Source organism: Aulonocara stuartgranti (genome assembly GCF_965226115.1).
Source record: "Aulonocara stuartgranti genome assembly, chromosome: 13".
Taxonomy (NCBI): domain Eukaryota; kingdom Metazoa; phylum Chordata; class Actinopteri; order Cichliformes; family Cichlidae; genus Aulonocara; species Aulonocara stuartgranti.
The window spans coordinates 14,131,645-14,275,823 of record NC_138949.1 but is presented as its reverse complement, the minus strand read 5'-3'; the positions used below and the strand labels follow the sequence as shown (position 1 = coordinate 14,275,823).

The 144,179-nt window shown below is 40.9% G+C and overlaps 6 protein-coding genes across 10 annotated transcripts in view; 4 read left to right on the top strand and 2 right to left on the bottom strand.

Annotated features, from left to right (window-relative positions):
- Positions 1 to 8,473, bottom strand: part of kcnk12 (potassium channel, subfamily K, member 12) — a 21,638-nt gene extending 13,165 nt beyond the window's left edge. The window contains exon 1 of the mRNA XM_082557842.1: positions 7,423 to 8,473. Within this exon, the coding sequence (XP_082413968.1) occupies positions 7,423 to 7,762 (340 nt within the window). The 5' untranslated portion in view covers positions 7,763 to 8,473. The remainder of the gene's footprint in view (positions 1 to 7,422) is intronic.
- A 23,830-nt stretch (positions 8,474 to 32,303) lies between these two features.
- On the top strand, positions 32,304 to 54,165 carry golga4 (golgin A4). The gene is made up of 24 exons (XM_082557174.1): positions 32,304 to 32,530; positions 33,721 to 33,795; positions 38,166 to 38,234; positions 38,349 to 38,675; positions 38,766 to 38,813; positions 38,942 to 38,998; positions 39,096 to 39,194; positions 39,818 to 39,968; positions 40,077 to 40,267; positions 41,623 to 41,706; positions 42,048 to 42,195; positions 42,284 to 42,462; positions 42,761 to 42,859; positions 42,968 to 43,123; positions 43,817 to 47,592; positions 47,696 to 47,817; positions 48,185 to 48,315; positions 48,591 to 48,677; positions 50,122 to 50,148; positions 50,276 to 50,344; positions 50,696 to 50,771; positions 52,469 to 52,566; positions 53,374 to 53,460; positions 53,550 to 54,165. The coding sequence occupies exons 1-24, from the start codon at positions 32,453 to 32,455 to the stop codon at positions 53,562 to 53,564; spliced, it is 6,249 nt and encodes a 2,082-aa protein (XP_082413300.1). The 5' UTR covers positions 32,304 to 32,452; the 3' UTR covers positions 53,565 to 54,165.
- A 1,145-nt stretch (positions 54,166 to 55,310) lies between these two features.
- On the top strand, positions 55,311 to 110,312 carry itga9 (integrin, alpha 9). The gene is made up of 28 exons (XM_082556885.1): positions 55,311 to 55,955; positions 56,237 to 56,364; positions 58,464 to 58,570; positions 60,713 to 60,836; positions 62,691 to 62,758; positions 71,683 to 71,812; positions 71,899 to 71,984; positions 72,068 to 72,130; positions 72,464 to 72,601; positions 72,954 to 73,059; positions 74,352 to 74,446; positions 74,818 to 74,908; positions 75,212 to 75,257; positions 75,392 to 75,546; positions 78,086 to 78,246; positions 94,410 to 94,562; positions 95,615 to 95,691; positions 96,099 to 96,246; positions 99,793 to 99,879; positions 100,063 to 100,142; positions 100,238 to 100,321; positions 100,755 to 100,863; positions 100,957 to 101,064; positions 102,277 to 102,402; positions 102,565 to 102,684; positions 102,768 to 102,863; positions 105,782 to 105,901; positions 107,795 to 110,312. Exons 1-28 carry the CDS (start codon positions 55,768 to 55,770, stop codon positions 107,891 to 107,893), a joined length of 3,093 nt encoding a protein of 1,030 aa, XP_082413011.1. The 5' UTR covers positions 55,311 to 55,767; the 3' UTR covers positions 107,894 to 110,312.
- A 1,043-nt stretch (positions 110,313 to 111,355) lies between these two features.
- On the top strand, positions 111,356 to 119,632 carry LOC309720734 (uncharacterized protein; the record flags this gene model as incomplete). The annotated part of the gene is made up of 7 exons (XM_082557870.1): positions 111,356 to 111,549; positions 114,294 to 114,477; positions 115,229 to 118,510; positions 118,595 to 118,774; positions 118,859 to 119,031; positions 119,136 to 119,253; positions 119,377 to 119,632. The coding sequence occupies 7 exons, from the start codon at positions 111,356 to 111,358 to the stop codon at positions 119,560 to 119,562; spliced, it is 4,317 nt and encodes a 1,438-aa protein (XP_082413996.1). The 3' UTR covers positions 119,563 to 119,632.
- A 93-nt stretch (positions 119,633 to 119,725) lies between these two features.
- On the bottom strand, positions 119,726 to 129,068 carry zc3h6 (zinc finger CCCH-type containing 6). Its single transcript, XM_082556747.1, has 12 exons — positions 128,962 to 129,068; positions 126,916 to 127,135; positions 126,654 to 126,776; positions 126,341 to 126,569; positions 126,086 to 126,228; positions 125,871 to 125,999; positions 125,631 to 125,745; positions 125,426 to 125,535; positions 125,122 to 125,345; positions 124,618 to 125,033; positions 124,318 to 124,506; positions 119,726 to 122,586 (listed from the first exon to the last, which is right to left on the bottom strand). Exons 1-12 carry the CDS (start codon positions 129,045 to 129,047, stop codon positions 121,091 to 121,093), a joined length of 3,480 nt encoding a protein of 1,159 aa, XP_082412873.1. The 5' UTR covers positions 129,048 to 129,068; the 3' UTR covers positions 119,726 to 121,090.
- Positions 129,069 to 129,328: 260 nt separating this feature from the next.
- Positions 129,329 to 141,816, top strand: fbln7 (fibulin 7). Of its 5 annotated transcripts, none has more exons than XM_082556751.1 (9): positions 129,577 to 129,944; positions 131,530 to 131,558; positions 131,683 to 131,845; positions 134,724 to 134,900; positions 136,659 to 136,784; positions 136,899 to 137,036; positions 137,504 to 137,641; positions 138,037 to 138,175; positions 140,683 to 141,816. In XM_082556751.1, the coding sequence occupies exons 3-9, from the start codon at positions 131,689 to 131,691 to the stop codon at positions 141,053 to 141,055; spliced, it is 1,248 nt and encodes a 415-aa protein (XP_082412877.1). In that variant the 5' UTR covers positions 129,577 to 129,944; positions 131,530 to 131,558; positions 131,683 to 131,688; the 3' UTR covers positions 141,056 to 141,816. The 5 variants fall into 5 exon arrangements, with proteins under 5 accessions (XP_082412874.1, XP_082412877.1, XP_082412875.1 ...); XM_082556750.1 differs by lacking the exon at positions 129,577 to 129,944 and adding an exon at positions 130,527 to 131,389; XM_082556748.1 differs by lacking the exons at positions 129,577 to 129,944; positions 131,530 to 131,558 and adding an exon at positions 129,329 to 129,512.
- The last annotated feature ends 2,363 nt before the right edge of the window (positions 141,817 to 144,179 follow it).

Below are 144,179 nucleotides of genomic sequence, written 5' to 3'. Positions count from 1 at the left end.
AGTGAGAACAGTAATACAACATGTCCGTGTCAGCAGGATGACTCTTTGTTTTACTTTGCAACTCGGTATGAGTTGGCAAGTTATTATCTTGTAAGCCAGAGAACAAACATTATAATATCAAAGATCCCTGGACTTGGGGAGTTGTATGTGAAAAAATAATCACTTTGGCAATCACTTGCTGATAGTAATGATAGGGTAGTACAACTAACTTTTATTTAGCTTCTTATTATGATATTGTGCATGCTGCTTCACTGTCACCCTGCAAAGATTAAACAGAACAGAGCTATTGATAATGTTATTAGCAGCACCTATAAGGAGTCAAAGTGACTCCTGTCAGTCAAGTCCCATACATGATTGGGACTGAAAACTGTAAGTTTGAAAATGAAAATAATTTGGAGCTGTGGAGTTAGAGGTTACAGTCGTCTGGACCCCGTCTCTGCTTGAAGCCAGAAACGACATTTAGCTTCAATTTAGTGACCAAACTAATCTTCCAAACTCATGTAATAATTTCCTGCTTTTCATCATAAGTCCACCCTCCCGCCTCCCAGTGCTTTACAAAAAATATTGCATAAGGAAGCTTTAGGGCAAAAATGAGACATATTGCATTCCCATATTTTAGACAAAATCCCATGCAAGTCTTATGCAGAAGTGGTACACAACAGGTTTACTTAATCCCTAGTGAGACATTTTTCTGCCCCGAGTGTTTGGACTAATCTAAAAAGACCCCCAGTGCCTTTCATGTGACTGGGGACTTCCCTTTTTCCACTTTTAACAGTGACATTTCCTCAGCGTCACTGAGCAGCCACTGAGATCTGAAGAAAGGAAAGGGGAAAACCAGAAACAAAAAAAGTCATAACATACAGCTTCAAATGAACTGATCTTTGAAATTTTTATCGAGTGTGCAGTTCAGCAGTCTATTGTGTAACACAGTGGCAGTGATACTCCCAAAAACTTACAATATAATTTAAAAGTGACTTAATTAATACAAACCCAATTCCACAAAAAATGGTATGCTATGTAAAATGTATAGAAATGCAAAGAAATAGATGATGATTTGCATTTCTCAAACCCATATTCTAGTCATAACAGAACACAGAAAACCTTTCAGATGTTCAAACTGAGAAAGTATACCATTTTAAGAAATTGTAAGGTTATGTTTAATTTAATGACAGCAAGACATATCAAAAAAGTTGGGACAGGACCATGTTTCCTACTGTGTAGCAGCCCCTCTTCTTTCAACATCAGACTGTAAACATTTGGAAAATGATGAGATCAGTTGTTGGACTTCTTAGAGAGGAATATTGTCTCAGGAATTGTCCCGTTCTTGTCTTATATAGGCTTCTAGCTGCTCAACAGTCCCTCTTTGTCATATTTAATTCATTTCAACGCGCTTCGAATGCTTTCATTTAATGAAAATTCTGGACTGCAAAAAGGTCAGTTCAACTCTTCTCCTACAAATGCTGTAGCATTTGTAGCTGCTTCAGTATGCAGCTTTGCATTTACTTCCTGAGATATGCAAGACATGTGGATTTGAGCTGTGCCAGGTGAACTGTGTTTTCCAAAAAGAATTCGTCTGACGGTTTTCCACTTTGCCTCCCTACAAAGAGCTTTGACTTTTCCTGTTGCCATATGGCTTCTTCTTGCTATCTCTGTATTTACTTCTGAGAAACTCTGCCTCTCGTAGACGCCCTTTTTGCATCTGATCATGTTGCTGACATGTTAACAGTTAATCCAGTGAGTTTTTTTTAATGTTTTCTATGATCTTGTGAATAAATCATTGCATTTTGTTTTTATTTACTTTTTTTTTTTTAAATTAGATCTCAGTTTGATTCTCATCCGGTTTTTTTATGTTGTGGTGTCTTTTTTTAGCCTTTTTTGGGGGGTCAATTTTATTGTGTTTTTATATTTTGCTGTTGTACTTAAATTGGACTAAAATCGATATATGGTTCGTTTTTGTTGTTTTCAAACTCTCTTGTAAAGTACATCTCCTTTTAAAAAAATTGACATTGACTAATATACAGCAACCTAAGTTTTTCAGAATTGGGGTTGTAAGTAGAAAGAAATGAGACAACGGTGTTAAAAGAAGGACTATGTCCAGCGCAGTGAGATCTGAGACTGACGTTAGATGGGAATCGGCATTGTTTGAGACACTCTAGCAACAGTGCTGAAGCGAGAGACGGACAACAAGAACAACTTGAAAAATTTTTGTGCAGTGATTTTGCCTTCGCAGATTGCAAACCTTTCCCACCTACCTCCCAAAGGCGCATTCATAACATGCACCAACAGTAACAACAACACAGATGGTTTTGTCCCAGCGAGGCAGCACGAAGTGGTTAATCTAAATGAGAACACGACATCAAAGCAAAAACACAGCCTGCCTTCAGGAATCCACGCACTCCATCATGTGACATTTCACACTGCTTAAATGCCAACGCACGCTTCACCAGACTGAGGTGACATTGTCTTATAACCTCAGAGGCACACGAATTAAAAGACAGCACAGTACAGAACAAATTTGGTTTGCGCATACATCGGGCCTTGGTCAGAGAGGCATGGTCACACAAACCTCACAAGTGTGACTCAGTGAGACTCAATGAGACTGCCAAATTAGCACTTTTTAAATTGGCACCAGAAGATGAGGAGAATAATACCCTCTAAGCCATTAGGCCTAATTGTCTACTAACACTCCAGAAACGCTGAAGATTATAATGTTTCTAAATCTTTTCTTACATTTATCATTACATAACACGCTTGTAGCTTTCTTGAGTTAACAATTTTTTTTCTAATCGTCACCTAGTTATAATACAAATGCAATATAATGCCAGAATGGCTTTGATTGCTTTTTGATTGCTGGTTTATGAGATTACAAAGTGATCATGTTTGAAATAATGACTGTTAAAAAACAAACCTGTCCTTCTGCAGCGGAGGCATTAAGTCAGATCTGCTGCTCATTAACAGGAATCGGTTATCGCTCTGCTGGACTGAATACATCGTGATTTCGCAGATACTTTTGGTGTTGACTTTTAGAAAAGTTGGCAGAGTAATGCATATTCACACACTGCTTCAAAAAATAATTTTCCTGTTATGGGATTCATGAAATAGAGTCATAATCTGACTATAAACACAAATTCAGAAACTCTGCTGAACCAACTTTGCAGCCCCCAGTTCAGTTGAGGGACTGACATATTTTGTCCATGTATCTCGTTTCATGAAATATTAGACGACTGTCCTGGCAGATGTGCTGTATTAGCATAGCAGGGTATATTTTAAACTCATTTGGGCAAACAAAGACACCTTCAGCCAGGTTTTGAGCACTGTCACCTGGTTTGGGCCTTTCTGTGCCTGCGTGGATTTCCTCTGGATACTGTGCAAGACATGCAAGCTAGTTTAACTGGCAAATCTAAATTGACCAAGCATGTAAGATAAAGTGTTAGAATCCCCTAGAATAAAGCACTCTATAAAAAATGGTGGTCAATAAGAGAGTACATGCTGTAAACATCATACTAGTAATCCAACAAGCATCGTTTACTCTTATGTTTTAATATCTCAATCAGACCAGTCCAGTAGTGACTTTCCTTTTTAGCTCTTTCAACCACTCAGGGCACCACCTGGTCCTTAAGCTGTTGTGTGCTTTAATATGTTCACCAACTAATCTCTATCTTTGTCTGTCCACTGTTTAGAGCTGGACATTTAGTGTACTCCACAAGGGGGTTCTTTGCTAATTAACAGCTCACAGGAAACAATTAAATGAGCCTCTCAGTGAGACTAAAAGACTAAAAGATCTAAGAGCTAAACGCAGCTAAAACACATGAAGAGTTGACTGGAAACCAGAGATTTATGCAGTATCCCTCTCTGTGTAACGTATAACACATAAAAGGGATTGCTAGTGTCGAAATGTTGTTTAATGCAACTTTAAGTTACACTTTTGAGAGGTGTTCTCAATGTGATCTGACACATAAATACAAAACGGGGTTTTTATGGCACTTATTATGTTATAATATCATCATAACACTACAGTAAGCTCAAAGCCGTCTGGCTAATGTGGACAGTTTGTTCGTAATGATCACATTTCATCTCAGTAGCTACTCTGTACAGCCAGGATCAAGCAGGATTATGTCTTGTCCATTTCTGACATTCCTCTTAATTTTGAAAGTTTTCTGCAGGTTCAGTGAGGATTTATTTAAAGCAAAAGAAACTGCATGTGGCTCTTTTGTGTGCTGTGTGTTAAACTACTATTTGCATTGTCTGCCTTTGTGGATATAGTTGTGATAGAGCAGGATGCTGCAGTGGCTGCCAGGGGCAGGACAGAGTTTATCCTCAGGAATAAACAGTGCAGAACACAATCCAAATTTGCAACTGAATGTTACAAACTGCTGAACAACTAACAGCCTTAACCTGCTTAATAACTCCCAACAAGCTAAAAGTTCTCAATCTAATTGATTCTCTTCCCTCGCTGCTTAATTCTCAGGCAAGTATTTTCATTGCCAGCACTGTAAAAGTGACTAAGGGTTTCTCCTAAATGCCATTATAGGTACTCAAAATGAGACATACAGGCTCTCAAAAGACTACAGAGAGCTGTCCTAATTGGCAGCTAGCATCTATCAATCAGCCCTGAAGGCTATAAATATCCATTTTATTGATGCAACTCTTGTGCCCTCCTTAATGTGAGTTCAAACACAGTAACCAGAAATATGGGGCAATACAATACAACCAATACAAGAAGGCTGAAAAGAGTCTAACAGTCTATATTTTCATGCTAGACACACATTAGATACTTGTGTGGGATTTTTTTGAGTGTGTAGGTGGCTTTGAGTTAAATATGCAGGAGCTTATAACTTTGCTTCCACATTAATGCACTTGGCCCTGGCTGTACATGTCCCATCCATTCCCACTCATCACACAGAAACTCCGCTCACAGGAAACATAGATAAACAGCTGTTCAAGAATTCATGATAGAAAAGTTAATGTTTGTAGTTGGAGCTCACCTGTCAGAAATTTTACAGATGTTTCTCTGACAGGGCTTCTCAACAGGGAAATGCTTTTTGTGCCTCAAGCTTGTTTTTTTCTTATTGTAGCCTCCCCTTGAGTGATTACTGGGACTAATCAGAAGTGACACTGAATGGCAGCACTGTGTGAAGTGGTCATTATACTGCTGTGTATATGACAGGTAGTGCTAACGTTGCTCACCAAATCAAGCATATCGAGCAGCCATGCTCAGCTGTTATCCCGGCAGCTGTTTTCAGTTCCAACCTACGTTAAGTGACAGCTCAGCCGATACCTTTCTATGCATCCAACTGTCAAATCTCATATGGGTCATACTATTTAAGCCCATTTAACTGGCCTGTTCAGTGCAAGTCACTTTGCAGCCACCTCCACCTCAGCTCATGCTATCTCAGATTTAATCGGTGTCTTATCTGATGCCTGCCCCGTTTATTCTGCTCTCCCCGCCTATATCCTCATACAGGCAGAAGGCAGATGTGCTCCTCACAGCTACTCTCATGCATAAATGCTGGACAAACTTTTGTTTCTTCTTTTTTGAACAATTTCACTCAAAACCAGAAATGTGCAGCTACAGAAAATAAAAAAAAAGTCAGAGTTTAACCAATCTGAGGGAACACCAGAGATTTCAATCTGGGCCAAAGTGCTAGTTTTGTTGCATTTGTTCAACATACGCTTTGGAAAAAGCTGCAGTGGATTTGATACTTACTGCAGATTTTTGGAAATTCTAAAACAACACAATGTGTGCAGCACCGATGGCCAGTGAACCCAGCCAAATCCCGGGGTAAAGTATGCATCATGTGGCCACGGCTTTATTTCATTCTTCAAAGTGATGCTATGGAGGCACATCAAGGGGAGCAAAGAGTCACTGCTGATTTGAAGCCTCGGCCACAGCAGAGTCAGAGGTGGGAAGTGTTTGGGAGGAAAGTCTAGAGTGCACAGGGGGATGCCGCTCTGATAAAGAGTTGTGTGGGGAGGCCCCACAATCCCTTTTATATCACCATCTCACAAGCATGCAGAAAAAAGTAGCACACAAGCCAGAGGGTTGGGGTGGGGGGGAGCGGGTTGAGATCAAAGGAGGATGAAATGCTAGACAGAAATCCATGCAAACACATGAAAAGGAGGAAATATTGTAGAAAGCATCATAACATCATTCTTTTCTCCTTCCCTTTCCCCCCGCAAGCTGCTGAGTCAGTTTTTATCATCAGCCTGTTGGGTAAAGAAAGCGATGCAGTTTGACAACCGGAGTACAAAGGATTTCAACCTGCCACAGACATGTACACAAACACAGCTGCTGTGGTTCCCTCCCATGACACGGTGAGCTGAGTGCACGGGCTCCCCGAGTGCTCTGTGTCTGTGCCTTTGTGTGTCTGCGAGCAGGAGGTAGAAGGACTAATAAAGCTCTCCTGACAGGTCTACAGTAAATAAAGTTGTGACAGGTTCCCTGCTCACGTGGATCAGCTTTCTTTTATCACTCCCTATGCCACAGTATTCAATTAAAAATAGTTGCCGAAGGTGTCACACTGTATACACAGATTGTGTTTGTGTGTTTAGGCCAAGGTCAGAGACAGCTGCTGGAGTGTGTTCATTTGCTTGTTCGCATTCACTCACTCATTTACTCACTGTAAGCTGTGGCTCGGCTTTATCTGTCCGGGGTGTGGTGTGATGCTGGTGGTGGTGTGAGGGGCGGGTGTGCATGATTGGAGGGGGGTGTTGGAGCCCATCAGGCATGCAGTGCACCACAGTATTGGCCCTCGGGGTGCCCTGGGAGGGACACTTGCTCTTTTCTGACCTATTGCACAAGTAAATGTTAAATGGGGAGGGGGCGGGGTGAGAGCAGAAGGGGCTTCTCATTGACATTCCTTTTGGTTTGAACAGAAACGTGGCCAAAAAAAAAAAAGAGTTGCACCCGTGGGTGCTGTCCTATAGCCAGGGAACTCATCCCTGTTCCAAATGGCAGACAAGTCAGATGCCGTCCCCGGTGCCAAAGTCCCTCACAGCCAAAATGTAACACATGATTGGAAAGAAAAACACAATAATTTGGATCATTTATTCTGCATGTAAGCCAGTGGAAAGAAAGCCCCCCTCATGGAAGCAGCTCCAGTTTATGTGACATCCACACAAAAAGTAAGGATATCAGTATTTATCATGAATACAATTTAAAATAAAACACCTCTAATCCAATCCAGTAACAAAGACCCATTCAAGTGTTTCCTGTCTTCACGACATGGGCTGACAAGCATCCCTGGAATTTCTTCTTCTTTTATTAACACAAAGCTTTATGTGGGCTTGGCATGTGTGTGGTTTTATGTAGAATAGCCCTAATGCATATTTTCCAACATGTATGCTGTCGAGAGAACAACATGATGCAACCGAATGGACCAAGAGGTCAGGGATTTAGTGAATGCTGCAGAGATCACCCACCTATAGTCGACACCACAGTTCCAACAAAATAAAAAGCCCCTGTAAAATCCCATCTTGGCCTCAGAGCGTCAGCCCGGATTCCGGCGGCGATGGCAGCCTCGTACTCCCGCAGGAAGGAGTTCAGCTCCTGCAGGCTTATGTTGAAGGTCTCACTGAAGTTGAGGAGCGTCCCGTTCCAGCGCCCGTGAGCCCGCAGCTCGGAGGGCCTCTCTATAGCCGAGAAGACCGCAGCGCCGCACAGCAGGTACACTAAAATGAGGATGGCGAGCAAAACGAAGCGGCCGTTGTCCTCGTTGAGGTGCAGGGAGCGGCAGTCTTGCAGTCGCTGGCCAGGCATCATCCAAATTTCAGCACCACTCGCGCGTCGGACAGCGACAAGCTCCACATCAGAGACGGCATTCACTCGTCTGTAGGTATCCTCTGGAAGTCACTGTCCTGCTCTGTGGCTCCACTTCTCCGGGCAACAATTCCTCTCCCGACACGTTGTCTCATTGTAGTTGTGAAGTGATATTATGTATAGCTTAAAAGCACAAAGAACGACCCCACTTGTGGATTTAAGTCCGCACATCCATCAAAGAGTTAATGCGAAAAGCCACAGGCGCCTAGTTTCATGATACATTCCCCCCCTCTCCTTGTGGCAATGCAGTTGGCGTAAAGTGGACTGCAGCTTAAATCCAACCGGGCGCGCTTCTTTTGAGCAAAAGCAAGCAGTAGTATCCACCGGGTACCCCTCCTCCGTTGCACCAAAATGATCCCCCACACAAAAGATCACAATGACGCTCGAGATTCTCTAAGTTACAAATGAGTGCGCCTAAAAAAATCACCACGTCCCTCCTTACAAGTAAAGTCTTCTGTTTCCACACAGGCTTGTTCTGCAGGAGTGCGGAGCTGTCGTCTAAACGTGGGCACTGGTGGTAGCACAGTGCATCCCATCAGCAGCGGGTGTTGTGAAATCTCTCATCGAATCCAGGGGGTGTGCGTTTGGCTGAAGATAAGCAGCATCCCCGTATGCGTCCTTAGATGGGGTAGTCTTCAGATCTCAAGATTTACATTTTCACTCCGGTGCAGACGCTATCTTTTGCCATGCGCACTGTGGCTACTCTCTAGAAACTCACTTTCAGCACAGCGGGCGCAAAAGCAGAACCAAAATTAAGCTATACCTCCTTAAACTAAACTATTCCTAACAGCTTCAGTGGAGAGTCAGAGGCACAAAAATTTAACTGTCAGAAGAAGAAAAAAACCGGTGGAAAAAGCCATACTTTCTCAATTAATCAAATATTAATTACATGCTAATTATCTCCTTAATGTTAGAAATTATGGCTTGGCGATGATGCCGATTGCAATTTCACAGATTCAAAACCGCCATATTCAGCGCACAGTGACTCAAAACACGGCAAAGAAGAAATCATCACACAGGAGGCGCCAATAGCAAAACAATACTAAGCTGAAAAATATCTCCACGATTAACTGATTATCAAAATATAGAGATTTATAGATTTTTAATTAAATAAATGAAATAAACCTCGACAACGAGGAAGTAAGCAACAATACTAAATAATACTATTTATGACTTTACTTATAACTTTACTTTTTTTAAAATTCCACCGCTGGAAATAATGCAAAACAAAAAAAATGTTATATCCAGTGTACCTATAACATAAAGTAAGAAAAAAAAAACCCTAAAGATAGTCGGACATGATCTCACCCCGCTGTCATCCTTTCACTTGATCCGATTGAATAACGACCCAGAAAAAAAAGACCTGATGGTAGATGGAGATTTAAAACATTTTTCGTTTAAGAAAAGATGGGGTGGAGTTGGGGTTGGCGGTGGCCACATGTGCTAAAATCATCTGCCAAGAGCAGGTCAAAACTTTCTTCAGATCACGGCTGAGTAAACTTCTACAGACCCCACCAGGTTCAAATTACTCGGTTTCCTCTGGGTTCAGTTGGTCAAAATCAATGTCGACCTGGAGAGCTGCTGATCCATTTAAATACCCGTGAAAATATCGACTGAGGCTTTAAAAAGACCTTATCCAACTGAAGAGGAAGGAGCCACAAACAAGCTGTCACTTCAGATGTCATAGGCTAAGCTATGTTTGATAATAAATGAAACGTGTGAATGAGAGTGAGGCTAATGAGAAAGAAAAAACATATCCTGTGAGAATCAAGTCGAAAAAGTGGGCGTTGAATCGGCATTGTTGTGACAGGCAGTAGTTAATTTTCTAATGAGTTGACAGTAACGGGGTTGCATAAGGTGGCTGTATTGATCATGCTTTCTAATCTAGTTAATTGGCTTACAAATATGAAGGCAGACTGCAGAACAGGGGCACACTGCGCACAGTTATCTCTGCTCCTCTGAGTCTGTCCTTGTCAAATCCAATCTGGAGCTCAAAATGTAGGAAAGCCCAGGACGGAGATATGAAAGAAGACATCAGTGAAATATTGTGTCTTTGGCACTGGCAGGAGTCACATCCAATCATAACTCTTTGTGATATAAAAATATGTTGTCAGAAATACCAAGGTAAAAAAAAAAAAACGAAAACACTGTGTAGTGGTGTAGCAACATCAGGAAAATACAGGAATATGGTGAGGAAAAAAACAAGAAGCAGCATGCTTACTTTTTGATGTTATTCCTATTCTCCACCCACCAGTTTCTTTTCAGGGTCACAGGAGGGGCTGTAGACTATCCCTGCACTGACTGCTTAGAAGGCAAGGAAATCAATACAGGCATTCAGACATACAGAACAGAAGCTCATTCATACCTGCGGGTCATTTCGAGTCTCTGTTCCCCCCTGACTGTGGGTGGAAACAAGCACCTATGAAAAAGGAACTAATCCTGGGTCAGTTTGTAGGCAACAATAATATTAACTTTTGAGATACAATATGAATCATTTAGCTGATGATACTTTGTTTGAGCCGTGGCATTTAGAAGCAGTAAGCACAGGCTAAAAATATATTCACAAAAGGAGCATTCATATAGTTCATCTCCATTTCAGATGGTGCAGTATTAAAAGTTAAAGACTAACTGATGGTTAGCAAACACACACACACACACACACATACACACACACACACACACACACACACACACACACTTATATATACAGTGGGGCAAAAAAGTATTTAGTCAGCCACCGATTGTGCAAGTTCCCCCACTTAAAATGATGACAGAGGTCAGTAATTTGCACCAGAGGTACACTTCAACTGTGAGAGACAGAATGTGAAAAAAAAATCCATGAATTCACATGGTAGGATTTGCAAAGAATTTATTCGTAAATCAGGGTGGAAAATAAGTATTTGGTCACCTCAAACAAGGAAAATCTCTGGCTCTCACAGACCTGTAACGTCTTCTGTAAGAAGCTTTTCTGTCCCCCACTCGTTACCTGTATGAATGGCACCTGTTTGAACTCATCATCTGTATAAAAGACACCTGTCCACAGCCTCAAACAGTCAGACTCCAAACTCCGCCATGGCCAAGACCAAAGAGCTTTCGAAGGACACCAGGAAAAGTATTGTAGACCTGCACCAGACTGGGAAGAGTGAATCTACAATAGGCAAGCAGCTTGGTGTGAAAAAATCAACTGTGGGAGCAATCATCAGAAAATGGAAGACATACAAGACCACTGATAATCTCCCTCGATCTGGGGCTCCACGCAAGATCTCATCCCGTGGGGTCAAAATGATCATGAGAACGGTGAGCAAAGATCCCAGAACCACACGGGGGGACCTGGTGAATGACCTGCAGAGAGCTGGGACCAAAGTAACAAAGGTCACCATCAGTAACACACTACAACGGCAGGGAATCAAATCCCGCAGTGCCAGACGTGTCCCGCTGCTGAAGCCAGTGCATGTCCAGGCCCGTCTGAAGTTTGCCAGAGAGCACATGGATGATACAGCAGAGGATTGGGAGAATGTCATGTGGTCAGATGAAACCAAAGTAGAACTTTTTGGTATAAACTCAACTCGTCGTGTTTGGAGGAAGAAGAATACTGAGTTGCATCCCAAGAACACCATACCTACTGTGAAGCATGGGGATGGAAACATCATGCTATGGGGCTGTTTTTCTGCCAAGGGGACAGGACGACTGATCCGTGTTAAGGACAGAATGAATGGGGCCATGTATCGTGAGATTTTGAGCCAAAACCTCCTTCCATCAGTGAGAACTTTGAAGATGAAACGAGGCTGGGTCTTCCAACATGACAATGATCCAAAACACACCGCCCGGGCAACAAAGGAGTGGCTCCGTAAGAAGCATTTGAAAGTCCTGGAGTGGCCTAGCCAGTCTCCAGACCTCAACCCCATAGAAAATCTGTGGCGGGAGTTGAAAGTCCGTGTTGCTCGGCGACAGCCCCAAAACATCACTGCTCTCGAGAAGATCTGCATGGAGGAATGGGCCAAAATACCAGCTACTGTGTGTGCAAACCTGGTAAAGACCTATAGTAAACGTTTGACCTCTGTTATTGCCAACAAAGGTTATGTTACAAAGTATTGAGTTGTATTTTTGTTATTGACCAAATACTTATTTTCCATCCTGATTTACGAATAAATTCTTTACAAATCCTACCATGTGAATTCATGGATTTTTTTTTTCACATTCTGTCTCTCACAGTTGAAGTGTACCTCTGGTGCAAATTACTGACCTCTGTCATCATTTTAGGTGGGGGAACTTGCACAATCGGTGGCTGACTAAATACTTTTTTGCCCCACTGTATATATATATATATATATATATATATATATATATATATATATATATATATATCTATATAAGGATATATAGGATGGTGATGGTGATGGCTAACCAACCGGACATAGTAGTGGACAAGCAGAAGAAGATGGTCGTAGTGATAGGTGTAGCAATACCGAATGACAGCAACATCAGGAAGAAGGAACAGCAGTGGCTTGACAAGTACCAAGGGCTCAGACTACAGCTCGAGAAGATGTGGAGGGTGAAGATAACAGTGGTCCCAGTCGTAATCGGAGCACTTGGTGTAGTGACACCCAAGCTAGGCGAGTGGCTCCAGCAGATTCCAGGAACAACATCCAAGATCTCTGTCCAGAAGAACACAGTCCTAGGAATAGCTGGGATACTGCACAACTTGTGTAGATCATTCACAAGTGGCGTTTCCACACACCATGACCTCACTCTTCTCGTACATGTCCCGTACCACCCTCACATATTTCCTGGCCACTCCTGACTCCCTCATGCAGTACCACAATTCCTCTCTTGGCACCCTATTTTATGCTTCCTCTAGATCCACAAAGACACAGTGCAACTCCTGCTTTCTCTGTACTTCTCCATCAACACTCTCAAAGCAAATGTCATGTGTGTAATGTTGCTTCAGCATGAAGCCATTCTGCTGCTCACTGAGCATCACCTCTTTTTTCAGACTTCTTTCAACAACTCTTTCCCATATCTTCATGACATGGCTCATCAGCTTTATCCCCTGTAGTCACTACAGCTTATCACCCTTGTTCTTGAAAATCTGTAACAGTACATTTCTTCTCCATTTCTCAGGCATATCTTCCGTCCTTATTTGTGAGACTACAACTTCAACGCTGCAGCTATTTTACAAGGAAACCACACTGCAAAAAAGAATCCATCCATCCATCCATCCATCCATCCATCCATCCATCCATCCATCCATCCATCCATCCATCCATCCATCCATCCAGCCAGCCAGCCAGCCAGCCAGCCAGCCAGCCAGCCAGCCAGTCAGCTGTTATTGATAAGCAATAACATGTGTAAATCATGTCTGACACTAATTCTTTATTGTAACTCTGGGAAGTTACTGGGGAGAAGAGCTGTATAGCAATGCTAAATAAGTGTTACCTACTTTCTTTTAGTGGTTTTTAGCTGTTAAATTTAACTACTCATTACCCAAAGCACAAGGCAAAATATATATCTGAAAACCGAAACTCATTTACATCAATTAACTGAGTCGATTCTTTAGGCCAGTTTTTTCACTGTGCGTGTGAAAAGGTAAATGTCCTCCAGCTCAGGCTCACATACCTTAAGTGGCCTATTAGAGGAATTACAGAGGGCATGTGGGGAAGACAGAAGAGAGACAATCCTTCAGAGTGCAGCAACGAGGGGCCCCGCAGTGAATAAAGATGAGGAGACAGGGAGGACACACATCCCTTTACAGTGACAAATGAAATAGGGAGCGCAGTGACTGAGGGATTTCCTCTTACCCTGCCATGCAAGGTTTCCTCCTGATAACGGAAAAAGTACAAAGAATTTGTCATTTAAAAAATATTTCAAGTATTTTATTCTGTTTTTTTAAACCCCTTCTTTAAAGTTTATACAGAATGGATGTGTGTATGTATTTGTCAGCTCCCAGTTACCATGCGACTATCTGTTCTGTTTGTTTTTGCTATTTGCTTTGTTGTTTTCTGGTCATTATTTTATGCCATTAAAGTGTGTTCGCTCTTTTGAACTTTAAAATAATACAGCACCACACAGAGGTCCCTTTAATGGGTAAATGTGGTTTGATGCATGCCACAGGTTCCAGCAAGTAATTTGACTGGAGAGAGGTAAAAATGTGTGCATGATAATAGTGCTTAAAGCAGAGTGGGTATATTGATTTAGATCTAGCTTGACAAATTCAATTTTCCCATGCACACCCCACTGAGATTTGAGACAAACCCTTCAGAAACCTCATTTATCACAGGGGCTTTAGAGAGATTTAATGTGATGACATGCTCCTTCAGTAGCACGTACAGTTACATTTTTGTCCATGGTCACTTTCTTTCACAGGAATAATCCAAAATAAGAGCAAACCCATTAAAAAAGCTGAGAAGATGAAAATCTAATTATTAGCCTGTACATATAGCGCTGATCTCATGCACGTATGAGTCCAATCTGCATGCAAAATGTAGGATACATATGGGCTTGATCATTCACATCATGAATCAGGGCTTGTTTTTTGACTACTATTGTCGTCTCTGACGAGTCAACCAGTCGGTTCCACAGCTTTAATCCACTTCTTTTTGTGCTTGTGTGTGTTTTTTGTGTCTGTACACGTTTGCGTGCATTCATTTTACATGAAAACCATTTCCCCACTTATCCCACTCAGGAGAATTTGCCATCAAGAATCCAATTAGACTCGCAGTCTAGCAACAATAGTTCTTCGGGAAAATCCTGAAAAGGTAAATTATTTGGAGGGAAGGTACGGCAGATTTGTGGTGGCTCACTGGGTTGCGGATCCTGAATTTCATTTTCATAAGGAAACTTACCCGCTTGGCTTCTGGGGTTCTGAACGGCTGATTGCAGTGCATCCTGTCCGACAATGCATAATTTTCCACTCTGCAGGTTTCCTGCTGCCCACACACCTCTTTTTCTTTTTAAATGTAAAGCTGTTTTGGTGTTGATACCGCTGAGAATGACTCTACAGAATTAAGGCAACAAAGAAAGTTCTGTTTGTACAAAGTTTGTACTTTGATGGAAAACAGTGAAGATGTTAACTGATAGCCTCACCTTTTGCCACATCCATAATCTGGCATGTTTATCCATTTGTGTCCTTCTTCACTTTAGTGCTTTTATGCAACATATTCGTTGTAATCACTTGGCAGAACATGACAGCCTCTTTGCATGTCCTCTTATATACCTCCAAGAGGAGCTTTTCTAGCGTATTTCTCTTGGTGAGACACTCGTGACAACAGTCCAGTCAGAACCTGGAGGCGGTCTGTTGTAAGTGCTCTGTGCTGTTGTACTTTGCCGCTGTTCTGCATTGTTATACCTCTCAAATCCACTCACCTTCAGAAGAGCGCAGAGAGCTCAAGGGCAGCCAAAGGAGTGAAATTACAAAAAAACATATTGTAACTTTTCAGCAAGATAAATGGTACAGGAGGAAGAAAGTAGACTTTGGGGATTTTTAGCCAAACACGTTGCTTTTGTTTTTTTACAGAAAGTACTTACTAATAGAGAAAGAGACTATGCATCTCTCAGATGACGGAGCTTATCTCTTTAAAACATCTTCTTGTTTGCAGTCAGTCAGCTGCAGTCTCCACTTTTTATATTCAACATATGCGTGTTTAATTTTCCATTATTTGTTTATAAATCAAGCAAAATTAATTATATCCTTTGAATGCCTGACGGAGAACCACGAGCCATTACAGAGTTTTTCTTCTCAAATTGACTTTATTCCTTAAAGACCACAAACAAATCAACAGCAGGAAGAGATGCTGCAGTGGTTTGTTAATTGCTGGGAAAAAGCTGATTTGACAGCTTTACATCCCGCGAGTTGCATCCCCATTAGCTGCAAATCCCTTGAAGCAGCAAATGTTACGGGCAAGTAGTTTTTCCCGTAAACCCAGGGCTCTGGAGTAAAATCCAGTATCTCAGAAAATAGCCACAATCCAGATTTTTACTGTATTCTCAATATCTTCAGTAAAAACGAAGAAGTCGGAAAGTAGGAATACACAATGCTGCTTTTATGATGAAGGATAAGCTACAGAAAAAAAAATCTTCGGATGATATCAATTCCTGGTAAAGGTACACCTTTTCTCTAGACTTGACTCATTTAAGGCCCATTGAGAGTTTGAACAGGACAGTGAACGAAATCTCTCCCCTCAACTCATTAATCACACAGACAGCTTCCTATAGGCTCTGAGTCTCACCGTATGCTCTCTTTTCTGTCCAATTACTCCATTTGAAGTAACGCTCTTCCTTTTGGTCTTAATCTGTTGAGGGTTTTTGTGGGGTTTTTGTGTTTGTTTGTTTTTATTGAGTAGTTTGTGAAATGTCTCATGGGGAATGGCCTCACAGCTCAAATGTATTCTCATCACAAACTGAATGCAACTACCAGTTAGGCACAGAAAAAGGAGCCAAAAACACAACTCAGGAGACCAGCTAACAATTTACAAACTTGTTCTTCACTGAAGAGTAGAAAGGTTTGGTACACAGGTGATTGGTCCATTCAGGCTAACAAAACCAGAAGGAACAGGCAGAAGACAAAACAACCCACTAAGCAAGGCCAAACACATGGGAAGCCTGAAACGAAGGAAACGCTACTGGAATGCTTGAGAGACAACTAGATTACCTGGATTAAGGTGTAGGGGAGGGAAGAGTTTATATAGAAGGGAAAGAAAATTCGATACAGGTGCAGAACACTAGGATAGAGGAAGGTAAGAGCAAATAATGCAAAAGGAAAAAAACAGCTTATGGATACGGACGAGCTTTTACACCACATCAGCAGAAGTGCTGAGGGAACTTTATGTCCTGGCGGGTCGGAGGACTAGGAAGAAAAGTGCTGCTGCGGTAGTCTATTCTGAACCCGATTTGATAAGGTGTATCAGCAGATTATTAAAAGTCAGTGCACCCTCGTGGTGCTGTTTATATCATCACGTCATGATCCTATAGGTCGTCGCCCAGCGATGTGTGACATCTCACGCCCACATGTATCAAAATAAATGTTGCTCCCACAGGTATATCCCTTTGAGACAGGAAATAAATACCTGCATTATGTTGCCACAATACACTTCGTAACAGCATGAACCATCATTGTCAAACACACAAATAATTATGCTTTAGTTCTCACGCAGTACTGAGGTAAAATGTGCTATAAAACAAAAACGCCTGAAGAGTTATCAGAAAGTAAACAGAAATAATGGCAATATGAAAACTTTACTGTTATTTTCATCCTATTGTTCTCTCTGGTGATGTTAAAGTTCACATGGTAGTTGATATATACTACAAAGTAGTCAGGTCTTATGGGAAAATGCAAATAAAATGACAAAAAAATGATCAGATTCTTCAAAAGTGCATGTACTGTAAAACGTCTAAACCAGAAGAGCTACAGAAACCTAAATCAACACACCTGAAATCTATTTAAAGCCTTTAACACCCCGCTGTTGTAATTTTTTTTATCTAATTTGACTGAATTTACTGGTTTATTAAAAATTGATCCGTAAATAGTGTGCAGTTCTTCTACACTCAGCCAGATGTGCAATGGGGCATTGCAGCAAAACTGGCAACAATTTTAAACAGACTACACACGCTCTAAATTATTATCAATAACTGTAGGATCATCTTGGATCTCCTCATGCCCACATTTTAAAGGCCTGCAGTCAGAGAGCTAAACCATGTGTTCTTCTGCAGTCAGGTGAGTATCTTGTGTCTGCATCATGAAGATGACTAAAAACCGCATAGATGTCATCTGGTGAACACAGAAAGAATGGGAAATTTATGTTCGCTCCGAGGCAGAAGCTTTAGATTATGGCACAGTTGACTGATGCAGCATTTGCCCCTATTGGACATGATCAGATTACTTTTTCTCTCTTCGGATCCCCTCCTCCGAAGAGGGAGAGGGCGGCGTGTGGGGTGAAACCATCGGAGTTAGCAGCAGGGTTGCCTTTATGCTCCGCCACAAAGCAACATTTTATTACCACTGGCATCAGCAATGATACAGATAACTAATCTTTCATACAGGGAACAATTTTTTCCTGCTGCTGCTGCAAAGTGAGACAAAACTGCAACTTGGCTTTTGTCAAACCACGGTCAAGGTTTTGTGTCGACAGTGAGAACACGCTGGAGACTGTTTAATGGGCAAAACTGATGTCTAATCACAGAATCAGCCAATCAGCCATTGTCTGTGCTGACAGATGCCTTGTTGTACTCAAAAAACATAAAAGTGTATCTGATTTGACACACATGCAAATCAGTGGAAACACTAATTAGATCTGAGCTGATGGGATACATGGGCATAAGTGACAATTCTCAGCTCAGCTTTATGATACCGCCATGACATTATGCTGTGACACTTCCTCCAGTCTGATCTCCATACACAGCAGTTTCCCATTATGTCTGCATAATAAAGTTGTAAAACATTTCAGGCTGGAGTCTGATTTTAGAAACAATGAGGTCGTGTCTCTAGAAGCTTTTATTACCCCACAATCACCATCACCACCTCCAGATAATCTTTAATATATTTTGATTGTTTAATTTTTTTAAATAAATTGACACGTGAATGCCATTTTATGTAATTTATGATTACTGAAGGTGCAGTCTTTGAGACCTCAGTTCACAAAAAACTTTGAGAACTGAGTAAGAAACTTTGGTAAACACTTGTTGAGCAGCTGCGTAAAAAAATGTCTGAAATGTGAAATGTTAATGTTTTCAGATAAATCAAATTAATTCAATATTGTTTTAGTAAAGAAATCAGACTTTATCACTGTCGCTCCTCCTTCTCATTCAGCTTCACCTTTGCAAGAATTCCAATTATCCAATATCCTCATGGATGGACTGGTTCTTATACAGCAGCTTTCTACTCTAATACAGCAAGCCTTAGTCATCCATTCACAAACATTCATGCAAGCACATCAAAGCAAGTGCCTTGTTAACATTCAAACTTTGGTGAGCGTATGTAAGAGTACCTTTTAGTTCTTGTAGCATTTTTACTTAAAGAACTAAAAGTATTTGTAGTAGCATCCCCAAGAATACTTTGGTATGCAGACTGTAGCAGCCAAGACAAACCGTCCAATTAGATGATGACCTGCTCCACCTCCTGAGCTACAGCCACATAAATGCATGGTTTGCAACATTTAGTTTATTGTAACATCTTTAATACAGCGTTATTAGAAACAGGTAGATGGAGCAGATGTATTAGATTACCTGAGACTGAACTTCACTTAATAAACTGGACACTACATAGGTGTACATATTATAGCAACTGCTGAAGTATAAAAACTGATTCTGAGTGATGAAAACATTCAGAATATAAACTAAGAGATAGAAATTCTCATAATGAGAAAATATCCAGTCTATTAATTTCTTTGATCTAACATTATTCAGTGTATTTTTTTGTTTTACACCAAAAACAAAGAAACCAAGTGCTGAAAAGCCACAAAGTGATCCACTTCATTTTAGATACTAAGTGTAGAGTCCACGCCGGTTTTCAGCACCTCCAAGTTGCTAAAAAACTAAGCATGTGGTCTGAGTTAAATTAGAGCAGGATATAAAAATACAGCATGCGTGCTACAGGACATGATGTAGGCTGTACATTTCAGGATTTTTACACCTTCATGAACAACTACCTGGAAGTAAATACTAATGAACTTTACAGATGAGAGAAGGACACGATAAATATACTGCTTTATCCACCGGTGTATTCATACCGTCTGGAATAGCCAGTGGTTCTGATATGATGTATGAAATATAACCGCTTGAGAGTTTACAGTACTGGGACCAGTGTTTCCATCTGGAAATATTGCCCTTGTTCCATAAACATGTTCATCCAGGTGGACTCTTCTCCCCTCAGGATTTCTGTAATGAATGTAAATACAACCAACCCCTGAGGTTGAAATAATTACCAGAACACATTTAAACAACCCCAGACATCCACCTGCCCCCCCCCCCCCCATTTTCACTGCAACCCACTGTTTAATGACGTCCAATGTTCACTTTTCTTGTTTATTATTTCTGTGTTTCATCGAGGGAGTCAATGCACCCAAAGAGCAAGTTTCATTTTCCCGTTCTTCCCACAGAAATTACAGACAAAGCAGTGATGTACTAACTGATGAAACAAAAAATAATTATGTCCTCCGGGGAATGTGTAGCTTTGTGTGACTCCCTGACTGTGGGGAACATCTTCTAATGGCTTGTGTTTTGCAGGGACTGGTGTTCATCACAATGAAGGACTCTGGTGTGGACTCTTGTTGATATTACTAACGAAAACAAAAACTTACTGGAATGGGGTCAAAAAAGCAAAAAACTTACCAACACAGTGAAACTTGCAGCAGATTCTGATTGTCACATGTTGCATTAAATAAACTGAACTGGTTAGTTGAAAGTAGTAATTATAAATGAAAAAAGTTACTATTATATTTTTTTGTCATTCTTATATTTAAACAACCAGTTATTTGACAGAGAGTTGTTTTTTGAAAAGACTGTATGTAAAAGATGGACATGGCCACCATGACATTACACTCGCCTGGATTTAGATTGGCTGACATTCACACCATAAACAAACAGCACTGCGGCTCATTAGAAACCAGACCGAGACCACCTCTTCCAAATCTCCTCCAACCACCTTGGTACAGTTGTTTTGCTCTGCACCAGAGTATGATTATTGTGTTCACACTTGCACAAGTGAACAGCACTGAGCGAGAAAATGAGTTTGATTTAAAACGGTCTAAACATTGCATGTGTGAAAACAACAGTTCAAGAACCAAAGGTCTTGCACCCTCCTGTCCATTTGAAGACCAAGGAGCTGGTGGTGGACTTCAGAAGGGATCAACACAGAGACTACAAGCCCATTATCATCAATGGAGCTCCAGTGGAGAGGGTGCAGTCCTTCAAGTATCTTGGTGTCCACATCTCCTCAGACCTGACATGGGCTGCCCACATTCAGGTCCAGACCAAAAAGGCTAGGCAGCGCCTGTATCACCTACGACAACTGAGGAAGTTCAGGGTCTCTCCAAAGAGCCTCAGGATTTTCTATACAGGCGCTGTGGAGAGCATCCTCACACAGAACATGACATCGTGGTTTGGGAACAGCTGTGTGAAGGACCAAAAAGCTCTCCAGAGAGTGATCCGTACAGCAGAACGCTGCTGCAGGATTGCTCTCCCCCCGCTTCAGGACACCTACACCAGGAGATGCCGGACTAGAGCAGCGCAGATACTGAACTGTTCCAACTTCTGCAATCTCGTAGAAGGTTCCGCATCATCCGGGCAAGAACAGAGAGACTCAAGAGGAGCTTCTATCCCCAAGCCATCCGGGCCCTAAACACACACACCCGCCTGCTCACATCATTTCACATCAGCTATAATTGACTGAGACAGGACTCTCTTCCAGACACTAAACCAAGGAACAATGTACATTTCAAATTCCTTTAATTTTAAATATGTTTATATTGTCTATCCTGTAAAATAGTCAGATGTCTATTCATATTAATGTACAGAATTCACCTGCTGGCTGCTACTACTGCACATTCACCCAATGTATATGACACACAGTGAAATTTCACACACACACACACACACATATATATATATATATAGAAGAGCTCGAGAGGATGTGGAGGGTGAAGGTAATGGTGGTCCCCGTGGTAATCGGAGCACTAGGTGCGGTGACTCCCAAGCTAGGCGAGTGGCTCCAGCAGATCCCGGGAACAACAGCGGAGATCTCTGTCCAGAAGAGCGCAGTCCTGGGAACAGCTAAGATACTGCGCAGGACCCTCAAGCTCCCAGGCCTCTGGTAGAGGACTAATTTGAAGGATAAACCGCCCGCAGGGGCGTGCTGGGTGTTTTTTTTCCATCCATCTTCATCCGCTTTGTCCGGGGCCGGGTCGCGGGGGCAGCAGCCTAAGCAAAGAGGCCCAGACCTCCCTCTCCCCAGCCACCTCCTCCAGCTTATCCGGGGGAATACCAAGGCGTTCCCAGGCCAGCCGAGAGATATAATCTCTCCAGCGTATCCTGGGTCTGCCCCGGGGCCTCCTCCCGGTGGGACTTGCCTGGAACACCTCACCCAGGAGGCGCCCAGGGGGCATCCTTGTCAGATGCCCGAACCACCTCAGCTGGCTCCTTTCGATGTGGAGCAGCAGCTGCTCTACTCTGAGCCCCTCCCGGATGGCCGAACTTCTCACCCTATCTCTAAGGGAGAGGCCAGCCACCCTTCGGAGGAAGCTCATTTCTGCCGCTTGTATCCGCGATCTCGTTCTTTCGGTCACTACCCACAGCTCGTGGCCATAGGTGAGGGTAGGGACGTTGATCGACCGGTAAATTGAGAGCTTCGCTTTTACACTCAGCTCCCTCTTCACCACGACGGACCGGTGCAGCGTCCGCATTACTGCAGCTGCAGCCCCAATCCGTCTGTCGATCTCCGGCTCCCTTCTCCCATCACTCGCGAACAAGACCCCGAGATACTTGAACTCCTCCACCCTTTTCCGGCTGAGAACCATGGCCTCAGATTTGGAGGTGCTGATCCTCATTCCCACTGCTTCACACTCGGCTGCGAACCGTTCCAGTGCGAGCTGGAGGCCCTCACTCGATGAAGCCAACAGAACCACATCATCTGCAAAAATCAGAGATGAGATTCTGAGGCCACCAAAGCGAAAGCCCTCCGCCACTTGGCTGCGCCTAGAAATCCTGTCCATAAAAATTATGAACAGAACCGGAGACAAAGGGCAGCCCTGGTGGAGCCCATCACCCACCAGGAACGAGTCCGACTTATTGCCGGCAATGCGAACCAAGCGGTTGTATAGGGATCGAATGGCCCGTAGCAATGGGCCAGACACCCCATATTCCCGCAACACCTCCCACAGGACACCCCGAGGGACACGGTCGAATGCCTTCTCCAAGTCCACAAAACACATGTAGACTGGTTGGGCAAACTCCCATGCACCCTCAAGTATCCTGGAGAGGATAAAGAGCTGGTCCAGTGTTCCGCGACCAGGACGAAAACTGCATTGTTCCTCCTGTATATATATATATATATATATATATATATATATATATATATATATATATATATATATATATATTTATATATATATATATATATATATATATATATATATATATATATGTGTGATATGTGTGTGTGTGTGTGTGTGTGTGTGTGTGTGTGTGTGTGTGTGTGTGTGTGTGTGTGAAATTTCACTGTGTGTCATACTTGTATAACTATGCATGTGACAAATAAAGAACCTTGAACCTTGAACCTTGAAAGAATATAACCTTGAGTACTTAATTTTTCACACTTGGGAGTTCATTCACACCTGATTATGCGGTAGTTGCAAATGCCAGTTTATACAATTTACAGTGTAGGGTGTTACTGAGCGTGGCATCACCTCATTATTTGGTAGCACTATGGTGCACTTGGACAGCTTTTCTAGAAGTTATTTGTCTTTTTTAAATCTGTTGGGATTGCATATGACAACACTCACCAGATCAAAAGATTTGTGACACTTCGTCCTGAGTGGACAGACATGCACATGGACATCTGCCCACAACACAGAGGAGTCATTATTCTTATATTATTCTACAGGTTGAAGTGAGTCCACCTGGAGAACAAGACTGGTGCCCATTAGTAAAGGCAATGTAACATCTGCTTGGACAGATCCACACAGCCTCAACAAACTGGAGGGAATAAGAATTTCCACAGCCTTGTGCTTACCCTCAGTTGAACCTAAGTAGATGCTAGCATACTCACAAATAGGTATTTGTAAAACCTGGATATGACTTACAAATGAAGGATGATACATTTGTAGTCAGTTAACAACTGTCAGATAACACTTACCAGACCCTTCACAGTCAGGATGGACTATTGACAGCAGAAGTCAGTGGATTCTATGTGGATAACACTTCCAAGGGAAATTATACAAGCAATTGATAAAATGCAGCTTTGAAAGACCGTACATACATCACTGGAAGTGTTTCAATGACACGTTCCTAAGCATTTTGTAGTATGTGGACACGATACTCTGATGGTCTGCAGACAAGTTTGTGTATATAAAAAAAGCATATATATAATATTATATCATTTGTATGTATCATGATTTAAGCAGGTGGAACAAAGCACTGCTTTTAATTGAATTTACCAGATCACAAGTGTGGCTGGGTTTTAGCAAAATGCTAAAACAAAAAAGAAAAAAAAAAGAAAAAAGCACATTTTCAAAAACTACAGATTTTAACTTGGAAAGTTCTCTCAGACATGATTTTTGGACCTAGTGTACCAAATATACAAAAATCCATAGCAATATACTGTAAACCTAACCCTACCCATAACCATAAATGGGTTAGGTGATCTGGTAAGTGTTAGCTTTCCATTTAAAAACTCCAGGTTTCATAAAAATGTAATTATTACATAAATCACTGAATGCCCTGTGAATGCTCAAATATTACAAAATCATCTTTAACACACAAATGGCCCAACAGGCTGTTTGGTGGTCTCTGAGGGTCAACAAACTACCTTACATTTCTTGCAACCCCCTCTACATTAACAAACTATTAGCAGTCATTTTTGTAATCTAACATTTAAAATTTTTAACTTGTGGTTTATTCAATTTATTCAGGTTTAGATGTAGCCTGCTCAGCTTCTGTGCCACAGCCAGTTAATGACACAACAGCTCAAATCCCCTGTGCTGTAAATCTCATATCCTTCAGTGGTTAACTTAAAAATGCACCATGACAGGTACTGATATTTTATTTATAGCTATGTTGTCGGTCTTTTGACAATGGCGTGACTCCCTGATCTTTCGGTGAACCCTTGAAACTCGTGTGGACATTTTGATCTCATATCACATTGCCGTGTTTGGTACTTTCTGATGTTTGGTGGCATTTTAAGATTTTTAAGATGACTGTTTGACTGTTTGAACTGATGTATTACAAATAAAACTGGGCTGGATTGAATTCCACTGATAACTTTACCCCAAATCTCACCATGGGGGTACCGCAGGCTCCAGCTCCCCATCGACTAATAATCAAACTGCTCAGTAATCGTTGGTGATCAAAGCCATGAACTCATATGTGAGCCTCCACACAGTTACGATGTTTTTAAATCAGAAAATGATGTTTGGTATCTGTGCAAGTGCTGAAATCACACAGGGTCAGTGGGAAGAACAGGACTTTTGTGAAGCAGTCAAAAATAGCAGCCACAACAGTTCTGATACCTTGAAGATGATGTGGATGAGGAGATCAGCAAAACTGAAAGCATATTTAAAAAAGGAAAGTTTCTTTTTTTATTTTTATGGGCAAGCCAAAGGTCTCCAGATGTTTGAATTATGTAATAAGCATGCTCAAACTGAGATGGTCATCTGGAAGTTTTAGGGGTGTAATAAACAAAAGGGGCGGTCAGAAGCAAATTCATCCATATCTATTTTACTGGATCAATAGAAACTCATATACTAATAAATCACTGAGAATTGTTTTCCCAGCACACTCTTTAAGTATGCAGTCTTGACTCTCTTGAATGTTACATTTGATGGAAAATGGTTATTCATTTGTATTTGTAGGTGATTTCTGAAACTGGAGCCCTAAATTTTTACGCCAACCACTTACAAATATTGTGAATACCCTGGGGTTTAAAAGCTTGAGACTAGAAGCTAAACTTCCATCCCTGACCGCCTTTATATATAGCTGAACAGACCTACTGTTCTCATCTGAAGGGGGTTTCCAATGCCAGACACATTGCAGCCATTGTCTTGCCTATTCTGTGTTATGCAAGCTTTGATTAAAGGAAGGAGAACTGATGGTGGTGGCATGTATTGTACCTTTTGAATCAATGTTTTCACACTTAAATTTAATCAAAGATTCAACTGATTTCCGGTCTAGGTGAAAATACACGTACTCATGTAAAAGACACAGAAGACCAAAACCAACAGCACAGAGAAGGCAGAGAGACCAAAATTCAAAACCCTTTTATCCAGGTAGAGCTCATGCATGAGGGAGCTGTCAATGAGAGCAAATAGTCAAAAAGGCAAAGTTCAAACTACAGCAAAAGGTCATACATGAGGAACAAACAACTGGAGAAAAGGGGAAAAAATTCAAATGAAAGATTCGAAGCTGATGAAGAACAAGTCTGCAGCCACACATACTTGCCTATTTCTTAAAATGGGGATTTACCACTTTTCTCTTCACGGGCGTTCTGTTTTGAAAAATATTTGCCACCACATGAATATACAAACTAAATATCTATGGTCCCGTAAAGAGCACGCCAAGGCAACAGGTGTTGTTATAGCCTAACTGAATGGACATGTGAGCCAACCAAGCCTGAGAATAACAATAACATACAATGACATTGAAAAAAAGAGAAAGATGCATACCTTTGACAGTGCTACAGACAACCTTTGTTTTATTTGTTTACACATAAACACAAAAATGGAGTTTTTGAAACTCTTCAGCCTCAAAGTTTTTCAAAAGCTCAAATTTTTAGTGCCTCAGAATATCTTTCATGTGGGCATAAAAGGCCAAAGCACTGATTTTTCTGTGTTTTCTATTACCTTTCTAAGAAAAAACCCACCAAAACAAACACACACATGTGTAGCACAATATATTTGACATTAATTATTAGCCATAAAGCATTTCTGTGGTCTTTGGGGGGGATTACCTTAATTATTAAGCACCTTGCAAAAAACCGAAAGCATTCATTTTGAAAACAATCTGAATTATTGAACACGTACAACCCATCAAACTGTTGAGAAGCATTGGCCTTTTTTAGCAGCAATTTTGAAGTGAAGAGTGTGTCAGCAGTATTGGTCAGACTGCGTGTGTCCTATATAAAAGAGTCAAGTCACATTGATTTTGATGGCACAACAAACGCTGACTGAAGTGCTTCACAACAATCAATAAAACAATTAGGAAAAATGAAATTACAAAACAGTGAGATAACAAAATGAGAAAAACATAAAGCATAATTAAAAGCAAAATGAAAACATAGTTATAAAAACAACCAATGCTGTTCAAAGAATAACACTAAACTGAAAAGGCTAAAGAGGAAATATGTTTTATGACAGATTTGAGATTTGATAACTGTTATTAAAGCAGAAAACCAGATCTGCTATTCGATGCTATTCAAAGGGTTCAAAGGACCAACTGGCAGTAGAGGACAGTCTGGTGCTTGGCACTATTAACAGCTGCTGATAAGCTGACCCAGCTATTTGACATGAAGTATGATGCTATAACATCTCTAACAGATACTTAGGGGCAAGCCCACGTAAATCTTAAACCGCACAGACGGGCAAACTTGTTCCTCGTGAAACAGTAAAGACAGTTTCCTGCTGTTTAGCCACAGCAAGGCTCCAGTTTTAATGACACATATAACAAATTATTCAGCTCAATTTAATTTTATTTATCTAGTGTCATTTTATTCATACAGTCGCCTCAAGGTGCTTTATTGTAAGGAAATAACACAAAAATACAGAGAAAATCCTACTCAGATGACTCCCTATAAGCAAGTAGTTGGCGACAGTGGGAAGGAAAAACTCCCTTTTTACAGGAAGAAACCTACAAAACACACACTGTGGGAAACCAGAGAAAGGTGCGTGAATTACAGTTATTCCAACACAGTAGAGGAAAGCACATCTATCACCTGGGCTTTTTCTTTTTCACAATGTCTGCTGTGAAAACTGTTCAACTTATAGCACTGACATCACTCGTCAGCTAGGTGGAACAGAGCTACATGGTATGATAAGTCACATTCAGCTTTTAGTGACTGCAAGGTGACATTAATTTATAAACAAATGTGAACATCTGCTGTTTTAAGAGATGATGCAAATTAAAAATATCTGATTAACATAAATACCCACTCCCAGCACAAATTTGCCAGCATTTACTTTACTAAAAGGGAACAGAAATGCACATCCTTAATTAGCTAATAATATGTTGTTAAGTGATCTGACTGCATTCCACTGAAATATATGAAATTTGGTTAAATAAATTGAATACCAGCCTCTTTCACTGAGCACTCACTCAGACAGATGGGTGACAGCAGCTGGTAAGTCAGTAAGCAAGCAAGAGTACAATAAATACTCTGTTTTAGGCTTTTTTAATTGATGTGGTATAGTGTGACTTTTCTAAAAGTGAGGCTCTGTGTCATTTTAGCGCACTCTGTTATTGTTCGCTCCCAGGACAGTTAATAAGCCGTCTTTTCAGACTCCAGTTAATCATCATGGGCTGTCCAATAAGACTGACAGAGCTGCAGTGTCTCTCACTATTCTTCCCACACAAAACCTTATCCTGCGCTAAGAAAGGTGGGTGTGTTGCCATGCAGGGGTAGCTCCATCTTGTGGATCCGACCTTCGCTAAAGCAAAACTAATACAATGAAGAAAACTGAGGGATCCCTTTTCAGAATTCCCATTCACATACTCACAATCAAATCTATGCATGTGTATAAATGGGATCATTATTATAACGTGAATAAATATATGCACTGTATGTCCGTGTAGAATGTTTAAATGCATATAATCGTAGAACATTCGCAAAATAAGAGCTTTTTAATATTTTTAGGTTGTTAGTGCTGATTTTGGTGCCTGCCTTTAACACACCTTCATTGGGTCAACATCTCATGAAAAGGTTTGCAGATTTTCATGCATCGATGGTGAACTGGGCACGAAAACTGATGACTGTGTAATGCTTATCTTCATGCCAGTGACATGCACATGCCCAGAAACTGCTTTTGGAAAAGTCTCTCAATGCTGGGACACCTCCCTGCAACGTGAATCATGGATACTAAACAGTCAGGTGATGACACCACGGGAGATGGAATTGGTTGGTTAGAGCTGCTTAGTGTAGCAACCCTCAATCATCAGTCAGTGCATAGAAAACAGTTTTAACTCAACCTTTAATGAAAGGACTGATTATTTTAAGGCTAGAATTATAATATAAATAAACCATCTTCGCACTCAGTTACATATACACAAGTGATTCTATCATTGTTTGACTAAAACAGTCATCATTATCTACTTCTTCTTGTAAATTTGTTTCTTTCTGTAAACTGAAATGGTCAAACAACAGTTTTTACACACAAACTCTGAGAAACAAATCATGTAGCACTGGCGGGTTGAATAACAATGATAATCATTTAGATTCTGGTGGGGATTTGATGTATTTGAACACACCCGTAGCCTGATTTTTACCCCTTGCAGAGCAAAGCAGTGGTTTACTAAATTTTCTACTTGGTGGATTATTTTTTTTGTTGTTGTTAAAAAAGAGAAGTGATGAGGAAAATATCAGAGTGGCATCAGAATCAGAGACGACATCAGCGTGTCAAAAAAAACTTGTACTGCTGGGATTTGGTGTGAATTGTGAAGATTTATATTTGGGTGGGAGGTAGGAGGTGTTACAAGCATCAGAGGTGAACTGTATTAATTCTTAATCAGTGTGGATCCCTCCAGAGAAATAAGTATGTTTATGTGTAAGTCTGAGGAAAGTTTGGGCCCATGTACATTTACATTTGAGCACAACTTTTTTACAATCGCCTGCATTGTTAAAGCCTGCCAGCTTCTAAAAGTTTTAAACTTATGCCATGACAAAATATATTCTCATGCTATAACCTTGTACCTCTACCATCTCTTGGAAGTTTACATTAGAGTTATAAAGCTCATAATGCTACTCTTACAGATTTTCAAGCACTAAGTCTGCTCAGCATTTCTGTAAAGTCACGGTGATTCTCATTGTTCACCAGCGCTGCCAGAAGCTTACGTTTTTTATTGGATGCCGTAACTCCACAGGGGATTTTTAGTATTCCTCTTCTCATAAATCTTTTTTCTAAGGCCACCGTGTCATCTGCAGTGAATCTAAGGCGTGCCCTCTTCCCCTACAGGCCTTGCGTGGCTTTAGTTCCAGCTAAAAGGTGATATTCCTATAAAATGTGTCTATAACCATTTCCATTTTATCACCTCCTCTTATTTTCAGATATAAATGGTTTTTATTGTTTTGGAAGATTTATATGATAAGAGCATGTTAAATGTCAGATCATCTCTGGAGCCCATCAAAAAGAAATTTTTCCCTTAAACATGACTTTATTTAAACAGCTTTTTAAAGTCAAAGGGGATAAAATTGTACATTAAATCAGCAGAGATCATCTTTTTCCCCTATAGCTTTCAGGTAAATGTTACACTGTTGCCCTACACTTATCAACAGTCATAGCACCGAGGAGCTGACATTTAACCAAAGGGTAAAATTTGTAGTTTTTTGTCACAGCCTTGTAGAAGAGTTTTCTTTTTGCCTTAAGCTATTCTAGAAATGCAAACATGTGGTCCAAATCAAAATTGCTAGCAGATCTGCAACAGCCAGTCTTCTTGTTTTGAGTTCATGTGCTCTCTGCCGCACGCCTCGGGGTAAAGCATTAACCACCACATGGAACAGAGGGGCTGCATCTCTGTCTTAACCACCCACCGTTCTACTCACCCGTCGTAGATCAAAAGCCCCGCGTAAGCATTAGAGTAAGAATGCAGAAAAAATGCAAATCACAGCCACATTTTCATTTTAAAGTCTTTTGGATCTTAAACGAATTCCATTTTTTCTCCAGCAGACAGCAAAGTCTGACTCAGAAATGCTTTTTTTTCTTCAGGTATTTGCACAAGGCCGGTTCCCTACAGACGGAAAACGCCACACATTTAAACCATGACTCACGCCTATGGTGAGACTTTTTTCTAGCAGGTTCAGTGTCTGTTACAGTTTACATTACCCAAGACATTATGACTCAGATTAAGAGCAAACATACAGTGTCTTTTTTAGATATGCATAGTTTTAAGATTAATACCAACCCCAGAAGAAGAGTGACCTAATCAGAGAACCATATAAATAATAAATTTGAGCTGTTGTTCATCTGTTTGTGTTGCTCACTGTATGCCTCTCGTGTGCCTTGTTCCAACTGGGAAGACAGATGCTAACCTGCAGGCTATTAGTTGTAAATCATGGTGATCTTAGAATGGGTTTATATAAAATAAATACTTTAAATTTTATAAATTTAAAACACTGGTAGCATTTTGAGGGTGTCATGTTTGTCTGTGTTATTGAAGGCATTAAATTTTGAAAAGACTGCTACAGAAAACTCATTTCAGCTCAGTGCCGCTGCCACACCGACAAAAGAACCGCTGTGTTAGAGGTCATCCTCTGGCAATTGTACGGACCTCTGTGCTCGGTTCAGCAGCACTGCACTGGTAAAACTGGCTCTGCTTCAGCTGCTGCAGCACAAAGACATTAATTACAACACAAGAAGCAGCTATGTTGGCAACAATGTGTAACGCTCCAGCTTTCCCCCGCTGTGACATTCACTTTTAGGTATGCTGCCAAAGATTAAAGGGAAAGTAATTAAACTTCTCCTAGCAGAGACAAAATACTACCAGCCGGAAAACCTGATAGAACATACAGGACGAAATCTTATGTAAGTCTTGTTAGTTGTGTTTTCAATTGGCCTGAAGGAAAATCACAGTAAAACATGCTTAAAGAGTGCCCTCTTGAGTCCAAACTGTGATTTTGTATTTATCTGCACCTTTTGACAGGTTACAGCTTTTAATAGCCAGCGTGTCTCTGCCCTGAACCCAAACTGGGAGCTCCTTTCGCAGAAGAGGAGCCTGATAGCAGAAGACTCTGTCTCCCATTGGAAATTTCAGGACCCACAACTAAACCTGCAAACTTGGAGTGAAGAGTAAGACATGCAATGAGGTCTATGAGATCTTTAAACCAAGGACCATGCATGTGAGGAGAAGGATTTTAAATTTAAGTCTAGATTTAACATGGAGCTCAAGAAGAGACTTAGGAAAATAGATTTCACTTTCTACATTTTGTTAATATTTCGTCCATCCATCCTTTCTTTTGCGCTTGGTTGTGGGGTGGCTGTTGCCTATCCCTGCTGTCATAGAGTGAGAGGCAGGGTACACCCTGGACAAATCACCAGTCTATCATTAAAAAAAGAAATTCAGATAAAGATGTTTCCCATCTGTTTTCCTCATACAAAGATCTTTAAATTCATTCATGTATATTTTTCATTCAGTGTTTTAAGGAAGTGATGCAAAATACCACATCCACAAATGCAAATTTGGTGTTTCTGAATTTTATTTTCTGTTTTTAAGAATGAGTTAGTAAATATATGAGTACTATAAAATACTTATTAGACTTAAAGTTATTGTTCCTTTTTGACATTGCATTTGACATTGCAGGACTGAGTTTATTGCATCTATCTTGGAATGTAATTTTTAAAATACGGCCTTATTTGTTTGTTTGTTTTTATCCCTCTTTGTGAGGATTCCTTGTGTTGTGTTTTTGTTGTTGTTGTTTTGTATGTGCTTCTGTATACCACATGTGTTAAACTGTCTTCTCATTTCAACTGTCTTAGGCTGTAATATATCCCAAGCACGCTGCTATCTAAGGGGGCGCTGTAGCTAACTGAGCCCAGACTGGCCCTTTAAGTCTGACGTTTCAGATTTCCTCCACGTTGGCCGCACATGCGCAGATAGGCCTACCTGCAGAAAATTAGAAGCGAACAAGGAAGTCTGCCCCTGAGTACTGGATGATAGGCTGAATAAAAACAAAAAAACTCTCCGCCGGAAAGTCGACACTTGGTCACCAGTTTATATCGGCGTGACAAGATGTTTAAAAAACTCAAGCAGAAGCTAAACGAGGAGCAGTCTCCGCAGAGGAATGCGCAGTCACCTCAGCAGGCCCAGGTTAGTTGTTGTGGTGCTCGGAGCTAACTAGCTAAGTTAACGTCTGTTGCAAAGACTTCACGGTTTGGAAGTGGTTGTCTAGTTATTTCTCATTAAGATAACTCAAGCTGACAGCTTAATAAGCTAACTTGAATTGTCAGTTCGTCCCTTTACTGTCTTGCAAACATTAGCACCGTGCTAAGTCCTTAAGTTAGCAGCTTAACTTAGCTGTCAGCGGTTGGAACAGCTGGAACTGGTAAATCCCGTTGTCCGAGTAGAAGAAAAGTCTCACTTCATACAGCTAATCATCAATTTGTTTGTAGCCAAAATGCCAGCCCGCATTTTTATACTCGCCAGTGACAACATGGGCGTGTCTGAGTTAATGCTTCTTGCATTAGCTGCCAGTGGATGTCAGCTGGAAGCTATATTTGACCCTTGCAAATCCTACTACTCCCAGGCGCCTCTATTAAAAACAATACAGAAGTAGCACACAGATTTCGAGTTGGAAGTTTGTCATTGTCAAGCGCTAGAAACCTCATCAGATCCCTTGCTTTCCTCTTCTGTTAAAAAATGCGAAATGTTCTTTGAAATATGAAACTGCAAGTTTCTTTAAGCTCTCCTAAATATATGTGAAGGACTGAAGGTATGTGTCATAGTTTGGAGGTCCATCATAGTTCAGTTCCAAGTTAATGTAGATATTTTCGCTGCATTTCTCTGTTTGCCTTACATGCAAAAGATCCCCAGTTCAGTTCTGGGAGGAGATCCAAACCCAGACTCCGGGGCTCACAAGCTAGGGCTTGTTCCCTATCCAGATAAATGAGAGGGCTGCATCTGGCATACAATATGCAGATCCAGCAACCCTTTGGAAGATGGATAGATAAATTACCTTGTTCGAATTGGCTTGGTTCTTATGCAGATTGGCTGTTTTTGAGGAACAAATTTACATTTGTTATTCAGAGCTTGTGTGCAGTTTATGATTCCCACTGACTTTCTGTAAAACCACAATCTTAGACTGAGTTTGGCTCAAAGGTGAAGGCATACAAAAGGTGAAATCCAGTAACAAGAGAACTTACACCCAGCAAGCATCTGTATTAAAGTTTGATTTACTGCCAGGCAACAAAATCAATATTATTGTTATGACTATGTTTTTTTCAATTAATTTATTACTATTATTATTACTTCTTTTTCCTTATTACTTATTTATTTTACAGATCAGCAGTGGAGACCGACGTAACAGCCAAACTCCCCCATTTAGTGATGGCACACCTTCTCCCAGCGACAGAGAGGTGAGCATGGTGTCAGCCTGTGATTCATATCTTTATTTATGTATGTATACTTGTGTTCAGACCACAGCCTGCAGAGGTTTCCAAGTCCCTCCCCAGCTTACATTCTAATGATTGTTTCTCTTAGGCTTTAAAAATGTGCTTTGTATGCTTTGTTTATGCATAATGTCTGCTTTATAACATACAAGTGAACACTTAGTGCTGTTGGTTTTCAGAATCTTCTGGTTGTCACTAGCAAACTTCTTTGATCCAATTATTTAAAGTAATCCAACAATCTAGACATATTGAACCCTGGACTCATAAACATATTGCAGTGCATACAATAGCCAACACCAGATGGGAACATATGAGCCAGGCTTACACTGTGGTCATTAATGTTGCAGAGCAGTCAGCACTTGGATTCCATTCGTATGGTATTTTAAGTGTCTGAAGTCACTTATTATTATTGTTATTATCATTATTATTGTTACATTTTTAAAAGACCCTGTTCCACCAAATGAGCAGCTCCTTCTTTAGAGACAATGGAAAGGGCGTTTTAATGGTGTAGAGCAGACAGTGTTTCAGCATGTCTATGAATAATTGATGTATCCTCCTCAGTGTTTTTTTGTGTCTCCTGTGACTAGTTGCCATATTTTGCCTCAATAGATACTGACAAGTCAATTCAATGCAGGACTATGCTCTATTAGAAAGAGGTAGATAAGCATAGGTTTAATGGCAGTGACTCTACAACTGATGATGCAACATGTTGTTATTACATCTGTTGAGATTAGATATGGATGTTTACAGTCTTCGTTGTTTTTCAGATAAAAATATATCTTAATCACTTTTTCCTTCATTTCAACACTGCAGAACGCTCACTGGAGTAGTGGCACCGTCCCTTTTGGTCAGGTTTCTATGCACTGCTCTCCCCACTTGTGCCTTTGGAAGCACACATGTGTTGCTGTTAAGTGGCTCGGCAGCCTCAGCGTAGAAGCTTCATGTAGCATCACAGCATCTTTTCTTCACCTCACGAATCATTAACACTTTGACATCTCTGAAAGCATTGTTTCATGACTGAAGGCAGATTTAGCCCTGGTTAAAATTGTGAAGATTACATGAGGAGATGTGAAACTGTTACTCATAACATTACTGTTGATTGAGTGCTTTTCAGTTTTTCAGATTTTTTTTTTTCCCAGCTTATGTAGTATCTCTCCCTCTGTTTCACTGTCTGCTTTCTCTTTTTTATTCATCTCAGTCTTTCTCTCTCTCTCCGCCAGCCTCCTCTCATCAGGCTGGTCAGCCACTTCCTTCAGGGCCTTTTCACACTCATGCTGTTGTTTTTCTCATTGCTCTCTGTGTTCCTCTCCTTTCCCCACCTTTCGTCCCGTTACTGCACTGATGGGGGTCAGGTGCTGGCCGGGATGATAGCAGAGCCCGCTTTTCTCTCTGAGTATACTATCTTTGCTCTGGACCATTCAAAACGACCCCAAACGGCCCAGGTAGCCAGTGTGGTGAGTTTGTCCTCACTTCCTGCCTCTTTCATCTTTCTTCTTTTCCTCCTCCTCTTGCCCCGTTCCTTCCTCCCGTCTTCCATGCCTTTGGGGAATCGGTAGAGGACTGTTGCCCAAGTAGGGACAGCTTGTTCCCTGCTCTCCGTCTCCTGTTTGCTTTGGATTTAGTAGCAAGAAGGCATCTCATATGTAGGTTAATTTTGCATCTACTAGGTTGTGGTTTACACTGTAGGATAGAAGCTTCTGTGCGTTCTGCCCCATGTTTGTTTGTTGTCCCTTCTTTCAGTTTGTGATGTGTCAAAGAAATGAACAGTGCCCATTTGTCTTTAGGTGATCTTTGCTGCTTGCCCTAGAGACCCTTGTAGACCCTTAAATCCTGTTATGTTGCCTGATCGCCTTTGTCCCGTCTCCGCTAAAGTCTGTGTATTTGGAGAGTTGAGATTTTTCTTTATGGGACAAGTTTTTAACAAATTAAAATTGAAGATTTTGTCTAACTCTCTAAGTAAACAAACACATCCAAATAGCTGTTTCTTTATTTAAGATATATTTGATGTGACAAATGAAAGTTGGTATTGCTTGTAACTGCTTATTAATTACTGTTATTAAAGTTAAGGTCTATTTTTTTTTGACATTGTCAGTAGATACTAAGCACCAATTGTAAGAACGTATGGGTCGTCCGTATTCAGATACATACATTTGTACACACAGCTCTTCAAAATAATTTCTAGACTGCATAAGTCTGCTTTGTAACTAGGTTTGTAGCAGGTAAATGGAGCTCAGTATGAGGGTCATGTGTCAGTAAAATTGAGAGACATTGTTTAATTGTCTCTTAACTCTGCTTGCTCATTTTAAATGCCAACATAGCCCAGTACGCGCCCCAGCTGCTGTCATTAACCAGGATTTGTGTGGATATTGTGAGATAATGTAGTGATTATAAAACAAGGACTTTATTACTTCAGCACAGCTGCTTCAGAATGACTGCCAGTCAACTTGTAGTGTTATTGTGCCAGTTATCGGAGAACAAAACGAAAAATATGCAAATGAAAGCAACTGTTTGATGAATTCAACTGCAATAAAATACGAACCTCAAGAGACTGAACTGAGATGGTATCTGTCAGCAGTTTGGCTGTGTTTAAGTGGACCCATGAATATTTAGAATTTATTAACAATGTCTTGACCGTCTCATAATGATTTCTTTGGTTGATCTGTCTGATTCACCTCTTGCTAGATGCTGCTTATGATCTGTAGTTTGGAAAGAGGGGAAGCCTTAAATTCTGTTGCCTCTTCATTATGTGTATGGTTAATGACACTGATTAAGATGCAGTTACTCTTTGACCTTTTCATCGTTCTTTTATGTAACCTTTGCTTTGATATTTGCATGAAGGGATCATTAGATTCCTGGTATAGAGTTGTAGGAGTGTTGATGTGCTAAAGCCACAGATACAAATGTCCATCACAGTCATTTTCACATGTTAGCGATGTGACATAGTCTTGATTTTGGGATCTCATTATATTTAAATTTACTCATGAAATCATTTCATAGATTTATTTATTTTTTTATATTTGTTTTTTGTTTTTGTTTTTGTTTTTTTACTTGTTCTGCTAGCAATGTTTGTCTGTTGACTGGAGGCTTCTGTCATAATTTTTCTTTATATTTTAAATGGTACTTTGTGGAGTTGGTGATAGTAACTCTTCTCAGTCACGTTTTGTGGTCTATGATCTGTTTTAAATTTGGTTTCTGATTTGTCCCTGTGAGAATTTTGTTTGATCTTGTGGTCCTGAAATAGAGGCACTCAAGTGCCCTGGTTTGGTAGGTTTACATTTGGTGTACCGTTCTGCAGTAATTATCCATGAGTCATTGTCCATTTTTTTTTTTTTTTTTTATATGACTGAAAATAGGCAGGCATGAAGGGCATAATAGTGAAAGGTAATGCTATAAATACTCTATTTTAACCTCCAGCAAAACCAGTCTTGGCGAGGAGCGGCCATCTGGGGATGATGGGAAATAACAGAGAAATAAGAGCACAGGGACACAGGACGAAATATAAAGGCGCTAATGGAGTTGTCTTACAAACAAACAAGTTCCTTTTTATTGCTAATCACTCAGACACCTTGCATGTCATTGAAGTCTTGACAGTAAAACTTTAGCGAAGGTCACATTTCTTAAAAGATTGAGGCCTGCTGTGTTTGTTCACATGCTGACATTTTTTTTTCCACTATTTTTGCTGACTCTTTGCTTTATACCCAAATTCTTCTTGTTCTTCACACACATGTACAATAACTAAATAGATCCACTTAAAAAAAACGTCTAGTGGTAGTGGTCACGAAGCTCTTGACAGGCTTGGTTGAAAGCAAGCGTTCACATGACTAGCTGTGAAAATGAAGCGGAAACAAGTAATCCACAGGAAGGAGTAGCTTGGAGCTGGACAAGGGAGGAGAAGAGTTGCTCACTTTGATGCTGCTTCTAACAAATCAACTAAACCAACTAAGCTGCTAAATGTTCCCTCACATCAGTTGTGACGTTGTCCTCCTGTAATGCAGCTGCAGACAGCACTGCCAAGCATCTTTAATTCAAACGCAGCTCTCCTACTTGACTTTTAACTATTTGTTCTGACCTCATGGCTGTTTGTAGTTTTGTCTTAACCCCTTTTTGTTTATTCTACAGTAGAGATGCCTTCTTTTGTGTATTTAACCCCTCTGTTTTTTCCAAGTTGCATGAGGGTACCCATTGCCCCTGCATTGCTCCCAGCAATACTAATATTGCTCCCTCCAGAGTAATCAGGGAGAGCCACGCTGGGTGTGGATGACTAACTGGCCCAGGACAAGTTCGCTGATACAGCTGCCCTTTTCCTCATAATCTCATCTTTATTTTTTGGTCTTTAGAGTGCCTCTAAAGGTGCATTGAGGTCTCCCAGAGGCAGCATCAATGGGGATGGAAGTACTTCTCCTCATGTAAGAGTATTACCAACCCTCCTCTTTAATCTTTTCAATGTGATTATTTCAGTGTTTTTGCACATTCATTAATGAGTTTGAGATCTTTATGTTTTTTGTTTTGGTTTGTAACAGAAAGAGGAGCCACAGTCATTTACCCAGAAACTACAGCTGAAAGTGCCCTCAATGGAGTCATTGATTCGTAGCGGAGCCAGTCGGGCGGAAAATCTGTTTCGCTCTCCATCTAAAGACAACCTGGTCCGAACTTCATCACGCGAATCCCTGACTCCTTTGGGAGAAAACGAGTCCCCCAGTGCCCCGGCATATGATCCACCCTCGGACATTGAGAGCGAGGCCGAGGAGCCACCAGGAAGTGTAGAGTCTCTGTCCAAAGAGCAGTTGTTACACCGAATGCTTAGAGTAGAGACGAGCCTGGGGAAGTACAGGGGGAAGTATTCGGAGGTGAGAAAACAGACAGGATGCTTGAAGAGTAAAGTGTAAAGTCTGTACATGAATATAACTCCTGCTCATCTTTACATCTTTGTCATGCAGCTGGTTACTGCGTACCGTACCGTACAGCGAGAAAAAGAGAAAACGCAGGTACATTTTACATCCTTTTTTTTTTTTTTTTTTTTTTTTTTTTTTGTCAGTATTTTTCTCATCGGATGTTTTTTGGAAAAAGAGAATAACATCTGAACTGATCCAACGTACATTTTTGTTCTCCCCAGGCCATCCTCAGTCAGAGTCAAGATAAAGCACTGCGCAGGATAGGGGAACTACGAGAGGTACGGCTATATGCTATGGATGTTTTTGTGTCTTTAGATTAAAATCATTTTTTTATTAATATAAACTGCACAAATGAATGAATAATCTACTGTATAGGAGCTTCAGATGGACCAACAGGCCAAGAAACACCTGCAAGATGAGTTTGATGCTGCGCTGGAGGAGAAAGACCAGATGATCACTGTGCTACAAACACAGGTGTGTGGATGGTGGTGGGAAAATAAGCCAAAGCTTTTCTGCTGTTTAGGATTACAACTTTATAAGTATGGCTTATTTTAAACACCGTACAAAACAAAACACCCAAACCCAGTTTAAATGTAACTTTTAAAAAAATTTACTTTAAAACCTGCTTTAATGATAATTTCACATTAATCCTTTCAGTTTAAGCATGATAATCACTGCAGTGATGTTCTGGTATAAATGGTTCTTGAGTTCTGAATAAATGTGACGTTATTTAAAATCAGAGACAAATGAAGTGCAGAGGTTTTGTATTTAAAAGTTTCTCAGACCAAACAGGAATGCTTCACTTGCCTTGAAAATGAGTAGGTTACCTGAAATCAAAAAGCTGAAAGAACCATGTAATGCACAAACAGTCATGTAAAAATCAAGAGTTGTTTGAGACTGCATATCTACATCATGCGGATTTGTCCATACAATTTTAGTCGTCTTGATAACAAACAGCCAAATGGAGAAAACCTCCATGGCAGGAGTAATGAATCTGTATAACTATAACTCTGAGTTCGATTGCGGGGAACAATAACAGATCTATCTCAAGTTGCCAAAGGGACTGTGATTCATTTATTGATCTTTGTTCCTCTAAGGTTGCTCTGTTGAAGAAACGGCTCCAAGTGGGCCCCGATGGCTCGCTGCCCCCTGAAGGAGAGGTTCCTCAGTCTGAAGCTGCTGAAGTCTCTGCTTCTCCCACACAGAGTCCTTTGAAGGAGAGCGAAGTAGAGCCTGAAGTCATTGAGGGTAAGTGTATTTATTAAAATATATGGTTATTTAGTTGCCTGTAGTAAGGAGTCACACTGTGTGAGCAAATTTTTTTTTTCTAAGCAGTGAATTTTAATTTCTGGACAGGAGAGGGCAACAGTGATCCAACTAAACTCATGGAGGCTCTGCAGAAGAGAGTGAAGAGGCAAGAAAACTTGCTGCAGAAGTGCAAGGAAGTCATGCGTACACACAAGGAGCGAAGCGCCCAGCTTAGCAGTGAGAATGAAACTCTGCAGGAGCAGCTGCAGGAGCGACTGCATGAGTTGGAGAAGATGAAGGTGGTTACCCTGTGTTTTTCAGAAATGATAGAAGAGTTGGAGTGTAGTTATACTGTAATATTAGGACGCTTTCAGTCAAACAAAACTATACATTTTGGATTAAATATACACAGAATTACAGCAACAATAAGTTAAAGTGCCCAGATATTTCAAACTGATTTCCCAGAGATGAGCACTTGCTATAAACCAAGTAGTAAACTATAATTATAAAGAGGTTTGATTAAAGTGGGGATGGACGGTAAGGACTGAGCAGTGTGTTTAGAGGAATTAATACTGTGCCGCAAACTGTCTGCCAGAGTCTTTATGGTCCGCTGAGTATGTGACTCCATTATCTCGTGACACAGCAGATCGCTGTGGTTCTCAGAGTCCGAACATCCAAATTCTCTGGCTGAGCTCCAGAGTGAGGGTTCATGTCATGTCAGCGTGACATGACTGAGCCATTGTTTTCATTGATTTCAAAACATTTTGCTGCAGTGGTATGATCAGCTCGTGTAGTTTGTCCTTAGTCGCTCTGATGTTTTGCAGCGCATGATAACAAGTGGTTGTTGTAACAAAGCCATTGAAATAATAGACAGCTTGTATGTGCCGTCACTTGATTGACTTGCTTTCATTTATTGCCATAATATTTTTTTTTTTTTGGGGGGGGGGGGGGGGTTGTTTTTTTTGTATAAATCCGCAGCTTGTTTGGGAATGGAGGCCTGTCCTTTGTCAGGGAAAGCAGAGGTTAACAGGCATTTAGCCCTCCTAAAACAGCATGAAGGGATCCTGGAACTGCTGGGCTGTCCTTCTCCTTTGCTTCAGACAAATATCCCATAAAGCAGAACATCTGTCTACTTTTCCAGACCCTAACTTCAACTATTTTTGAATTCATGTTTTAACTGTGTGTTGCCGTCCTTGAGTATTGTATGCTATTTGGTCTTTCTTTGTCTCTTTGTTTATTCATATGATACGTTTTGACATTATGAAAACATTCTGTTAATCACAGTGCTGCATACATACTCATGCCGTTGGCACACTTGTGTCAAACAACAGAGAAACATAGCCCAACATTTCCTGTTTAGTAACTGCTTGTTAAAGTGCGGTGCCACAGAGACATGTCTACTACATGCCACGGTTGCAAGAGTGAGCTGTAATTTGGGTTGACTTGTTGGTTTAGTTGGCCATGTATACACACTGGTTGTTTGGCTTGTGGGTGAGGCATCCTGGGTGGTACAGAAAGCATCTGATTGGGAAGTTATCAGAGCAAACACGTATACAGGATGTAGGAAGCGGTGCATTGTGAAGTGGCATTCATGCCATTAGGACACGTGTGACTTTTTTTATTTTTAATTCTGTCGATTGTTTTGTCTTTAAAGGAACTACACACAACAGAGAAGACTAAGCTGATCACTCAGCTGCGTGATGCCAAGAATCTCATTGAACAGCTGGAGCAGGACAAGGTTAGTGAGGAGCTTTGAGATCTGGATTGAAGGTTCTTCCGTTTCAGTTACATGTGTATGTGTGTGGCCGTGTGTGTGTTTTTACTCTGCTGTTGAGTAGCTTCAGACTCATATTGTTTAGCTTAAACTTTGACCCCAGCACTGCAGGATGGATAGCAGTTCTGCGAGGAATGCTGAAAGCGCTTAAAGCCGTAACACAATTAATAGCACAGGGCTGAGTTTTACAGCCCTCGTTCATGGAGAGCAGATCAACATAAGCTTTAGTGTTGATTCCTGTGCTCAGGGTATACAGGTAAAGGGATGATTTTTCTTTCATGGGGTACTGGTTTTTTGTTTTTCAGGGAATGGTCATTGCTGAGACCAAACGGCAGATGCACGAGACACTGGAAATGAAAGAAGAGGAGATTGCACAGCTGCGGTCCAGGCTCCAGCAAGCTATAGCCCAGAAAGAAGAAGTACAGGAACAGAAAGAAAAGGCTGAGAAATCGGGTACGTGCTGTCCATGTCAGGTAATGTACAGAAAAGTTCAGTTTTTTCTAGATATGTTTGTGATTTTTTTTTTCCCCCCCTCCAATAGCTTTTGAGGAACTTGAACGAGCACTGGGTGTAGCTCAGAGGGCAGAGGAGGCTCGAAAACAGCTGCAGGTTCAGCTGGAAGAGCAAGTGAAAGAAATCGAACGGGCCAGTGAGCAAGAGAGGAAGAGTCTGCAGCAGGAACTCACACGAGTCAAACAGGAGGTTGTCACCATCATGAAGGTCAGGAAAGGACTTCTCCTGAATATTTGTTTATTGATCGAATAAGTAATTTGCTGCAGTCATATTTCTAGCTTTATCCAAAGTGTTGGCTTCTTTGAAAATGATATATTGTAGCCACAGAAGTACCAACATTGACTCAGTATTGTAAGCATTTACATTAAAAAGAATTTAGTGTGTATAAAATGTTCCACTGCTGTCATGGAGAGCAGTAATATCACTTTGTTTCACGAGCTATGATCATCTGTATTTATATTTACCATTCTTTTTTTTCTTTTTCTTTTTTTTTAACCAATATTAGAAATCATCAGAGGAAACTGTGGCCAACATGGAAAAGCTCCACAGTGAAGCTTTGGCAGTTAAAGAAGAAGAGATGAAAGAGAAAATCAACAAAGCTGTGGTTGGTGCAAAATGTTTTCCCTTATTCAGTTTAGCAAAAAAACCACTGTATAAAATAAGAAAAATATAACTTTAATATTTGTGGGTTTTTTTTTTAAATGCTGTTTAGGAGCAGTGCAAAGAGGAGTTTGCACAGCTGGCTAAGGAACGGGAACAGCAGGCCGCTCTGGCTCTGGAGGACGCAGAGTTACAGAAGACTGCTTTAAGGACAGAAGCTGATAATAAGGTTAAGGAGATCCAGCTGGAGCTCGAAACTGCAAGGACTGTGAGTTTGTTTGTTTATTTGGTTTTTTGGTTTATTTTTAATATTGAGAAAAGCAACAGCTGGCACACTGCAGAGCCTCGGTTTTACCTGTTTATTGCATCTTTGTGGATGTAACTTGTTCTTTCATATTGAATCTGCTAATCACTGACCGATTGCTTTGAGGTTCAGTTTTATTTAATTAATTGGCAAAATAACTTGAGTATGCTTGTGTTTATTTGGTTCTGCAGTAACACGCCACACACACAGAAGTACTATATATATATATATATATATATATATATATATATATATATATATATATATGTGTGTGTGTTCTTCCTCTACCCCCCCCCCCCCCCCCCCCCCCCCATTTTTGCACATGTCGAGGAGCATGTCAGGCTACATTTCACTGTGTGTTATAGTTGTATAACTATGCATGTGACAAATAAAGAACCTTGAACTTGAAAGTGAGCAATTTTCAATGTGTAAATATTTTCACAGTCTACATTTAATATGTAATGCTGTCAAGCATTAAATCCTTATGTACTTGAAGCTTTTACAGAGTTGCTAGTAATTGAACTGTGTCACAGCTTTATTGTTAAAAAAATATCTTAATAACCGTCAATGTGTTTTTATAGCTGTGTCAGTTCTGTGAATGATTAACTGTAGCAGCTTAGCGGAAGAATCTAACCACCTCCATGTATGTGATTGCAGCGGATATTGGAACTGGAGAGCTCTGTGAACAAGATCTCACAAGAAGAAGCGGGTCTCTCCCATGAACTTTCCAGTCAGCTGGAGGAACTGAAGAATGAACACAAAGAGCAAATCTCTGCATTAGAGGAAAAGCACCACGAGCAGCTGGAAAAGCACAAGGGCACCCTAACCCAGCAGCATAATGCTGCCCTTGAGGAGCTCAAGGAAACACACAGGGCCGAAATGGAAACCCTTCTGAAAGACAAGGAGCTGCAGTTCCAAGCACATGTCGAAGAGATGAATCAGAAAACTCTAGAGAAGCTGGATGCAAAGCAGGCAGAGTTAGAGGCGCTCTCTGCTGAGCTTTCAGAGGTGCTGAAAGGTAAACAGCTTTTGGAGGAGAAGCTGTCGGCTGCTGAAGATGCTCATAGTTTAGCGCTACAGGAACACGAGACGAGGTTTCAAGATCGGGTGTCAAAGCACAGCGAAGAGCTTGAAAATGTCAAACGTGAGCATGATCAGTCGCTTGGCGGAATAGAGAAAACTCTGAAGGAGGAACTTAATGCATTGAAAATTGTTCTGAATGAAAAAGAGAAGGAAATCGAACAATACATGCTTAAAGAAAAAACGCTACAGGAGGAATCACATTCCACTGCACAAGACCTAGAAAGCAAGATTAAAGAATTGGAAGCGCTGCAGCAAACTTTATCAGAATCCCAGCTTGAAATTGAGAGTTTAAAGGAATCTAATGCACAGTTAAATAAGATAACAGAAGATCTTGATAAGTGCAAGAAAGAACTGACAGATGTGGAGCATCAGTTGGAAGCTGCAAAGAATGAATGCCAACAAAAAGAGAAATCCCTTCAAGAAACTGAGCATCAGTTAGAAGAGAGCAGGAAAGCGCTCTTGGAGAAAGAGAAGTCATTTACATCAGAACTGAACACTAAACTGGAAGAACAAACACGCCTCAAGAAACAGCTGGATGACGAAAAAGCTGCCAATGAAGCAAAGCTGAAAAACACTATAACTGATATGGAAGGTAAACTGAAATCACAGGAAACCAAAATGGAAAAATTCAAACAGAAGGCAAAAGAAATGCAAGAGAAATATAAGAAAAAGCTTCAGCAGAATGAAGAAAACATGAAGAAGGAGCTTGCAAAGAAGGAAGAGGAGCTTCAGCAGAAAGAACAACAAGTTCAGGAGAAAATCGTAGAGATGGCCCAGAAAAGTTCCCAAGGCCTCAGCAATGCAGTGTCAGAGCTGCAGGATAACCATAAGGAGGAAGTGGAGAAACTACATGCCACTCACAAGCATGATATTGAAGACCTGGAGCGCCGTTGGCAGGAGCGGTTAGGACAGCAGGAGGAAGAATTAATGGAGAAACATTCAGTCATACTGCAGGAGAAAATCCAGGAGCTGGAAGAAGTGTCTCAGCAGCTTAGCAGAAGCAGAGCGGAGACTGAGCAAGTAATGGGTGAAATAAGGGGTTTAAAGGAGGACCTGGCGATCCGAGAAACCACTGTGCAGAAGCTGCAAGAAGAGCTTAATGAAGCAGCACTTAAACTTGAAAGTTTGGCAAAGAGTGAAGCGTTGCTAAAAGAACAAATAGAGTCAGTGGAAAGGAACCTTAACCAGGCGCTCGGTGAGAGAAACGCCCTCCAAGACAAGCTGAACGAGACAGAGGAAGAGAGCAGAGAGAAGCTGAAAGCTTGGTCAGATAAGTTGAATGAAGCGGAAAAACAGCTTGAAGCGCTGGAAGGTGCCAGATTTAAGGAAAGTGCAGACTTGCAGAGTAAATTTGAGGAAACTTCCATCCAACTGAATGCCAAGGAAGCAGAGTTACAGCAGCAAATGATTAAGATGAGCAACCAATTGAACCATTACTGTAAGGAGGTTCAGTTGAAAGTTGAGTGTGGATCTAATGAACTTCAGCAAAACGTGGAGAGTAGGTTGAAAGAGCTGGAAGATAAACTACTCTCTGGTCAGAAAAAGGTGGGACATCTTAAAAACATTATCCTTACTAAAGCAGATCAAATTTGCACTTTAGAGGAGAGTGTTCGCCAGCACACCGAGGAGAATAAAAATCTATGCATTTCATTAGAACAGATGACTGCTCAGGTAAATGCTCATATGGAGCACATCAAAGCCTTAACACATGAGGGAGAGACTCATTCTCAGTCCATTAGTGAACATGTAGAGAAGATTGAGGAGCTCAGCGAAGCAAACAGAGTCATATCAGAAACTTTGAAAGCAAATGAGCTGCATATCAGTGGCTTGGAAAGCGTCGTCGGTGACTTAAAAAATCAGCTAGCAAGTAACATAAAAGAGAAGGAGGAAGCCATAAATCAGCTGACGCAGCAGTATGAAGAGGAGAGGCAAAAGGCCGCTGCTCAAATGGAGAGACTGGAGCAGGAGAGGCAGTCTGCTTTAGAGCAGGCGGATACACTCAGGACCAGTCTGTCTGAGTTAGAGATGAAATTCACACAGAGCGACAACACTACTGGATCTCTGCAGGCCCGGCTTGAAGAGCTGGAGCGAGAGATCGCCGAAAAGAATGAAGCTTTGCAGCGGCTGACAGCAACAATTGACAATCAGTCCGTCAGCAAGTCTGAGATGGACCAACTGTTGAGTGAGAAGGAGCAAAAAGTCAGTGGGCTTACCGTAGAGCTTGAGAGCTCCATCAGTCGACTTAGTGAGCTTCAAGAGCAGTTAGACCTAAAGACGAAAGAGTGCGAACAGCTCACTTCTGACCTCAAACAGCAACACAGCATCATTGAGAATGAGAAGCGCGAGTTGGTTGAACAGCTGCAGATGCAGTGCACCCAGAAAGGTAATGTAGAGCAAGAGATGGCCAAAAAACTTCAGGCCCTCGAGGAAAGCAACCAGCAGTATAAACAAAAGCTTGAAAGTCAAAGGGAGGAATTTGAAAGGTTGAAAAACGAGATTATCAAGAGCAAGGACGGGAGTCAGACGGAAACTGAGGAGAGCTTGTCTGAGAGCACTCGGAAAATGTCTGAGCTGAAAAAGAAAGCTGAGCAGAGAATCAGCCAGGTTACAAAACAGTTAACGTCACAGCTTGAGGAAAAAGAGCAGACGATTACAACTCTTCAGACTAGCCTGGATGAACTTAAGAACAATGAAATTTCTGTGCAAAAACACACAGAAACATTAGAAGAGAAAACAAAATCGCTGGAGGATGCTCTCGTCAAGCTTAAAGAAGAGCAGGCCAAACACCTTGAACAAGTTCTGCAGAACGAGAGGCTTGAGAAAGAAAAGTCTTTAGAGGAGTTGAAAGTCATGTATGAAGACAAGCTGACCTCACTTCAGAGTGACGCAGTGCAACAGGGGCAGCTCAAAGACATTGAATCAACATTACACGAAATCGAGGCAAAGCTAAAAGAAGCAGAGGAGCAGAACGGAAACCTTCTCGCAGAAATAAATCGCCTGAGAGCAGAAATTAGCAAGAAGGATGCCCAATTGGAGCAATATCAGGGGACTGCTAGGGAGGTCCAGAATCCATCAGAAACTGAGGTAAAGGTGGAATGCAGCAGTATGCAGCAAACCAAGAGTGTGATGGAAAACGAGCTGGAAAACCATACTCCTGCTCAAGAGGTGCACGATGAGGACTCATTACGGTCTCTGAAGAACAAACTGAGCCAGGTGAAGAACGAGAAGGAGAAAATCCACAAGGACTTCGTCAGGCTGCAGAAAGATATGCGGTCACTGAGGAAGGAGCATGAACACGACCTAGAATACATGAAGAAGGAGCTGTTGGAGGAGAATGAGAAAAAGCTAAAGTAAGGCTTAAAAATGATCGTGAAAAATCCCTTGTCTGTATAATATTAGATTTTTTTTGTTAATAGTTGCTAATTACATTTCCTTTGCTCTCTGTTCTAATAGGCTGGAATTAGAAGATTTGGAAATGAAGCACAACTCTGCGATGAAGCAGATAATGAGGGAGTTCAACGCACAGATGTCTTTGAAAGAGAAGGAGCTCAACACAGCAGTGAAGGAGGCCATCGGTGAGGCAAAAGAGAATAATGCTTAACCAAATTAAACCAACAAGATTTACAAGCAAAGGAAATGAGCAGTCGAAATTGTTCACTTTTGCTGTGGTCAGAATCTTTCAGTACTGCACTTTGATTATGTTTTAAACAAACGACTGGCTTAAACTAGAAGATCAAAGTAAATATGACTCACGTTCTTGGGATGGCTGTGTTGTGACACTGTACTTTTTACTCTGGACTCAAATGGGAGCATTAAGGGATTACTGCTTGTGGAAGAAATGTTTCCTTCATGTTAAAATCCAGTCCAAAATTAGAGGCAAGTGAACATATAAGTTGTGTTTTTATGCACTTGGCTTCTTCTTCTTTTTTTTTCTTGATTCAGTAAAAGCTCAGAGTGTTGAAGAAGAGCTCATCAGTAGCCATCGTGAAGAAGCGAGCCAGCTGAGGAAGGTGATTTCCCAGAAAGAGGATGACTTGCACAAAACTGTTCAGAAATATGAACAGGTTATACAGGTACTATTAAAAACTCATCCTATTTGTTTTAATGGGGTTATACTATAGGTTGCACTCCTTTGTAGACACCATCCATCGACTGTTACGGTTTGGATTTATATGTGATATCTCTCTGGCTGCCTTTAAAGAATAATTAAATTCCAAAGAGGATCTGAGGTCTGAAACAGCGCAGTGCCCTCACTGAGTGATTTGCAGCATACTTGAGTTGTGATGCTGAGATGATACATGGGAAATGACTCAGTCGTTGTTCCTTTTTATTTGTTTGTTTTTTTCAGAGTCGAGAAGAGGAGATGGGAGACAGAGTGTGGCAAGTTCAGAAACAACTGGAGGAGTTGCAAGCAAGAACGCAGGACGCTTTGGAGGTACAAATAATGCTGACCCACTGTTCTTCACTGGCCAAACATCTGTTATAGCTGTCACAACTGGCTGTGCTTTGGATGATTTTGCTTGTACTCAGATGTAGAAAATCATGCCTGTAGCTGTTGTAGTCCATTTTGAAATGGAGGGAGGGGTTTGGAGTAAATTTATGTAGTGATTCTGTTGGAGTCATATGTCACTTCACTCTAGCTGTATGAAATCACAGCATTTCGGCTCCCTTCTGGGAAAAGGCTGGAGTTTAAGGGAAGCAGTTAGGCTCATCTGAATGAGCCTAATCCAGATGCATTTTTGTGTCTGTATAAACATTTTCAAATGGCCTATTACAAAGTTCACATCCAGGTTGACAGACTAGGCAGTTATCGTTCAGCTTTTTCTTTGGGTTGCTTCATAATTGAAGATATCCGTCTAGGAGCTCGGGGACAGTTTTCCTACATAGTTTTCTCTGATCAGTCTCTCGCTCCAGTCGTGTGGCCTCTCTCCAAAGCACGCCGGATGCTGCGAAGCTCGTTTGAATCACTCAGGAATGTTCTCCGGAGAAAATGGAGATTGTCAGGCAGTGGCCAGCGTCAGTCCCTGTTCTCAATTAATATCATGCGAGGTGATTGTAGACATTAGATTTATTCTGCAGCGATACTGTCATGCAACATGTGCATAGTGAAATGGAGCCAGATAAGACGAAAGCACTCCGGGGAGACATTTTAGCCAGGTGTTGAGGTGCCATGAGACCCCTGCAGTGATTCTTCTACCTTTTGCGCACATGTCTGCATGCACACGAAGACAAAGAATTATGCTGCTCTCTCTGCTGCATTTTTCCCAGGTGAGGTAATAACTTTATGGGTGGATTGTATGGCGTTCAGCTCAGGGAGGCCTTTTCTTGGGCCTCACAGTGGGTCAGTGTGTCCCTCCACAGAGAGAGGAGACTAAATACAAGCACACTTTAGTCTGTGTAGACTACAGTGTGTTTAAACAATGCTGTTAGTCCATCTTTTAAAACCTTCTGACTTGTGTCTGTGGCTCTTAACTCCAAGCACATTTATTTCTAGTGGAGACATCAGTCTGTGAAACTGGTCATCCATGAGTGTATTATATATACATGTAATTTCTCAGCGCTTTAGCTTTAGAAAATGTTATTCAAACAATTCTAAATTGTTCGGGAACTATTTTCAGCAGTGGATAAATACACATTTGAGTTTTGTTGATGTCGGTAAATGCAATTCTGTGCTTTTAGAAGACTGTGGAGCTTCTCGGCACAGAGGTCTGAGATAATATGGATACTGGGGCGGCACTAAATGTGTCATTACTGTAGTTTTTACATCCTTTTTTTTTTTTTTTTAATCAGGTTGAAATGTTGATTTAATTAAGGTTTGGTTCTAACACACAGTGTCTTCTTTCTCTCTTGTTTTTTTGTTGTTTTGTTTTTCATTTTAGGAACAGATGACCCCAGAAGAACTAAAGGTATACTTGTTCATTATATGCTGGTTTCACTGTTCCTAGCGTACAATTAAATTTACTAACATGAATACTAACAAAAATATAACGTTCACATTTCATATTTTCTGATTCCTGTCCCTCTCGATCTCAGGCTCAGCTCGCTGAAAAAACAACGTTGCTGAGCGAGGCTCGACTGAGAGAGCAGCAGTTTGTTGAAAGAGTGAGTATCGGACCCCCTTGGTGGCTCTTTCTGAGGACACCAAATCCATCGCAGTGTATTCCCAGGATTCTGTGGCCTCCAGCAAGAGCAGCTACTGCTCTCCTGCTGCATCAACTTAATTACACAGCACATCTGTTTACATTTGGTTTAACCCCATAAACAATCACAACAACGCCTCCAACAGCTTTTCTCACACACACCATCGTTCTCACAAGCATCCTGCCCTCCTCTGAGGATGGCCACCAAAATGCTTATGTCCTATTTAGCAATTACTCTAATGCATAGAATTAACCCACTGGGTTAAAGAGTTTTTAAATAATGTGTGCATGCTTGTTTGTTTCTCCACGCTAGATTCACTCGCTCGAGGACAAGATTAAATGTTTCCACCGAAACACTGTTGTAACTCATCTCGGGAGCACATTTAAAGGTAACACCATGAATCACTTAGTTCTGCTTCTTGATCCAATTTCCTTATGGATTTTCACAGCAGAGATGACATGCGTAACGCTTGAGCGCAGCCCAGTCTCATGGGAAAGTGTAACGTAAGTTGTGTGGTCTCTGTAGGGGCGGAAAAAGGGCCACCTAACCTTTTTTAGTGTAATAAAGGATTTTAAAGACAGACCATGTGATTATATTTTGTGTCAACACGTGAAAGTTACAGTAAAAGTGTAGCTGCTCTTTAAGATCTCAGTTGGTGTTTTGACACTGCCTAATCTGACAGTTAACACACTGCTTCAGAGATCAGGCAGGAGGTGCAGGTCCTCAGCAGTGTGTGCCGGACTGCTTTAGCTATGCTTTTGATTATGGTTTAGCTAGCAAAGCAGGATTTTTAGGCTTGCTGGTAAAGATAAGAGCTGGGGTTATAATTAAAGCTAGACTACGGGTTGAGGGTGTATATGTATACGTGTGGTTTAGGCTGAGGGAAACCTCTGGAGATTGACCGTAAGTCAGTGCAGTCTCCAAGTCTACCACGGCCCAACTGCGTTTCATCTGTGTGAGAGTATTTGGAGAGATTGAGTGAGTCCTCTCGGACCTTCTCTGGTGCTGTAATAAAGAGAATCTGCTGTATAAGCGGGGGGGCGGTGAAGAAGCCATGCTTAGATTTAATGGATTTTGCAGATTGTGGCCTAAACGTTTCCTACGCAGGACACTGCAGCACGCAGATTTCTCGAACCTTTCTTATCCAGTACATGTATATTGCTCATATTCATATTTAAAGCCGCTGATGACTCAGTTGAGCTTACGTAAACCACCTTGAGTTGTATTTTTAGGTAGGAAATTGATCAGAAAGCTGTTGAAATCTGCTTTCCTGTGTGGTTGATGTGAAAGTTGTCCTAGGTGGGGCAACACAGGGTCAGGGGGACAAAGGGCATGGGATTTATTGGTGACCCATTACTCCACACCAGAGATCAAAGACTTGTTTGCACTGCTCTATCACCTTTTCCTGTACTCTAATCGCACAGTCCTTCTGGGCACATTCAGGCACATTTGAGGATGTTTGAGTGATTATTTCCAATAGGCACAAAGCGACTGGATGTTGTTCCATAATAAAGCTCTTTTCTTCAGTCATGAAAGTGTTAGCAGCCCTGTCCAAGTTGTAACTCAGTCGTTTCCATTCATAGCTTTTAGTGGGATAATTGTGTTATAGCTTTGGGTGCAGACCTAAAAACTTGTGTGATATTAAAGTGCTCATGCTGAGTCTCACCATTCTTTCCTGTATTCAGCTTTAGTGCATAATTTAAACTGTGCAAAAGGTGGTTTTGAATTTGCTTGCCAACATAAACCTGATGCTGTTAGTTGGGGGGGGGGGGTTTGTGTGCGTTTTCCAGGATTGTTGTACTTTAAAACGACATAAAAACGACCTACATACACTAACATGCAGCTCTCACAGCTGTGTTTTAGTTTTTTTTGTGGTAACTGTATTGAGGTTGGATTTTTCTCCTTAACCAAGGAAATATAAGCAAAGTGGCAACCTAGAGTAGCTGATGTGTAGTCATATTTAATACATTTGAGGTCATTACAGATGTTGAAATAATGGGATTTGAAAGACATTAAAGAAAGAGAAGTTTGACAGTTGTGGTCATCGTGAAATATTTGATTTGTTGTTTTTGCTTGTTGTTACAGATCCTGGACTCAACATTTCCGACGCCTTCTCAGAACCCACAGAGATGGAGTACCTGAGGAAGGTGCTGTTTGAATACATGATGGGACGGGAAACAAAAGTATGTTCTGGTTTTTATTTTTTTATAAAAAGATTCTACAGGAAGAAAAAAAACCAATAGTTTTTATAATTAATCTTTTTCTCATTTTTATGTCTCCATCTTAGTTGGCTGAGAAAACATTAGCTGCTGCTTTGATGGTCTATTAGATGAGATGATTCAAAACCACCATATAAAAAAAAAGTTGCTGATAATTTTTATTTTTAAAGCTGGTGACCTCCATCTGCTACTCATTTAGGAAGCTATATAAAACTCATGTTGTGTCCAGTCTTGTTGGATGTAATTAACAGCGATCTCCCTAATTATCAGTGCTGTTGACATGGTCCTAAAGTCAGCGGGAGTTTCCCAGCTCCTCAACAAACACTCTTTATAACAACATGGCAGACCTCCCCCGTGCGGAGGATGTCCGGCAGGCTGCCCGCGAGCTCATACATCTTGCATGATGCAGATTTGCCATTTAAAGGCATGCTGGCCTTGTTTAGTGTTAGCTGAGTAGTTGGGTTCCTTACACAGCCCAGGAGCCCTGTTTCTGATTATCCTCTGTGTTTATAGGGAAATGCATGCTCCCTGGCAGATAGGCCTGGAGTTGATTATGCAGATAATTTTCATTCTTGTTGAGCCTTTTCTTGCGCTTCAGTTGTCTCAGAACAAGCTTGATTTTGATTGGATGATGGTGTCAAAGGCAGAGGTTAGCTGGGGGAAAAACAGAGATTATACTAACACCACAGATGACTCCTGCCTTGAAAGTAAACTGACTTAAAAAGATGACGATCAGGGTGTCAGTCAGAAAAATTCCCCTTTTTTCCACAGACAATGGCCAAAGTGATTACCTCCATGCTCAAGTTTCCTCCTGACCAAGCTCAAAAGGTTTTGGACAAAGAAGACTCGAAACCAATTGTAAGAATCTTTTTACAACTTGGGGATATTTAAATGAGGTCAAATGTGTATCAGGATTTGAACTAATTTCATATCCGTCTCTTCCACAGCCTTGGTTACGATGAGTGTTTGAATGATTCGGGTACTTCTGGATCTGCTGCTACTGCTGCTGAAGGGGGAAGACTGCCATTATCTGTTTGCATTTCTTGTCATTTTATTCATGTGTGTTTGAGAAAGAGAAAGCGTGTGTGTGCGTTATGTGTGAATGTTCAACAGGTATGAGGGAATAAGAGAATTTGACAGAAACACTTTTTTTTTCCATAAACCGTGTTTTTCTTTGAAGTTTAATTTACAAGTTTTAGATGAGAGTAAATGGGTTTCCTTTTATTTTAGAATGTGTTTATAAAGATTGGCTTGTGCAATAAATTATATTATCATCACATGGATGCCGACGGTCAGTTGATTTGTAGATCTCTGTGTTGTGCTGTTGTCTGAATCACTTCCTCTGTAAAACTGTAAACGACCCTTTAACTGTGCACTCGCACCACATTAAGATACAGGCCCCTGGACCTCTTTAACACAGCTTTTCTATGCTTTATATTTTGACACTGACAGAAACAAAACTGTAAATTGTATTATGATAATAAAAACTGTACTAAAGGCGCTATATGACTTGCTATACAGTTTTCTTTTTCAGAGTAACATTAAATCCTATTTACAGAACAACTTTTGTCACTCCTTTATCCTCATCACAATACAGATTTTTGTTTTGTAGCTTATCTAATTACCTGTCTTTGCATTAGTCCCAGTGTCTGACTGAGGACTGTTAACACCTGGTTAAAAAGACTGAATGAAAACAACAAATCTGGGTTTACAGATCTCTCACTCTACTTTGCCTGACCTTTATTCTTTTTCTCCACATTAGAAGTACAGACAACACACAAGTATATTAGACCACTGACACTTTCATGTAATGAGAATCGGAAAGAAATTTGCTGTTGATTCTGTATATGGACACATTTAAGGATCTGCCTGTTCCTTATATGTATACATTTACAGACATTAAATTAAATGTGGCATGAGCAAATGTCCTAAATCACTTTTAGAAATGTGTTTAAAGATTGCTTACTTTTAACTTCAATTAAAAAATGGCATATCACCAACTCCAAATGTATGTTGCAAATGGAATTGGCAACTCATAAATGACATGCTGTATGTTTAAAGTCAGAGTTAATGATTCCCAGAAGATTATCTCCAAATACATCAGCTGATTTTCCAACTGGCCTTTCAGCAAACTGCACATGATTTGTTGTGTAGAGTTCTCAACATGCAAAGCAGTGAATACATAAAAATAGGAGCAGAGTGCAGAAAACAAGTTTACAGACCCAGCTTGTAACAAACAGCTGGATACAGAGGTCAGTTTATCAGTTTATATGCTGATTGGACATACTATTTGTTAATCAGTATATGTATCTAAAAGCCTGTTGCACAAGTAATGCACTGCAAAACAGCAGTTCCCAGACTAGTATAGATAAAACTGATAAATGAAAGAAATGCAGAAAAGTTAAAATGATTTTTCCAAATGATTCTTCAGTCTTTGCGTTTTCTTTTGCTTTTATTTGACTTTTGAGTTCAGTTTGAGTTTGAATGATTTTAATAAAGAATCCTCAATAAGTAACAGTCAATAAGATGGAAATGAAACCTGTAACTTTTAAAAATGATGAAGCTGTCACTGTTCAACGTGACGGGAAAACGTCAGGGGGCAGCAGTGCGCCCTCATCCCTCGGTTTTGGAGAATCCAAAGCCCCCCAGAGCCCACGGGTGAAATGTGATGCTTTCTAAACCATTCTCGTTTCTCCGTGACCACGTTACCAGCGTCCCTGGACCACAATAAGAAAAAAAAAAACTCATTCCGGCTGCTCCTTTCACACTAAAACCTCGACTTTTCTTCTAACGTCAGAACGGTGATTAAACCAAACAGCGATGCTCTTATTTTAAGTAGAACTTCCCTTACTTCCATGAAATCTTTCACTAACTTGACAGCTGACTGCATTTATCTCAGCGACAGCCAGCCTGCGAGCGAGAACCTCCTCAGATTGACACAGAATGGAGAGAAGCTGACGCACCGTTATTTACCGGAACGTTAACTTTTCCGTTGCGACTCTTTCCTCATGCCATCACAGTCTACATGCTCTGCAAGACCCGGAAAATACTTGAAAGATAGCTTATAACAGTTTGCCCACTGAATAGCTCACTACTCCTTATTGGCTTTTTCTGTCCCTCACTTTTATTTTTATTTTTGGGGAAACTACTGCGTTATTACGCACGATGCGCAAAGGGATGGCTCCTCCGCGGAGATACAGGACGGGAGTACGGAATGTTTTTTATGTTTATCTCTCCATTTCAATGGCTTATTCTTACAACATAGACTTAGAACATCCTTTGGTGTTCCGCGGACCAAATTCTAGTTTTTTCGGCTATTCTGTGCTGGAGCATTATCACGACAACACACGCTGGTGAGTCCCATTTTGCATTTTCCGACAGCGATGCAATGGATTTGTGTTTTTGTCGTCAAAGTTTAAATGTCTCTTGAGCCCAACTTGCATCCACACCCAGATACTTAAAAGTACTTGTAACAGCCCGCACTATTTGCATTCTAAATTCACTGCCTGCAATAGGATTTCCCATTTTTAGGTGTCAGTAATGTATTAAAGAGATGTATGTTAAAGTGTTCTGGGGGGGTTTAAAAAAAAAAGCATATCTGTGTCCTTCCTCTCATTTCTTGTCGTGGATGCAGGGTAATAGTCGGGGCACCAAAGGCAAACTCTTCCTACAGTAGCTCTGTGCAGTCTCCCGGAGCTCTATATAAGTGTCGAGTTCACAGCAACCCTGATCGCCGCTGCACAGAGATGGATCTGGGAAGAGGTCAGTCACACAAACCCACAGCATCCATACAAACACCACACAATGCTGAAGCAGGCAATGCATTCGGTCATACACACAGGTTATAACAGATTCGTTTATTTTATATATATTTTTTTTAAAAAACCACTACCCGGTGCTGTCCTCCTGCTACTACTGATTTATTGCATAAACTCCCCCACGCCTCTGTTTTGTTTAACCAGAATAACGAAGTCGTATATTGCTGCTAACACTGTGCGCTGTTGTACTTTTAGCCCATAACTTACTATATCGAGACATGAAAAAAAGACAAGTGGGTTCTGTGTGCAGAGGTGTATAAATATTTTGATAAATATGATTTATGCCTTTGCTAATATTTTCCAAGCAAGTGAGCCAAAAGCTGGGGCTTCGACCCCCACCCCCCTATCCCCCCTCCTGCTCTGTTCCTGCGGTTAAGAAAGACGGGGTGCATGCATGGCTTCAGTATGAACCCCATTCTTGGTCACTGTGTAACCAAAAGATATCTACATATGACTGAAACACAGTGACACAGAGAAACTCTTCTGTGTTCCCAATTTACTGGATTCATTGTTGAAATGAAGAATGATGCTTACAACTGATATGCAACATAGATATTTATCTTTTTGTAACTTTATTCTCCTGCTGATCTTAATTTGCTTACCCTGGATCCATGATCCTTACGATGTGCTTGTTCAGGATTTCAAACCTCTAATACCAATAAAGCATTCAGATTACTGTTTTTATTTTATTTTAAATTTTATTTATTTTTATCATAAACTCATTTGCTTTTATATTAAGCTGCATGTCCTCTTGATTTTTCCATTCAAAGTTTGATTTCCTATTTCTGTGCTGATGGTTCCTGAACCTGCTAACTGCTAACTGCTGACTGACCAAATTGTCAATGAATTTTGTAAACATGTTATAATTAATAAATGAAAGCAAGCAGTACTGGTTGTGATCAGTCTTTAACTTTAAAGCAAAACACCAGCTCTCCTCAATAAACTTGAGGTAAAAGGCTTTCTCAAGTTATTTTACTTTTTTAACTTGCTTTTTAACTCATTTTCATTCAGTTCTTGCACCTGACTGTGTTTTTGTTTTTTTTACTTGTTGAACCACTTTACACTGAGCTATGAATCACTCAAGCAAAAGGCACGTAACTCAGGAGATGAATCAGTGCTGTGTCTGTACATCGCATGCAGCTTATCAAAGAATCCATTTTAAAGTGTATCTTTTAATAACTTGTTTCAATGTGTCAATAAATGTTGAACCTATTTCTCATTTTCCTCATAAAAATGTAAAAAAAAAGAAAAAAAGAAGAAGGACGACTTGAGACTTTTGCGTTTTTGAGTAGTGAGGGTCGTTCCGATCTTAGAGGACTCGCCAAAGCTCTTCTGTGGATTTAGGCTTTCTCGTCATGACAGCCTAAATCCATGTAATCCCAAGCTGACTTGGGATGTTGAGATCAGAGGCGTGTGGAGGCCATACCATGTGCTGGTAGATGTTGCTGGTGAAGACAGATCTTTGTGACTCTGAGTGCACGTCTGCGGTTGCCATGCTGTAGAATGAATTTGGGACCAATCTGACACCTCACCAGTGATAGCCAAGGATAAGAATCAAAATAGTGCCTGAAACCTTTGCACATGACTGTTTCTTGGTTAGAAAGCTCGTTCAGAGATCTGGAGCTGCGGCAGTCAATGGATCAGATAGTCACTTCAAAGGAATTTGAACTGCAACAGTTGACAAATTAATCATTTGATTGTTCAAGCACTGCAAATTTGAGGATTTGTTTACCGTCTGTGTTTCCACATCATAATGACCTTGAGTATTGTAACATTACCGGTCGATTAAGAAAATAATGAAAATGGTACACTCAATGCCATTGACTATCTGTAGAGGAATCATCGTTAAATATGCTAGACTTAGACTTTTTTTCCATCTCCAGTTTTTGAAACGGTCAGCTGTGTGATAATCACTTGCAGAATCTGCAGAAAGTGAAGAGTAAATACCGGATCTCTAAAAGCTGACACTTGACAAGTCGCCCACTCCAAAAGGTCCTCCCTCCTGTGACTCAATGTCTGCAAACTCCTCCCATTGTCTTTCAGGAAACAGGCAGAGAGAGTCGTGTGGGAAGACTTGCCAAGGAGACAGAGATGATGAGTGGATGGGGGTCAGCCTGGCCCGCCAGGACAGCGCCAACGGCAAAATCCTGGTGAGCAGAGGGACAGAACACAACAGTCGTTTCTGCAAATTGCTTAATTCAAGCCATGTTTTAAAAACAGCCCCGATTATGCCAGCATCATTGTAACAAATGTGTCACCATTAACCACACTGTTACACCACAGCAGCTCTCACCACTGCGGTCTTTCTTAAGAGAAGACAACTTCTTCTTTCTGTGTGCTTGTTACATTCTTACTAACTTTTAGTGCCATAAATTAAAAAAAACAAAACGAAGAATTTAAATAATGAATCGGAATGATTTTCTATTCAAAAGTGGAGTAACATCAGCTGGAATCGACTGTGTGGTTACATAATTCTGTGAAACATTCACCTCGTGTGTGGAGCTGGAAGAGTCACTGGAACAGGTTTTTTTTTTTAAATAAAAAAAGCAGACTGTTAGTTAAAACAAAAGAAAGGAGAACCTGGTTTAGAGGATTCAAATGGTGCTAATCCCAGGGGCGCTTTGCTAAGTGTTTGCACAAAGATCATAGGGCAGCTGGCAAAGTTTGTTTAGGCTTCGGCCCCTCTGCGGCGGTCCCATCCAAGAGCGGCTTTTCATTAAATATTAACCCCCCGCCTCCTGCGGTGGGCAGCGCGGAAACTAGTGGCAATGCAGGAGAGTTTGAAGGCGTCAGGTGGGTGGGCAGCTCTCTCATGTTTGAATACCTGTTGCTCAAAGACATCCCGATAACTTTTCATCCATCCAAACCTCTCCGGTCCATTTCTTTAATACCTCACTGGAATGTACTGGCACAATTTTCAAACCAATACCTTTGGCTTTACCCATCAGTGAAAATGTGAAGACTTCTTGGAGCTGTCAGCGTTGGGAATTTGAGCTTAGCGTTGTATAACAACACACCGAGTAGCTGCACACTCTCTGGCCATTAGGTCGAGGCTTATGATAAAATAAAGGTGGTGGCTTTCCAGAGCCACGTGTTGATGGGCCTCTTTTTTTTCCTTTTTTTCTTCTTTTTAAAAATCTCATCTGAATGAACTCATGAAGGGAAACGGCTGTTTGGCAGATGTGTACAGTGGTGATTTCATCTGCGCTTTCAGTGGAGGCCTTTTTGTTTGTGACCAGCGAGGTCTTTTAAAACTGAACAGGAACATGACAACAGCACAGATTCCATACTCCAACCATGAAATTCTCAGTTGCTGCGGAGCGTGTCAGCTGCCTTTTTGCTATGTTTATATCAGCTGATGGATCTTAAAAAAGAAAAAAAAATCTGCTTCTGAGTTTATACTGATATTGTTACTTCTGTTGGCCAAGTTTTCCTTCGAAACACAAGGGTTTTTCAACGTAGCATCTTGCTTCCAGACAGTCATCTGATGCGTTTTGTATGCCCACAATCTGCCAAGCTCTTGTTTTCACTGAGACTGGCTATGTGTGTGTGTTTTTGGAGTTAGGGAGGGTGGGTTCTTTTGGGGAGGGAAATGAAGTGGACTCTGTGTGCACAGAGGCATCCAAAGCTGTCCCCAGAGCCACAGGGGCTCCACCACCATTCCCCCCAGGGTCCTAAATTATTACCACATTTACACATTTATGTGGCCTCTTTTGTGCAAAATTTGTAAAATCTGCTCTGTATTCCTTTTGCTTACCAAACACTTGGCTGTTATATTTTTGAAAAACACAGTGGAAAGTATTGTTTGGAGAATTACCCCCTGTACCGTTCATGCACTCCACTTTTCCACAGCAGTTTAATGCAGGAGAAGTTTGCTTCTTTGTCTTTTGATCCACTTTATTTTTTCGCTGCGTGTGCTTTTCTGAACTTTTGGCCTCCCTGTCTCTCTCACTCGCAAAAACCCGGAGGAGCCGTCCTGAAATTAAAACTTTTAAAACGAACAGTCATTGATGTGAACATTTTCTCGCTTGAGCGTTCAAATGCTGCATGGGAAAGACAGATCTCGAGATATTCACACCACAGACCATGGCTGTTATGGTCAGGGTTATGGATGGGCTTTAATTCCCCCTCTCATTGACGATCATTTGACAGCCACAGAGACGCGCTGACTCCAGGCCAGCGAGAAAAAGGGGGCTTCAGTCGTCACTGCTGATCAACGCCTGCCTGGAGTTTGAGCTGTTTGTGTTTACGGAAATGCGTATGTGTTGTTCACTAATGCTTTTCTCTCACAGGCTTGTGCTCACCGCTGGAAAAACGTCTTCTACGAGTCAGAGCATATCCTTCCGCATGGATACTGCTCCATCATTCCCCCAACGCTCCAGCGTGGGACAAAACCACTTATCCCCTGTTATGAAGGTATAGTACAAGCAAAATCACAGCACTCATGTTGTTGGGGCTTTTCTTTATTTTAAATCATTCTGAATTGGGGCGAGAGAGCTTGTCACTGAATTCCAGAAGCTTAATCAACTAAATCCATCTGAAATCAAAGCGTAGACTTTGGTTATGACCTTAGCTTGTTCCATCATTTTTTTGTGTCTGGAAAGTACCAGAAAAACAACCCTGAAAGCCAGACCTTTGCCAATCTGCTGCCAAAACTGCATAAGTGTCTTGATATTTTTGCAACACAGTCTGGATCTGCACCAGCAATCAACCCATTTCTCCTCAGCTAATGCTTCATTCCAAGTTTCATGAAAATCAGATTGGTAGCTTTTCATAACCCTGCTGAAAAAATGACTAACCAACCAATGGCGGAGGCACATGACCTTCTTGGTTGAGTTTATAAAATGTAGGTTTAATAATGAAGTCCAAGTATGGTTTTAGACTGCTCTTTACTTTTACTCTTGGCTCTTTATGATGACAAAAAGAGGAGGGAGGAATCCTATATCAGGGGCTTGTGAGGGGCAGCCAATCAAAGGAAAGGTGGCTCACAGGGAAAGAGAAGGGAGCTTGTTTCAAAGAGAGGCTGCACAGAGGCTTACTATAAGTTAAATATGGAATATTCTGAGCTGTCAATCATGTAAAGGTACGCTTATACACTTATAGTTAAAATGAAAATCAAGGTCTATATAAAAAACTGGTGAGGTCTGACCCATAGAGTGCCAGGGGACACTGAGACGGCAGAACTCAGTGGTGCCACAGCTAGTGAGATACTCTCTAGTTTTTATTTCAGATCCCTTTAATAATTTAACATCCCTTTAGATAATCACACAGACTGTGGGACTCTGTAAGAGGCCCAGGCTCCCAGGTTTGGAATAACCGGTTTGTTTTGTTCATCCTTTCCCTTTTACATATTTTCACGGCACATTATTTCTGTAGCCAGGAACGTCACTGTAAAAGCCCCACGTCTGCCTCTGATTTCTGATTGGTGTCCTGGCACCGGGGAACGGTAGTGGGCGAGCCCTAAAGTGTGATTTCTCTCCCTCAAGTTCAACTTTGGCAAGAGCCAGCTGCGGCTACGAAAGGACACCCAGTTTGCGAAGCCAAATATACGAGCATTTGACCTGTGGAAGTGCAGAGTTTGTCTTCCGTTTTGCACCACTTAGCCAAAGAAAATTATTTTCACAAAGGTATAGTGCTGGCAAATTTATTGAAGTGGTCTTACGATGCAGATTTTGGCTTAACTTCGCCGAAATCAGGTGCTTTTAAGCAAAGATTTGCTCAAGTTAGAGAAATTCAATTTTGTTATGATTGCAGTAAATCAAATCCATTTGTCCTGCAGGTTGTTTTAGTGCGGGCGCCCGCTACAACACTAAAAATGAAGTTCCATTTGAAAAATAATGTGCTGTAAAGCATTTAATGGCCACTCTTGTAAATGTGTTCTTCACATGTTTTGTTATGTGACTCAGAGCTACTTATGAAAGCCTGGTTTACACCTTAATCATGCTCCCAGGTCAGGAAATCACTTCCTTTGGTGACTCATGTTGCCAGCAGTTGCAGGGAGAGAGGCCAGACACACTTTGCATGGGACCATATTTACAGTGCATTTTGTGCCGATCCAAGCTCAATATTTTCGTAACCTGAGAGCGCATGTGAGAGGTCGTTTCATTGAATGTGGTGTTGCACCCCTTCTTTCAGTCTGCTTTCTGCCCCCAGACTCTTCTTGGATGGGACTGGGACTTTGACTAGCTCCATATGGAATGCAAGAAAAACTCCAGTAAACGCTGGCTCAGGCACACAGTGAAATAATTTGTGGTTTGTTTTCTCTTACAGACTATAAGCAGAAGTATGGGGAAGAGCATGGCTCGTGCCAAGCTGGGATAGCGGGAGTTTTTACGGAGGTCAGTAACAGTGCTTGTTCATCTTTGTGAAGTCCCCCGGTTTCTGTCAGGTTGACACAGAGATAGTGTTTCTTCTCATTGTTTGGTAAATTTCTATATTTCATCGCATCACCACATGTTTAAAAGGCTATTTGAATGATCTTTTTCCCTTCGCTCGCCTCTTTGTCACTTTGATGCCTTGTTTTGTATTGACACGGGATGTCATCCATGATCGCGTATAGCCTTCTCAGCAGTAGCATCACATCCTCCTTTATAGAAGACTTTGGTGTGGTCCAAATTCTACACTCAGATAAATATATTTGTATCAAAACCACCAGTGCTCTGCTGACAATTGTAAGCTAATGTTTTCAGAGATAGCAGATAGGTAGGGAAGGATGTGGCGGCCTCACCTGACCTCTGGTGTGGTTCCACGAGATAAAACGTTAAAGAAAATATGAGTTTCCTTTTCTCCGTGGCTTTGATGCTCTTGTCTTGCCTTGCTTTGTATCGACACGATACCATTCATGATCGTGTATTACCTTTGTGTATCTTACAAATACCTATTGTTCTCCCAAACATATCTTTTCTATTCTACCTGAGCTCTCAAAGTGCTTAGTTTCCTACAAATTTATTACCTCTTTCACCCAGTCACACTCACATTCATACAAGCGTTCTTTTCTATACCTTTGTCACATTTGCACACACGCTCCAATTCATCAGAAACAACTTGGGGTTAAGTATTTTGCCCAAGGATACTTCAAGATGCAGACTGGTATAGCTGGGGAATCAATCCACCGGTCTTCCAACTGGTGGATGCTGCACTTTCACACAGCTGCCCCATTGAACTGAGTCAGTGAACCGCCTGAGTGGAGTTGGTGAGAGGAAGTGCAAATAGATTAACTCTTACATGCATCTTAGCAGAACTGTAGTGTGACAGGGGAAAAGATGCATTTGAGGGATTCATTAAAAATTGAAAAATGTATTTTGTAACCAGTTTAGGACTCTCGTTTTCAATGCATGTGCAGGATAAGTCTTTCCTGTGAGCCATGTGTTCCTCAAAGGTTCTTTTCATGTCTCAGATTACAGTTAAGCTTAATTTGGAACATACAGTAATGTACAGTAGACCATAAATGACTTAAAATGTGTCCTCAGAGCACAGCTGTGGCCCTAGGCTAACAAACATTTTCACTGGCAAGAAATTCATTTCATATCATTTTTGCACTTCTCCTTTATTTTAGCTATGCAAAATATTATTTTAGCATCTGCGTAGCCTGTTACTATTATTAAACTCCAGTCGTTTTCAGGTTTGCCAGTGTGAGGATTTTCCCATTTACTCCTGTTAGGAAAGGCAAAATAAACTAGAAAAATTTGCATTTCCTGCGAAAATGCTGTGTGGATGCCTTAACGCTGAAGATGTCTGCAGAAAAAAGCTGAAAAAGTTGAAAAAAAAGGTTGCCCTGAGCAGGATTCAAACCTGGCCCTCCTGGTCTAAGGGCAGCTATTTAGCTCACTGAGCCAAAGTCATTCTCACAAAGAAGAGGTGGAGAGATTGACAATTGTGCTGAAATGAGCAGAAGCTGCTGAGAATTGTGCTGATAAGAGGTGGAAAGGCTGAAAATGTTTCAGAAGAGGTGAATAAGCAGAATTTGGGCAGAAAAGAGGTGAAAACTCTGAAAATTTTGCTGAAAAGAGTTCAATCAGCAGAATTTCTTCTGAAAAGAGTTCAATCAGAAGAATTTTGCTGAAAAGAGTTTTTTTCTGAAAACAGCAGAAAAAACTGAAAATTTTGCTGAAAAGAGTTGAATGAGCAGAATTTGTGCTGAAAAGAGGTTTTTGCTGAAAACAGCTGAAAAAGCTGGTATTTGTGCTGAAAAGTGGTGAAAAAAACGAAAATTGTGTTGAAAAGGGGTGAAAAAGCTTAAATTTGTGTTGAAAAGAGTTAACAAAGTTTAACTGTTGACTGAAAGAAATGTTGCCATAAGCGGGATTTGAACCCAGGCCTCCCAGTCTGAGAACGGACGCTTATCTCACTGAGCTAAAACACAACTCAGTCCAGCATGCAAAATCAGTGAGGCCATTGATAATGTGTTCCATTCATTTCAATGGTCAAAAGTCATAACAAACATCAGCAGAAATAGCAGAATATTTTAAAGTTTAAACATAGTATTTCTGCTAAAACTTAGCATTTAAACTAAATAATATTTTTTTTCCTGCCAAATCATAGCATTTGTGCTGGAACACAGAATATTCTGCCAAATCCTACAATTTGTGCTAAAACATTATTTATGATTTAGTAGAAACACTGGGACTTGGTAGAAATACTATGATTTACATGAAATACTTTGACTTAGCAGAAGTACTACAATCTAGGAAAAAAGTACTACAGCATAGCAGAAATTCTATCATTGAGCAGAATTACTAGGATTTAGAAGAAATACTAAGATTTGGCACAAACACTGATGTGGCTCAAGAACCTTTATTGTGCAGTTATACTATGATTTGGAAGAAATACTATGCTTTGACACAAATACTATGATTTGGAAGAAATACTATGTTTTAGCACAAATACTATGATTTGGCTCAAATACTATGATTTACCAGTAATACTATGTTTTGGAACAAATACTACACTTTGTCACAAATACTATAATTGAGTACAAGTACTATAAGTTTACAGAAATACTATGATTTAGCAGAAATGCAGTGTTTTTGCAGAAACACTGTAATTTCGCTTAAATAGTATGAAATAGCAGTAATACTATGATTTGGCAGAAATACTACTTTTTAGCACAAATACTATTGTACAGAATGGTGTACGTCAGTTTAATGCTGGATGGTGCTGCAATAGTAACTATCCTCGGTCAGAAGGAGAGGCTGACATCCAGGGATTAGATTACCACAGGTGGAGTTTATTGCGGTCAGATGGATGGTACAGGGAGGTATGGCATACAGTAGGAGGATGTGGAGAGGTGATATGGTGTGGTTTCTATGATTAAGAACAGGGTATGCATTACAACATGCATACAGATTAAAGATTAAGAAAACTGGCAACAAATTCCTCCACTACAAATCAGTCTGATACCACTTTTTACAGGGTTCCCGTTTACTAAGGCACTACCCAAAAGGCGCCACAAGAGGGCACTCCAACACAAGAGATGACCTATTTACACTGATGCACTTAGTAAACAGCCCCTACTTAGCCACTACATAATACAGTGATAATACAGTATTCAAATTCACACAAATACTATGATTTGGCAGAAATACTATGACTGAGTAGTAATACTATAACATAACAGATTTCCTAAAAAAACTATGAAATTGCAGTAATTCTATGACTTGGCAGAGATACTACGCTTTAGCACAAATACTATAACAACGCAGAAATACTATGACTTAGTAGTAATACTATAACATAACAGTTCAATGTTCTTGCACAAATACCACAATATGGCAGAAATACTATGTTTTAGCACAAATACTGTGATTTGGTATAAATACTATGATTTGGCACACATACTATATTCCGCAGATACACTATAACATAACAGATATTCTAAAACTTAGTAGTAATACTATAACATAACAGAATTATTATTTGGGCACAAATACCACGATTTGGCAAAAATGCCATGATTCAGCACAAATATGATGACATGGCAAAAATACTATGATTGGGTACAAATACTATGATTTGGCACAAGTACTATGATTTAGTACAAATACTATGATTTGGCAGAAATACTCTGATTTAGCAGACGTACTATCTTTTGGTAGAAATTCCTGCTAAAAGGTAGTATTTCTGCGTTTTAGCAGAAATACTGTAATTTGGCATAAATACTATGATTTGGCATAAATACTATGCCTTAGTAGTAATACTATAACATAAGAGATATACTATGGTTTTGCAGACATACTATGTTTTTGCACAAATACCATGATTTGGCACAAATGCTGTGATTTAGCAGAAATACTATGATTGGGTTCAAATACTATGATTTGGCAATAATACTGCGTTTTAACAACAACTACTGAGATTTGATTGAAATACTATGATTTAGAAGAAATACTATGACTCCATACAAATACGATGCTTTGGCACAAATACTATGATTTGGCAGAAATACTATGACTTAGTAGTAATACTATAACATAACAGATTTCCTAAAAAAAACTATGAAATTGCAGTAATTCTATGACTTGGCAGAGATACTACGTTTTAGCACAAATACTATAACAACGCAGAAATACTATGACTTAGTAGTAATACTATAACATAACAGTTCAATGTTCTTGCACAAATACCACAATATGGCAGAAATACTATGTTTTAGCACAAATACTATGATTTGGCACACATACTATATTCCGCAGATACACTATAACATAACAGATATTCTACGACTTAGTAGTAATACTATAACATAACAGAATTATTAATTGGGCACAAATACCACGATTTGGCAAAAATACTATGATTGGGTACAAATACTATGATTTGGCAATAATACTGCATTTTAACACAACTACTGAGATTTGATTGAAATACTATGATTTAGAAGAAATACTATTACTCCATACAAATACGATGCTTTGGGAGAAATACTATGTTTTGGTTCCAATACTATGATGTGCAACAAATACTATGATTTGGCACAAGTACTATGATTTAGTACAAATACTATGATTTGGCAGAAATACTATGCCTTAGTAGTAATACTATAACATAAGAGATATACTATGGTTTTGCAGACATACTATGTTTTTGCACAAATACCATGATTTGGAACAAATGCTATGATTTAGCAGAAATACTAAGATTGGGTACAAATACTATGATTTGGCAATAATACTGCGTTTTAACAACAACTACTGAGATTTGATTGAAATACTATGACTCCATACAAATACGATGCTTTGGCACAAATACTATGATTTGGCAGAAATACTATGACTTAGTAGTAATACTATAACATAACAGATTTCCTAAAAAAACTATGAAATTGCAGTAATTCTATGACTTGGCAGAGATACTACGTTTTAGCACAAATACTATAACAACGCAGAAATACTATGACTTAGTAGTAATACTATAACATAACAGTTCAATGTTCTTGCACAAATACCACAATATGGCAGAAATACTATGTTTTAGCACAGATACTGTAATTTGGTATAAATACTATGATTTGGCACACATACTATATTTCGCAGATACACTATAACATAACAGATATTCTACGACTTAGTAGTAATACTATAACATAACAGAATTATTAATTGGGCACAAATACCACGATTTGGCAAAAATACTATGATTGGGTACAAATACTATGATTTGGCAATAATACTGCATTTTAACAAAACTACTGAGATTTAATTGAAATACTATGATTTAGAAGGAATACTATGACTCCATACAAATACAATGCTTTGGAACAAATACTATGATTTGGCACAAGTACTATCATTCAGTACAAATACTATGATTGGGCAGAAGTACTATGTTTCAGTACAAATACTATGATTTGGCAGGAATACTCTGATTTAGCAGAAATACTATGTTTTAACATAAATACTGTCTTTTGGCAGAAATTCCTGCTAAAAAGGACTATTTCTGCTTTTTAGCAGAAATACTGTAATTTGGCATAAATACTATAATTTGGGATAAATACTATGATTTGGCACATATAATATATTCAGCACATATATTATAAAATAACAGAAATATTATGATTTGGCCTCAAAACCATGATTTTGCACAAATACCATGATTCTGCAAATATACTATGATTTAGCAAAAATACTATGATTTAGCAGAAGTACTGAGATGTAGCAGAAGTACTTTGTTTTAGCAGAAATACTATGATTGAGGAGTAATACTTAAACATAGGAGAAATATTGATACACAGACACACATACACAGACAGTAAAGGGAAGAGGAGCTGTGGAGAGTCTGGGCTTGGTATATGTAGGTCAGTTAAATTAGCTGCACCTGCTGTAGTCAGCCCTTACACACACAGACACAGACACAGAGAGAGGTGTGAGTTTTCTTCAGTGTATTTCTGACATTCAGGATTCCACTCGAACAAATGGCCATAATTTCCTAACCGTAGAGGCTAGAACGGTCATTCAGACATTGTTTTGTTCAGAAGAGATGGGGGAATCTTCAGGTCTTCATAATTCAGAGATAAAACATAAATTATTAAAGATATATGACTTGTAATACACTGTAACTGAGTAGAGGCGAAGCAAAAACTGCCTTGACTTGCGCTCAAACAACCTTTGGTAACTCTAAATCTATATGGAGCATCAAAATCATTCTTTCACCATAAGAAACAGCAGGCTTTGGTGAACAGTTATGGAAATTTTCAGGGCTCTGTGGAAATCCATCAAAAAGATATGACGAGAGAAAAAAGTGCCTCATTTCCAGTGTTTGAAATCTGATGAAATCTGAGCGAGGGACAAATTTCCTACCCTCAAACAAGTCCAACTCATTTCAGAACGGTAATAGGTGAGAAAGAAATTCTTGAATTGTGAGCGTCAGGAGTGTCTGAACATATACGGGGACAAGCCTCATGTCTTAACTTTGCTTCGTTAAGGAGATATGACAATTTGAAAATGCCTCTCATTAGAGAAATCCAGCGGTGATTTTGAACAAACTCTCCATTGAGTTTATATGGAGAGTTTTCTGACTTTGTGTTACTCTGAGGAGATTTGCAAAGTCCCACAACAATGATAGGGACATTTTCTGAAAGCCAGCAAAAATACCTACGTTTTGATGTATAATTTGTGGGGCTTGAGTGGAAATTGAGCGAGTAGCAAGAAGTTGTTTGGACATGAAGAGAAAATTCAAACAGTTTCACTGTCCCCTCTGAGTTAATTGCATAGCAACCATAGCAACGCATGTATTTTCTGAAAAATCACAATTTTGCAACTGAAAACTCAAAGAGGGATAAGATTAAAACGGTAGAAGATCTGAAAAAGCTGAATCATACAGGAATAGCCAAATCATTTGAGAACATTTTAAAGTTTGAATGGAGTTTCTAGGTGAAAGTATGAGGCAGTAGTTAAGTTTCAAAGACAAGAAAGTTTTAGCAGAATTGTAGAAGTTTCCCATTCATTTCAATGGGACAAATTAAAGGAAAAAAGTGTAATATTTTAAAAAGTATAATAGTAATAAACACCAAAAGTCATAGCCGGCATTAGCAGAAAGAGCAGAACAGTTTAGAGTTTGAACGGTGAAAATAGCACAAAAATTGTGGAAGTAGATCCACGGCGAAAAGTGTACGGAAACACCCGGAATAATAAAGAATAAAGAGAAACAGGAACTCAATAGTGTGGATGCCCATTGAGGGCATCCACACAATTACCTAGAGACCTTTGGATTATGGAAAAAATGTGATGGACATTTTCCACTATTTGCTGCCATCTAACAGGCTTAAATGAATAAATAAACATGAACTCTAAATTTGCGCACTAGCTTTTATATATACACACGAATGACTCAAACACAGTCAAACCACATGCAGAACACATGGCTTTGTTTTTTTTTTTTAAGTTTGTTCTTTCATTTATACTGCACATTAGGGGTCCTGTAATATTTTGGATAACTATGAAAAGTGAAATGTTTATATTACTACATGATAAATATGTGAGTTTTGGCAATTTAAAACTTTAGAAAGACACAGAAGGCGGCCTAGAATGTACCTGATTATCGATTTTAAATTGAATTCATTTGCACACACACACACACACACACACACACACACACACACACACACACACACACACACGCAAATACACAATAACAAGCAATATCCGTATTGTCAGTTCTCAAAAACATCACATGCTTCAGATTCTTAGATGTGTGTTCCAGAGCCACATTGCAGAGCCTCAGATTCACAGATGGTTTCGGGGATCTTTCCGTTGTTCAAGTAAACCCCAATGTAAAATCGCCATAGATAAACTTCAAAGACCCCTACAGGTGGCGAGCCTTCAGTGGAACTAAAGATTTTAGTGTATGTGACATGCTTTTGTCCAACTCATGGGCATGGAGAGGAGGATGCGATTAACTGCTTCTGTTTGCGCACTTTGTATTTAAGAGTTATTGCAACAAGAGTGACTCCTTGGTTAAATAATTTGGATAAAAGGCAGCTATCTGCACCTCACGGGAGAGCTGGGTAATAATACCATGCTGAATGATACCACGTTAAATAATTTGGATAAAAAGCAGCTATCTGCTGCTCATAGGAGAGCTCTAAGTGACACCATGTTGGTTTCCACAATGAACCTAGTGTTTCCAAACCAAAGAGACTTCATCATCAAACCCTTTTTTTTTCACGAATGACCGACCTGAGTGTGGATCTGTTAAAGTGTTTGAACCCCCTACAAAGAATGTGAAGAATTTAAAGAAACGGTGTCCAACCGTTAAACCTTTATCCTTGTTTGAACCTTGGTCGGTACGCCTTGTGGTGCCCAGATGTTTGACACCGCAGCACAGAGTGCATACCGCTGAGTAAGGTCCTGACTGTGTTTTTAATGTTGTTTGCACAAAAGGAGCGCGCTCGGTGCTAACTTCACATCCTCCTTTACAACCGACTCAGGCGTAGTCCAAACAGAGCATCTTTATTGCTGTTCCGTTGTCAGCTTAAATATCCGTGAACCGTTACAAGAAAAATCTTTGAGCAACTTCATTTCACAGCTTTTAGATTTCCTTCAAGGGAGGAAAGTCTCCATCGCAGCAAGGAAAGCTGATACTGCTGCATGTGTGTTTAAGGACAGATAGTGAAAACCATTCTGTGGCTGTTGGTTAACCAGATGTTCACCCGACAGCGTTTTCCTTTTTTTTCCTCCCCCTCTCTGCAGCAGGCTATTGCAGTGCACACAGGGGGTGAATCCCTGCCACTTTTATCTGCATGAATATGCGGCTGTCTCATTTTCAGGAGCTGGTGGTAATGGGGGCACCGGGGTCATACTACTGGACTGGGACGGTCAAGGTGTACAACCTGACTTCTGACTCCTTCTATAGCCTGAACAAAGACAACATTGACTCCCACAGATACAGCTACCTTGGTGAGAGCAGGTTAATGAGAATATAATGTTAAATGACATACATCAGGACAGAGGCGGCTGCAACAAATTATTGTCTCTGTCTCCAGGCTATGCTGTGACTGCTGGACACTTCTCCTCTCCTAATGTAATAGACATCGCTGCAGGGGCTCCTCAGCACAGCAGCAGCGGAAAAGTAGTGCTTTCATCTTCATTTTCAGCCATTCGAAGTCCTTTTGTGTCGGTTGCTGAAGTGATTCTGTTTTTTTGTTTTTTCAGGTTTATATTTTTAAAATTGATGGTGCATCTTTGGTGAAGAGTTTTCAAGCCTCAGGGAAAATGGTATGAGCATGAATGTGTGGTCCCAGTGTGCCTGAGGAATCATTGACTCTTCCAGACACACTGCTCTAACTGTTTTGTTGCCAGAAATACACTGTTTGAAAAAGAAAGGAGCACGCTTGCCACAAACTACAGCCGGGGGGGGGGGGGCTAATGTTTTTCATTCAGAGTAACTAAAAGAAATTCGAGGCAGCTTGAAGCTGTGTTGTTATTCCTTTAATATTGGTCCATAAAAGCAGAAATAATCCTGTTTAGATGTGAGCTGTGTGTGAAATGAATGAACCGTTCGTGTTTCTGTGATCTGACCCATTGCTTTGTGGCTCACCTTGGTTCCAGATGGGCTCTTACTTTGGCTCCTCATTGTGTGCAGTTGATCTGAACCAGGACGGCCTGTCGGACCTGCTGGTGGGGGCACCAATGCACAGCCAGCTCAGGGATGAGGGCCAGGTGTCTGTGTACCTCAGCAGAGGGAACGTGAGTGGAAACTGGAGTCAGCAGGAACATGAGAGCATAGCTTGCAGACTTGTTTTATTATATTTCCATTATTATTTCCTGACTGTGGTTATCATATAATAAACAGTGGAGTGGAGTGGGGTGAGATTCAGCAGTGGTGTTATTTAACCGCTCCTGTTTGTACACTGTATGTGTAAGCGTTATTGCAACAAGAGCGACTTCTTGGTTAAGTCATTTGGGTGAAAGGCTGCTATCTGCAGTGGTGGCCAATTAATTTAATCAAATAAAAGCTGCAATTGTGTAACTGCAGCTTTCTTTTTTTCCTCTGCTGGATCTGGATATAAATTATTCTCTTGCCTGATTTTGTTTTTAGGGGGTCATGGAAGAGGATGGCGTGTTGACTGGCGATAGCGCTTTCAATGCACACTTCGGAGAATGCATTGCCGCAATCGGAGACATAGATGACGACGGCTATCAAGGTCGGTGCAAAGCAATGTTTTTAAAGCTTTCTGCTTTGCAAATGAAAGATTTAATTATATGAAGCTTTTAGGTGAGCCTCAACGGCATGTGAAGCTGTAAACGAAAGAGAAACTTCACATCTGGGGTTTGTTTTGTTTTGTTTTTATAAAAATCTTTCATAGTCTTTTTAATGCTTAAACAATAGCTCAGAGGCTCAACCAAAGAAGACATATCTGACCTCTCATCTGTCACTGCTGACAGATCAGAGCAAAGCTGTGGCCTTACAAAATTCTCCAGTGGACCATTAATCTGCAGTTTGAAGAATGACAAACACATAGTGGCAGCGGTGCAGTTACACTGACATTGCCCTGATGTCATGAAACAAAGCCTTTTCTCCTGTCATGTAAAGGATAATGAAGTCACACTGTTTATACTCTTCCCTTCAGCTCACAAGCGAGCGATGGTCGCCCAGTAAGTGTGACAAAACCCCTCATTTCCACACACATTTTTTTTATTAATATGCTGTGGCAAGTAGAGAGTACTGCCCTCTCTTACCCTTTTGGGTACGGAGTCCCAAACCGAATCACCCACACGCACGCAGACATACATTTATTCTGTCTGCTCTTCCCTCGCTTGGCTCCGCTCTGAAGGGCTCCACTTGGCTTCTATCTCCAACTCCAAGCTGGAAGCTTCTGCCTGCCTGGTTTCATCTCCGTGTGAGATATGCCCAGAGGCTTGCAGCCTGGCACAGCATGTGTGAGTCTGCCGAGAAAGATGGCAGCTGGGAAGCATAACTCATCTTGTAACTCGTCACTCACTCGCCACAGACACACTCGCTGCCTGGCGGGCGATTATTTACAACCTAACTGCTGCCATTTAATTAGCAAGAACTACTGTAGACTCACACTGACGACTTCAAGACTTGAATTCAATCTCTGTAATGCTTCCTTAAAAATTCTTTTACCATTTCTACATCGCTGTGCTGCACCACATGGCGTAGAGGTGTTTTGGTTTGTAAAAGCAAGTTTATATCTGATTTTCTGCTGAAAAGGGCTAATGGGAGGGTGTTTCAGTGCTTGCCAGCACTTTATAGCCTTGTTTCCACTTTCTCAGAGGTCGCACAAGTTTTATGGCCACTAACAACACTTAATTGTCTATCATGAGTCTTACAGTTAAAGCTTGTTTCCCAGGCACTGGCTAGCAGAAAGTAAACAGATGATTAATGAAAGCTTTTGTGCACTCATTCAGTTATTTATGTCTTCAGTCATTTATTTTCACAGAAACACTTCTTGTGCATTCTTTGTCTCCTCAGATGTAGCCATAGGAGCGCCCAAAGAGGATGAGTATGGAGGAGCGGTTTATATCTACCATGGGGACGCCACAGGAATAACCAAAAAATACTCAATGGTAAGGACTCGCAAATATAATTTGCTCTGATGTGAAGCAGCATCGTTGTGTGACCTGCTTTCTCCTCATCTCCAGATTAATTAGCTTCTTTACAGCCTGATCAATGCATGGTAATGAAAACACATACTGAATGTGTGCATGTGTGCAATATGTGTAGGTTTCACAATACTTTTAGACCCAGAAATAAGACACAGTCGTTTCCTCATGGGCTTGACGGTGGCGTATTTACCCAACCCTCATGAATCACAGCTATAGACCTGTTAGGAAAGGTTCATTTAAGTATAACAAAAACAAAAACAAAAAACAGAAGTGCTCATTTTTTCCTTGTTGGCTCACGTGTGTTATTTAAAGGCTGGTATCATGTGTTACAGAAACTGTCTGGGCGCAGCGTAAACCCTGGTCTGCAGATGTTTGGCCAGTCCATCTCTGGCAATGTGGACATGGACGGTAATGGATACGCAGGTATGGTCATAACAGAGCTTTTCAGCAACACGAGAACATCAAAGCAAAATGAGAAACATAAAGTGAAAAAGGATGACATTTTTAAATATTTATCGTGGCTTTATCCTGTTATTGTCACGCAGTAACAGTTTCAGACTTGTGACTGAGGCATCTTGTTTACTGCATTCCACAGCTGACATGCAGACTGAGACAGCGTGACAATTAAAGAGCTCTGTGCATTGTTGTGGATTTGCAGGTGTCAAAAGCGCTGTCAGCATATGTTGCATTAATGCCATATCTTCTTTATGTTTTATTGCCTTGCAGATGTTACTATCGGAGCTTTCATGGCGGATAGCGTGGTGCTCCTGAGGTGAGTAATGGGATAATTCTCTCTGACATGGCAATATTTGTGAGAAGCAGAGTGCCACTTTATCCTACTTCAGAGTCATTTTAATGGTCAGTCTATCCCAAACTGTGTTCCTGTGCTGGAATCTGTGGTCGTAGGTCGCGGCCTGTGATTACAGTGGATGTCTCCATCTTCTTGCCTGTCTCTATCAACATAACTGTGCCACAGTGCCACGAGGGCCAGCAGAACTTGAACTGCTTCAACGTCACAGTCTGCATGCGTTTCAGAGGAAGACAGCTACCTGGACAAATAGGTAATGATGTGATGAAGCATGCACAGCTGCCGCTCCTTTCCATAGATGATTTAACCTGGACAGTAAGGTAGATAAGGAAAGAGATCCATCAAAGACATCCATGTGAAGGTTAATAGTCTCCTCACGTCTGTACACAAAGAATGAGAGGTGCTTAGCTTAGCCTAAAGAATGTGAGCACTACTGTAGTCAGTGTAAAAAACAAAAAAGTCTGCAAAGCCAAATGTCATAAAAATATAAAATTGTGGTTTTAAGGGAGTTATGTGCCAAAGTAATATCAGTATTTTGTTGTTGCTTAGTGACGACCGTTTCACATCCCTGCAGATATGTTCTTATCACTGCGAAAGTGAAATTCACATTCGTCAATGCAAATATGGAACGCTGATTAAAATGACGATGCTGATCACCACACAGCAAGAGATCGTTCTGTATTTTGGTCACATCGATTTTGCCCCAGCTTCACCTGTTTAGGCTTTTTTATTTCCATCCAGAGATCACAATTTTGTGTTATTATCTCAGCATTTTGAGTTAGGTATCTCATAATTTCAGTCAGTAAGTTGAAATTTCGAGTTATCGTCTCCAAACTTTGAGTTATTATCTCAAATTTTAAAGTTTTGTATCTCAAAATGTTGATTTGCTCAGGAGTTTAAGTCAGTAAGTCAAAACTTTTAGATACCTAACCTGAAATCTTGAGATAAATTGAAATGTTAACATAATAATTTGAAATGTTATGATTGTAACGCAAAACTTTCAGATACCTAACTAGAGATTTTGATATACAAACTCAAAGTTTTGGGATAATAACCTGACATTTAGACTTATGAATGGCAAAGAAAAACGTTCAGCAGCAAAAACAAGCTTTCAAATTTTCCAGGAGAGCAAATCTGGAGAACATTAACTTTGTTGGAGGCAAGTATTTACTTAGAAGCACAGACTTTGTATGGTATGGTACAAGTATGTTCCTGGTTACCTCTGCCAGCCTCATTCCCGGCTGGCAGACGTTCTGGGTTATCAATTGAATCCAACTGAATGCCGTTCACGACAGTAACACACGCTTCAAGCAGAAGCTCCAGCCCTCCATTCCAGACCTAACCATAACCTTAACCCTATCACGTAAAGTTTTCCAAAGCAATTCATGATCAGAGCGTAAAAGATATTTACATGTATAGATTCACTCCATCCAGCTCTCATGCCTCCGAACACGCAACATACCTACGATTTGTCACATGCTATTCATCCCACATGTTAGATGAGAACGTGTTGGCCAGTAGCATCACATGACGCACAACCACATTACAACTTTGTCAGTTGATCTCTGCAGAGAGGGGATAACATCACACAAATTTCCAAACCACACCTACTCCTAAGACAGGAAGTGTTTACCACTTTATACCACACATTACATACCATCATGTAATGTCTTATCTTTTTGAGTTAGAGCATCACATCCATTGGCCGAGGCTGAGTGTCACTATGGCTTATGACTTACCCTTCAACATTTGCTAACTGGCTGTTGGGTGGGGTGACTGTTGACGGCTGAGGTGCAGTCCTGTTCCAGTGTTTGGGTGTAGTCATTTACAGCCCCCCCCCCCCCCCGGGGAACAGGAAGCCTGCCGTTACATAATGAATATGTCCTGGCTCGCAGGAATAAAGCCTCTCTGTTTATTCGTCTGGCGAAACACCATGGAAAGTGCAGCACCGTGTGTTTGGTGACTCCTATAACGAAACTTTCATTCGCCTCCTCTGGAGTGAGGTCATGGCGTCCCCTCTGCTGGACGATGGAAACAGTAGGCTTTGGTCCGACTTGGGTGTGCTTGCCACCCCGCCCACTCTTTTACCAGTATGACACCGTCTTCACGAAACTACTAGAGAATGAAGTTGATTCATTGAGAGGAAGGGATTTAAAAGGGCAAAGAAACAGAAACACTGGTGATGTCAGGTTACGATTTCAAAACAGATTTGACGTTGTTCTGTGTCTCAAAGCCAGGTGTGGAATCAGCAGGAAAACTATTACTAGGTTTTCTTTCATAATAAGATTAGTACCGTCCCACCAGCTGGAAAATTCAACATTTTTTCATTAATTCTTATGTCAGTTGACTGTAAACTCTTGAAATATCATCACAAAAGCCTGTTAACATGAGTCGACACTAATAAAAGACCTTCCAATTAATATCTTCCGGCTTGTGGATGAAAAATTGAACGTTCAAAATCTAAATCGTGACTGATGAGATTCCTGATTTCTTCAGTGGCGGTGCTTAGTCAGGCTCTATCACAGGAGCAAGCCATTTTTCCAAATCACATTAAATCTACTGAAACAACATTGAACAAAGTGCTGTTGTTAAGCTAAAGCACCATCATATAATTTAACCAAAAAATGTTCCCATCTTCCCTCTTACTTGTCTTAATTTCACTGCAATAAACATTTTTCTTTCTTTCTCATGTCTTAATGGCAGTTACCAGAAAACCAAACCCTGCATACTTCTGGTTTTTCTATTTATCGTCAGCTGATGCTATGTTTACAGTGTTTTCTGCCTCCTCTCAGAGTTCCTGTATAACTTGACGGCTGATGTGGAAAAGCGCCTGAAAGGCCAGCCTTCCAGGGTCTACTTTGCTCAGAGTGGATCTCAGATCAGCCAAATGAGCCACCAGCTCAGCCTGGACATCAACCGAGAGGAGTGCCAGCGCTACACCGCCTACGTTAAGGTAAGTTTGGGTTGTATGTGTGGTCCTGCTGCTGGTTGTGTTTGGATTGGGCAGTCCACTTGCTCTTTGTGTCCTCGGCTGATCTCTGTTACGTTCCCATGACCCTGAACACTCCCACCATGTAGTGTTGATTTGTGATATGAGTGATTTGCTTTTGTGGCCTATTTTTCCTCTGTCTTTATTTATTTATGTAGTTTTCGGTTAGGCCATCAATGTCCACACATTTCCAGCTAAAATGTTTGCACAGACCGAACAAAAAAAAGAGAAAAAGAAATAATAAAGTGTCAAGATAAAGTAATAAAGTGAGGGTCATCACATGCCTCTTCTTAGTGAGAGAATTTACTGCTGTAGCTTAAGGCCACGGATCAACGGGCATCTGCGGGGAAGCTATTTGTGTCACCCTGCTGGGTTAGGTTAAAGGTAACAGTCAGTCGCTTGATGGTTCCTGAAACCATGTGGCTCAAGTGTGTGTCTACAGAAACTGACAGAAACAGGAAACAGAGTCTCCTTTGTCATCGCATAGTCCCGTTATTGTGTTCCCATGTGATTTAGTCTCACATCCACAAAGAGGGTCCTCATCCTGAGGGCACCATCCATGTTTCACCTCCACTAATACGGAGGCCCACTGCAGGCCTGTAAATTTCACTGGCGCTCTTAATGGTGCTCTCCAGGCGTTTTCTCTGTGGGAGGCCGAGCTGCCAACTGAGGGAGGTTGTCATTACCACGCTTTCCTCTCATTCTTTTAACTAGTCAGACTGTAATGAGCGTACAGCACACCGAAGAGTTGTAGCAGCAAGACTTTCGTCTTTTTTCCAAAGAAAGCCTTATCACAGTTATCAGGGTTTACTCAGTGAAGTGAGCCCAGTGTTTATCCAAGCTCTTCAGAAAGCCTGTATAGTTTAGCAAACAGGAGAATCTTAACATTTCAAACTAAAATTTCACTTGTCCTCAACCAAGGTTCAGCACACATAACATTAACAGGAGTCATAAAATAGTGTTTCTGCCCAGACTGAGTCTGACATTTACCTTCTTGTGGGTGGGCGACTGCATCATCACTCAGTTCTAACCTAAGGCTGTCACTTATCTCTGCCATCTCTCAGCTGTTACACAAACACACTTGTAGTGTAAGTGCCATCCATCAGGCCAGATGTTGCTTCAAGGACGGCGTCTATTTTGCAGCTCTCAGCGAATTAAAGGCGCTGTATAAAAACTGCACTTTGATGTTGGTCTGATCACAGCATTAGCAGTCTTTCCGGGGACCAGACTAGCTGCTTCCACCTGTTTCCACCTGTTTAAATGTCTTCTGGTTCTAGCATTGCACAAAGAGTGGTATTGTTCTGCTCTTCTAACTCCTGCCCAGAGGACAAATCATTTTCATGCTTTAATATCTTAATGTTTGGCAAATATTTAACTTTGTAGATGGAAAGTGTATTTTGGGGTAACATATGGTGCATTTGGATTGGCTTGACTGAGGTGTAAAAGGACTTCCACTCTTTGGTTTGTTTATTTATTTATAGATTTTATGAATATGGCCTCAGATTCCACCTGCCTGGTTGCAAAACACACAAGAGAAACCCCCGAAGTTATCCAAAGGTGAAAAGCCACACAGGACTGTGAAGGTGTGGTGCACAAATTGCAACCTAGCTAGACTGTTTACAGGCTAAATGACCTTAAATATGTATAAAAAGTAAAGGGGCCCACGGATTAGAACTTAGCGTGGTAACTATCTGTCATGAGTTTTTGTCATCATACATTATATGTTTGGGAGAAGAGCTAAAGAATCACCATAATCAGAGGTGATCTGGCTCCGCTCTCACAGAGGGTCTAGTGTGCTTGACCAATCGCATCGTTTATCTTACTCATGTGTCTGCCCACATGAGCCAATCCTCCCATTCCCTAGAAGAGGTATGCTAATGGAAACCAGCTGGTTCCTCAACTGTATCCTCGGTGGTGGAGGGTTTGCGCGCCCCCACCCTTCTTTCAGCTTAAACGTACAGTAAAAACACAAGAGTGAGACTAGCGTCACAGCAGGGTGCTGGGCTGCTGTTGTGTCAACTGGAACTGCACGCTGGTGCTCCTGATGGAAAACCTTCAGGTTGGGGTTGGCTGCTCAAGCCCTGATGCATGAGAGCCGATGGAAGCAGGCCCCGAGTTATTCCGAGATACACTCACGTTTAGAGCTGCTGACCATGTGCTGAAGCCATTTATTGACTTTATACATCAAATTCCTTTAAATGAGCTCAGAAACTGAATAATACACTGTTAAAGTTGTCTTAGTTCCACATAATGTGCATGAAGCACACACGTTCAGCTTTGACCATCTGAAGTCAAGTAAAGTTTAAAAAAAGCTGGACATAGTGTGTTCAATAAATCATGACATGCTGAGAACACAGGAGCATAACAAGAGTTCTTCAGAGGGTGCAGAGTACAGAAGCAAATAGTTCAGTGTCTAACTTGTTCAAGCATAATTCCTCTTACTTTCAATTTGATCATTTTAAACATGTTTTCATTGGCATCAGTAACAACATACCAGCCCCCCAGATGGCCTTTGTTTGGTTATTTTTAGCTAAATAAACTCCATCCTGACTTTTGCTGGAGTTGTACCTCACATTTAGGGAGGGAAATCAGCCATGATGAGTGATTGAAAGTTCACATGACCAGAGGTTCTGTGCATGAGATGGAAATGATTCATTTAACAAGCAAACCACCAACTTTTAGTAGAAATTCTTCAGTTTGATGTTCAATTATGTTCACTTGGTACATTACATTTTCTGCACAAAGTCTCAGCCTATTGTGACAGACAGAGTCCAAGTAGTAAAATAGCTTGAATAGCTTGTTTGGAGTGTTATTCACAAATGGACACCCACACATTTAACCTTTGTAACAAGAATAAGTGCAAATGCTTGGGAAACAGGTATGTTTCTTCATTCAGATACATTAAAAAGCAAGACAAACACATCTGCTCCCTTCAAACCATGGGTTTCTCATTTTGGTGTCTTGCTTCTTTTTCAACCCAAAGGAACCAGTTTTGAATTGCTAGGGTAGCAGTGCTAGCTTGTAGCATCCACTAGCAGTACAGGAAAAACAGGACTAAACAGTGTAAAAACAGAGTTTGCACAATTCTAATGAGGTTGAAAGTCAATGCTTGGTATGACCACATTTATTCTTTAACTCAGCCTGAACTTATGAAGACTAAAAACTAAAAAAGATTTAAAAAGTAGTCTTCAAGAAGCCATTCAAAGCTCTTTGGATGTTGGGTGTTGCTTTTGTTCTGTTCTCCCACATTGCTTCAATAATGTTGAGGTCCAGTCACTGGGGAGGCCAATCAATGACTGACAGTCCACCACTGTGTGTTGTTCTATCGAGGTATACCCTTTACTGCTTTTGGCAGTGTGATGTGTTGCCACTGATTTCCAGTCCAGCTCTTTTGTAGTTTGGAATTGACATAGCCATTTTTCTCTGCTTCTCTTACTGAAGAATGGCTTGTTGACAGTCAATTTTCGACTAAGACCATTTCTGATAAACCTTCAGTGAACAGTAGATCGATCAACTGAAGGATCAGATGACATCCTGTGTCGGGTTCTCTGTTAATGTTTTTAAACAACATGACTTTTGGATACTATTCATGTGCTGTAGTTAGTCTTTTGTTTTTGTTTTTTACACCATGCCAAGATATGCTAAGTTTTTGGCTAATAGCTCTTTGGGAATCACATTGTTGGTGGAATTATGCGATTTTATTCCTGTTATCTTTCATAGAATCAACTAAGGAGATGGAAGCAAGTTGTGTTTTTTCAACAGGCTGCTAGTAACAAAGTCCCTAAAGATACAATTTAAAATTGTTTGTTTGCTAAATTGTCTGTTATGTATTCATCCCTTGATTTGGGTGCTTCTTTTATGCTTGAATGATTCACAAATCAGCGTTAAGTGGTTCAACAAACAAACAGAAAAGAAAAAATATTCTTCTCAAAATGGTCAGCTAGAAAACCAAAACGATTGTCGGGTTTCCAGCCACCCTGCGACCCTGATAAGGATGAAAAGAATGGGTGGATGAATAGATGGATGATTTTATCACCAACATCATTAAGATATGACATTTGTAAACCACAAATATCTGTACAAAATGTCAGGACATGCATATCTTTGTAAAACATGATGGGTTAATCAATTCCTATTATCATTTAAGAAAGTACTAAACTCATGCATGCTGTGAATACATGTCTTTGTTGAATGGAAGCCATCAGTGCCCATCGGTTGTGTTAAATAGTGTTTGGCTATACACAAGTGGCTTTGATTCATTGATTGTTTTAATATATGAGTTTAATTATTCCATTGTTATATTTTGTGCAGTTCTTCACTGTTTAAATCGTTGGCTGTATATCCATCATCATGCATGTTTTTACTCCAGCAGTCCCATTACTGTTGAGCACACGTGAGCCTTGAAATCATGCCAAAAGTCAGCTCCATTTGTGGTCATGAGTGGTTTTGTGTAGCACTGGAGATGCATCACAGGCTCCAAGGAGGAGTTAAAATAGGCAACTAAAGCCCTGCCTGTAACAGTTGTCTGTTTAATTTAGCTTGTAAAGTATCCTGCCTGGCCTCCTCTCCTCTGGCCTATATACACCGTGTCCTACATCTCATGTCCTGCAGTAACATTTGCTCGGCACCACTACAATATTTAAACGTCGGCCAAACTACATTCTTGTGACTGCTTCTATTATTGGGGTATCTAAAGCACGGCCATCTCTCTGTCAAAGCTAAATGCTCCAACGCCCTTTCCGGTCGACTGAATGATAATCCTGACTCTACGGTTGTGTTGTGCGCAGTGACTGTTTAAGGGCAAGTAGATGGACTGATGGTGGTCAGTGAAGTCACAGAATTGAATTAAAAGTCCATTTACCTGCTCGTTAGTGCTGTATCATACGTCATTCATATCTCATTTGGCTAAATTCCAAAGGCCTGTCATTTCAGCAAACAGCCTTTAGGACAACATCGAACGTGAACAGCAGCCAACAAGAATATCATTGATACTGTATGAAAAGCAGTGAAATGTATTAGAGGTTCATTAGTGATCCTGAGTGCAGACTTTGACTTGATGTATTACTTGATGTGCGTGTTTAGTTACTCGGTTTACTTTACTGTATCTGGTTCCAGACACACACTGAAGTGTGGTTTACTAGACATGAGTCTGCATCCTAGAAGACCTGGAAAGTAACAGTACTTGTATATTACACCTTTGGGTGAATGACATCTTACTTAATTCTATTTAACGATAGCAATAAAATCAATGTAAGTCAAAACAATTGTGAAGTCATCTGAACCTACTGTTTGACCCAAGTCTGCTCTTCACAGACAAACACAGTTAGACAAACCAGGAGCTCCTGTGGCTGCATCTCAAAGAGTGTCCAGAAGGACAAAGTCAAAGTTTGGCACATGGAAACTCAGAGCTGCAGCCACACTGCCTGCTTTGTTTGCCCCTTTAAAGTTCAACAGAAATGTGTAATTCCCTTGACACTGGTCTCCTCGTTTCATTTACCTCAGGCCAAGAGAGCTGATACAATGGAAGCATATATCAGGAAAGTAATCAAATCCAGCTGTTCCGCTACACTTGGCAGCAAGTCAAGCACCTATTTATTAAGTATATAATGGAAAAAAAATCAAAAACCACTGAAGCTGTGTGCAGTAACAATAAATCAAGTAGAAATTGTCATAGGCAGCATCATATAAATGATTTCAGCTGAATGATAATAGCATTTACTGAATGCTATAGAAGAGCTGTTCAGGATAATTTTAGCTCAGGGAAATGTTTTCCTCAGGATTTCCCTACATGGCTGTGCCAGTATGAACATTACAGGTCTTCTGCAGGGCTGTTTTGTGAGAGCACAGCCGGCAGACGTTTGTTACCATAAAACAAGTCAGAGTTCTTGTTAATTTCCTTTCATATGTGTGTATGCGAGTTTCAAGCGAGGTATTATTTTTGGGATGGCTGCTTGTTACACTTACTCTGTGTTGTTGCCATAGTAAATCTATCGTTGTTACTCATATCAAGGCGACCAGAGGTTGGGCAGATTTGATGATTTGTTGATTTTGGCAGCTAAGCACGCCGGGCAAAATGCTTCTGCAGTCTTTTGGCCGGGTTACTGCCACATGATGCCACAGCAAGGCTACATAATGGGTGGCCAAGTCTGACCACAATGAACGAGTTTCTCCTGCCATGTTTCCGACTTCACTGCAGAGGAAACATAGATTATGTATTTCGTAAGAGCAGCCTGTGATGCTGTGATACGTCTTAATGACGTTTTTTTTGTTGTTGTTTTTTTAATAACCCAGCAGGTTTGCCATTATTATTTCTCCCTGCCGTTTGCTAATAGTGTCTGTTTACATCTGGTGGCGACAACATTAAATTCCCCTTCCTGTGTAAACAGACAGGATCTGCCACAAAGGAAATGGAACAAATATATACTCAAGACGGTTGTTTATATGCAGCGCAGACTGTAATGTACGTCCATCAGGTGGATTTGATAAACTTGTGTGTGTGTGCTGTGGTCTTATCGCGGCTTTGTCAGAAAACAATGGTTCCAACAATAACAGTGAAGTAAAAATGCCCCAGATTTGAACACAGTGATGAAATCAGCTGCAGGAAACATCTGGAGATGTCCTCTATCACCAGGATGGGATAGACTCAAACGCACTCTCAAACACACTGCTGTTTTAAAAACAGCACATTTTAAGTTGCTCCACCCTGCTGGCATCTCATCCATCAGAGCAATGTTTTCTCCTGGGACTGAAACAGCCCTTTTCAATAAATACCCATTATTACAGTGTGGTGTCTTTTAGGCTGTCGTAACATGATGCCCAAATTAGCAAAACGAATCCTCAGCCTTTTAGCAGTTGTGCTCTTTATTTAATTAAATGCGTAGGAATACAGATAACACGTTTCCTGTTTGTCCGCAAAGGAGATTAATCAGGATCTTGGAGGACGTTAATCTCTCTGTACGTTACCTAATTTTTTTTCATGAATGACGGGACAGACATGACTGAGGGATAGGAAAGGGAGAAAGAAAGATGAAGGAAAAGAAAAACATAAGGGAAGAGAGACAGTGAGAAAGGGCACTTAAAAAGAGAAAGAAGAGAAAAAAAATCTCCTGGATCACCTGTTGAGAGAAAAAAAAAAGAAAACAAGCAAAAAACAAACAGAGCAACATACTAAACACAACACCATCACGTTAATCTAGCTAAGTGTAAACAGCAGTAAATACTAAATATTGAATGTTGTTGTGCAGCAAGCAGGACCGACAGCGCACAATGTGCTTGGAAATAGCAGCCAATAAAGGTGTAGTTTATGTCTATGAACAGTGAACACCCGTGTGCACAGCTGTGTGGATCAGCCCGCTTGTATTCAAAAGGTTTCCCCATGTAACGGTCTGCTAGAGGATGTAGACAGCCATAGCCCTGTCCCCCAGGGCATGAAGCAGGCATGGAGGAGATCCAGGCTCCAGACATCCAGAGGCCCCAGAGTGCGAGACCCCAAGGAGGGGCATCCATGCCACCCTCCTGGGAAGAGCTGAGGAGAGCCCCAGATGAGGGGTCACCCAGTAGCCACGGAGCAGAAGCCAGAGGGGGTAGCAGTGGCGTGCCCGCCGGCTCTGCCGGCAACCAGCTGTGCACAGTAGGCACCCCCGTCCTTCGGCACCCACCAAGGCAAGGGAGCCCAGGCCCATCCAGACCGGGGCCTACGGCAGTAGGACCGCCCAGCCCCACAGGACCCGGGGCAGCCCACCCGACCCCACCGCAGAGGAAACTGTACCCACCCTAACATTCAATCATCTCCCAGACTGCACAAGACAGTAGACACCCAGGTTAAATTTATTTTCCACCTCTCCTGTGACTCAGAGTGGACTCCTGCAAGAAGTTTTTCATAAAGTTTAAACATCAAAAACACATTCTTAATTATATAATTTGTACTAGGTCATTTAAAAATAATTTACTAAAATTAATATCGCTTTTGTAAAGAAAACCAGTTTTCTTTACTAGAAAACTGGTTTTCTTTACAATAACTTCAAGTAAAAAGAAAACACATAACGCAATTAAATGCAGCCTGCTTCTTAAACATATATGCAATTGTTTTACAAATAGAAATGAAAACAGTGCACAGCTCTTAAAAATTGTATGACAATCCATGTAAAATCTTAGGACGAAGCAGGGTTGAGCAAATGGTCAATATAATTTTAACATTACTAACCCCGCCGAGATCAGTCATGGCAGTCTTTATGTTTGCAACCCTGATTGATCGCATATACATCTGTGTGTGTGCCAAAGTCTGGATATTATCCAGCTCTAAACACGTCTATAAAGTAGAAACACTTCGTGCACTCTTTTAGGGGAAGGGGGCTAACATCTAACAGCAACAATCGAAATATAAACAATAGTTTTTCAAGAATTGTGTAAGAGCCAGCAAATTTTGTAGTTCTCATTGTGACTATCACCTGTATCTGATAGGTTTGTCCGTTTGTCAGCAGCCTTGTTTGAACAATAAAGCATCCAAACTTTTATGTGAACAGTAATACTTGGACTTTTTGTCCATGCTTCTCTCTGTTGTACGTTTAGTGTCATCCCAGAAAGTTGATGCTGTTCATGTGGATGTTGCGCTTTCAGTGCGAGAAATGTTTTGTCAGTCATCCAAGTGAGTTCTTCAGTCTCAATTTTAAAGAGACTGGAGAAGTCACATGGGATTTCCTTACTTTGGTGATGTTGCACGCAAACTGAGTTGCTTTTATAGTTCAGTATCAAACTCCAAAGCATCGAAATGACTGGCTTGGTTGTGCAACACAACCTTCTGCACAGTTCTGGCATATATTGTACAGCTTTCAAATTATTTAATCAATTGTAGCAAAAAAAAAAAAACATGTTAATGTTAATTACAGCTATTTAACACCGTACCAGCATCACCAGCTCACAAAATCCGCTCATGCCTCTCAATATCTCTATTATCGCTCTGTTATCTGCCTCCAGATAATATATCAGATATATAAATGCAAGTAGCCACATTTTAAAACAGTATTTCTTTGTATTATCTCATTTGGATAGAGATAAACTCATATTTATCTTGTTCTCTTTTTCCATATTGTGACTAGCATCACTAATATTCTCCAGTACAGACTTAAAAGCTAGCTAAGGACACACCGTTTGTGTTTCCTTAAAAGGATCTCCTTGGGATTTTTCTTTCCTTTTTTCAGCTAGGTTTGTTTTGCTTCTCAGGACGTGTCCTTGTGGTGACTCTGCACATGTCACTCAGGTTACAATAGACATCAGCCAAGGGATTAAAGATAATCGGACATGATGGTGACAGGAGCTCTGTGCAGAGAAATGAAGAAGTTATACACCAGTACACGTTATTCCATTTTTATTTACTCAGTCAGCTGCTGACTTTCCACTGCATCGCCTTCCAGCTTCCAACATTTCAAGAATGTTGCGAAGTGCTTAAATGAGATGTAGTAGTGATGCTGAAAATAGACCAGAAACAAAAAAAAAATGTGTTAAGAGTGTCACAGTGTGGGAGCCGAGTAAGGACGAACCGAGATATGAGGGAAAACATCTGTGTATTTATAGGTGGCTGGCTAGATTTCAAATCCAGATATTACTCTAATGCAGCTATAGTTAGCGCTGGCATTAAATCAAGTTGCTGTTGATGGAATGTAGTAAAAATAACACGCTGATGAATTTGGTATGTTTGAGCAGTAAACCAATTCCATCTGCGAATTTCCACAGGGGAAGCGAGGCACCTTTCTCTCCTCCTTTATAAATCCCAGCTGTGGCTTTAACTGTCTGAGGGTCAAATGCTGAATGCCTTCTTCATGATGCATACGAGAGCATAAAAGTTTTCTGTAATTTGTATTTAGGTGAACATTGCTTTAAAAAGCAATAAATTCTCGAATTCTTGAAGGCAAGATCTACAGCTCCTTACCCGTGGGTTTTTTTATTTATTTAGGAGGGAGTTGAATTACTGGAAGTCTGGAGCAAAGAGGTGAGTGTTTCAGGGGAAGATTTTTTTTTTTACTTAGTGAGAGAAGGATTCTGATCAGCATTTTCAAAGCAAATGAATGTTTCCTGTCTCCACGCTGTCATGAAAGCAGTATAAGTATGTCTTGATGCTGTTCGTGATGTGGTTTCACGCATGACAGGACAGATGGTATACGTTTCCTGCCAGTTATGCTATTTATCTGTTTTAGCCCGGAGAAAATACGTGTTTGCTCATGGGAGACGTTACAATGCACCACAGGGTCGCTCAGCCTTGGCTAAAGGATAGGATTTGGATCATTTATGTTTTCACAGAAAATTTGCGCTCAGGATTCAGTGTTCTGTTTGTTAAAACTGTGAGGGTGAAAGCAGGGTTGAAATGAAAGATGATCTAATCTCAGGGCAAATTTGTCAGGCGTTTGAAATGAGTTTGACAAACTGGACATTGAACATAACATGAACACATGAAATCAAACAAGTGGAGAGTGAGAGTGAACACTTCATGAGTCTAGGACCTTAACAGTACCACAGATTCTGATGGGAAATTTCACTTCTGTTATAATTTTTCCATGTTGTCCAAGTGGCACAGTGACCAGTAGAAGTTTATTTGCTCAGAGGTTCACAGTAGGCCACTCCTGTTTACTGAAAGCACAATTTACTCCTAATTACCAGAACTACACAATCCACACATTAGTTTGTATCATGGACTTAAAAAGCAGGACTATCTCTGTCTCGTTACATAGTTACTTAGAAGATAAGTACGATGAGCTGCTCTTGTGTCATCAGTCTGACGCAAGTTTGGATTTTCTTTCTTTTTGGTGTCAAACAGCTTGTGGACTTGCAGTGTGCGATAAATCATGTTGGTGCCTGAAGCTGGACTCGCATCTGAGAATCGCTGCCTCTACAACTAACATCAGACAGAGTGAAATATTTTCCATTGGTTGGCGTAAACATGGCTCATTTTGAATGGGAACTGTTTTCAAAGGCCTGCTGCATACATTTTGAATGACTGGTAGTCTGGCATTTTCAGATTAGTCTGAATCATTTGGTTTTGGACAGACTGATGGTATTACAGCCCAAGAGCATTTTCTGTTTTGTAAACCATACAGGCCACAAAGAGCATGTTTAGTTTCACAGATTCATATTGTTATTTCAGACGACACGTTTTTGCTCAAAGCTGCCATGCCGACAGTTTTTTTTAAAATCCAATATATCAATGGAAGAATGTAAAAAACAATGCGAAGGGTTCACTTGCAACAAAACTTTATCACCTCAACCTGCAGTTCCCCTCAGCTTTATAGAGCTGTTTCGCTTCAGTTCATTGTTTCGCAGGTAGGACAATGATTTTATTGCTTTGGTTTATTCTCACTGAGACTCATAGTGTTGCTTTTGGCCAGAGTGGGCAGCTTCTTTCTGCTTAAAAGCTTGAAAACCCACCAGTACTCTACCAGTTCCAGCAGACAGAAGTGGCTCATTAAACAGCTACGTTTACAGAGTTTTCCCGCAAGAATTACTGAAGAACAACACAGAGCTGAGACTGAGTGAATATTGGTCTGAATTCAATCAAGTGGGCGCAAACGCAACTACACTATGTGATAAAAATGCGCTGCAACTGTTGCATAGATTAGCTTTTAGGTCTGCCATCTAAAAGGTGACATTTTATTATATTATAATATTTTGTATTGTCGGCCATATGTAGTGACGTCTTTGAAGAAAATGATGTCACTGACTCAGTATCTGGCCAAATGTCAAACACTATAATCACTGTCCTAGCGGACCACAATAGTTAATGGTAAAGGGCACATTTGATTTTCTAGACACCGTGTGATCAGAAACACAACTCAACATCACTCCTAGTAGGTCAGGTCTACTAGATGAGCATTCAACCACCATGTACATCTTCACAGTATCAACTTTTCAGTTTCTTTGGCCTACTCTAAAAATCAATTCATTCTCAAAATAATGCAGAAAACATACAAATTTCCTTTAAAGGAAAATAGAAACTGTGTGACGAGACAATGAGAGAACAATGGTGCCCTCAGGCACAGTTAAAGTAACAAGATTAGAGGAAAGCCACAATAAAAGCTTAATGGTGAGAAACCTCACCGGTCTGCTGTTACTCCCACTGTAAAGTCCTTCACAATGTCCTTGGAGGAAGTTATTTAGATTTTTAAAGAATATCCTGCCTCTGGGAATGACAATTTGAAGAGTTTGGGGGATTTTAGCAGGATGTAAAGGGTGGTTTTTGTGGATGTGAGTGAAGTTCATTGCAGATAAATCAAGTAAGACCTGTCAAATTTGTTATACGGTAAGAGATGTGTGATTTTAATCTCTTCCGGTTTAAGAGTGAAGACTGCTGGTCTGCCTTTTTAAGGAATTATGATGATTCCACAGGTCCAGTCTCTAATCTTTCTGCCATGACACATGAGGATGATTTTCACAGACAGATTGAAGCTGCTCCTATTTGACTCCTCCAAAGGTTTCTAGCAGAAACAACCAGACGACGCTCTTCCCTACGCCCACTCAGTTTGTCATTCCAGGCCTTTCAACATCTGCTAACCTATTCTGAGCAGAGCAGCTGCTGTACTTTGACCTTCTGTCACTAAAACCTTCTGTAATTGTCTTATTTCTAGACTTTTTTAAAGAACACGCTTGGATAAGCTGCGTAAGTGCATGCCTGCCATATGCTGCAGACATTACTATAAATACTTTCAATTTCACGTTGTCTCCTTGTGTCTCAGCATACATCCTTACTCCTAACCTTTAACAGGTTGGATCCATTCATCACATAAGGAGGAAAAAAAGGTTTTTCCATTAAAAAAAAAAGTTCCCTGGCATTTAGCCCTCAAATAAAACGGCCTCAACCTGTAAGTCATCCAAACATCTATTGTCCTTAAAAGGAGTGCTGTATTCACATTTCCCTCCCAAGTTAATAAAGACTTCCCATGACCAGGCTTAAGCTATATGCTTCTGAGGGAATGGTTTGGCTAAGAACGGAGCTCTTCATCTCAGCCAAGCATGAGGCGTTTAAAGTGCAGATCAGAGCCTTTTGCAGTCTGACGTCATCCTCCCCGCACCCACCATGATGGAGCTGCTCCATGAGCATGAATGGGGCAGCTTGGTGCACTGCCATCTTGTTGATCAGATTAACATATGAAAGTCTAGCTCTAGCACTAGAATTTAAGGCTAAGATTAATTCACACGGTAGCCATGTTCATTAAAATCGTGCAAGCTTTGTACTTTATGCTTACGTTATGGGTGCGTGGGAAAAATCCATTCGGGGAGCAGGAATGAATGTCAAGGGAAAAGAGTGGTTGGTAAAGGTGTGAGTTATGCTCTGTTGTGCCAAATAAATGGGTCCTGAGTGTGAACCGGAGCACAGAAATAGTATTTTGGCAGAAGTCTTGTTCCAGAGCGAGGGAGTGTTCAGCTTAACTTGTTTTCTTTCAAAACATGCGGCGTAGCAAGCTGATCTGTGTCCTGTGAATTCAATACATATGAATAATAAACCGGGAAGCACTTGTATCGAGCCTGTTGTAAAAGAAGCAAACTGCTTTAACGTGCCGATTTTTCATCCTACAGCCAATAATTTACAGCTAAGGTGGGTACTGCTGGAAAACAGCTGCCTCCTGCTGAGTTTTGGCATCTCCACAGTATTGACTGGAACCTTTAATGAGTAATTTTGCCCCAGAGATGATCAAAAGTTTCAGACTTCTGTTCAGTGACGGTGCAGAATATTTCGCCTTTTTATTGGCAGTTCTCTCTCCAGAGATGGATTTTTTTTCACATGGTTTAAATCTGTATGGGAAATTTTAAAAAATCACTACAGCATCCACAGACCGAGACCAGGAGATAGAAAGGGACAAAAATATTTTTAGTCCAACAGAAACAGATATTGCATATAATGAGCCATATAATGAGGATTTGTGTGGTAGCCATTGATGATTACAATGCTAGACCCTGTTTCTGAGCAACTAGTGTTAGGGCTAATTCAGAGCTATATGTTTAACACGAATTACTGGCCTCCAAATATCAGAAATTCCACTCATGTCATTGTCCTATCTGATCTGAGACCCGTGCCGCACCCTGCGGCTTCTGTGTTTAAATGAGGCTTAACACAGTGCAAGCCTGTTGAGTGGCAGAATGGCCTCTCACAAGTCTGCCTCTGAACTTCACCAGCATGTAAGGAGCAGTTATTGCTTCAATTTCCATAATAATATAGGTAGCAGGCGGTAAACACTAACAACTGTCTTTTTCAGCTGGACCTCAGGAGCTCCTCTGTTCCATAAATACAGAAACTAAAAGAAGGATCAGGTGGGAGTAAATGGCCCAGCGAGGGGTGCGGATCCGGGTGGGGCAATTGGCGGCATTGATCCAGGGATAATAAAAGCTTAGGCCAAGTGTTACCAAACAGAGTCTGGTTCTTCTAATGTGAGTGCGCTGTTAGTCTTGGGAGCTCACGAGTCAATTAGCAGTCTTCGGTCCGGTGCGTCAAGGATTAAGTGATCCTACATCTCTACAAAAACAGATGCTCTGTTATGATTGACAACAGCAAGCTCATTGGGATGTTTCTTAATATTTACATGCACACAGAGGTCACTTTTAGGCAGGACATTGGACAAAAATACCCCACTTTTATTTCTAGCCATTACGTCCTCCAGTTCCCTTGTGGCTTGTGAAAATGCGAGATAAGCAGTGGGAATTTGGGACTGGAGACCCAAGCAGTTATCTCCCAGGGGGTCAGTTCACTCAGAGGCCAGCGGAAAGGGGCCATTTCATGCATTCGGCTTTAATTGCCGCTAACACTGAGGGCTTTGCCAGTGCTTCATACATATCCTGCAATAACTAATTGTGTCACAAATTTGTTACCTCCCAGCTTAGGTGACCTGCCAGTAGAACAACACTGAGAGGAATGAGCTGAACGGTGGATTTGAGATGAAAAATCTTGTTTCTGAATGAAGATTTTAAAGACGCCATCTTGCTTTGCTACCTGAGTAACTTATTATTATTAAGAAAATGATTGTTTTTTTTAATCTGGAAAATAAAATCGAAGTCAGATTTATTTATTTTTTGGGCAGGAGATCCAAGCACACAATGGCAGAAATTAATTAAAAACGCTCGGATATTATCTGTCTTTATCTGTGATGAGCACCGTTTCCCAAACGAGCCTTAAATCATCTGTTTTTGTCATGTGCTGCACTAACGTTTGCTCTTTCCTGCTATAACTCTCTCATTGCTGATGATTTGGGTGGGTTTGGCACTGGTGATGCCTCATGTCAAAGCCCAGACTGGCCCTGTGCCTGCCTGAGGAAAGAGGATGGGTGGGTGGACAAAAAGAGAGAGAAAGTGCAAAAGAACGAGTGGCCACCGGAAGACACCGGGAAGCCCTTTGTGTTGACATTGTGGGCTTGGCTCCGTGTTAGCTGACATCAGTCAAGGACTGGGACACCGGTTGCAGTTGGAGCTCATGTGTGTGTGTGTTTTTCTGCTGCGGCTTTTAGATAGCGAGACCAAAACTAGACCCGACAAGCTGCCTTCAAAGAGCTGAGTAGACAAAGAGATGAAAAACCAACATCAGTATCAGCTTTTCCCATGTATGTCTTTCAGTGCTGTCATCTAATGAAGATGCAGGATTTGATCACATTTAGCTCTGTTTTCTTTCTGTCTGCGTTTCCAAACCCGATGCCAAATCAAACACTTCTTTTATGGTCTCAGATGGAGTCGCCAGGAATGCCAATATATCTCTCAGAGGCAGTGCCAGCAGGTTTTTTTTAAAGAAAAAAAAGTGCCTTGCTTAGAATCTGCACTGGTGCTCGTGCTTTTTAACGATGGTCAAAGATGAATTGATGCTGATGAGATGTGTCAGCCATCCATACAAACCAATTCACGTGATTTTATCAGTGTACTCGTGTCTGCGTGCAGCCCTGGCAGACTGATCACTACGATATGACATTTTCAGACTGTGTGATCTTCCGGTAATCTGCAGTGTAATGTGTCTTTGCGCCAGGCGTTAATCGGAGAAAGATGTTAAATTACTGCAATCACCCAGACAGCTGCATGACAGTTATATATCTGAGGTTACATTTAGTTTTAGTGTGTCTGTGGTTGGACAGATTCCCCTGCATTAGCCTTGTTTTTGCTCTCCACAGAAGGACGTTAAGGACGTGTTCACAGCCATCACATTCGAGGTGGCTTACAGCCTGGGGACCCACGTGCTGACAGGACCCCAGGAGCGAGACCTGCCCGCGCTCACTCCAGTGCTGCGATGGAGGAAAGGGAAGAAGATTGCAGCGAGGAATGAAGTACGGAGAGCTTTTTAAGTGTGAAGTGAAGGGGATTGCTTTAAAAACGAATCCTGAAGAGTAAAATTCATGTTTTTCACAGCAGTATCTGCAACACCTAATAAAGTTTGATGCTGACTCTTTATGGAGAAATATTATCAGCCGTTGGATTTAAAGTAGCCTGTCTTTGAGGATCATGAACAGCTATTTCACTGCGTGTTTTTCAAATATTTGCAGGATTAAAGCAGGATCTTGAGGGAAAACCAATAACTGACTGAGTTACTTCTTTGGAAAAAAAAGAAAGCCGATCCCATCATTAAAGTAAATTGCAGGAAACACAGGATTTGTCATTCTTAAAATCAAATCTTGTGTAACAGTACGATAAATATGTTCAGACTAAATCCACATTCACTGTAATTTTCATTCTATTTTCACAAATTACACAAATACAGTGAAATGTTACTTATAAGATGTTCTGTCTATTTAAGTGTGCCTTGCTCTTATTGTAAAAGGTTGACAGTTAATTCCTACCAGCTCAATTTATGATATATTTCATTTCCTGACTAAAAGTGACCCCCGCCAAACCTGATATTAAAAGACAGAAGTGTCTTCCTGCAAACCACAGTAGGAACGAAGGAAATGGCTCCAATGTGGGGTTGTAATGATTTGGTGTTGGTTACCAGCTTATTATTGCCTGTGTTAGCTTTTCTTGAGTGGAGTCCAAAAAGACTGATTCATTTATTTTCTTTGCGAGCACCTCTAACCTGGACCACATGTGTTTCCCCCGGTGTATGCACTTCTTGAAAGAGCGAGGCAGTTGCATTTCAGCATCTACAGAATCCGTTTGATCTGAAACTCATCTACTTTGCATCAGACTTTAACGCTCGACTTAAATTTCCCTTCATGATTTAAACCAAAGCCCATCCTCTGACTAATTAAGGGAAAGATAGCTTTGTGGATGCAAAACTACTGGACAGCTCACACAGCAAAGCAACACCGCCCCCTGAATGTGGAGTCGGTGTGTTCAGGGCATGAGGTCATCTGAACTGTGTACTGTACTGTTTCCTTTTCAGACTTGGTTTGAGAAGAACTGCCTGTCAGACGACTGTGCCGCGGACCTGAGGCTTCATGGGAAACTGTTGCTTTCTGGGTAAAAACATTTTACTTCGTAGCTCAGATTCATTCTTTTCTTCCAGTACTAAGGAAGCAAGCTGACATCATGGGCCATGAGGGTGTGGGTAGTGGAACTCTGACGCATGCTTGGAGAGGATCCATAGGTTTTTTTTTCCATAGTTAGGGAGTTCCCTTTCCATTATTATCTATCTCCTGTTCTCTCCTCAACAGTTTATGTCTGTCATCCTAACAACTCATTTGTCTGCATATATTCTTTGTTATGCTCCAAAAACAAACAGCTATTCTCCTGCAGGTGCACTTCTCTTTGTACACTAAAAACTTCAAAGAAAAATGCAGGCTACTTAATACAAAGCTGTACTTACTGCTCTTCAAGTGATTGTTTTTAATTGCTGAAGTACGCTGTTTACTCTGTGCACCCACCAGCTTGCATAGCAAACCCCATCTGGCCCTTGGAGGAGTGAAGAACGTCTCTCTGAACCTGACCATCTCCAACGCTGGCGATGACGCCTATGACACAAACATCTACTTGAACTTCTCCAGGGAAGTTTTCTACATCAACTTCTGGCAGAAGGTCTGTGATTCTTGAAGTATCTGCTATTTATTTACTCTGGTTCACATATTTATATCTAAAATCTGACAGTTTGTTTTTTTGCTTTAGTAACGTACAAGCGAAGCTGAGGCCGTAATGATTTACAAAACCATATTTTGCACACACGTGTTAGATGGATGGCCTTGGTGTTCTGCTGTGATGTACATTTTCCCGAGGAATGTTTATTTAAAAAGACTATATGATTATATGTCAGGAACACAGTCTAAACAGTGGGAAAGCCAGATCTGCGTGACGACTGGGGAGCTTAAAGCTTTGCCCGAGCTGTGTAGGTAGACGTGAAGATGAAAGCAGAAAAACCCAGAGAGCCCCAGCAGGAGGAGCAGCAGCAGCTGTCCCGTGTCAGAGGGCAGCTCCTCTGGCTGAGCTGTCAAACGCTCCTCTGACTCATTTAAGACAGACACACCATGTCATCAACAAATGAGCTGTATGCATGGGAACAAGGCACAACACACATTTGTATTTCCACAAGCTTGACTTATTCTTACTCTCGCAGGGCCACATTTAATTAGATATATGTGGATTATTCCTGACCTTCATGGGGATGGGGAATAATCAGACCTGCTCCTCATACAGACTTCTAATGATTTTAGCATTCTGTCGCTGTTAAAGAAATATCTACCCACTGCCATCCCACATTAAACCTGAGAGATTTTCCTTGCCGATTGATTTCACAGTGTCCACCTCTGCCTCTGCTCACGTCCTTTTGCACACTTGTTGTCACAAAGGCTGCTTGTAGCTGAGCGTGACGCCACGTCAGATGGTGCACTTTGACAGCATTCATCAGGAAGGAGTTTCTGTGCCCCCCCCCCCCTCCAAAAAAAAAAAAAAACGGACCTTGTGCTTATCTTCAGTTGGATGGTTTGTCGGGGCGGGGGGGTTTCATCCCTGTGATGGATGAGGCCATTACGGTAAAAGATACAACCTGTGGCAGGATTTGAAACCCCCGACAATGGCAAAATTGAATTTAAACAGAATATACGCTGCAGGCAAATATTAGAAAAACACTGAGTGTGTTTCGGTTTCAAAGTTAATCTAATGAAAGCGACTGACTTTAAGTGTCAGATTACCAGCAGCCCCAGAGCCTCATTTTGTTCAGGAACCTGATAAGTCAAAGTTCTCTGCTGCACAAAGGGAGCAGGAAGCGAACAGTATGTGCAGGTGACAACGAGGCCGGTGAGAAGATTTACCGCTGTATGCGCTTTCACACACTTCTAATTACTACTGGAGAAGTCTGAGGTGATGATGTGACCCCTTTCTGGTGAAGTAAAGGTCAGCTCCTAACCCTCCCTTTAGGCTTTTTCTCCAGTGAGCAAAGCGTGAACTTGTACTCCCCTCATATTTAAGAGCGGAGTGGGTTATGGCTCTGTTGTTCTTGCAACACAAGCTGTCAGAAAACTGTGGAGCTGAATTGGTTTCAGGAGCTCTGCTGGCTTCTGTTTTGTTTTGTTTTTCTTTTTTTATTGAAATATTTTAAGGAGTCAGTTTTAGCTGGACCTGTGACAAATGTCTCGTGTCTTTGTATTTTTCAGAGGACTCGGCTACATTTTTAACTTACTAATTTTTTACTTACTTTACAAAAAGCCTTGCACACAAAGCAGAACTACATCTGAAATTGTGATTTGTTAGATTAAACTACTACATTGAGATTAGACTGGGTGCCAATTATGGGTTTGTGTAGAATAAGATTTGGAAACGGTACATCGTAATATAACCAAAGAATGATCAAAGCTGTCCGCATGTGTAAATGAAAAGCTGCAGTTGTAGAGTTTGGAAGTAAAATTTAAACATGATGGGTTAATTAAAATGTAATCAAAATCATTGTTTCATGTAAGCAGTAATATGGGAATACACCAAGAGTTTGCTGTTTTAATATAAACCACTCTACATAATTACTGCTTTTACCTTTAACACTTCAAGTTCAGTTCGTTCATTTATTTTGAATGCACACATTTGTCATTCTGAGAGTTATGACCGCTTTCATTAAAGGAAAGGATCTGAATGCTTCTGCCATGGTGGGTTTCGGCTTATTTAACAGTTGGACCAAGTCAGCTTTGTGGTGAAAAGCCCAGAAGTTCCAGCAAAGAAATGTGTGAATTTCAGTGGACCCTCAGACCCAAGAATATATGAATCACCGATTTTCTTGGCAGTGAAGTGACACTTTACACATGCTGTGAAAGCAGAGGTACTGTAGCTCTTCATCTTCGTACCTGAGTGGAAAGCAAACAGTAGGTGATGACACTGGTGTGGAAAAAGTAAACCAATATAAATCCAGTTGTCTAAATACCAAAGAAGACATGAAGAGACACGCAGAACATGCAGGACACAGGCCTCCTGTGTATTGTCATCCACATTGATGAACTGCACCAGTAGATGCTTCAGCTGACACTAAAGCAGGGTAAACAGTCCTGGTGATGTTTAATGACCCTACCATTTGCAAGAACTCCAGCATGTATGTGTTGCTGACAGAGAAAGAGAAGAGAATTGAAAATATGTCCGAATGCTCTGTTCTCTCTCAAGGGCTGCCAGGTGGGTGATGGGTAAACAGGCTGACTTTCCCAATCCTGCCCAGCCCCACGGGACAGGCAGTGTTTGCACAGCAGCACGGAGGAATACAGGAAGTAGAGGAAATTCCATCATTGGCAGTTATGCTGGGGTCCTCATCCCCAGTTGCCCGGGGTCACCGTAGTCTCAATCGCAGAGCACAGCGCTGCTTATTTAAGCTGACTTAATGAAGATGTAGGGCACGACCACACCCTGGGCTGCTACTAAGAACTGCTGAATAAGGGGTAATGGGATGATACCGTGGATGGATTTCTACACTTTAATATGTCAGCACAGGCAACCCTCACACTTCTTTCCTTTGTCATATTTGGAAAAGTGTTATAAACACAGACTCTAACTGGACAACAGCCCGTGCATGCAGATGCTTTGTATGACTTACCCAAAGCCTCTTTTCCAGGAGCGCTAGGCTGTCTCTTTTTTTAGATTTATAATTGTGAAGCATCTCTGCCCTCTTTCATTCTCCCAGCACATGAGCTCAGCTGACAGCCTCTCGGTGAACTCTCGCTAAAGGAATTCTTACTCCTCGTAAGGGTCAAGGCCTGAGTGTTTATACAGCGCAGCCGGTGAAGCTCTATATTGTTTAGACAAGCTTCCAAACACGCAGCCTGGACGTTTTCCAATTACCCACCCGCTAAGATGTGTGTGCCATCACTGCTTTGTGCATTCTTTGTTTAACCTAATCTTGAGTCGGTTTGTTTATATTTTTTAATAATAATCTTTGACTACACCCCAAATGCTGGCAGGTATGTCCACCAGTCGCCATTGTTTTAACATCAAAAGCTACTACCGATTTTTTTCCACTATCAGAACCAGTTGCTCTGCGTCTTGCCTAGTGCTCCTTCCTCGCTGTGTCTTTGGTCACCGTGAGTGTCACCCCCTCTGTCTCCAGTCAGTCTGTCTTTATCGCATCCACTGACTCTTTCTGTCTATCTTTCTTTTTTGCAGGAAGAGAAGGGTATTTCCTGTGAGCTTGTCGAGTTGGACTTCCTTCAGTGCCGAGTGGGATTTCCTTTCATGAGAGCGCAGACTAAGGTAGCTCAAACTAAGGTAGAATTAACTGCATGCAGTACTCGTGCTTTAACCTCCTCTGTAACCAGCCTCCTGCTGGGAATAGTTCAGTGTCAGACAGACAGACATACTTCATCGCATTAAAAAGCTTTTCATAGTTGAGAATATGACACCCCATATTATTCTGGGTTTTTTTTGTCTTTGCAGTATCATTTTGCAGTGATTTTTGACACGACTCGGCTCTCTGGAGAAGATGACACGTTGCAGTTCTTAGTTCAAGCAAAAAGGTGAGAAGCTCAAATATAACTGCAAATGTAAATATTGATCTACACAAATAATTGTAAGCGAAATATTCACTTTCACTGATCTTTGTTTCTTTTAGCGCCAATCCCGAGCACAATCTCAATGACAACTTTTTGGATATCTCCATCCCTCTGATTCACGAGACCGACACCACTATCACTGGGTAAGAACGAGACAAATATGAATTCCACAACAGTGTAGTCACTGTTTTGCAAAATGTAAAGCTATCTCAGCGACTTGAGCTGGTTGCCCATCAGTTGGCTCACAGGAAGCGAGGGAGTGTTTGTCAGTATGGAGGATATCAACTTGAAAAGCCTTATCTGCGAATGCTTTATCACAGCTCTGCTTCACAGAGGAGGGAGAGAGAGATGTAAAACAGCCCGAATCTGCCAGAACTCTGGCATCTGATAAGGCTGCTGTCTTTAATGTGAAGGGAGGCTTAGAACAAAGCTGGACAAATATGTCTGCTGATAAAGGAAAAGCTTCTGTCGAGCAGAGCCCGACTCGAACCGAAAATTTTTATGGAACTTTTTAGAACATAATTTTGTCTCTTGTCATTTAAATAAATTATCTTTCGTCACCTTCCTGAACTGCAGTGTGATTACACCAACCTCCTTTGTGTATGGAAACTCCATTGAAGACTCACGCTTTGTCCAATTAGAAGACATGGACTGCAACTTTCAACCTCTCAATCTCACTTTTCAGGTACTATAGGAAGAGAATAGATACCAAAATATGTATTAAAAATGCTTCTTTGTATATTTATCCGTCTTTTCTTTCTGTGTGATGTCTTTCCAGGCTATAAACAAGGGCCCCAGCAGGTTGCCTGGCTCCAGAGTGGACATCAGGATTCCCAACCGGCTGACTGGCAACGGAGCTGAGATGTTCCACATCATTGAAACACAGGTGGATGCCAGCAGCAGTCCATCTACATTATTCATCCAGACCAAATTGTTATTTATTAGTTTATTAACTTGCAGGAAGCCACATATTTAACTCATTTATCCAGCAAAAGCCTATCACTCTTGCTTGTTTTGCTCCTCATGGCACAGCTGTTTGTATCCACTCCAAAGCATTCTTTTATGTACTGAGAGCTGCTATACCTCTGGGTTTTTGTTCAGGACATGGGCAGTATGCTTAGTGTGGGGCACCACAGGACCAGTGAAAGTTGAAGCAAAAATGTTGACATTGCTATTGAAGCTGGCCGCCCATTTTGTTTCACAACATTTTGCATTTTGACAAAGAAACACAATACAGGAGTATTGTGTATATGTGTTATTTCAGGTTGAAATATTTTCTTAACCCTTGCACAAAGCTTTTCATACAGGTAGATCATGGGGGTGCTCAAACTATTAATTGTATTGACTGTGAATGGGCAGACAGAGTTGACTGTATCCCACCCTCCTACAGCCATCTGGAATCACTTTAGGGGACTCAGACGGCTTGCACAAAATGGGAGTGGGACACCTGAAGGGGCTGGCTACTACACCGTACCATCCCTAGCCTGGAACCACATATCATAAAGCTGTTAACAAAGCATGCAGCCTGTGGCACATCGGACAGTAGCGCAGTTATGTTTTATAGTCAGGTTTTCTTACATTTTACACACATTTCCATTTGTTCGTGATATATAAAAGCTTCAGGTTTTTGCAGTTTTTCTGCACAAAATCTCCCATCCTGCCAAACTTAGTGCAGCTGCTGGTGGAGCCTATGGCTCTTCATGCCAGCAAATGCAGCAGAAACACAGGACACTGGAAAATTCTGCAATAAAAGCTCAGACATGCTGGGTGGTACTCTAGCAGATCCCCACCTCTAGAGCTTCACGTCCAGCTGAGGAGAGAGGAAAGGGGAAATGCTCTCTTGGGGCTGGGCAGTAAACCAGACACCTCTAAATCACTCCATATGGGGAAAACAGTCTGGGAGGGGTTCCAACTTGTTCTTGGAGAGAACTTCCTGTGAGCCCTGGAGACTCCTAACAATAGCGAGATAGGTGACAAAAGTACATGCGTCAACATTTTCGATGTCACTCCCAAACCTGTCTGCAGCATAAACTTGGCAAAAATGCTTTCTTTCTTCTGCACCCATGTCACACATGCCTGTTAAATAACTGTGCTTCAGGTGGCCAACGGTCGAGGGAACTGCACTCCTCATAGGAACCCAACACCATGCACCATCCCCCAGGACAAAGAGAGCATCTTTCACTCCATCTTTGCCTTCTTCACCAAATCAGGACGGAAAGTCTTGGTAAATATACAGCCCTCGTGTTGCACTTTGACTTTTCAGAGGTCACTGAGAGTCACCCCCTATGAGGATTCTTGTTTTTATTTTCTTTTAGTCGGTGTAACATCTGTTTATCACACGTCCTTCTTTTTTCTCACTGCTTTTCAAATATCTTTTTTTTAACAGGATTGTGATCGGCCTGGAAGAGCCTGTATGACGATCTCCTGCAGCCTGGGTCCACAGTTAAAAGAAGAAGCTTTGAGCATAGATATAAAAGTTTTACTCAACACTGAAATCTTAAAGACGGTGAGGCTCAAGCCGTGAGGGTAATAAATTCATTCACAGGTTGCTGTGATTCTTAAAGCAGTCCATAATCTGTCCACCGACAGGATTCTTCCTCTGTGATCCAGTTCGTCACACGGGGCAACGTGCAAGTAAATGACAGGACAGTGGAGGTGCCGAATGGCCTGCCAGAGGACATTTCTGTGAGTATGCCATGAATTTACCCTCACTGTGTGACCATGTCAGTGAAGAATATCTAAAAACCTCTATATTAATCCAAAATTTGGCAAAAGCTCAGAAGGGAAAGCATGTCATCTACCAATCAGAAGGTTGTTGGCTACTCAAATTCGAAGTATCCTCGAGCAAGATACTGAAACCAGAGTTGCCCCCGATGCATCTATTGATGTGTGTGCACAGGAATCTTAGATAAAGACCTTAGGTATAGAAAAATGTGAATGTTTGAATAAGACTTGTTTAACCTTGTTTAAAAATGTAAAAAGAAAGCATTTTGAGCCATCAGAGTAGAAACATTTTTTACAAGTTCCAGTCCATTTACCATCTATAAACTTTAGCAAATTTCAGTGAACTGTTTGTGTCTTTGTCCGTGTTGTCTCACTTTGGATTAATAGCCGTCACACATTTCATCTTGCCAAAAGCGGCAGGCAGAACAGAACTGCTGCTGCTGACCTATGTGCTCAAAAGGAGTCACACAGGTCAGATGCTTATTGGAGATTCTACCCATCCAGAGGTTAGAGGTGAAGGATTGTGTGCTTTCCCTGCAAAAATATATCAAAAAGCATGTTCATCTTTAGAAGCTCGGTCACAATTCCCTTGAATTGCTGATGTGCTCCAGATCTGTCACAAATGACATGAGTGCAGGGAACAGCTGGTCATTGTGGGTTTACTGTGTAGTGGTATTTCTATTAGCTGCTTTTGGGGGTCCCTTAGATGTGCACAAGGACAGACCCTCCCCCCATTGTTGTACGCTGAGTGATCAAATGGCCTAGCAGATCGGATTTGCTGATTGCGTTTAGCAACCAGCATGCTTGCAGTGGGATCCTGGAAAAGATTACAGCACTGATTGGGTTGCAGGCCTGCTGACCCTGAGCTCCAGTTGTGCTCGGAAAATTCAGACCTGGTATAAATGTCTCCAAGCCATGCTGCTCTTTCAGCACTTTGCAAGTGTGCTCATTCCAGTGAAACGTACTCCAGTGAATTTTAGTGAACATTTTTACCTTTTCCCTCAGGATCCCAGCTAGCTAGAGAACACGATGCAAATATAATTTGTGGTCCCAGGCTGTGCTGTTCACAGCAAGCCTTCTGGCTGTCAGCGAGACAACAAGCTTGACTTTTTTATCACCCGTGAAATAAAAACAAATCCACATAAATCCACATGTTGTTTTGTTTTTTTTTACTAAGAATGCACACATAAGGCTGTTAAAGCAAGAAAGTGTGCAACTTACAAATTTAGAAAATGAGGACAGCGGTAAATGAACTTCGCATTAAGGGACTGCCAAAGTTAAATTGAGAAACTCAGCGTCAGAGAGCAATGACCAGTAGAGGTTTAATCTTTTTTGTGCACGCAAACGCCTTGGCATGCATAACAACAGTTACATTCCAGAGCTTGGGGTAACGGGAACGTGTTAATGTGTGAAACTATTCAACAGAGAGATTGTTCTTCACTTGTCCACTTTGTTTTTTGGCTGGCTCACAGTTGGTGTTTCATGCCACATTTGTGTTTAAATCCCGTGCAACGCTGGACATTAAAGCCACAGCGTCCCTCGGTCGGCCTACTGTGTGTGAACACACAGTATTTGTCTTTGTTTGTGAACATTAGTAAGTAAATAAACCCATCGATTTTGCAATTGGGCAGTCTGCTGTTTTCCATTTAAAGCCAGAATGCTAATATTACAGCAGGCTTTGCTGTGATGCAGAGTAATGGAATATTTCACTCAGTCAAAACACTGTTAATACAGTGTAAATTTAACCAGTCAAGCTCAGTTTGTTGGACAAGGCTCCTGTAAAGAGATATCTAATAGCTTCAAATCAACTTTTGTCCAAAGTAGAAATATGGCCTTTTAAATGTAATGGTAATTGCTACAAATTCAAATAAACATTAGCACTGCTGCTAGAAAGGGAATCAAAAGAAGTGCAGTGTGTTTACTTAATTACAGTATATACAAAATTTGTCACTTAGGACCACTTCAAATGTTTTGTACTTAAGCCAGAGTGCACTGGTTCAAATAAGCATGAATTTGTTGTCAGTGACAGATTATCCAGCTGGTCAGCGTTCCTCCATGTCATGGGAAAAAGCTCAGATACCTCTAAATCACACCAGAACCAAGCTAAGAGTTGCCAAGGCTCCCTGAATAGCAATAACTCAGAATTAGCCAGTCTAAAAGCATGACACAAAATTCAAAAAGGGAGTAGATGATGCATTGTTTTTATCTGCTCTGATTAATAAGACAAATACTTGCTGATGCTTAACGTTACCATCATATATCAAAGTCACTATCTTAGTTTAGCTCGTTAGCATGGAAATGTTCCTTACAGGCTCATGTGAATCTTATCAGTTGTTTATGTTTGTTTGTTTGGGGTTTTTTGCTTACATTAAAAGTCTTGGGTTCATCACATCCTCAATAAATGTCATGGTTCTCCATCGTATGGTTATCAAAATAATTTAGTCTGGACCAAAGAGGACTGACTAACTGAGATGTACAAAAATGCTCACTTATGACTGCAGATATGTTTGAGAGCATCAGCTGTTACAAATTAATAAACCTGCTCATAATGTTTGTTCCATGTGGACCAAAGGTCACTCCATGAACCTAGAATCTAATTTAAGTCTGACTTGTGCTTCCTTTTTGTATAACCAATATCTATGTCCTGAAAAATGCCTTCGTACTAGTTTCCTGTTATTTGAAAGCATTTTTTTTTTTTTTTTTTTTTTTTGCTTTAAACATTGGTCCTTTGAATCAAACCATGGAACCAAAGCACTCTGAAATCAGATGTGTCTCTCTTGCTGCTTTGCACTGGATTGCATCATTAGCAGCACATGACTTAATGTGCATTGTGTGTGTTGCATTTTAGTGTGACTCACTGCGATGTTGTTGTGTTTTAGCTGGTGTTTGAGGCTCTCCACAGTCAGGAGCCAAGGGGTTACGTAGTCGGCTGGATCATCGCCATCAGTTTGCTGGTGGGAATCCTCATCTTTTTGCTGTTAGCTGTGCTGCTTTGGAAGGTAAACCAACTCATAAACACAGATCGAGACTTTTCAGCTTACAGCACTGGTCACAACACTCCACTTGAATGCCAGCGCAGTATTGTCCACTCTGTATTGTCCATGAAAAGGACAAATCACACAGTGGACAATAATTAACACCACACCACTCACATGAAAGAAAAATCTAAAGAGGGGGGAATGGCAATTACACTGCTGTCCAGAGGCCCCTTTAGCAGAAAACTCCATTCCTTTTTCACTGCTTCATCTTTCACTGGGAATACCACAACTAAGCCTTGAAATGTTGAACCCCCACCCCCGATCCCCAGTTCCTCAGACCCAGCCAAAATAAACCCCACTTACAAGAGCGGCACATGTCCTGTATTGCTCTCTTCAGGAAATGCCTGAGGAGAGCACAGGTCTGTATCAATAAACTTCAGCAGCCAAATACAGATAAATGAATGGAGTCGTAGGGAGAGAGGCAGCAAGCCAGTGTGGCTGCTTTGATTAGATACACACCAAGAATCTACTGGTCTTACCACATTGTCATATCTCATACATACTACACTTGGTAAATGAATCTTATACTTTCATGAAATTTAAATGGGTAGTCAGTATTACATTCCTAAAGAAATGTTTCAGTAAGGTAAATGCTTGAGTTTTGTCAAACCTTGGTGGTGGTTTCATGTGGTTTTACTTACATTGCTGTTGGCCATATTTCAATCCATTATATTTGAAATAAATTGCACACCTCATAGATTCATTATTTTCCATCTGTTTCACTGTGGGAGAAAATATTAACTTGCACATTTCTGTAACTTAGATATATAATCCATCACAGTGAACTCAAGGTCTGAGTTGTTAGCTTAACAAAAATTATGTAATTTCTGTAAAAGTGCTGCTCAAAGAAAGAGCCGTTCTAAATAAATTGTCCAATTGGCCACCCATCCAATGACACTCCTGAGAGTTAGCCAGTGAATTGCATTGCTATTACGTAATATGTCAAACCAAATCCAGCAGATAAGCAAGACAATGGTGTTGCGCAAATCCTGATTTTCTAGCATTAAAAAAAGGCTGCTGCAGTTTGTCTCAGTGTCATGCGTCCACACTCACAAACCTCTCCTGCTACAGCCAAAATACTTTTTTTAGGGTGATACTGAAAAACAGCTGCAAAATAACTAGCTAGTGTTTAAAAAAAAAAAAGATTCCTGAAATGTATTCATAACAAATATATAACTGTTACTACCTTTTTAAAAAAAAGAGCAACACTGAGCAACACTTTGCGCTAAGCTAACAAATCAGCAGCGTGAGCTTAACGCAAAAACTAAAAACAAGAGGAAAAAGCTAACCTGACACTCGTCATGTCATCTAAAAGCAACTTTAAGACACATGTTTTTATTTATTTCATGTTAAAACTGAAATGTAAAATTGTATCTTAAGCAGGTATATTTCTTTCACAGGAGAATATAATACCTAGCTTAACGGCCTTAGCAGGTCAAAGTAGCAGGAAACGTATTTACAGTACAAAAATTAGTGTTATCTTCACACCTCTCTGCTCAGAGAGGAAGCAAGGGTATCAGATATGACAAAAATGTTATATTTGAGACATATTTGCCTGTACCAAAATATATGTACGTGATAAGCTAATATGGAGCGATAAAATCAGCTAGTGGTGTAACTCTAGGTCACAGCTATGAATTACCTATGTTATGTTTTGCTTGAAAAATGACAATCTCTGGAGAGAAAAGGTATATGCTAAAAAGTTCTGGTATGTGTCTGAAAATGTTATGCAGCAATGTAAAGTGAATGTGATCTGTAATTGCTGACTGAAATGAATATTTTCTTTTGCAAGTCAGATACAACCACAGATGCAGCTTATTAACTTAAATTCTTACTCCTCTCACTCTTTGACAGATGGGATTCTTCCGTCGACGTTACAGAGAGATCATTGAGGCTGAAAAGAACAGAAAGGACAGCGATGAAAGCTGGGACTGGATGGATAAGGACCACTGAGACTTACAACGGGAGTCCCAGAGGAGCCAGTGAGATTAGGGATTCGGTTGCGAAAGATCCAATAGCACAGGGTCTCTCAGCCCAGCCGCCCCCTGTGGCATTGGGCCCTTCAGTCTTCCATATGTGGAAGAGGAGAATATTCTCCATATTTTTTGGAGACTTAATATTTTTGGGGGGAGGAGGGAGGGAGTCCAGGAAACAGGCTTCTGAGGTGACAAGGTGGCTTGCCAGCGGACACTTGCTGTGGAATTCAGCTAATCTCAAAGGAGGTATCACCCAGCCAGCAGAGCAGAGCTGTTGATGGAGGCTCACATCCGTACAGGGATGTGGAGACGGCATCAATACTGGTGGACAAGAAAACCCTCAGGGCTGTGTTACATAGCAAATTTATTTTTATACATATACTTTAAGCCATATTGTGTAAAAGTGAGCTTTGAAAAGAGTTGGGGTTTTGAATGCCATTATAAACATACTATATCTACGGTATGTTTTCTTAAAAGCACTGATGTTTGATAAGAATGAATGCCTTGGCCCCTTAGATTTACTTTTTGTGCCAAAGATATGTCCAGTAGAGTACATGATTGGAATCATTTGTATATTCAGTTCATCCCAGATGCTGGGAGTGAAAGATTGTATCTTTTCTGTACTATTGCTGGCTGATGAAAATCTGTTTTACACATCTGATTGCCCATCCCCTCACATTTCTAATCAGCCAGAGCTAATTCTATGCTACAGTACCCGCACCCTGTCCCAACGCAATGCACTAGTGTTTCCATTTGTGACACACTGTGAGGGCTCTCTCTGTCTTCATGATGACCGCTTTTTTCATGTTTCCATTGTTAACCATGCCTAAAATGCAAAAGATGGTTAAAAGATCATTCCTTTTGTTCTGGTCTGGCTTTCAGCTGATTCGCTGGTAGATGATAATATACAAAAGCTATTATTTCATAGATTAAACTTAAATCTTTATTCTTTAAAATGTTTCAAAATACCATGAGTTTTGAAAGTGGAATGTATAGTCAAGCAAATCTGACGTAAAGCTGCTTTTGGTAGGAGCAAAAACTGCTCAGGTATGCAAGGAGACTTTTATAATGGACGGCCAAACCTCCCAGGCTCAAGTGAACATAGTTTAGCTGAATGTCTTGTAAATTCTCACTGAAATACAGCAGAAAAGGATTAACTATTGTTCCTGAAATACCTGATCACGATTTATTTCCAAAACCTTCTCAGACTTTACCGGAGCATTCCATTTTTAAGTTTACTGTTATGTTATCAGCCATTGGATTATAGTGTGAAATATGAGATACTGTTGCTCTACACAGCCAGATGAAAGACTGTCGTGGTATGAGTAATGCCCTAAAAATAGGTGAGAATATGCTGCACTCAATCACTACACATACAGTATACAAGCTCTTTGGGGCTCCTGGGAAAAGTTACTTTTAAGCCAGGGTTGAGGGATGTCAGTGCCCTGAAAAATCCGCCACCATATGAACCCACAGCTCCTCTCTGCTAAAACTTTTTTCCCCCCTGCAGGCTTGTCAGTTCTTTTAAATACTAGATTTAATTGTGATTGAAATAAGACATTAGCAAATTCAGTATTAAAGCTCCCCACAAATATATAAACAGTGAGAAAATTAAAATGTGGTAATATGGGAATCGCTGGTGCCTTGGTCCCCCTACTTCTGGCACCTGTTGCTCAGTACTCATAGGTCATACCCTACCCATTTTTGAACTTTGTTTTGATGTTAACTGCAAAGTTTTGTGTGTCTGTACTTTGCACATTTGCAACCCTATCTAGCTGAACAAACAGATAAATTCATGTAATCTTTAAAAAAAAAACCAAAAACTTCAATTATGCTCCAAAAAAAATTCAATTTAAGAGTCAAAAGCTTTAACAATCAGCATTGGGTGACAAGATTTACATTAAAATAGATATGCAGTATATAAGTATAAAGTACCTTTTGGTAATTTCTTTAGTAGACCAGTCAGATTTAAACGTGCAATGCCAAAGAACTAAAACTTTATCGTCACTTTATTGATCACTATGATTGCTTCGCTCTAAAATGTGCTGTATAGATCTTCTGACACCATTTACTTCCACTGGTAATACAGCGTATACTGTACACATCCACGCCTTCCCTCTGCATCTGTTAAACTGTTGCTATGTATTAATGCAGAGAAACCAACACTTGACTTTTTTTTTCTTTTTTTTTTTGGTAAAGTTTAACTGTGATGATTATACTTTGTTTTTATGTTTGTCACCTTTAATCGCATCGTTATTTGGGGTTTTGTTCTGAGTATACTACTGTCACTGAATATCATTTCCATTATAGTGTGCTGTACGTTTGATGTTTAAAATCATGTTCCAGCTGTATATTTATCTGTTGATGAATTTTAGAATGAAGTCTCTTGTTATCAACGTGGCTCCAGTGTTTGCTGCTTATTTGTGGTGAATGGTGCTCTCTGCTGGCAGCTTTTCTTCAGTCGCACCAAACAAAATTCAACAATGGGGAAAAACACAAAACTGCTTGTTCAGGTTTTTAGAAAATGCTATTTGGGGGGAAATACTGTTAAAAATATATTTTAATAAACTTTTCACTGATCATTTACACTAAGTACATTTATAAGTAGATGTTCTTAGATTATTAGAGCTGAAATAACAACCAGTCCACAGAAAATGACCATTCTGATCAGCTAAAAATCCCCAAAATGGCAAATATATATTTATATTTTGATCTTGTGTCATTGGGAATTAAATATCATTGATTTTTTGTTCTTTTGGGCTACAAAACTTTATCTTTATTTTAAAGGGCTACAGTGGATTCGTTGGGTGCTGATGACTTTTTATACAAATGTATTGATACAGTATGATGGTGTAATATCATGAGTTTTAGAAAAGACTACCATTTAACCTGAAAGTATAAAAAAAATCCAAATTAGCTCATATCTTAAGCACTGAAAATAACGTGAATGCATTTTAAAGGAACCCTGGTCAGAAACAACATGTTATGTACAATATTCAATGTTCTAATGTCCTCTTTCTATTTTGCTAAGAGTTTTCCCATATCTTCTTGAAGATCCTAATAATTTGCTACTATACTTTCACTGACCATGTGCCAGAAAACTGTAAAAATCTCTTTAAAAGTTCAACCACACCTGTGATGAAGTGTCACATAAACAATACTGGCTCTTCAATACCATATAGTATATTTAGGTTTAGGTTTGCTAACAAAGCATTATCTCAAAGAATATGGCAACTAATCAGTCAATACATTAAAGCTTGATGAAGCTGCGTGCTGTTGATCAGGTGACACCAGTTGCTATGAAACACTGAAGTCAAGAACAAGCTGCTGTGGTGAGCAAATCAATTATTAAAAAAGCTACCACGCTAAATACAGCAGGAATACAACAACATTTATGGTACTCACTTTCTTTTGACCAGAGAGAATCAGTCTCTTAACTATGTCCTCGTTGTTCGATCATGGGTTGATCAGGACTGTAGCAGTTGAGCAGGTGGTTGCACCAATTGCAATTCATATATGCCGCCTGGTGTTGCTGTGTGACAGCGCAGAGGAACCTGAACAATTCAGCCAGCTGGAGGGGGCAGCTCAGACTGTGGCTAAAGCTACTGAGAACATGGCAGCAGTGGCTTCCAGGTATGTACTGTTATGAAAATCATAATGTATAATACTTCAAATGAAGCAATAGCCTGCAGAGAGGAAAAAAGTATCTTTCAGTTTAACCTTTTCTTGTAATTTCCTGCATCTTTGGAGCTAAAAGAGGCCACCCAAACACATAAGATATCAATGGAAAGGCCAGGATGTCCTCTATTGGGGACATCAGGACTTAGACGGGTAGCTCAAATAAGTCACAAGATATAGACAAATGTCCATTACACAGGATCTAAATGAATAAGCTGGCTCTCAGGAGGATATAGGAAAATCAAATTTAATTATTTAATCTGTATGAAACTCAAATGTGTAATACAACCCAAATTGGGGAAGAGTTAGAATACTTATGTAAGAGAATGCAGAGATTTGCAAATCTCAGGCATTATTCACAATAGAACATAGAACACAAATTAAATGTTTGAACTGAGAAAAAGTACAATTTCAGGAAAAACATTAGCTCATTTTGAATTTTATGGATGCAACATGTCTCAAAAAACTGGGATGAAGGCAACAAAACTGGAAAAATAAGTGGTACTCAAGGGACATTTTACAGTTAATTAGATAAACTGGCAACAGGCTGGTGACATAAATAGGCATATGTTTTGTTTATTTAAAAGGGAAAATGTATTTTAGTTAATTTGAGCACTTAAATTCATCTTGTAAAAATGCCAGATTTAGAGTGGCTGGGTTTCCCAACTTTGGATAAAAATAATATAGCAGAGGCAGCAACTTGTAGACTAATAATGTGGACAAATTAACCCCAACAAACACCGTGCTATGTGATTTAAACACTTTCATAATTAAAGAAGAAACCATTTAACAACAAAGTAATGTCTTTTGTGTTAACTCGTTTTTTAAAAGCGTGATTACAAAACAATTAAAATGAAAATAAATATGTTGGTCTGCTGGTAGTGAAACACAGGCTCCTCTGGTGACTCTTAGAGGGAGGAGGGGACCTCAGAAAATAGCAGCTGTTAATGGCTTTTTGAACTGGGTGGAGGTGTTAACGATCCACATGAGGACTTCAAAGATCTGCTCCAGTCTAATCTTCATACTGGGTATTCTACAAACACAGCACTGCAACTTTAGACTTTAGACACAAGATTGGACAACTTGAGTCATTTTTGTTTTATTTATTTGTTTTATTTTGTTATGTTTTTTTTTTTTTTAATGAAGGCAGCAGATTTGTTTTTAGCATTAAAGTGTGGGGCAGTGATGCTAGTGTTAGCGTTGTTAGCTTCAAGAGGCTAGTGGAGGATTAGGGCTTCATTTAAGGTCCCGTCATATTCTTCTTATACCTAATTTAATCATCTAAGACATTTTAAGGAAGTGAAGATCAAGTTAAAATGTCCTTGTGTACCACCAAGATTTCCTTTAAAGCTCTCCTTAGCAGTAGCAATACTACTGGGCCAAACACAGAGAAATCCAGGTGGCTAGCCCTTCTCTATCCGGTTGTTCAGTGATGACGCGACGAATCCTACTTCCGGGTCTAAAGTAGTCTGCGTTTAATATGGCTTTTGTGTTGTTAACATGTTTAATGTTATGTATTTTCTTCTATTTGATCTCAAAAAGCTCCTAAAACAGTCAGTGATCCCTGTTGACCTCCCTCGGCTTTTATTACCGCTAATCATTTATTTAAGCTCAGTTTTTAAAACCTTACGATGTAACTACAGCCCAGCCCATGCAGCAGTATATGAATGACTAACCTCGTATTGTGGATGGATTATCTCAGTTGTTCTCCTGGCTGAAGTTTGGTCCTTTTACAGCATCCTGCCATGCGATTACATTTGTTTCTGACCACCGAGAACACTCACGTTAACTTTTATCGAGTGGAAAAAAAAGTTAGCTTGTTTATATTATGCTAACATAGCTATGTCGCTAGCGGTCACGTAGCACATCATTATATACCAGCTAGCCCAACTTCAGTAACCCTACAAACGTCACTGCTGTTTAGTTTTCTGTCTTCATTTATGCTGGAAGTGATAACAGAGCTGTATGTTTTAATTTGTTTCCAAAATCCCGCAGTCAGGACATGCTATATTGTATTTAGATAGAAGCTAGCGAGCTAACTCCCTGCTAACTTCTAACTCCGTTAAATGTCATAAATTCCGTTTTCATGGATGCCTGGATGTTAAACTCAATTGTTACACCTGGTAGAGCAGAACGCTGATCATTTTATTAAAGATGAAAGACTTTAGACAGTTTTTCAACTCTCAGTAATGCCATAGTGATCGTTTGATATATGGACCTGCAGCGGAGTTTAGACCCAGACACGGCTAGTGACGTCAGACTGAACAACCGGATAACCAATCAGATGGCTCATTTCCACTGTTCCTTTTAATTAAATTCTTTTTCCATTTCAAGTATTTATTGATGGCTTAATAATTCATTTAGAATTATTAGCTTACCTTTTGTTGTCTATTAAATCATTTAGTAAGGTGTAATTATTAGTGAAGACTTAACAATTATTTCATAAATACTTTGTTAAATGAATATTTTATTTCATTATTATTTAATAATTCATGAACAGCTCTAATCTCATATTCCTTCATAACATGTCTCAGCTTAAACATTTTATTTTTTATTTCTTCTATTATGAATAAATGTGAGTTTGTGAGCTCTGTAAATAATTGCCTTTTGTTTTTATTTACTGTTTATACAGCATCCCAGCTTGGTTGGAATTGTGTTTGTATATATTATCTGATGAACAGCAGACTCTTTACTTCTAGGCAAATACGTGAGACGGAGGATGAAGTTTTTCACATGGAGATGTCCTCCCTGCTAGAGTCATTCGCTGTGTGTGGGCAGCATGTCCTGCTGGCAGCTCAGAAACTGAGTATCCAGCCAAGTTTAACTGAACACAGAGAGGAGCTCGTCACTGCTACACAAAACGTTTTCCTCGGAATAGTCAAGGTAAAGTAGACAAAGAAAAGAAAAAGCTGTCTGCAACTGTCCTAAAAATTATACCCAAATTAAAGCAGAGAGAAAACAAATAAGGTTAAAGCACTGAAAGGTTTCATTAGATTCATCTTAGGCAGCTACATCTGCTTTTACTTTCTCAGAGGTTTCTTAAATGTTGACATTATTTAAAAACAACAGAAGACTCCCACACCGTCTGTTTTTAATTCACATGTGGAGAATCTCAGCAACTCAGCCATCATCTTTAGCCTTCTGGTGCTGTTGTGTAAAGAACATTTTTTTTCCATCGTTAATTTTTAAGTACAGTAATTCTTTCCTGTTAGCTACTCACTGACTTTATCTGACAATGTAGAAACTTTCTCCTCTGTTTCACTTTCAAAGTCTGAGCTGGCATAGCAACATATAATTCCGAGCATTATAACGATTTTAGCATTGAATCTGAATCACAGTTTGGAAGCTCAGAAACCAAATTTCATGGCGATCCAAAGGGCAGCTGTTCATACAGTTCACTGAAGGTTTTCAGCCAAATGCAGCATAAAACCAAAGAGGCTCACCAAAGCCTATAGATGGATGTGTTTACATTTTGTCGTATTCTGTCGTATCTGTTGAAATATTTCGATCATGGCCAAAATCTTTTAACTAATTGATTTACTGACAGTCTGACACCGTATTTTCATACTTCTTAAATAGGTACAGTAAGCTGTAGAGCAGCAGTAACACAGTGACTTGTGCCTTCTGCTCCTAGGTTCTGTTGGTGGATGATGATGCTGCTGTAAGGAAAGTTATAGCTGCTGCTGATCAGGTTTTGGAGTGTCTCTCTGAAGTTGGCTCCTCCTCAGATATCAAGTCTCTTCTTAAATCTTTCCAAATGTTTTCTGAGGCTCTTCTTGCCTTTAACAGACTGACAATGGAGAGAGCAAATTCCTTACGGGATCCCAGACAAACCAAACAACTCCTCGATTCCTTGGACACCCTGAGGAGGTGCATCTCCATGCTGCACACAGCCATGTGTACAACCATCAAACACCCTACCAATGAGCAAGCCCGAGAAGCCAAGAGGTACATTCTGGACAAAGTTCAGAATACTGTTGGTGACATTACAGCAACCCTCCAGAGTGACTGCCACGGAGGACCACTGGGGCCTTGTGGGTATTATACCTGGAAAAGTAACAGTCTATTACAACTGCTCACTAGTCCCTCCACCGCCTCAATTCGAGACAGCAGCTTTGACTGCTTGGTCAGAGATCTTGTGTTTCATTGCATGGTCGTGGCAAACATGTCTCGCAGAGACTTTCAGCAAAGAGTGGTTTTCCACTGTTGTCACATCCTGCAGTTCTGGTCTGACATAAAAAGGATTTTAAAGTCTTCTGAGGATTCTGCACAGAGCTTTGAGAAGACCTGCATTTTCCTGCGCCAGCAAATACTAATGCTTGACAAAACTTTGATGACTACAGTTCTGTATCAAGTCATGGACACACTTCTTGCGGCTTCCTCCACAGCTGAGCAACTTTTAGGACACATCTTGCTTTTAGATTCCTCTACAAAGCTGGATCTGAACTTTATTCAGTCGGAAGTTGAGGATTTAATTTCCTGCACTGACAGACTAATCCAGGTCGCCAATTTTACCTCAGCTATGGCTCTCGATGCTAAGAGTTTAGAGAATGTGGAAAATTCCCGAGCATGCCTTTCGAGACTCAGGGCTCGAATCGCTCCCCTTTCGCTGGAGCTGGCAGATAATTCAATGCAAACTGCTCAGAAGCTTCGTGAAGTGTGTCAGAAATGGGAAGAGGAGACTGAGCAGCTTCAGGATGCTTTCAGTGATGTGATGGACATTAGGGAGTTCACCAGTATAGCTGTTAATGAGATGGTGAGTGATCGCCATGGATGTGACACAGCATACAGAGAACAAAGCTATGAACAGTTTAATGAACATGCAGCAAACCTCATTGGTCACATGAAGCTGGCGATTCACTCAGTGAGGAGGCATTTGGATAGAAGTGACGAACCCATCTACAGGAACGGCCTTTTGGTCCTCCTGAAGCAGGTTCAGTCATCTCAAGCCAAAGTAGCTGAGTCAGTCAGAAGCATGCTTAATGGATCCACGCTGAACGTGGAGGCATATTCTACATTTAGTGACAGCGTTTCCACCGTCATTGAGCATTTTAAGGTGCTTAGATCAGGATTGGATGGCCAACAGCATCCGCATCTCCTGAGCCCGCTGCGAGAGGGGGCTCGTCAGCTCGAAATCACACAGCCATGTCTGCCAGTCAAAGACAGCTGTGAACTGAGTGTGGACGATATGTTAAGAGGCTCGGATATTCCTTTTTTTGAAGTTTTGGAAAGAGAAACCAAACATGAGGAGAAGCACACAGATCAGGGACCCATAAAAGCCGAACCAGACCATAAAGTTGACAGCGATGATTTAACGTTCCCAGCTGTCTCAGATGAGCCTAAACTGATTCTCAAGCCTCTCAAATTTGACCTTTTACCCCTCTTGTATGAAGTTGTAACTGTGACTAAAGGGAAAGACGTGACACTGCTCAACCAGGCCTGCACCAGTGTTCTTGAGCTGTCAAACTGTTATGCCCAAGCTACAAAGGAGGCCTTGGTCATTGTCGATGCAGTTGACTGTCAGACTTTGGAAATCTTTAGGGCCGAGCTGGTATCCCTGACTCCACTGCTCGTCCAGACAGCTCAAGAGACGGCGATGAGCTCAGCGATGAGTACGGAGAGCATCTTTAAGCACAGCACACAGTTTTCTGACCTTATTAATAACATTCGAAAGGTTTTGCTGCCAGCAGCTGGGACCTGGTATCACACTGTTTATAATGAGCTGCAAGGGAATCTACCAAATATACCAGCCAGTTCTGCACAGCAACTCAATGAAGCAATGACTTTATGTGCTGACGTGGTCCAACTCTTGACATCTTCAGATTTAACCACACAAAGTGATGGTCAAGAAACATTGAGGGTTTTACACAGCAAGCTTACCAAAGCACAGAACAACACAAGGCAACTGATAGAGTTTTCCTCCGCATATGAAGGACAGTCAGATCAGCTAGAGGCACTTTGTATCCTCTGGAGTCTCTCCATTCAGATTTTGCTTAATTCTCTGGATAAGATTTTGGGAACATCGACTGCACTGAACCATTTGAACCCTCAGAAACAGCTCTCAGTGTTGTCTGAGAACTCGCTCCGAATCCAAGAGGCAACCAGGCTCACAAGCATAAACTGCAGAAGTGCTTATAAATCAAAGGAGTTAACCAGATACCAGGATGAACTGAAAAACCTGACTGAGGACTACCTTAAAGCTGCAGAAGAATTTGATTTAATGCCAGGCGTGGTGCACCTTGCAAAATCGGAATTCTTCCAGAGAAAACTTTTGATTAAAATTCGAGTGCTTTTTGGTCATTTAAGCAAAGTGAATAAGGACTATGATACTACATTTCAAAATCTTCTCACAATTGCTCATTTCGCTGCTGAACACTTCAGAGAGAACAACGCAGAAGATGCAGAGCAAAGGTTTGAACATGCGGCACAAACGCTTATTGAAAATGTAAAATCTGCTACCAGAAGAGTGGAGGACAGCTTAAATTACATCCATGACCCACGCACTCGCTCCAATCTGAGGTCCATTAATGACCACCTGTCTTTTCAGATCTCAGATATAATCTGCAGGGCGAGGCTCATGCTAGAGACTCACTACATTTGTGACACACTCAGTCTGGATGTGCAGACACGCTGTTGGTCAGCAAAAGCTCATTACGTGATGGAAGAGATCAGGAAGCAAGAAGGGATTCACCAAGAGGTTAAAGAGTACATAAAGGCTGGACTACAGGGGAGAGCACCTGAGGATATTAGCAAAGTTTTGGCTAAAATCCCAACTAAAGTCAAAGAAGTGGAATTTACCTCTGACACAACAATAAATTCAAACCAGAAAGGCATTAAAGAAAATGTAGATGCTGCAAAAAGTAACATAAATATGGCATCTGGGGCCAAATATGGACCTGGAAATACTAAAAAGGATGTAAGTATCGCATAATTGATCAGATTTTATTGTGTAATAAATCCATCATGTCGCAATAAACCATGTCCTAATTCTTCTCTGCAGGATAGTGCTGCATCTGGCTTGTGCCAAGAAGTCTCTTCCCTGACCTACACCTCCCTTTTTCTAAAGCAAGAAAGCAACAGCTGGGATCCCAAGGACAACAGAATAGTCCAGGTGACCAGGAAGATGGCCGACACAGTATGTTACATGACTCAGTATCTGAAGAAGAAAGGCCCAATAGCGGTAATGCCAACGAAAGGTCCCTCCACAACCGTCAACTAGATTTGCAGGAAAACTAATCTACAATCTTGTTTCTTTTTTCTTTAGAATAAAGAGGCTTTTGTTTCTGCAGCCAAAGATGTGATCTCAAACTGCCAGTCAGTTACCCAGTTTATCAGAGTTATTGCCAACCACAGCCTCGACAAGCAGTGTGCAGTTGAACTCTCGCTAATTGTTGAGCAGATTCTCACCATCACAAATCAGCTCAGCATCATTTCCAGGTCAGGAAATTTCAAGCAGAAATCACACACCGAAAACTAATAAAAGAAATGTTGAAAGGGGAAAAAAAGAAACGTAATATGAGTATTTTCTTCTGCCTGCAAAGTGTCAATGCTGTGACTCCTGGGTGCAAATCTTCTGATGAGATCCTGGTAAAGAATGCACAAAATCTGCTCCAGACAGTCTTACGTGGGGTTCGAGCTGCAGAAACAGCATGCATTAAAGTAAATCCAACACCACAAGCACAAGCAGCAACTCTGGACTACAAATATATGATTCAGTGGCATCTTTTTATTATGCCCTATGAATTGCTTCCTTAAAACTGAACACTTGCACTCTGATTTCAGGGTCTGAAGCAGCCTGAGCCAAATTCGGATGGTGCAGAGGCTACAGCTTTGTGTTTCCAGTGGAAGAGAAACCTGGAGATCCATCGAGCCCAGCAGACCTCTAACCCAGATACAGATGAGCTGGGACTGAGGAAGACGTCGGCGCACCCTTTAGCCCCAAGTCTTGCCCCACAGGTTAATGTATAAGACAGCTACAACTGTATTTTGAAAAGGAAGAAAATAATGTTTCATGCATAAGCTGTGTGTCCTGCTCCGAGAAATCAGCTGCATGAATTGTATTAGAGCTGGTGGTTAAAAAAAGAAGAAGCACAGCACGCACACTAAAATGACACATTGCAACACTGGTGTGTGGTTCTGAAATAAAACTGGTGCTGTTTCCTGTCTTTATTCCAGATATTTGTAACAAACTCACTGAAACGACTGGCATGTGTTGTAAAAATATCAGACAATATTATGACAACCATAACCACCATACCGACCCACGCTGACATAAAAAAACACCCCAAAACACACTGTACACATGATACAAAATAAGCATTTACAATGTGAATCATGAAAAGAACTTTAAAAAAAAAAAAAGGAAATAGCTTAGTTTCAGTCAAACAGGAATACCTCAAATTACAGATGGAGAACTCTGACCTAAACAAACCAATATTACCAAACAATATTCCATCTTACGTCTACAACTTTCAGTCTTTGTAGCACATGTATATTTATAGCCTCTTTTAGGTTCATATTCGACAAAATTCAACAGTAAAAATAGTCATCAAGGTCACATTTGTAACATATATACATACAACTGCAGTGTTATTAAGATAGTACTACTTTTCTGTATAATACACTGGAAAACTTTATCGATTTCTTATGCTGACTGACAGCGTGTTGGAAAACATGTAACATTTTCCCTGCTACTTACAAGCTTCTTCGAGAGATGTGAGGAGCAGCGATGTTTGTTAGAAAAGGTTAAAACATCCTCAAAAGATTCAGACCGCCTGAACCAAAAAACAATGTAGTCACTAAAGACGGAAATTGTCTATTTTAGTGCAAAGACTTCTGCAAGCTAGCTTAGGTGTAGAGTTTCAAAAGTGTGAAAAGGGAAAATTAGACTAATGTAATCGAAAACTCACATTGAAAATATTCAATTTTGATTATCTGACCCGAACGCATAAGCAACTGAAAAATGACAAATGTAAATGGTTTAAAAAAAATCCCTTATCATAAAGACAGGCATCAACATATACAGTAGATCTCAATATATGAAAGTGTCCGTGAATAAATATGTAAATACAAAAATCCCCCCCCCAGGAAATTATTGTGTTTTTGATTACTTTGTATAATCTCTCTGCGTGGAAAGTGACTATCAGGTCGTTCAATGGAACGAGCCCCAAGCTGACTTAACAACACCTGGGTCAGGCTTTAGTAAAACTTTCACATCTTTTTATTTCCTCTGATTGTTTAGAACATGTGTAAAAATGACACAATAGAAACCTTACCATACACACATTCAAAACACGCCTCTGAGCTTTAATATGACATAGTTACAGGGAACTATACTCTGTGTCTGTATCCAGCATCATCTCCTTACTGATAAATGTGTGGCGTAGTGTTTGGTTTTCTACAGCATCATATAAAGAAATAAATAGATTTATGTAAAGCTAAATAAAGATTAATGTGTCATCAACAAACATATCTGTTGCAATCAACAGTTGAGTGTTTACTGACAGAAAGGGGAAGCGGTGGGGTCAAAAGTCTTGAACACATCTTTAAGTGTCCTGTCATCTGCCTCCTCCTCTTCCTCCTCCTCTGGATCTTCTTGTTTCGGTTCTTTCTCTGGAGCTGCCTCCTCTTCCTGCTCCTTCTTGTCCTCTGCCTCTTCCTGTGCTCCTGTAGAGCCCTGTCCTCCCTGTTTAGCTTGCCTCGGGTCAGTGTACTGGGGTCGGATTAGCCCAGCCAGAGCCTGGATGGGGAGATTATGTACAGCAGGGGGTTTGACAGGCGAGGCAGGAGGCACAGTGGGAGAAGTGGAAGCTGGAGTGTGATCTGCAGCATCTGTGCTTTTAGCCTCTTCGAACGAGCCGCTTCGTTGGGTTGGTGATAGAGACGGTGCTGGAGTGCTGTCTTTCTTAGCAGCCTGTTTAAGAATCCCCGCCTTTTTAGGAGGCTCAAACTGCTCCTTCTGAACTTGCTCGGTTTGGGAACGAGGATCATACAGGCTGATGCCTCCCAGGATCGTAGTGGGACTCTCCAACCCTCCACCAGAGGACGCCAGTCGAGGAGCATAAGGTGGAAGCTTCTCTGGCTCTGGCTTGGCTCGGGCAGCGTGAGGAGAGGGACTGGCACTGGCCTTCTGTAACCTGGGGTCCAAAAGTCCTGCCCCAGAGGACTGCTCTTTCGGACCCAGCAGCTTGGAGTCCAGACTGGCTGTACGTTTGAGTCTGGGGTCCAAAGACTTTTGCTGGCGTGGGTCTACAGGTCTCTCTGTAGAAGATCGTGACTCTAGAGAACCAGTGGGCAGTCGGCTCATACGTTCCTTCAAACGTGCAGCTGCAAGTCTGGGATCAGATAGCGGAGGGCTGGAGACTGGGGGGTGGTCGGGCAGGCTTGTTCGGTTCATCTGAGCATCAGCAATTAGAGGTGGAAGAGGCAGGTTGATGGAGTGTTCCTGTTTGGGCACTAAGGAGGGGATGAGATCCTCAGGGGTCCACACAACTGTCTGAGCAAAGGCAGGCCGCTGGAGCAGAATGTCAACACGAATATGACTAAACTGCTTTAACTGGCATCGAGGGTCTCTCAGGACCACACCTGGGCTGGCATCTAAAGGAATGAGAACAGCCCTGTCCCTGAGTTCCCTCTCTCCTTCGTCATCCTCCTCTCCTGTAAGAGGCTTTTGATGAACAGGATGGCTCTGCTGCCGATATGAGCTCGGTTCCACTGGTCTCATTTTCCTGGGGTCTCTGGAAAGCCGCGGATCCGAAGCGCCATCTGGCTCCTTTTTCATATCTGGGGGTCGCTGTCTAGGGTCAGCCTTGACACGTGGGTCACTGGGTGGAGCCCTTTCCTTAACGAGGCGGGGGTCACCCAGTGCTGGAGCCACCGGGGCGGTCTTGGGCTGAGACTGCTGCATCTCATTCTGTCTCTTCAGAGATTTAAGAATGGAGGAAACACAGCTCCCATCCTCATCATCGCTCGAGTACCAGTTTGTAGTTTCATCTGCAAAAAAACATGAATAAACAAATAAATCAGATTTAAAGGAGAGTCTTTTTTTTCTGTTTCAAATATCTTTTATTAGAAGCAAGTATCACAGTTGTTACAAGTTAATAGAACTTGTGCCCCCTTTTTCTCTAAACAAAACAAGACAAAACAAAAAGACCCCCCGACTGCCAAAAACTTATATTTTCCCAAGATATGCAAGTAAAGGACGCCAAATTAGTTCAAAATCTTTCACATTGCCATTCATGGTATATCTTATTTTTTCAAGGTGAAGTGTATTTGTAAGCTCTGCAAGCCACATCTTTAACACAGGCCTTTCCAAAGCTGCAGGATCAGTTTCTTTGCGATGATCAGCGCATATGACATAAACCTTTTTTGAGCATGTTGTAAGCTTTGTGTTTCTTTGGAGATCCCAAAGATAATTACTGTTGGATTTGGATCAATCTTGTTTTTAAGAATATTAGATAGATAAGTAAAAATGTCACACCAAAAACCCTGAAGCCTTGGACAAAGTGCAAAACTACTAATGTGTCATACATTTTTTTCAGAGGGGAGAGCAGTCTGGATAAATTTTGTGAAGTCTTTACCTTGAGTAATGTAACCTGTGTACAATTTTATACTGAATTAAGGAACGACGGGAATTAATAAAAAGCGTATTTATGTTGCGTAAGACTTCCTGCCAAAAATCTTCCGATAGGGACATCCCAAATTCCTTTTCCCACTCCTCTTTAATTGAATGAGTTGAAGGTACACTCATCTCCTGTAGTGAGTTATAGAACAATCAGATTCTCTGTTCGAACCCCAGCTATCACTAAGGCATCTATCCAAGGTGTCAGACGGCATGCTTTCAAACTGCGGCAAATGTGTGCGGATATAATTTCGTAGTTGAAGATCTCTAAAAAAATGGCTGCGCGGTAGTCCAAATCTATCTTTTACCTAATTGTTGAAATGACATGAAGGTATCGTTTGAATACAAGTCTTTTAATTTACGAATTCCCAGTTCATGCCACACGTTGAAAGCACCGTCTGCACATGATGGAAGGAAAGAGGGGTTAGCTGTAACAGACATACTCATTGATAATGGTTTCAGTTTAAAGTGCTTAATTATTTGTTTCCAAATTCGCAAAATGGTATGGATCACTGGGTTATAATTATAGTATGCACTTGTCAAGGGAGTAGGAGAAAGTAATATTCCACCAACATAGTAAGGAAGGCAGTCCTCCCGCTCCATCTGCAGACCATGGGGGAGTAACGCTGTATCATCCAGTAAGAGGGAAATTATTCTTAAATTTGATGCCCAGTAATAATGCATAAAGTTAGGTAGTGCAACTCCTCCAAGGGATCCGTGTTTGCAAAGATGTTCTTTTTTATTCTATGTGTTTTGTAGTTCCATATAAACGGCATAATAATTGCATCCAGCTTTTTGAAGAAAGCTATGGGCAGGAAAATTGGGATATTTTGGACTAAATACAGATATTGCAGGAGAAAGACCATCCTTATTGAGTTCACTCGTCCTATCAATGAGAAAGGGAGTGTCCTCCAAAACTGGATGTTGTTTTTTAGCTTCTACCAGTAGAGGTAGAAAGTTTAAAGGAGAGTCTTTTTGGTGTTATCTGTGTATAAGCACTTATTTAGATAATTCTGAGTTGTGTAGGTCACTTTGTTCCAATCTTGCTCCCTGGGTTTCATTTAATCTTAATTAACTCAATAAAGCTGTCCATGGACACTTGCCTCTGCTTGCATTTTCATCCTGGCCATCTGCTCTCTGTGCTTCACTCCCTTGTGGATTTGACTCTTGTTGTTGCTGCTGCTGTGTCAGGTGTAAAAGGATGGCTTTCTGTACTGCTGGTGGTAAAGACTGCAACTGTGACTCTGCACCAATCTGTTGCTGGAGGTTCTGTATGAAAGCCAGACTAGGGTCTACCAAATTGAAAAAAAAAACAAAGACACAAAGTTTTGCAAAGTCAGTAACAAGTAAAAGGCAGTTAACCTATAAGAACAGCTTATTAATTATATGCTTATATGACTCACCTCCTTGTTGACCAATGGTCTGGTTTCGGAGGAAGCTGCTAAGGAAGTCTACTGGGTTCTGACCCGCAGATGGAAAGGGGAAGAGATTTGGTGCTATCTCTAGATCTGGTATAGGGGGAAATGGAGGCCTCTGTATATTCATCTGCGGGTTGATATTAGGTCGGTTTCCATGGAAGGGTGGCGGCTGACTGGATGGGATCGGCGGCTGCATTGGAAATCCATGCGGCAGGTGCTGCCCTGGTGGGCTTTGTGGCATCGGTGGTGCAGCGGTGTGACCCACGGGAACGGGTGATCCGGGGGGAGGAACAGGAGGAGCAGAAGAGCCTGAAGGCACCATGCTGCCGCTCTGTGTGTCCTCTGAACCTCCAGTAAACTCACCTGTGCATTCTCCTTGATTCTGAGGGTAGTTGGATCCACTGAAAAACAGAGTGCACTCAGGCTTAGGAGAAAATCAAAAAAATTTTAAAGTCTGACCTGGTTTTGATTACAGATTACTCCAGTTACCTCAGACCGATTTTTTGTGCCAAGTCTACAGTTGGTTGAACCTTGATTTCAAAAAGAGAGGGGATCTTCTTCCCTGCTTGGCTATCTGTAGGACTGCTCTGACCAGGAGTGGGCAGCAGCCCAACCCCAGGAGGAGGCTTTGGAAGTGGGGAAATACCCTGTTTTCTCAGATCCTCCAGCTCCAACTCATCCTCCCTGGCATTCTCCTCTTCAGTATTAATTATCTGAATAAAGACACGGGAAAGAAGAAATAAGATAACCGCTGACAGAACTAAGGATGAGCTTCAACTATATTTCGTTTTACCTTATCGAGCAGCTCCTTGGTCACGTCAGTCAAAGCTTCATGGGAGAATTTGCAGTTGTCTCCTTGATAGCATTTGGCTCCGGTATGAAAGAACTTGCACGGGTATTCATGTGCAATCACAGGTTAAGGAACAGAAATAATTAAAGGGTGCAGTTTATGCAATCCAATTACACGAATATAATTAAGAACTATTAGTGAAGGATATTGTGCATGTAAATGCAGTTATCTCCTTTACTGCAGTATCCTTGAAGATAAAACTTACAAAGCTCCTTTTTCTTATCTGGTACAACAAGCTCGTGTTCAAATTTGCACTGCTCGCCCTGTATGAAGACATCACAAAATGTTTTTTTCTTTAATCTTTTAAGTTAGTTAGGACAGTATTTACCTTACTAAAAGCAGGTTTACGTTATAAAAAAAAAATTAAAGGGCATTAACGCTGCCGTACCTTGATGCACCGACCCTCCAGGAAATACTTGCAGATGTACCTCCCGTTATGTTCAACGGTGTGCTGATTGATAAACTCCTTGCTCATTATTGGCCGCTTCTTCTGGAAACCGGACAAATTTTTTCCTTCCTGTGACACAAAATTAGCAACAGCTAATTCACAGTGCAATTTAAACCAGCGATGGCAGAGTACAGTGAAATATTCAGCTCACATACCTGCGCCATGTCTTCCATCCCCTGTTCTCCCCCTCGACCTCGTCCGCGTCCTCCCCAGGGTTTACCCTTCAGCTTCTTGTTCTTGTTCAGCATCCCACGTCCTCTCCCCGGTCCACTCCCTCTGCCTCTTCCCCTCTGCCCGTCTGGAAATTACATTTTAACAAAAATGAGTAAACTCTCTTCACCCTTAAAGATGTTTGCGATACATCTCTGCCTATGACATTGTTGTGTTTATAATTTAAAAAGCATTCGTACACTGTTGTTGCTTCATCCCCCTCATGTTTCCTCTGTTCATCTGGTCTTTAGCGTGCCGCCCCCTTCCCTGACTCGACGAATCTTTTGACTGCTGATACTCGGACATGTCGTCTTCATAATCATCCTCCTCGTCATCGTAGTCGTACTTGTCGTCGCTGTAGTCGCTGTATTTGTCGAAATCGCTGCTCTTGTACGGTGGGGACCTGTGTGAGTTGCCTCCCTTTGAATGCTTGTGGTCAAAGCAGAGGGAGTGAATTATGTCAGACAATAATGTTTGCATGAATATAAACACTGCGAGCTGTTCTGAACTCACCTGAGAGGACTGGCCATCAGACTCGCGATTAGATCCCAGGCCCTTTCTGCCTTTGGACCTTTCCGGTCGATCGTAGTCAGAGTCGTAGCTGTCGGAGCTGGAGCTGCTTGAGGGGGAGTGATGCTGAGGTGAGGGTAAACAGAAATAAAGAAAAATGAAACATAACATTAATTTTAAATGGGTTAGTTCACATTTATGCTCTAATTGCAAGAGCAGGAGGAGATATTTTAATGCAACAACAAGCTGTACAGTAGCATCTTACTTTCGGTCTGTCACGTCTCCTTCTTTTAGACCTCCTCTTCTCTCGGGTCTTTCTGTATCTTTTCCTGGAGTGTCTGTGAGCCTTTTCCTCTTTCTCTCTAATCTTCTCCTTCTCCTTTTCCTTCTCCTTCTCTTCATTCACCTCCGCGGCCTCCTTGTTGTCCTCTTCAATTCCAATCCCTTCATCATCTATTTCTCCATCTTCCAGTTCACCATCCTCTCTGGAAAGATAAAAGCAATATAAATACTCACTATTGACACTATTTTGGACAGACTTTAAATGTTTACAAATAATACATCAATTGTAGCTATAGTTAAACCAAAAAAGTAATGATTTGGAATAATCGGCTGTTTTTTCTGTTACAAATTTCCAAAAGATCTCAGGTTTGATCCCAGGAGGAGCCACAACTCCCCTGCGGGTCTTGTTATGTAGGGCACCTGATGTAAAAATCAGGCATTAAATGTTATGTTGGAACAGATGATTATCATTACAATCAGAGGATCACTTATTAGTTTGCAGAGCATTACTCATAACTCAGCGTGACCAGGCTATACTTCATACACATGTGGCTTTTTGTAAATACAGTACATTTAGTTGCACCACTAAAGTAGTTTATACAACCTCATCCAAATGTAAAAATTTGATGTTTATCTGCTGTAATTCACATATTTACAACTAAAATTAAGCATACTAATACAGACTAAATATTCTAATCAATTTTTAATATGAAACAAAATCCTGGCAAATGTTTCAGAGTTGGCAATCTTTTCATTGTAAATAATTCCAGGTGATTTAGAAATACAGTGCTGGTGGGAGGGTGGAACAAAAACATTATGAAACAGATCCAATAAAGCAATCTAGGTCAGTTTTTACAGATACTAGCTGCCTCTTCCTCAGTCTGAATTAATCCAAAGCTAACATTGTGTATGTAAAGTTGGCTTTTGAGTTAATTGAAGCAGAACAGGCCTCAGGTTTAACAAGAAACATCCATCTAACCACCCATTTTCTTAACGGTTTATCCAGCTTAGGACCACAGGGCTGTTGGATCCTGTCTCAGCTGTCGCAGAGCAAAAGGTGGGGGACAATCTTTACAGGTCACCATCATCCTCAATGAAAAACATCTGCCAGGCTAAATATTTTATTTCAAATCACCTTTTTCTATTGTTGTAACTGCCTGTACAGCACATCTAACTGAGGACCAAAAGCAAATGATGAAAAATAGTAGCATCAGTGTTAGAAGGCAGTTTATAAGGACCTAATACAACTATGTAAATGTTAAATATTTACATTAAAGTGCATTTTCCAGTGATAAACAACACTAGGTGCTTCAATCATACCCGAAGCCCACACTGGAAATTATGTTTCTGCCCATTTTAAGAATTAAAAACTGTAACAGATGCTCAAAGTCCAGGCTAGAAGTTGAGCCATCAAGTTTTTTTCCAACCTAACACATGAGCAACTGGTTCACTTGGTTTTCTACAGTGAAAAAAATCTGTGAAATTACTTGATCAAAGATTTTTAACAGAAAACCAAATTGTTTGTCTTGTTTTTGAACATAATGCAAAGCAAATCACAAGGACACAGGTATGGCCTACATCCTGCAGAAGCACATCATCTCAACTCTGCGTGAACCCTGCTTCAGCAATACCGGTAGTTGCCCAGTAGGGGGAGTACAGTATGAGGATGGGCGTGGCATTTACATCATAGTCATTTGCATAGTCTCCTGCAGATGGCAACAATGAAGCCATGAATCCCTGAGCTACAACAACAGAATGATGAGGTCTCTATGTTGCATGGAAATGATCATGAATGAGTCTCATCGACACGGTGATGTGTAATCGAGGCTGTGTGAACAGCGCCATTCAACTGCACCAAAGAGGCATGCAAAAAATATGTTAAGAGAGGGGGGGAAAGAAGTGAAATGTCTCTATATCCCGCAATTCGTGGTTAAAAGAGAAAACAGTAACACAAGCATGTAGACCCACAGCACTGAAATTGAAACGCACAGATGAGCGTATTAATAATTGCACAAGAATATTACTCGACCTTTCATCCCCTGCAAGCTCAGAGTCTGTCATGTTTTTGTCAAGAACAGGGGCTGGGGGACTGGAAACAAGGCTCACAGAAGCCATTGGAGAACGGATCTGCCTCCCTTTTCCCCGGTACAAGAGTGAATTAATTCAGTCACTCAAGGAGACGTTGGTTTGTGAGAGATGCTGGAAGATTTCAGACTGGAAAAGACTCACGGTGTTACATGTCTCGACAGAGACAGTAAACAGACACTCTCCTCTTTCATATCAATGACGTTTTAACTCTGTGAGCGCAGCTTGATACCCCGCTTTGCTAATGTCCCGTCGGTTGACAGCTGCCATGGTGAAATAGAGGAGACGGAGGGAGAAACAGACAGAAATGTAACCATGTTCGTTGATTTCAGCATCTTCATAGGCTTTCTCAACAGGGACATCATCTCAAAATGGCTTCTGAGTTCTGCAGCACATTCCTCGATTATGTATTCTCTGTGTTTTTATACTTCTGTCGGGATCTATCTAACATGGACACAGCAAACTCTGCCCGGCAATTGGTCAAAGCCAGCACGGGTAAGCAGAGCTGCCGTTCTTATTGGTTGAACGCAGTGTCGGTCACTTTCAACATCTGCAACAATGAAATGCATATCGCACTTCGCTTTTCCCTTTGTTTTCACTGTTGTCGCGTGTGTTATGCACTTATAACCATCATACCTTACGCTGCTTAACAAAATTAAAACACCTGAACATAAATATCTGTCGATTTATAAGCACAAACGCATTTCTTGTGTCGTTTATTTTTTTTTTTACGCGAACGGGCTCGCGTAGTGGGACTTCACGCGCGTGTGCAGTCCCGTCATCGACCAGCAGATGTCGCTTTAACTCTACAAATCGACCCGTAAAGACTAAAGAGTTTGCTCGTAGAGATGCGAGCCAGTAAACATACTGAGCGTCCGGTTATTATCGCCAGCAAACTCACAGAAGACTGGAAAAGTCGCACGTTAAGTAAACATATTAACCTAATAATGCAGATATTTGACAAACCCATTAGAAATATGCTGTTAATGGAATTATTATTCTGAAAAGGCTATTCATTGTTAGGTTGTAGGAAAAATAATCTTTACGAGGCTATAACTAAATATAAAAGTCTAACTATGATCGTGCAATTTGCCAAATGCACAGATAATGTTGTATGATGGGATGAGAGAGGTAAAGAAAGAAAAGTGTTTGGCTGTGTCTCGGTGGGAGGGATTCCTGCTGCAGGAAGCCTAGGTGGCGTGCAGAGCTCAGAGGCGAAACTTTCCAAGACCCCAGATATAGAGACGCGGGCGCATCTCTGTCTCAGGCACCTGATGAACATCTTCCACACTCTTCAAACGAGTAGACGGAACTTCTCCACTATTCTGGGGGCATCCAATAGCCTAAAAGGAAGCCTGTTAAATATCTGAGAACAGCAATAGGAAACGGTAGCCTGTTAACTTGGCTGCAGTTTCTGCGATGGCACTGTCTTTCCGATGCAGGTGTTTGCTTTTGCTGTGTTTGACAGCCATCCACAGTGGTCATGGCACCGTTCAGGTAGGAACAATTTACTTTACGCGCGTCCAGAAGTTTGCTGAGAGTTTTATGCCTGAGAAAACTGGGTCAATAATCCCATCGCAAAATCTCATTGAATGCTGTAAAAATCTTCATACATCTTTCAGAAACAAAATGATTAGAATCAAATTTAACTATCCATACAATGACACAAAAATGTTGTTGTTGTTTTCTTTTTTTCCTTATTAGTTTGTGCGGTTGGAAGGTTTTCGACCACCGTGTATTTTAGTGTAATATTAAATCTACGTCGTGTTTTTTAATTGGGAAAAAATCAATTGAATCTTCTCATGTCTTGTCAGCTGGTGGCATTTCCCCTGTTTTCTGCCTGAGGCACATAACAGAGCAGGGGCCAGTCTTAATGCTGCACAGGTCCGAGCTCTGTACACCATGCATTTCAATGTATTGAACTTTGTTGTTATTGCACGAAGCCCTGTGAATTCCAGTGCAGGAATTTAAGGTATGCTGCCCAGAGGTGTTCCAATGTAAGCATGTGATTAATAAACCCTCCTAAAAGGATTAGCGGCACTTTCTGTGGGGAACTTTGTAATGGCTTGACAAGTGTTCCCTCCAAAGTAACAGCCTGTGGCACCCATGCTATTTTGAGTCTGCCCATTCGGGATTATCCAATGAGCATGTGCCTTCCTACCGCCATGCAAAATATACAGAGGAACAGCATTTTGGACTTAGGTCCCACTGACATCTGCCACACAGCTTTAGCCCAGCTGTGTCTTTCTCTAGAGTTGTGTTATAAGAGTGAAAAGGGGTGAGGGAGAGTGCTGTGAGGTATAAGTGAATATATTCTAGTAGAAAGCAATAGTTTTGGGTGAAATAAAAAACAGTTTGGCGCTTATCATCAGGTATAGTAAAAATATCTCAAATAAATGTTTTCATAGTGTTGCATAACATATTTTAGTATCCGTGAAAATGCTTTGTGACTATAATAACTGTTTGTCCACCAATAACATGGGTTTAATCTAAATTACTTCATTCTCCACAGCTGCACAATAATGTTTATTCATCACTCAGGTATTACGTTTTATAACCATTAAACTGAAGTAACCTTTCATCCTGCACTCAGTTTTTGCTGGCAAGTCATTGGATTTTTCCAGGAGTCTTTATTCTGCTCACAGTCTTCATTCGTTATTAACAGACATGCATGGATAAGCACCAGGTGGTTGGGGTGCTTCGTCAGATGGAGAAGTTTCTGAAAGGCCAGGAGATGCGGTTTAACGAGGGGCTGAGGATCATGAAGTCAAAACTGGCAGCGCTTCAGAACTCTGTCTCCAAGTTACCTCAAGCAGACCAGTCGTCTGGTGAGTGATAAACAGGAACAGTGCTATCAGAATTAGCAGAATCATCATCATAACATTTAGACATAGAAGAAAAAAGCACTATAAATCATAACGTTAACAATGGCTCAGCTAAAGTCAAGCGATTCAGCTGGACATGGCAATGCAGGGACCTCTTATTGGAGTAGTTAAGTGGAATTTAACCAACGAATATTCATTATTACAAATGTGGTTTTTTTTTGTTCTATCATAGACAAAAATTAAATATAAATAAAAAATATGTATAAATACATACCTATTAATATTTTTTTTAACTGTCCCTTAGTGAATTGCACCACAACCAAATGCTTTTGACCAGCAGTAAGCTTCTGGAGTTATTCTGGCTGGATATTTGACCACTCTTCTTGGCAGAAGTGGTACAGCTAATTTAAATTGGTTGGTATCCTGGCATGGACCTGATTTTTAAACACAGTCCACAAATTTTCAATAAGGTTGAGGTCAGAACTTGAAAAGGACATTGCAGAGGCTTACTGTTAGCCTGCTATCCATTTCAAACCCAGTTTTGATGTGTTTAAGATCATGGGTTTGGGAATACCAAATTCTGTCCAAGTTTCTACTGGGTAGCTGTTAATTTGAGGTAAAGTTGAAGAATTTGGAGGTATTCCTCCTTCTCCGTTAACATGTACCAGTGCCACTAGCACCAAAACAGGCCCAAAGCATGATACTACCACCACCATGCTTGACAGTTGTTACAGTGTTCTCAGTTTTGAAAGCCTCAACTTTACTCCTTCAAACACACTTATTGTCATTGTGGCCAAATAGTTCTATCTTTCTCTCGTTGGACCATAAAGCGTTTCTCCAGAAGGCATTTGTTTTGTCCATGTGGGCAGCTACAAATTTCACTTGAGTTTGAATGTGTCAATTGTGGAGCAGGGGTTTCTTTGTTGGTTGGCACGTCTCATTCCGCAGCAGTGTAAACTGGCTTCGCTGAGGACACTGATGCTGGTCTTCCAGTTGTTTTCAGTTCATGGCAGGGCCTTGGTGGGTTGTTCCTAAACATCCTAACCAATTTATGAGTTGTAGCACTTGGGTTTTCTGCAGTTTCTCTCAGCATTACACAGTCTGACCTAAGGGTTTGTTGGCATGTTCAATCTTGGTAAGATTGTGGAATTGTATTAACACATAGCTGAATGGTCCAAACCAGCAAGCTGCCAAAACTTCTGCTTTTATATAGGTGGTCACACATGGTTAATCAGTACATCTGATAGGCTGATCAAATACCCTCTTAATTCCCATGGTAGCAGTAATGGTGTACATAGTTTTCCATAGGGCTTCACAGTCCTGTGAAACCTTCCTTTTTCACCTGACGGCCTCCTCTGGACATGCTGCAGGCAGTGCCATCTTTACATGGATTGCAAGTGTTCATATCTCTTGTTGAAGAATTGCTTGTAAATGAAGTAGACTGAACCAAATCTGAGACATATACATTTGTGTTCAGTAAACAAATTACCAGTCTCAACACTGACTAAAATCAGGAGCCAGATATTAAAATTATGTACTTAGAAATTGATTAAAATCAGACTCAAAACAGATTTAATAAAACTTGCATTTCTTTCTTTTTTTTTTCTTTTTTTTTTCTTTTTTTTTTACCAACTATTACACATCTATTATGCTTCAAAGTTAACATACCTGATAAATGACTGTTTAAACCACAGGAAAGATGTCCAAATGCCCCACCAGCCACTTAAACACAGAGTACGGTATGTGGTTGGTTACTATAAGTAGGGCAGCATTTATCCCATAATGCCACTAAAGTCCTTTCATTTGCATGTCATGCTGTATAAAGTTTCATATGCATGCATGATATGACTGCTGTTGTTATGTTTTTTGTTTTGTTTATAATTCAGCAGCGCACTTTTATGTTAAAGTCAGGAGAAAATTCCAGAGTATCAAATTTCAAACATTTTAGAAAGTTTGTTTTCTTTAACTTGATTTTTCCTCTTGAGTGAGTGACAGTGGAGAGCCAGACATACTTTCTTGTATTATGGAATTATACTTTTCTTCTAGCACTTCAAGGCCATCTCAGTTACAGCACTGGGTACTTGACAGGGGAAGTGGATTTGTGGAATTGTGTTATTTGGCAACAGACACTGACACCAATTTGCTAGTGATGGACCAGCGCAGTTCATAGCTCTGTGAAGAATACTTGGCAGGACAGAAAGAAGCTGTTTTGCATTTACAGCAGTAAAGGTTCAGCAAAATAAAAAAGGAAGGAAGAAATATCACAACACCAACTTTAAATGCTTAGACTGAGATAAAACCAAAAAATGTCAAATTCTGGATCGAGTTAACATCATCACCGAGTGATGCCTATGTGCTATATCACACAGAAACTGATCAGAAAACAGCACAATGGGGGGGGGGGGGGGGGGGGGGGACTAGCTGTTGTAATAATACAATCATTATCTGTACACAACTCAGTCTGACCAAGTGTGACTTAGAAACTGAAATGTTTTCAGTTTAGGAACAAAAAGAAAAGGAGACAGTTTTCCCACAATTCCTCAAGTTTTAAGAAGAACATAAATCTCATGAAAGTTAAAAATGTAATCCATTCCTATGATTATGTAATGTAATTATATACTATTAGGGTATTATACATCATACCTTCCAGAGCACGATACATAGCATAACATCTGAGTGCTGGTACACTTCTGACTCATAAAAATGGCTGTTCCTTTGCCCGATGACTGTAAATGAGGCATTGAACAATCTTTTCCCATGAAGTTTCTGCACTGCCCAGAGACACGTGTATATCCTCAGGCAGAGAATGCCAGAGGATGTTGGAAGGCTTATTCCACATGTGACCAGCCTTCCTCTTGTTCCCTTTTTCTTTCTCCCACAGCACCCACCACCTGCCCCTCCCTGGAAGCCCCTGCTCATGGAACCAAGTTCGGGTCAAAGTATTTTGTTGGCCACGAGGTCCATTTCACTTGTTCCCCAGGCTACCACCTTGTGGGTTCTGCGACGCGAGTTTGCCGGGAAAATGGCACCTGGACCGGCGCTGACGTAACCTGTAAAGGTGAGCTTCACTTTCCCTATAAACTTTTAAGATTAGAAGATATTTATTACCCACAAATTCCCAGTTAGACCAGTTTCAGGTGTAGAATGCCATCGCGGTTCAGCTAAAGGATGGTTTTATCTTTCTTCCATATAAAAACATCAGTTCCCGTTTGTGTTTTATTTGCTTTGTTATTCACTGTTGAGCAAAAATGTCCACAAAAATCTATTTAGGGTGACCCTGTCTTAGCATTGTATGAATGACTGGCTGAAAAAGACATCAGCTCAGAAAGAAAAAAGCACAATGGAGTTCCTCGTACACATAGATAACAGGCAAAGAAAAGAGCCATTCTTCAGAGTGTGTGGAGCTCCTCGGCACGCTGAATGAAGCGCTCGTTAAAATGGCATTAAATGTCTCTGAACACAGAAAAACACCTGTACTACATTCCACTGTGGGTCCATTTCCCCACAGGCTTCTACCCATCATTGCCAGACAGCACTGGTGTGGCTACTGTAAGTTGACACCCCCAGCCCTCGCTCATGTTTCCTCGGTTCTTCAACAGTAGCCCCACTGCACCGGGTTAAGTCCAGTCATTATACTCACACTATGGTCTGATTGCACAGAAGTATGCCAAGCATGCTCTTGATAGCCCTTTCAGCTTGCACCGGTGGCTCTCCTCCAGAAATTCCAAGTGGCACATTTGAACATGTGCGTACGTTTATTGACATTCATGGTTAAAACAACACAAGAGTGCCCAACTCTGCACAGTATTATCCCAGTTCGTGCTTTTCAGTCCAGCGTATTTGATGCCTAAAATACTCATACCAAAAAATTGATCTTGATAGAGTTTGAAAGTCTTTAAAGTTAAGAAGAGTTTAAAAATATCTAGCATGGTGCAGTGGGCCTTTTCATGTTACGGTCCTGTGGTTGCTCCTGGGCAAGCCAAATAAAAATTAGAGGAACTGGTTGTTATCCTGTATACTGTGGCCTCAGTGCTGAGGTTCAAAGAGCACAGTCTGCTTCAAAATGTGTACATCTGTAAAACTTTCGGAGCCAACTAGACTTCATAAGGCACGGCATGCCAATCTTCCACTTGTGTCCTAATTTAAAGAGACAGAGCAAATTGTGGTGCTGTCACAACGCCACAATCAATGCCATCCTGCTAACTCTGTCAAACATATGCACAATATCCTTTAGTATTTATTACTTTATTGACATCACACAGAGTCAGAGTAACGCATCCACTTGTTTTGACATCATACAGGTTCAAGACTACATTTAAACTGCTGGGACGTTTTTGAAGCATCCTCAGCTTGTAGCTCAGCATGCACAGTGGTGCAGGGGTTAGCACCATCTCCTACTCTGGGTTTCATCCACCAGAGTTTGGATGTGCTCCCTGTGGTTTCTCTCTGGGTACTCCAACTTCTGTGCAGAGACAAGCATGTTAGGTTCAAAATTAGCCAATCTTAATTGATGTTTCTCCATGTAAGTCTTGTAAGAGAATGATTTCCTGTCCAGGGTGTACAGTACCTGATCTCATGTTCAACTGGGACAGGCTCCAATCACACCCCTTGATTTTCATATTAATGGCCATTTCTGACACTGATATAGTCTTACTCACAATCAGAGGCATTCGCAGCAGTACCAGTTTGGGCATGTTTCAATGAAGCCACGGAAATATTTGTAAAGGATTTTCTCCATGATCAGAGGCTAGTGAAGACGTTGCACATTTCTCAACACGTTGACTGTAGTTAATTTAATACTCTCCTATATCCACAGATGTAAGCGAATGTGCAAGTAATCCCTGCCAGAATGGAGGTACCTGTGTGGAAGGGGTCAACCAGTACAAATGCACTTGCCCCCAAAACTGGAGTGGCTCCCACTGCCAGCACCAAACACAGACAGGTCAGTACCATGGAAGGAATGTCTGAGTCCCTTGGTTTGTTTGTATTAGCATGTCACTCGGGACTTTACCCTAGGTGGCATTACGATTTCATAATTTATTTTTTTCTATCACAGCGCCCCCTGAGTGGAGTGTCATGAACGATCCAGCGTTCAGCCGGAGACCTCGCTGTGCCCAAGTGAACCAAGCCCAGCACTGCAGCTGCGATGCGGGCTTTCACATGAGTGGCACCTCTGACAATAGTATCTGTCAGGGTGAGCTGTAATTATGTGCTACCTTAATTGATCCCTGTTGGGAAATTCTCCTTTTCTCCACCTCATAGGGAGGTAAGGTCAGCCGCAGAGCCGTTCCCTTGAGCTGCTGACCTGCTCTACGATATCTCCGTGGGGCATAAAGAGATGTTATATGGAATTTACTGATGAAAATACCACAAAGTACCTGAATCCTTCACTCCTCTGGTGATTAATACAGTTGCAAATGAGAGTAATCTGTAGAGCCAGTCTGTGACAAACAAAATAATCCTCTTGAGAGGTCACGAGCTGATTAGCATCTCTTTAGGTCTTAGTTACCCTCATCGAGCCATATCAAATATACTGTTACCTATGTTCCAAATAGGTCCTCCCATCTGAGTTACTTTTGCAGGCACATTTCTTTGACCTTGTTATATGATGCATGTTTTAAAGTCAGTGTGTACATGCATTTATTTTCTGTTTATTGACAGATGTAAATGAGTGTGAAGTGTACCGGCTGGACCAAGGAGGGAAACTGTGCGTCCACGAGTGTGTAAATGTCCCAGGCTCGTACCACTGCGCTTGCCCCAGCGGTTACAAGTTGCTTCTAGATGGGCGGAGCTGTGAGGGTGAGTGACAAGGGGGAACGCAGGACAAAGGCTTATTCACAGGGCCCTGGCTGCAGATCTCACTGGATAAGTAGCTCAGATAGGAATACCTGTGATTTAGAAGGATACGGAGCAGCAGAGATTTTAGTTTTTCTGTAGAATTGTTTGTCTGCGTTGCTACTTTTATTGTTACCCCTGAAGGTAACCGTGCTTTCCAAAGGAATGAATGACCTCACCCCTTCCCAGTAGAAGGGATATTTAGGACATTTCTGGTAGTCAAACTTTAAAAAAACAAAAAACCCCAATAGCAGAGCACCCCCTGCTCACACCGTGGTAACCAGGAAGCAGGGTGTCGGCCTGGCAAGCTTCTCTCCCTGCTTCTCATTCTTACATGCCTTTGCTGTTTTGGCCTCCAGATGTGGATGAATGTTTAAGCCAACAGCACAACTGTAGCCGAGGGACAACTTGTATCAACATGGGAGGAGGCTTTCAGTGCGTCAATCCAGAGTGTCCCCACTCTCACGGCGACATCAGCTACGTCAAGACATCTGCCTTGTAAGTAGATGCATCCTAATGTGAACCACTAGTCTTCTTTGTTTTTTCAGTGACTAGTTAAAAAAAAAAAACATCTGTCACGTCTTAGCGAGAACAGCCATCTTTTAAATGACTCCTTGGGAACTAAATCAGACCCAACTGTTGAGCACTACGGGCTTTTGAACAGGAAGAATAGCAAAAGTAAACTTTTGTGTAGCTTTGTTTAGGTGTGTCAGTAGCCGTGCATACACAACAGGATGTCAAAATACACACAAAAAAAGGTCTGTTATTGACAACTACACTTGAGAAATTCCTTACAGCCTCTGAGTTTAATACAGTCCAGGACCTGTTTGCCATTGGTAGAAATAACATTACATTTCTATGGTAACTGCTGAGGTCTGGCAACACAGACACATCACTAACAGCCAAGTTAAAAAACAGTTTGGGAACATGAATTAAAGGCTGCCCGTGAGACGGATACGAAGCCTGTTCACAGTTTACCAGCCAACCTCCTGGTCCAACTTTGACTTTCTGTACTTGCTGTAGTCCCAGTGAGCGAAACATCTGGATGCATTCACTCAGTTTTATCCATAGACTGTACAGAGAAGAAGCACATAGCCACTGTGATGTCAGTCTGTGGAATATGGGCTTTTAGAGACAGATTTACTAATGCTTAGGTTTTGGCATAAAAAAACGACAAAGATTACAAAGAGAGCGCAGTGACAAGGTTCCATGTAAAGAGGTAGGAACTCAGTGTGCAAAAAATAGGAAGGAGAATATTTAAATCAGGGGCACAAACTGATTTTCTAACTTTTGTGAGGCATAATCTACTCCTGGGCCGATATTTAACACAAAAAAGTGCTTCTTATTTCTCGCACCTATTTTTCAATATTGAAATGTACTGACTATGTTTAGAGAACAGGGCAACTTTTGTAGATCAGCCCTAAAACTAACCACACCTATGAGCGCTATTTGGGGATTGCGTCAGATGCTATTTTGCCCCATTTAGTAAAGCCGATCTTAAGGGCTTTAAATTCTAAGGGTGGATCTGGCTGAGTACTGAAGGATACTGTACACTCATATGGAAGGGTTGTGTCCATTACATTTTACTTATTTTACTCTAAATGAGACCAAAGTTTCCCAAATAACCAGAAGACTGGGTTAAATAAGATGTGAAAATAGTAATTGAGACCATCAGGAAAAAGGGTTACTGAGTTAATAAATGAAAAGAGTATTATATTCTTTTAATTTGAAACCATGCTTACTTTTGCAACCAAATGAGTCATCGCCCTGGTGGCCATTAAAAAGAAGCACGTTTAATGCACTTCCACACACTGGATTTCACTTTTCAGACCTGGAGACATCCATCTTTTATTCTTGTCTCTGGTTTCAATAATCTGGTGAAAGGATTTACTGCTGTAATAATGCACTTGTTTTCCCACATACTACTTTTTGCGAGTGATGAATTCCCTCGTGACATAGAAAATGCACACTCAGCAGAACCGCACCATTTTTTTCCCTATTTCTTTGGAGCCACGTAGGATGTCAATATGTTTTATTTGCCAGCCATCAGCAAGCTGCTTCATTTAAGTGCATGAAACAAAGCTCTGTTTGCTTCTACTGAACCATCAGTGTGGTGAAATAGTGCTCTGGTGCCAGCAAACCTGAAGGAGAAATGTTTGAGGAAAATACTTGTAACAAGAGAGAAAAGAAAAGATTCGAGTGAGAGCGTAGCTGTGACCCAGTTCCTTTCTACGTGCTCATGTTCACCACATTTTAGGTTCATGAAAGATTGAATTCAGTGTAAGTGCAGATGTTAGCGTGCATATTAAATCCACGTTATTGTTGCTAGGTCCCACAGCGCAATGAATAGCGGAAATAGACACTCATAGCTCCAACAACTGATAAGACAGCTTCTGGAAATTTTTAGATAATATAACAAAATGTTGGAAAATACAATAATCTCAATAAACTGAAAGTCCAGATACATTTCTCAGATCTCGTGTCAGGTCTTTGTTGGATTTTTTCCTATTTCTTAAGGAACCAGCTTTCATATACTGTAAATCTAGGTTTTTAAGCTCTGTCCCTTCTTGTCCATTTTCCTCAGATTTTTTAAGAACTCTTTAAGAACCATGCTGAGATATGCCAAAACTTCAGCTCTTTGGGAATCACCTAGTTGGTGCAAAAATACTATGTTATGTTATGCCTGCCAGACTGCGTTATCTTTGGCATAATTTGGAGATGCAGCTAAAGAAATGGTTTGTGACAGGCTGCTAGGGTGACAGGGCAGCTAAAGATTTAAAATGGTCTCTTTGCTAAGTTGCCTGTTATGTGTAGACACAACACTTAGTTGGGAGTTAGGAGCCTTTTTATGCTTGGTCAGGTACAAGGACTGGACTGAAATGGAGTAAACATGCAGCCAATGTCTAGAGAAAAACATTGAAATGAGTATATGTATGTGTGTGTTTCACTTCTCCAAAGCACTTTGCCCAGTAATTCTTAATATTTACTGTATTTCCTTCCTGCAGTCAGTGTGAGAGAAACCCCTGCCCCATGGACAGCCGTTCCTGCCACCTGGCCCCCAAGACTGTGTCCTTTCACTACCTGTCTCTGCCCTCCAACCTGAAGACTCCCGCCACGCTTTTCCGCATGGCGACCGCTGCCGTCCCCGGCCGCGCCGGCCCGGACAGCCTGCGTTTCGGCATAGTGGGCGGAAACTCACGCAGTATCTTTGTTATGCAGCGCTCAGACAGACAGACTGGTGAGCTGATACTGGTCCAGCAGCTGCGCGGGCCACAGGAGATCAGCGTTGACGTGGACATGTCCGAGTACAGCGACCGCACCTTTCAGGCCAAGCATGTGGCCCAGGTCCACATTCTGGTTTCACCTTACAATTTCTGAGCAAAGGAGGAAGATAAAGAGACTGAAAACTGTAGGAAGTTTACTTCAACCTATTTCAGAAATCAGTTTGTCTGAATTAGCAGTCACAGCCAAAATTACCAAAAGAGTGAGAAGGCGACAAAGCTGATTTTTAATCTCTATTTTATAAATCCAAAAATTAATGGAGAATTATAATGTAGCTGCATCTTTAGATAGTATCAGTATGCCTATGATTGACAATACTTGGCTCAGTGCATTTACATTTATAAGATCTAAATAACAGCATAATGAATGCAGAATGAGGGATCCATAGCTGTCATTGCTGTTGCTTTCTGTATGGCCACTATAGTTAATGTTTGTGTAGCTCAGGCCGCAGATTTAATGCACTGCCTTTGCTTAACTGATGATAAATCCCTTTTTGACATTAGTGCTCCTGTGGCTCTAATTTATTGGCGATAATTGTTGCTGTTTTTTTGAGTTTTTTTTACAATATAGGAAACAGTATGCCACATGTTTATCTTCAATCATATACTGTATATTGGGTTTTTTTTACTAGCTTGCTTTGTTTACCTTTTGTAATACTAAGGGAGATTTTTAAGCAGTAGCTGCAGTGCTGTACCTGGTCTGTTTCCCCTGTTTCTCATAATCTGTATGTTACCCAGAGGTATTCTCATTATACTCCAAAACAATGATGATTTGTCAACCTTGCCAATGTAATACATAGTTTATCTGGAATTTTAATTGCCTCGGCATAACTGCAATAAAATCAGTCCAACTTTTCAGTATTTGTTAGGACTACCTCGCTTGATCCTGAGCAGAGTGCTTTTAAATGGCTTTGCAAATGTGCTTGTTTTCATTCAACAACCATTGTGGGGGGGGTTTTAATCACTGAAAGGCAAACCCATACATAGCTGAAAAATGAAGCTTGGATGGCTATAAAACGCTTTCTGAATGAAGAGATGAAAGATTCGAGAAGAAGAATGTGTGTTCAATAACATAACCCCTGGAGCAGAAGTTCACAGGCAGTACACATCATACAAGTATTTCCAACATGTCTTAGAAACAAAGGAAGTCTCATAGTGTTTTTATTTGACTTTAGCAGAAGCAACAGCAACTGTCACATCTTCAAAATGCATCTCAGTGTGTCTATTTGATAAAGGAAAAGCAAAACAAAAAAGATTAATGCTTACCACATGTGTTCTCTTAACTTCTCCTGTCCTCCTCTTATGTCTGCATCCAGGGGGTTTACATCGCAATAAAAGGGGCCAAAAAAAGCTAGGCTACATGCTTCGAGGCAAGAGTGGATAGTGAGACTCAAAACACATGCCTCAATGATACGCACTGCTTTGAAAATGACAATGCGCCTTAATAGCTGGCGTAATTTCCTTTGGTAATGTACCAGGAGCTCTTACATTGCAGCCTTTGTTTCAGTGTGGAGCTCAGGCTGTTTGATGTTTATACGTTTCATCCATTCTCCGGCAGAGGGATATTGCCAGAGACAGCTGGAGAGCACTGAGCTACAAGCCATTTTCAGGAGAGTAATATCAAAAATGTACAGAAGGGGACGGTCCCCGGGGCAGACAGAATGGAGAGTTCATTCATATAGTCACAGAAAAAAAAGGTTGACTTTAGTTCTCTTTGGTTCTTCCTCCCATCACCCTTAACTAGTCACAGCAGATGGCAGACACTCCCTGAGCCTCGTTCTGCTGCAGGTTTCTTCCTGATAAAAGGACGTTTTTCCTTCTCACTGTCACCAAAGCACTTGGGTCATCTGATTGTTAGGGTTTTCTCTGCATTACTGTAGGGTCTTTAACTTCCAATACAAAGTGCCTTGAAGCAACTGTTGCTGTGAATTGGCACTATATAAATAAAATTAATTCTCACAACGACCACTTTACTAGCAGTCATCTCTGTAAATGATGGATGGCTTAATGGACATTAAACATTAAATGTTAATAGTGGATCAATCCATAAAGGTGTTTTGCTCTACTTTTTTTTTTTAACAGGTTAGCTGAAATGTCACTTGTGTCACCTGCACCATCTTTCATTTGGGGAGTAAATCTATAACTTACAATCACGGTAAAAAGAAAATATACCCTCTTTCAATTCTAAGGTTTTACGTATGAGGGTATAATGAAAATAAACTGGTCCTTAGCAGGTACATTCTCAGATGAACAACCTCAGATGAACTACAGAAAAATATGACATATTACACTTTCATTATTTATTTAACAAAAAATAAACTGGAACACAGATCAGTGTATGAAAAACTAAACAAAGTCTTACTGTTCCAATATGAATTAAGAAGGTAAGAAAGAACCAGGTGCTGGAAATCAACTAGACTCGATTAACTGATCAAGTGTGAGCACCTCCATTAAAATGTCAGTTTTGGCAGTTTGCAGGTCTGGAGCATTCAGGCGTTTGTTAACGTGATGCCAAGGATGAAAGACATCACCTAGATCTTAAACAAACAATTGTAGGTGCCCATCAATCACGGAAGGGTTATAAGGCGATTTCCAAACAAAGCCTTTCATTATACAGTGAGAAACATCACTCACAAGTAGAACACGTTCAGCTGTGCCAAGACAGCAGCCAATCTTCACAGGAGAGGTCATCCCAGGATATTTACCCTAAGTTCAGACTGTTCACTGATCAGAGACATTTGAGAAACTCCAAGCCCTGAGCTACATCTCAGATTCTACAGTCCTCAGTTAGCATGCTAAATCTTTAATTTCATGACAGTACAATTAGAAAAAGACTGAACAAAATATAGAATTTTTGCAAGAGTTAACAGGAGAAAGTCTCTTCTTTCTAAATGGAACATGTCAACAGACTTAAGGTTTGCAAAGTCGTATCAAAAACAGCTTATCAGGACAAACATTTCATACCAATTGTTATGCACTGTGGGGAAGGAGTGATGATTTTTTAAGCCACAGGACCAGGGCACCTTGCAGTCATTGACTCGACTATGAAATCACTTGTATACCAGAGTATTCTGGAGTCAAACGCGAGCCTTTCTGTCCGACAGCTAAAACGCAGCTCTAACTAGGTTGTGCAACAGCACAATGATTCCAAGCACAGAAGCAAATCTCCACCAGGACGGCTGAAAAAGAATCAAAATGCTGCAAACCTCATGAACTGAAGT

Coding starts and splice junctions, on each gene's coding strand:
- golga4 (XM_082557174.1), top strand. CDS start 32,453: ATGTTTAAAAAACTCAAGCAGAAGCTAAACGAGGAGCAGTCTCCGCAG. Junction 33,796..38,165: donor CTTCTCCCAGCGACAGAGAG/GTGAGCATGGTG, acceptor TTTGGTCTTTAG/AGTGCCTCTAAAGGTGCATT. Junction 38,814..38,941: donor GAGAAAAAGAGAAAACGCAG/GTACATTTTACA, acceptor TGTTCTCCCCAG/GCCATCCTCAGTCAGAGTCA.
- itga9 (XM_082556885.1), top strand. CDS start 55,768: ATGCGCAAAGGGATGGCTCCTCCGCGGAGATACAGGACGGGAGTACGG. Junction 74,909..75,211: donor GGACGGTAATGGATACGCAG/GTATGGTCATAA, acceptor ATTGCCTTGCAG/ATGTTACTATCGGAGCTTTC. Junction 102,864..105,781: donor GCCTGCCAGAGGACATTTCT/GTGAGTATGCCA, acceptor GTTGTGTTTTAG/CTGGTGTTTGAGGCTCTCCA.
- zc3h6 (XM_082556747.1), bottom strand. CDS start 129,047: ATGGCTTCTGTGAGCCTTGTTTCCAGTCCCCCAGCCCCTGTTCTTGAC. Junction 126,229..126,340: donor GGGGATGAAGCAACAACAGT/GTACGAATGCTT, acceptor TGTAATTTCCAG/ACGGGCAGAGGGGAAGAGGC. Junction 126,000..126,085: donor GGATGGAAGACATGGCGCAG/GTATGTGAGCTG, acceptor TTTGTGTCACAG/GAAGGAAAAAATTTGTCCGG.
- fbln7 (XM_082556748.1), top strand. CDS start 129,333: ATGTTCGTTGATTTCAGCATCTTCATAGGCTTTCTCAACAGGGACATC. Junction 134,901..136,658: donor CGCTGACGTAACCTGTAAAG/GTGAGCTTCACT, acceptor CTATATCCACAG/ATGTAAGCGAATGTGCAAGT. Junction 138,176..140,682: donor TACGTCAAGACATCTGCCTT/GTAAGTAGATGC, acceptor TCCTTCCTGCAG/TCAGTGTGAGAGAAACCCCT.